This window comes from Phaseolus vulgaris, chromosome 2 (assembly GCF_051622355.1).
Source record: "Phaseolus vulgaris cultivar YP4 chromosome 2, ASM5162235v1, whole genome shotgun sequence".
In the NCBI taxonomy this organism is placed as follows: domain Eukaryota; kingdom Viridiplantae; phylum Streptophyta; class Magnoliopsida; order Fabales; family Fabaceae; genus Phaseolus; species Phaseolus vulgaris.
In genome coordinates this window covers 28,968,894-29,076,272 of record NC_143499.1, presented here as the reverse complement: position 1 = coordinate 29,076,272, position 107,379 = coordinate 28,968,894, and the positions used below count along the sequence as shown (strand labels likewise).

General features: G+C 32.9%; 7 protein-coding genes across 12 annotated transcripts; 5 read left to right on the top strand and 2 right to left on the bottom strand.

Annotated features, from left to right (window-relative positions):
- The first annotated feature begins 641 nt into the window (after window positions 1-641).
- LOC137811281 (uncharacterized) lies at window positions 642-2,668 on the top strand. Of its 2 annotated transcripts, none has more exons than XM_068612968.2 (4): window positions 642-1,568; window positions 1,785-1,955; window positions 2,054-2,221; window positions 2,318-2,668. In XM_068612968.2, the coding sequence occupies exons 1-4, from the start codon at window positions 786-788 to the stop codon at window positions 2,402-2,404; spliced, it is 1,209 nt and encodes a 402-aa protein (XP_068469069.1). In that variant the 5' UTR covers window positions 642-785; the 3' UTR covers window positions 2,405-2,668. The 2 variants fall into 2 exon arrangements, with proteins under 2 accessions (XP_068469069.1, XP_068469068.1); XM_068612967.2 differs by having other exon boundaries at window positions 676-1,568; window positions 1,785-1,937.
- A 2,488-nt stretch (window positions 2,669-5,156) lies between these two features.
- Window positions 5,157-9,635, bottom strand: LOC137811280 (uncharacterized). The gene is made up of 2 exons (XM_090298514.1): window positions 8,584-9,635; window positions 5,157-6,083 (listed from the first exon to the last, which is right to left on the bottom strand). The coding sequence occupies exons 1-2, from the start codon at window positions 9,409-9,411 to the stop codon at window positions 5,343-5,345; spliced, it is 1,569 nt and encodes a 522-aa protein (XP_090154640.1). The 5' UTR covers window positions 9,412-9,635; the 3' UTR covers window positions 5,157-5,342.
- A 6,291-nt stretch (window positions 9,636-15,926) lies between these two features.
- On the bottom strand, window positions 15,927-16,983 carry LOC137811279 (uncharacterized protein At5g65660). Of its 2 annotated transcripts, XM_068612962.2 has the most exons (3): window positions 16,831-16,983; window positions 16,465-16,725; window positions 15,927-16,363 (listed from the first exon to the last, which is right to left on the bottom strand). In XM_068612962.2, the coding sequence occupies exons 2-3, from the start codon at window positions 16,672-16,674 to the stop codon at window positions 16,208-16,210; spliced, it is 366 nt and encodes a 121-aa protein (XP_068469063.1). In that variant the 5' UTR covers window positions 16,675-16,725; window positions 16,831-16,983; the 3' UTR covers window positions 15,927-16,207. The 2 variants fall into 2 exon arrangements, with proteins under 2 accessions (XP_068469063.1, XP_090154639.1); XM_090298513.1 differs by lacking the exon at window positions 16,831-16,983 and having other exon boundaries at window positions 16,465-16,811.
- A 7,208-nt stretch (window positions 16,984-24,191) lies between these two features.
- Window positions 24,192-27,371, top strand: LOC137809324 (uncharacterized). Its single transcript, XM_068610453.2, has one exon. It carries the CDS (start codon window positions 24,192-24,194, stop codon window positions 27,369-27,371), a length of 3,180 nt encoding a protein of 1,059 aa, XP_068466554.2.
- A 16,596-nt stretch (window positions 27,372-43,967) lies between these two features.
- IAA9 (indole-3-acetic acid inducible 9) lies at window positions 43,968-48,584 on the top strand. Of its 4 annotated transcripts, none has more exons than XR_011081043.2 (8): window positions 43,968-44,065; window positions 44,671-45,119; window positions 45,209-45,366; window positions 45,497-45,726; window positions 45,851-45,992; window positions 46,092-46,130; window positions 47,605-47,666; window positions 48,223-48,584. XR_011081043.2 is itself a non-coding variant. In XM_068612960.2 (7 exons), exons 2-7 carry the CDS (start codon window positions 44,697-44,699, stop codon window positions 48,258-48,260), a joined length of 1,053 nt encoding a protein of 350 aa, XP_068469061.1. In that variant the 5' UTR covers window positions 43,968-44,065; window positions 44,671-44,696; the 3' UTR covers window positions 48,261-48,584. The 4 variants fall into 4 exon arrangements, 2 of the variants coding, with proteins under 2 accessions (XP_068469061.1, XP_068469062.1); XR_011081044.2 differs by having other exon boundaries at window positions 43,968-44,157; XM_068612960.2 differs by lacking the exon at window positions 46,092-46,130.
- Window positions 48,585-61,230: 12,646 nt separating this feature from the next.
- LOC137811276 (putative E3 ubiquitin-protein ligase EDA40) lies at window positions 61,231-64,220 on the top strand. The gene is made up of 2 exons (XM_068612958.1): window positions 61,231-62,322; window positions 62,484-64,220. The coding sequence occupies exons 1-2, from the start codon at window positions 61,981-61,983 to the stop codon at window positions 64,140-64,142; spliced, it is 2,001 nt and encodes a 666-aa protein (XP_068469059.1). The 5' UTR covers window positions 61,231-61,980; the 3' UTR covers window positions 64,143-64,220.
- A 24,599-nt stretch (window positions 64,221-88,819) lies between these two features.
- LOC137811277 (phosphoenolpyruvate carboxykinase (ATP) 1) lies at window positions 88,820-95,198 on the top strand. The gene is made up of 13 exons (XM_068612959.2): window positions 88,820-89,102; window positions 89,261-89,556; window positions 90,019-90,191; window positions 90,832-90,985; window positions 91,119-91,203; window positions 92,477-92,577; window positions 92,836-93,134; window positions 93,357-93,530; window positions 93,623-93,688; window positions 94,126-94,304; window positions 94,403-94,572; window positions 94,660-94,828; window positions 94,915-95,198. The coding sequence occupies exons 2-13, from the start codon at window positions 89,276-89,278 to the stop codon at window positions 95,059-95,061; spliced, it is 1,998 nt and encodes a 665-aa protein (XP_068469060.1). The 5' UTR covers window positions 88,820-89,102; window positions 89,261-89,275; the 3' UTR covers window positions 95,062-95,198.
- The last annotated feature ends 12,181 nt before the right edge of the window (window positions 95,199-107,379 follow it).

The following is a 107,379-nucleotide window of genomic DNA, read 5'->3' as shown; positions in this document are numbered from 1 at the left end:
ATATAAATCTTAACTGATTAAAGGAATCACTAAATGTAGCAAAAGAAAAGAGAAACTGTTTTTCATTAGTCTTTTCTAAGTTAAAGATACATAAAGTATTTGAAAGAAATGAAAACAAACAAGGCAAAGAAAAAGGCCCAAATCTGTAACTTTCATTACTTAAAATGTATTTGTGTGTTAATACTTGGTCCACTTTAATAAGCCCCTTGTTAATTATAGACACTTGTCTATAATTGAAGTTAAAACAGGCTGGCGTGAAAGGAAACTGATTAGCATGGAGAAATTAAAAAAAATGCATGGAATGGTAGTTAATGAAAAATGAACAATGTTCCAAATTGTCACAATTCTAAATAGTGTGCATAGATGAATACTTTTTAACTGTTCTTTCATTTTGTATTCCATAAACAAAATTATTGAATATTGTGCATAGGGGTGGAGTCTAAACTCTAAACCATCATGGGAAGGAGAGATGCATTATTTCGCTTTGAACGTGAAAGAGAGAGGGGTTGCATTAAAAATGGAAGAAGTACTGACAATCTATGATGCTAATTCTACCCACTTTCGTTAAAGACAGAATTGTGGGTCAAAGTTCTCAAGGAATGGTAATTAAATAAAAATTCTGTCTGGGTGATTATTTCGGTGAAAAGGACATTAATTCACCTTGAGAGTGAGAGAGAAAGGAGAAGAAGGAAAGAGAAAGAGATTCCATTTTAATCTGAGGCTACCTCTAGGTGCTATTTCACTAGACTTTTCACTGTAATACATTCTGTAATCATAGGTGTTTGATGAAGAATGGACCCTATTTTAGCCTATTACATATTTACATCTTACACTATTATTTAAACAAACTCCTCCCACTTGCTTCAACTTCATCTTATCAAGCCTTCCCTGTTTGCTTTTTTTTCACAATTCACTTCCTTTCCAGAGAGAAGGGAAGAGGAATAGAGAAAGAGTGTGTGTGTGTGAGAGAGAGAGAGAGAAAAAATAACAGCACAAAGATGGAGCTTTCTCAACTTGGTTTTCTGGATGAGCTGCTTGCTCCAAGAAAAGACACTTGGGGTGCTTTGTCCACTGGGTTGAATGAGTTACTCCCTTGTGGTTGGAGCTTTGACTCTTTTGATGAGAACCAGGGTTTAGCCACTTTGAATCCCTCATTTGCTGCATTTTCAACACCACTAGACCACAGGTTTGAATGTCCTTATGGAAGTGAAGCAGCCTACCCTTTTGTTGATGAGTTCACATTGCCAGAGCTTGATTCATCATACACCATAAATGATGAGTCGGCACCACTTTTGCCAAAAGAAGATAACCCATCATTGGAGGATGAAGAGCTTGGCTTTCTGGGAAGTGATAACCAGAGTTTGGAACAAGCAAAAAATGGCTGCAAAATTGAGGAACAAGTGACAGAGATTCCAGTCTTCAACATGGGTTTGTGTGCAGAGAAAAAGCTCAAATCCAAAAAGCTAGAAGGGCAGCCCTCAAAGAATCTCATGGCAGAAAGAAGGAGAAGAAAGCGTTTGAATGACCGTCTTTCCATGCTAAGGTCAATAGTCCCCAAGATTAGCAAGGTGATTCAACAGATACAATATAAATTTTTCTTCTCTTTTTTCCTACCTCGTTTTTACCTTGTCATTGCCTTTTTATAAATGTCCCAATCAATGGAAATGAAATTGGCTTTCTTATGTAGGTGGTTTTCTCATGATTGTTTTCTACCAACACTTGCATTTGCTGTTTGATTTTCTCTTTATCCTTTTGAACTAACATGAGCATACAAACATTGACAGATGGACAGGACCTCCATTCTCGGAGACACTATTGATTACATGAAAGAGCTTCTAGAAAGGATAGGTAAGTTGCAAGAAGAAGAAACGGAGGAGGGAACAAATCAGATAAACCTCTTGGGCATTTGTAAGGAGCTAAAGCCAAATGAAGTAATGGTAAGAAATTCCCCCAAGGTATGGGCTAGTTCTTGTCACTCCTTCAAACACTAAGTTGATCCATAATCACATAGCAAATTCCTGAACAAATGTATGTGTTGTAATGCTTTTTGCAGTTTGATGTTGAGAGAAGAGAGCAGGACACAAGGATTAGCATCTGCTGTGCCACAAAGCCAGGATTACTCCTGTCCACAGTGAACACCCTTGAAGCATTAGGCCTTGAGATTCATCAGTGTGTCATAACCAGCTTCAATGATTTTTCAATGCAAGCATCTTGCTCTGAGGTTTGTACAAATTATATTTGCAAAGTGGCCTCTATTTATTTACATGACTGGAATCAAATGTGTTACTTTTTTACCTTATTGTCTTAATGGTGTTAGGCAGCTGAGCAGAGAAATTGTACGGGCCCGGAAGAGATAAAGCAAGCACTATTCAGAAATGCAGGTTATGGTGGGAGATGTCTGTAGGAGAAAGATGGAAAGCTGAAATAACAATTTGCTGATATTGAAAGAGAAGCAAAGTTCTCCTCTTTTGTAATTCAAGGAATTAGCGTATTAAAAAGTTTAATGAGATTTCCTAATAAGTTGGCTTTGATTGATGGTTTGATTCTCAGAAGTTTCAAACTTTTACCCTGTATTTTAACATACTATAGGGTATGTTTAGTTCAAGCCTCAGTTTCCCCTTGTGATAAATATCCAATTTTTTAGTAATGAAAAAGGCTTGTTGCCAAACCCATAAGTGGAATCAACCTGATTTTAATGGAATCCTGAATATGCGGTTGCTTCAAAAATTTCTTTTCTGGGACATTATTAACCACACACCAAAGTGGATGACACAATTTTAAAAGGCTTCTCATTTGCTAGATACACAACACTTTATGAGAAGTAAGGTAGCTTAGTGAATTGCATAACAACCACTTATATATAAAAGGATTTAAAATCGGCAACTTGCTTTATCATATCTCAATAATTTCAGATCAGCTCCATTATTGGAACATTACTGTTGAAATGAACACAATCCTCTTTATTTCCAGATAGGGAAAGTTTCAGCTTGGTGGTGCCTTTTCAACACCCAAACTTACTGCTAAGGCAATATAACTTCAGAATTTCTAATTTCCCAAGTACAACAACAATAATGAACTAGGATCTGTGACTTGGAAAAACTACTCTTCATTTTACCTCAAAAAAACTAAGTAACAAATCACATAAAGCTGGTGGAAACAGATTGCACTGGCCTTTACTTTTTTCAGTGACACTAATGCTATGTTAACCATAAATCAAATCACCAAGCTATAGAGCCATCTATTCTTAAACTTGAGATGAAATGAAATTTAGGCTTGTCTTTCATGTTTCATTTGCTTCTCCTCCTCCTCTTACACTCCATTATTGTTATTTGATTTCACTAGGTATCCCATTTTAGAAGTTTGCATGTTGCATCCCTCAGAAAAGTCCCAAAAAATCATCCCTTTTCAATGGCAAATGACATGAGTTAACAGTAGATGATGACAAAATTCAACATTGTATTAAAGCTCCTGATGATGGAATAACCATCTACTTCATCTTCAACCATCAAACAACATAAAAGGGTAAAAAAGAACTTAAACCAAACATACTGTTTATTTGTTCAAAAAAGCGAAACCTATTATAAAATATGGATAAGAAAATTAAACATAATTATAAAATGAAATATTCATTAAAGAATACATTAAATGCTCACTCGTATTTTTAAACTTTATTATAGGGATAAATTGGATGGTGTTAATTTTACAATTATGTATAATTAAATCGTGGAATAAAACAAATATAAAATTTAGATTAAGTTTTATTTTATAATTAGATATTTTAAAATTAGCAAATTTACTTAAAAACAATATCATACTATATCAAATTTTTTAGTAAATTAAAAATATTTATTATCAGAATAAAATAGTTTCAAAAGATTTATATATTTTTTTAAAATACTAAGATAAAGTTAAAGAAAATCCAAAATACAGCCTGAAATTATCCTAAAAAATAAATGATATTTGTTTTTAAGTTTAAAATCATAAAAATCAACTTCAAGTCATATCAAAAAATTAGGTTGGATTAGGTATTTTTACCCTATGTTCATGTAAATTTTATAAGAAAAATACTGCTCTTGCACCTTAAAAAATAAACCCATCTTACAACTATTTTAATAATATAATTAGAACTTTAAATTAAAAAATAAAATAATTTTAACTAAAATATTATTATTGTGTCAAGTGAATATTTTTTGTTTAGTGAGTGTTGATATGTCACCACTCATCTTATAAAGGTAAATGAATATTTTCATAATTAAACTAAATTAAGGATAGAATAAAAAAAAGTGAATTAATTGTAGTTCAAAAACTATATAAAAAATAACAAAAGATGCCGATTATAATTAAAACATTTGAAGTTCAAAGGAAAAAAAGTTAAAAAACTAAATTGTTAGTGACTATTATATTTTTGTAAATTAATTTGCTGTGGCGGGGAAAAGTAGTTGTAAAGGCACTGCAATGTCAAATAAAAAAAATAGTAAGAATAAAAAGAACACCTGGGACCAACATCTTGTTAAAGTTCTTGTGTGGATGAGTCATAACTCCGTGATCAAAGTCAGCCACTGTAGCAAAAATTCATCCATTACTATTTCTTACACCCTTTTCAAATCAACCAGTTACCATTTTTTATAACATTCATTTGTATTTAAAAATATATTAATTATTTTTTTCTAAAATATCCTTAACTAACTCTGATTTACTAAAAGAAATTAATAAACTCTTGAAATAATTTTAATAAAAGTCTCTCTTCTGATTTGATTTGAGAATATAAATATCAAAGTCTCACTTTACTGGTTTAATTATAAATATAATATGGACAATTTTAAATCAACAATAAAAATTACGGCCTAATTTATTGTTATTAAATATTTTTCTTAAAGAATGCAAATTAATTAAAAAAGTCTTGCAAACAAGAACAAAGGAAGTATACTAGCAATTAGGCAGGACAGAGGAAGTTTTAAAAACCGGTTTGCCAAGGTTCGGATTTGTCCCCAAGAGTTGAGATCAAACAAATTTCTTCTTAATTTTAGGGAAAAAAATTAGCATTAACTTTTCATAAACTAAAATTAATTTGTACATAAAATAGTTTAAAAAAAACTTTTTATATAACTTCTTTAAAGTTTTTAAAATTCTACAAGTTAATGAAAAAGTTAATTATCTGTGAAAACAAATTCATACTCAAATAATGAAAAATGGGTATATTACACACTAATATTAACAACAGAACAATCCTACAGAGCCTGAGTTTTGAAAACATGAGTTAATGAGTATGCTACGGACTATAATTTGTTTAAGTACAGGTGAAAGTACCATAGAAGCAATTAGACAATAATTTTGACAAGAACCTATTGACTTTCATCTTCGAATTGAATGTAATCATCGTTATCTTCATCAGAACTACAGCCGTTGTCCATGACATTGACTTGCGACTGACGAAATTTATTGATAGCATCTTTAGCTTCAGAAACCAAGGCAACTTTTGCAGCTTTAACTGCATCCTTTCTCTTTATGCTTCTTCCTTCGCCAATTATCTTCGTAGAGGCTGCTCTTCTCCTAGATTCCCTACAGCGCAATTGATTCACATATTTCTCATGCAATACCCTGTTCTTTACTTTCTTTAGTACTGGAGGACTAACAAGATCTGTAATGTGCGAGCCACTAAATCTTGAAAGTAGCTTATTACCACTTGAAGATGATGTTTCAGTGCAACTTTGCAGGAACCCTTTATTCTCCTTTAGCTGCTTTGGAGTAGAAAGGGATTCACTAGGCTGTAAAGCATTAGTGGACAAATCTATTTTTGGTTCAAGAACAGAAAATATGTCCCCTGCACGGTCTGGATCATCTGTAAGCCGGCGCTGTAACAGTTTCTCAACAGACTTCTGGGTAATAATGTTCTTTGGTTTTAGAACACTAGATCTTCTAACTTTTATGTCAATAGGGTTGAGAAATTTACTTGCAGATAAAGAAAATTCCTGAATGGGTGATGACTTCAATGTCTTTGCCCTTGATCGAGGCTGCAATTGAACTGGAGTCACATGGTCAAAGTGAATTCTATCAAAGCATTCCTGTTGAGACTTTCCAGGCACCTGCAACATATTTTGAATGGAAATGGTTCAACCAATACAAGAATAAAACCTATCCATAAGCTAGTTGCATCCACATGTACCTGACAAGCAATTGACTAGGGGACAGACCAGAAAACTACATTTGTTCTTTAAGAAATATACATAAAAGAAATTAAATTATCTAAAACTTTCAACAACAATTCCTCAATGTCTGGATATGCGAGTGAAATTAAATGAAATGAGATCGGATGGAATACAGTTAACATGCCATTGTTCTGTAAATTTATAGGATGAAATGGAAACCATCTCATATCATATCCCCATTTTCAAGGGGAAGAAAAATGTTACACATTTCATTCCCTCCTATTTGATAAGTTAGAGTAGCTATTTTTAGAGTTAGTTAATTAGTTAGTCGAGTTAGTTAACTAAATCTATAAATAATATTTGCTGTGGCTGAAGGGAAGGTTATGAATGCAATTGTATCAACTGGTATCAGCTGTCAAGTTCCTGAATACACACTTCTTCAGCAATGACGGAATCAACAAGAACACAAGCATCTTTACACCAAATGGAAAAATGGTTAGAAAATTGCATTCCTGAGAAGACTGAACAAAATATTATGGAGTTGGCAGGTGCTATGCAAAAGAAATTACATGAATACTTGAAAGGCACCATCAGTGAAACTACTCCGAAAAATTCCCAAAGATTCAGAGAGGTTACCAAGAGTAACAATTCAGGACATAGACAAGATCACAGTCCATGATGTCCAAGAATCTGGTTCGGGTAACATTAGTTCACATTCTGCTGCTCCTTATTCATGTGGAACTTGGTTAGATAGAGTCGATTTTCCAAGAGTCAATGGTGAGAACGTGAATCAATGAATTTGCCAATGCGAAATGTACTTGCCATTGATTTTACTCCTGATCAATTTAAGGTACCTCTGGCAGTTGTGCATTTTTAAGGTAAAGCTTTGCAGTAGCATCAGGCTTTTGCTAAATCCATTAAACATAATCATTGGCCATCTTAGATTGAATATGTGAATTGTTAATGGATAGATTTGGTAAAATTGGGGAAGATCCAATGGTAGAACTGATGAATTTGAGGCAACATTCCAATGTTACTTCCTATCATGAAGAATTTGATGCCATAATTAATAAATTGGACCTTTCTGAAGAATATGTGGTTAGTTGTTTCCGGGATGGGCTTAAACATGATATTCAGATAATGGATTGGATGTTTTAGCCTACTATAGTGATGACAGCTTTTACCTTAGCTGAACTCTATGAATCTGCTAACTAAGAGGGGCATACAGTCAAAATTGGCAACTTCAAAAGCAATTCTAATCCACTGATTTCTTCAAAACCTACACACTTTAATGACAGTAATCAAGGAGATTCGGATAAGGGAAAGGTTTTAACACCTGTCTATAGGAATGAAAGAAGGGCTAAAGGTCTTTGCTGCTTTTGTGATGAACGTTTTACTTATGAACACAGCTTGACTCATAAGAAAGGTCAAGTAGAAAATGAAGAAGAGGATGTTGGGACAATGCAAACAGAGACATTAGTTAAAGAGTCTTTATATGTGGGAGAATAAGGCGAACCACACATTTCTGTTAATGCCCTTACGGGAATTACTGGCTTCAGAACTATGAGGGTTACTAGTACTCAGAAAAAATATTTCCTATAAAAAAAAAGGAATCACTACTGATCCTGTAAAGAGATTGAAGCTGTCAAAAATTGGTCCTTGCTCAAACTGTCAAACAACTAAGGTTTTTTAGGTCTTACTGGCAGATTTGAACAAAACTTTCATAGTATAAGTGGATGCTTCAGGATATGAAATTGGTGCAGTTTTAATGCAAGAACACCATCCTTTAGCTTTCATTCGTAGAGTTCTTAATCAACAACAACAAACTCTTTCCACTTGTGAAAAGGAACTGACTGCAGTTGTTTTTGCAGTCCAAAAATGGAGACACTTCTGTATCTCATTCTCGAAAACCTTACTTGTTTAGAGATTCCTGTACCTTTTGTGTTCTTCGAACTCATTGGAATTCTTATTACTTGAGTAACTGTACCATGAATAGGACACAAAAAAAATGAAACCTAGTATCATTCCATTCTACCTCACTGCATTCAAACACAAACAGCTGCCACCTTTCAGAACTACAGTTTTGCCCTAAAAGAGTACAATAACTTATTCACTGCAATTCTTAGCTGAAAATAACATACAAGTTCTGACCGCACACTTGAAGCACCATATATGTTTTCTAACATTTCAGTAGACAACACAAAGGAATCATATTAGTTTCTGAATTCATTCTTCCATTATCAGCAATCATATTAAAACTCGTTAAACTGTAAACCAACCACAAAACAGTCAGCTTTCAAGGGTTACACAAGCCAATCCCAAACATTCAACTTCAGTTAAATTGCAACAGCAAGAATCACAGAACTTTGTTCCAAGTTGAAGTCGAACAGGAAGTCAATATTTTCTACTGCATATACACACAGAGAGGGATGCATACCAGTTTGGAAACGTTCTTCCAGAAATGGGGGCTAGGCTTTGCAGTAAAATATGCTCTTTCAAGAGCCAAATATTGTTCCTTCGTCCACCCTTTGCTTATTTCATCGCCATTGCGCTTTCTCTTCTCTCCATTCCCCCCCTTCTTTCTTTCTCCACCAAAACCCTCATCACAAACAACACGGTTTTCTTTTGTTTTAACTCCAACGATCTCTCTATTTCCACCCTTCTTTCCTCCCGGACCAGAAACAACACCATTTCTGGTCGTTTCAACTTCAACTCTCTTCCCATTTGCCCCCTTCTTTTCTCCCCCACCAATCCCTTCATCTGAAACGACACGATTTCCTTTCCTGTTAACCCCATCCCTATTCACCCTGTTTCTCTCCTTTTTCCTCCCTCGACGACACCCTTCATCCGAAACGTCATGATTTTCTTGCGTTTTAACTTCAATCCTCTTCTCCTTTCTCTTTCTCTTTCTTCCAATTCCAAACCCCTCCTTTCTCTCTTTCTTTCTTCCTCCACAAAAGCCTTCATCCAACACGACACACTTTTCTTTCGTTTCAGCTTCACCACCCTTCACACTCTCGCCTTTCACTTTGTTACCGCTTGGCCCGTTGATGAACCTGGGAGATCGTCTAAGAGATGAAAACCCAACATCCCCATTGTTAAGCCTCGGAGATATTCTCGACTCAACAGTACAGTCATTGGATTTCTTTACGGAAGCGGTGGCTGATTTGGGGTTGGGAGTGGTGTGGTTTAGTTGGTGGAGGAATCTGGGTGACCTTCTTGGGGTGAGGAATTGACTCTTTACATCAGATTTTCTGTCTGCCATTTTCACGAACACTTGAAGGTGTGTGCTTCTACACTGAAAAAAAAAATTAGATCAGACTTTTTGAATTCAAACTCAAATTCAATTCATGAACACATTAACTAACACCCTTTTGGGCTTTACTTCATGCACCATAAGAAATTCTCTCTGCACCCCCCATGTTTGGTGAAAGGATGAAGCTATTATTCGTGTAGATTTTGGACCGGAACTTACCTTGTAACCATGAACTTGACAGAGTGTAGCTGTGTTCTTTTTTTCAAATACTAGTCAAATAAACTCCTAGTTATGATATTTTAAATTCTGAATCAAGTTTTAAAATATCTCGTATAAATTTAAATATTTTCAATTTATTTTTTATTATAATTTTCTATTTTATTATTGAATGTTCAAAATACTTTTTATTTTTTTTTTTACTTTGTCATTTGATTTTCCCATTAATATAATGTGTGTCTATCGCCATAAGATCGGAAATGTCAAAGAGCTCAAGTGTCTGTATACATCCCTTAATCAAGTCTTTATTGTAATTAATGATAATCATGAGTAAAACGGTCTAATCAATGAATCTTAAATGATGAGCGACGGTTTATGGAATAACGAATACAGTTATGTGACTAATCCAAATGACTCATAATCATCAGATGATATCACCTAATTAATCTATAAATATTCACTCTCCATGACACACTAAACTCTATAACTCTACTCTTACTCTTAGCTCTTTCTTAAGAATGCTTCTACTGACTTAAGCATTGAAGAGTCTTTTGCAGGTGGACCTCATCGAAGACCAACTGAAAATTAAACCTTGTTCTCACCGAGGTACCTCTGAGTCTAGTTTTGGTAGGAATATTTGGCACCCACCGTGGAACCTAAGTAAAACTTTTCCCGGACCACAAGATTTATGGTTTTGATGAGAAGTCAATCTATCACATCATCCTCATTCGCAAACCATTGAAGAACCGACATGTTTTATTCATAATCGGTTATGTGAAATTACTTCTCTCTCAATATCTATCTTTCATTTGTCCATCTATTTTTTGTGTTTGTAGTTATAGCTTACCAAGACCATACTATCATTGGATCAACAATACTAATCTGAGTTCAAACACGAACATCGTCAAAGTTGTACGATCAAATACATATTTGAGTTCAACCATAAACATCAGCAATACTTTATCAATCTTGAACCAATTAACAGACATTACTCGAAATCGAAATCAATGGTCGACCTACACTAAATCCAAACGAGTCCATAAGATAATGAATGTCAAAGAGTTCGGGTGATTGTATGCATCCTTCAACCGAGTCTTTATTGTCATCAATGACCATCATGAGTAAAACAACCTAATTAATGAGCCTTAAATGATGAGCGACTATTTATGGAATAATGAATAACAATTATGATGATGTCACCTGATTAATTTATAAATATTCACTCTTCAGGGCACACTAAACTCTATAATATACTCTTAATCTTAGCTTTTTATTAAGAATTTATCATCATTGTTCCTACTCGCTTAAGCATCAAAATCTTTTGCAAGTGGAACTCTCACTCTCATTAGAGACCAATTGAAAGTTTGTTTTCCAAGAAACACGCAGTACTCACCGAGATACCTATAAGTCCATTTTTGATAGAAACATAATGTAATCCTTGTTTCTTTAATTTTTTCTACTTTCTTTGTTTTCTTTAATTTTTTGATTTGAGAGAAATAAAAGTAAATTAACTGACGAAGTTAAGAAAATGATGGTAAGAATAAACGAATTTATCAATAAGTTGGAAATGAAAATACCAAAGAAATGAACATGTCATTTCATTAACAACAAACGTCATATACTTAAAAAAAAATACTTAACTAATAAAAAAAAATTAATAAAAATTTGATTAAAATTACTTAAATTTGATTATAAAGATTCTACCCTCTATTTTATATTTAATAAATAAATTCTCTACAACATGAAAAAAATAATTAGTTGTTATAGTAACTAAATTAGAGACCGAGACTAAAAAACTTTGTAGTTTCTAAACTAGTTTCTATTATTGTTAAATAGTTTATAAATTGATATCTAATTAGCTTCAAAGTTTTAAGTACCAATTATTTATATTCTAAATTTGATAACAAAAACCTTTGGTTGCTAATTAGATATCAATTTAAAAATTATTTAACAATAATATAAATTAATTTAGAAACCATTTTTTTTTAGTTTCTAAAATGGTCTCTAATTTAGACACTATAACAACTTTTTTTTCTTCTCTAAAATTGATTTCTATTTCATGGTTTGCTGTGATATGAAATTTTAAGAATTCAAGATGAAGGAATGAATGCAAATTCTTTATTAATAAAATTCATATAATTTATTTTTGTATAAATTTATATAATAAAAAATGTGTAGCTTCTTATATATTATTATTAAGTAGTAAACTTTAAATCTAACTCAATACTATAAAATTAAATTATAAGGTGAGGGTTGTATTCATTTATATATTATAAAAAAAATGTTTTTATATCTATTCGATATGAGATCTCTAGCACATCCTCTCACGCTAAGATAATTAACTTATGCGTGATACTATATATTTATAAATGATCAATAGCGATTTGATAGCGGGTGACATGATAAGTCTAACACACTCTCAATAGACTCTAAATGATTATGATATTATATTAAAAAATAAAAAAACTAACTCAAACTTATAACTATGTTATTTATACTTTATTTTTAATCACAAATCATACATTTTGTTAATTTTTTTCGGTCCACATCTAGCTTTTGTTAGTGTATGGTTATCATGCAACCAATCAACAATAGATGTGGTGGTAGTATCATCCTTGTAACTTCAATATATTATATATCTTGCTTTTGAGGGAAAAAAAAAGAAGCATTAGTTTCTTCTTTCAATTTCCCTTCTCAACTTAATCTATCTAGATGAGACAATTGATTAGCTGGATCCACTATTAAATCTAATCTCACACAAAGTTGATACGAAAGATTCACTAATTGCAATGTGTTAAACTACATTATCTCCTCCCCCACATCGATGTTTAGGTCAACTACATCACTTACTTTTCTAAAATTTTGACAAGATCCTGCTTTTTGTAGGATATATAGTAAGTATCTCCCGTTATCACAAAACATTAATCTGATTCCTTTTTAAATAACAACGTGCAATTCATGGGTTTTGCGAACTTAAAAAAGGAACATAACTTTCATTTTTATGTACGCAGTTGATGATCTTTCTCTCATCCATGCCTCAGTAAACACCACAATGTTTAATTAATGATAATACGGATTAAATCGAATATATATAACAAAGATATGCTAATAATAAAGCATAAAGAGGACAATTAACACAAAACATTATATAATTAACATGTAAAGTTGACGTAAGAAATGCACTTCTGCAAATTATTTAATGTTCTTGACTATATCCTAATTTTATTGGTGCTATGTCTCTCTCACTTTTTTCTTAAACCAACTCAACATTTTTAAGGATCTAATAGATGGAGTTTAGTACTAGTAACATATCTGATTACTACTTTCCTGTTCAGTTCTTAATGTATGTTTTTTTTATGTAATTTTATAATTTTAAATTCATAAATTTAGTCCTCTAATTAACTTTTTTTATATTTAAATTTCACCATTTTTATTGCTACATTGGTAAAAGAACTATATATATATTTTATTAAAGTTAAATGATAAATTAATCAATTTTCAAAGTAAAGTATCAAAATTAAATTTTAAAAAATCACACGTGTTAAGTATTTTGGTTATTAATTTTACACAATCTTCAATTTAGATTTTGACTTTGTAAAATATAGTTTACGTTAAATCTTAATATGAAGAAAATTATTAGTTAAAAGGTACCGAGATAAAAAAAATCATTTTACAATATTTAAGATTAAGTAATAGTTTCTTTTAATCAGCTGTTTAAATAAAAGATGCTTACATTTTTAAGGACCAACACTTTAGTTATCTGAGAAAGTGAAGTGAGAAAAGTGAGAGAAGGAGGAATAATAATGTTACTATTTTCCTTATTTGGTCTGGAGGAGAAAAAAGAAACAGCGGCACCAATAAAATAGTCATTGATAATGTTAAGAAAATTATATCATAACAATACTAAAAAGATATCAAAAGTATTATTTTATTGCATATAGAAATAGAAAATATTATACAAACTTTTTAAATTTGTATTATTAAAAATTAAAATTGGTTTTTTGTATAAATAATTTATTTATTCATTAAAGATAATTATTCAAAGAAAATGTTCTTTATTTTGTTAGATTTTGACTTAAGAATTGTAAGCACAAAAATATTCAAAATTATGCTTTGGTTTGCTATATCTTTTTCATTTTTCTAAAATTCATGTAAATTTAAACAAAAATAAACAAAATGAGTCAATTAGACTAAAATACATTATCAATGTTGAGTACGAAGGAAAGAAAATTTTACTAATATGTGATACTATAATGAATAAAAATACTAAAATAATATATTTGTGAGTTTTGTCAATTATATATTGATCAATGTGATCAATTTATAAAGTTTTTTAATTTATATTTAAATTTTAACAATTTTCTCTTAAATGTGACTTATTTTTACGTTTTGTAAAACAATTATTCAAATTTATTATAAAAAAGATTTTCAATAAAAAGAATATCATGCGGCAACTTAATCATACTTCTTTGAATCAATTACCAAAGTGAATCATATAAACCCTAAACTCTAATATCACTTATTAAAAAATCCAAAAAAGAAAAATTAGAAAAATCTTCACTAATAAAACACAAACCAACCAAAAAATTATAGCATCACATTTAACTCAGATCTCAGTACAATATTTTAGATATATTTTTTTTATTTATATATATATATATATATATATATAATCATTGAACTTACTTATTTCTATAGAAAGTTAAAAAAATGAAGTAAAAAAAAAAAAGGACAGCCTATAAGAAATTGACCTGAATGAGTAAATCCAGCTTTGACATTTATTCAATTTATCGATTTAGAGAAGGCTAATTGATCCATTTTACATCTCTAAATTTCTTTTATTTTCACCTACTCAAATTATACATTTCTCTAACCTCGTTTAATTTTTTTTTATTTTCGTATTCTTTTATTTTATTTCAAATATAATATAAAGAAAAAGTCCACTAAGCATATAAGTTGTTCCTCAATTCAAAGGCAGCCATTTAGTGAACGTTTGGAAATAATTTGTTTTGGAGAAATAATGGTTTATTTTTTTTAAAAAGCAAAACAAAATACATAATACCATATATATTCGCCATCTTTAACTTTTTATTTCTTTTACTTCACGAAAGCAGAGGAGAGACAACCATATATAATAATATAAATGACGAATGCGAAGCATAATACATACACAATAAAATCAAATCACGTAAAAAACAAAATAATGAAAAGGGATATTGTGCTATTGCACGATAGCTAGAAAAAAAAAACATAATATATATAGGAAAAGGAAAGTGTATTTCACATGCATATAAATATATAATATTTGACCATATGCTCTATGATTTCTACCTAATTTCTTACAATATATAATTGAAAAGTATTAATCCCTTCATCATAACATAAAGTATACAATGGGGAGATATATGATACCATGTTTCCCAATAAGGCCAGGAAGAAACGCCCCAGTTCAGTTTTGTATTCTATTCTTTGAATCATTTCGTTTCAGGCATGAGGGGCCATTTCATACATATATAATATATAAATTTATTTGCTGCATAACTCAGCCATGGAAATTATTACTACCATTTAACAGGAGATCATGTGATGGAATCCAAGATCAGAAATTTACTCATTTTACTTTCGATTACCCTCTTTGATTAGACAATTCAAAACTCTTCAAACATTGATATTTTTTATTCAGGTAAGTTGTTTGAACCGTTTGATATTAACGAGAAGACAATAATAGTGTTTGACTTGACATGTTTTACACTAAAAAGTAATGGGTGGAAGATTTCAAAATATGATGATGAAGAAGGGAGTTGTAGGGACAAGAGAGGTTTTAGTGCAGATCAAGTTGGGCACTTGCGAAAATAGAAAAGAGAAACATGAAAAAGTGACAAGTACTAACAATGATGACGGAAGAGTACAATCTGATACTGTCTGCGTGCGGCTAAAGATAAAAAGAAGTTTCATGGTAATGCGAGAGTGAAATTAAAATTAGGTCATGAATAGAACCCACTGCAAACACTTTCTATCCAACATCATAGTTTTACGAATTCAATCTATCACTTTCATCTCCTGTGTGTTGAAAATTCGTGACCAGACGGAGACAGTGGCCAACATTCCCCACTACCTCTAATCCTTGTTTTACACGCTTCCTCCTTTTTTTAATGTTTCTACCACATCACTCAAACGCAGATATTCTAGTACAATCGCATTGTTTACAAATCGAATCAACTACTATTCTTCCCAGCTACTCTTTTATCATTTTTAATAACTTCAAATATAAAAGTTTAACCATTTTTGGTTTCTCCCAACACATTATATCATCTGAAATTGTAAGTTTGCATTTTTTCTAATTAATCTATTCAATTAAGTCACTTCAATTAATTAATAACTAAACACATACAAGAGCGACACAAAAATGGAATCAAATGAAGCGGTCACGATCTGGGAATTGACCTGGTACCCACGATGTTTTTTGTTTCTACCCTGCTGCATCTTCACCGGGTGATAGAACAAATGGTGGCAACATCATGCATATATATAAACATATTTACACACAGCACCGACCAACGGCGGTTAACATGGTTTTTGTTGGTGATAGCTAACAGAAAGGAGCCACCGGCAGCGGCGGGTGCTGGACGGTGACAACGATGGCATCCGGGCGCGGAGGTAGACGCGGGCAAGGCGTGGCTATGAACTTGGGCAGGTCATCCCCGGGCATCAACACTGGCAAGCTCTGACCCTTGTTTTGCTTCACCTGGTAGCACGACCAAGAAATTAAAATTGAAATTAAAATTAAAATTAAAATTATATATATAGATGATGGTTGAAATAAGGTAAATTTGATGAAAAAGTTACCATGGAGGGCTGCGATTGGGTGAGGGAGGGTGCAGGGAGGGGGTGAGAGAGAGATTGGCGAAAAGAGCGTAGCTTGTCCCAGTGGTAGCAGCAGGAGAAGATGCCGCTGAGGCTGAAGATTATGATCAAGAGGAGGGCAGTGCCCAAGGGGAAGCCCAGGGACGGTCGAGATGTGTCGATGTGGGATGGGGAAGGATCTTGGCCCTCCATCGTGTACACTCTGTGTTGGTGATGTTGTTGCTGTTTGGAATGGCAGTGGCCCTGGTACCATTGAAGTAAGAGAAAAATATGAGAAGAAAAATGAAAATGGAGAATGTGAAGACAGAGAGATATATAGAGAAAAGTGTAGTGGAGAGAGTGAAGTACGGAAGATATATCTGTGGGTTTAGTTGGGTTTGGTTCGGTGACGAAGGCCGTCACTGACAGCGATCACCGTTACCAAAAGTTCCTTCATCGTGCTTTTCTTTTCTATTTATCATCAACTCATTTAACAATAAAACAGATTCATAATCTCCTATGCAAGTAAATATCTTAGAACCTTTTGCATTAAATTCAATGACAAGAAAACAACTAATAATTACGAAATTTTGGATATTTATTCTAAGCATAATATCTTCTTTAAGAACTGTTAACTTGTAATTAAGATTGATTTTGGAAAAATAAGAGTTACACCACCTATCCGGTTCTAATAGAGACGAAACGAGAAAGTAACAACTGCAGATGTTGTGTCGCTTGTCCGTTTAAATAGAGTAAAGTGCAAAAATCATATAAAGTTTTTGTCCCACAAATACTATGTTTTTAATTTGTAAATAACGCCGTTCAATGCATACTTGACCTGAAATATAATAAAAACATAATTGTGGCAAGCAGAGAGTTAACTCTCAACATCAACATGCTCATTGCTTGCGAGGATGTAACCAAAACACACAAAATATTTGTGGTTTGAAGTAAATATGAATATTTGTAAAAACAAGCTAATGCAGCTATTGGGAGGCATGGAAGGTTGCATGCTCCAATCTCACCACTTTTTTTCTATCTTTCAAAATTCTTCTCTAGCAATCAAAGACACTTAGTCGTATATTACTTTTTTTTTCAGGTTTAAGATACAATTTTCTCTTGAAAGAGAGTTTAATTTAATTTAATTTTTTAAAAATGTTTATATGTTTTTGTGCTATTTAAAATCTTTGCGTTTAATGTATAAAATTTCAAATATAAAAATAGACATTGTTAAAATTTAGTAAATCCGTCTCACAAAAATGACGTGAGGTGAATCTGTTGGTTTATCCTGCATAAATTCTGGTCCATTAACCCTGGTCCATTAACCCGCGGATTTGGAGATTAGTTTGTATAAGAAAAAAAAAATTCTTGTTATAATTTTATTTCTATAATATAAAAGTGAATTTCAAAAATAAAAATTTATAGAAGAAAATATTTTACCTTTCAAAATCTGAAACAACTAGTTTAATTTATAGAATTCCACACTTTTTTTTTCTAGTGGGCTGCGGGCTATTACCACCCCTTTTTTTTATGTTATGCACATAGTAATAAATTTGATTTGATATGGAGTAAATGCAACTATGTCTTGGAAGTGGAAAGTTTTATCAATGTCTACAAAACATTTGCTATATAAGAAAAAAAAATAGTCAAAAAATTATGTTTTTTAGAACACTTTTTAATTATATTTTTTAAAATGGTACTCGTAAATTACAGAATTTGACTTTTTTCAATTAATTTTTTATTAAAATAAAATACTTTATTATTCTTGTTGTATTATTTACTTTTGTAAATAATTAATTTTCTTTTTATCAAAACTAGATAATTGACTCGTTTGATTCAGAATATAAATATTTTTAACAACATAAAAGTGAAAAAAAATGTAAAATTAAAAAATAACGAGTAATACAAAATCAAATATAATAAATTAAATATATGTTATGTCTATTTCATTTTTTAATTTCCATAAATAATATTTGTAATCTCTCGTTTATTATTAGTGTATTCAAACCAATGTAAAATAATTCATGAAATACAACAACATATAAGTTTCCATGTAAACAAAGTAAAAATAAATACAAAAGTTATAATTAAAATTGTTCTAGTTTATTTTTCATTAACATTCTAAAAAATTTTACATAAAAAAATTATTAAATAAATATTAATTTTAGAAATAAAAAATAATTAAATTTTATACTATTTTATAAATTAAAAAAAAATATATTGGTATCCATAGTAGTTTCTATTATTAATAAAACTTTATAAATTAATTTTTAAATTAATATTGAATTAAATATTAAGTTTTTAACTATCAATAATAAAAAATATTTTAAATATTAATAATTTTTAATTTATAAAATAATTTTTAATTTATTTAATATAATAATTTTTTTATTTAATAATTTTAAAATTATTTTTATTTTTAAAAAATATTTTTTATTTAATAATTTTCTTGAGTTGTCTTGCTCGAAAAAAATATTAAAAATTACGAAACAACTTATATTATATGTCACTTTATAGTTTATACATTTCATTACTAATTTTCTGTATTCTCGTTCAAAATATTATAATATATGAAATAGTTCTTGAATGAAAGTTATTAGATTTGAAAGCACAATCTATAAATATTTCTTATGAATTTTTATACCCAATCAGTTTTAAATTTAAAATAAACTGTATAACTTTAAACCAAACTTGTGGCAAAGTAATCTTAATATGGAAAAAATCAAATGATATGAAACACATCTTTAATAAGATCCGATGCATACAATTGGAAAATAAACTAAGTATATAGGCAACATATATGGTGCCTTTTAATATATAATTTTTGTTTCCCTTCCTGCACGTCTGATAAAATTGGAACCATATAAAAATTATGCATGTAACTATATATATATATATATATATATATATATATATATATATATAATTCATCTTACTTGAATATTTCCCCTTAAATAGACCACATTTTTATTGGTCATTTTTCACTTATACACCACACATTTGTCGATTTTCATATACAAGTTTACCAAAAATTATGTTATAATTCTATTGAACAGTCCAAAATGTTGATACTATATCATGAATATGTAACTTAGATCTATAAAATTATGTAAAGTTAGAAATGACATTTTAATCAATGAGAAAACAATAAATATATTAGAAAAAGATTGATTTATCTTTAATAAAACTTTTGATATAGATATATCGTCCTGTTAGAAATTTGAATCTCCAAACTCTGAGATAAATAAGAATATTATTGAAAATTAAAAAAATCAATAAATATAGATATTATTATCAACTCTTGAACAAATTATGCAAAGAAAGAAAATATACTGTACAAAGTAAATCAATTGGTATTTTTTAAAAACTTTTGTGATCAAATATCACACACAGATAAATAAAATATAAAAACCTTAAAATAAAAAGAATAAAGAAGCACAATTTTTTTTATATTGGTTATATTTTTTTCCAAATTTACATTTAGTTAAATATCATAATCTAAAGTGAGATTGGTTATATGTTTGAATATCATACCCTAAATACTAATGTACACTTAATACTTATAGTTATCTAATTATAAGTTAAAAAAATTATTAGTTGTTCAAACTATTTCAAGATCTAAAGGTTGAAATAGATTTTAAAAGATAAATAATAAATAATAAAAAAGTAGTATCTCCTAGAAAATTAGTGGCTAGAGTTAAATTTCCATTATATATCCATCAATGTCCTAAATAATTAGTCAATCACTTTTTATCATAAAATATTGATCTTTCTCTAATATTTATTTCAAGTTGATGATATAAAAGTACTATTTAAAAGAATCCAAGAGCACGTATAAAGAAATTTAGACGTAATTATCATTTAAAGATATCTATTAACTCAAATAAAGCTTTGAAAAAAACAAGTTTCATAAATGGGTACGAAGCTCTCACAACAAACACAAAACAAGTTAAAATTGAAAAATAAGAGTGAATTAAGGGGAAAAAAAGAAAGAAAAATAACATACATCCAAGTTTCACCAAGATAAGTGTAAAAATCCGCTCACATGAAGAAGTATTTTAGGATAAGAACCCATTGAACAAAATTCTATATTTTTAAGTCAAATTTCTCACAAAATTTGATTTCAAAAGCAAAAAATACACGAGGGAGAACGGTTTATTTATAGATGAAAAGAATAGCCAAAATAAATTAAGAATGTGTATTACCTTAACTACCACAAAAGTGATATAAAATGGAAGTTATAACTTCCTAATTAATGAGGTGATTGGACGAATGTAGATTATTAACCTTGTTATTAGATAAGTGAATAAACTTGATTATCTACAACGAGTTAAATATTAGAATATTCTATAAATTTTAGAAAATTTACAAATATATTTTTCTTTCCTAATTTCTTCAAATTCTGTGATTTTTATAAAATCTCCATACAATTTCTTATTTTTTATTTTCTATATTTTTTTCACAACATCAAATTCAAAATCATAGTTTGAGTAGTTTCAGGTTTCAACAAGCAAAATAGACTTTAAAATAGAAACAAATAACAATTTATAGAAAATTAAAAAAAAATCAAATATAATCAAATCAATCAACCTAACATATAAACTAAATATACAATAAAATAATGTTTTTGTAATAATTGAAAAAACACCTTTTAGCATAAAAGTATTATTTATATATCTATTAAATATTATCGGTACTTAGTACTTTTTAAAAATTATAGAAAATGTTTATTTTAAAGTATTTTTCTAAAAAAAATATTATAAAATTTAGAAATCGAAGACCCAACTTAATTAAATTGTTAACTTTAAAAAAATGAAATTCAGTACAACCCAAATTAATTTAATAAAAGATTATATTAAAGTCAACCAAATTATATGCACTCACAACCCCTAATACTGAAAGTAAAAAGAAAAAGAAAGTTACGCATGAATAAAGAAATATGGATGGAGATGTTAGTAATACTGATAGCATCAAAGTCACCATCCTAATAGATATCATATGCGTCTCAACCTCAAATACTTTCTTACTTTCTTTCTGCCTCCTTACCATATCTGCCATCTATTTTCTCACTTTACAACACTGCACTTATATAGCCGCCTTTAATTTTCATTACTTAAAACTTTACTTAATATTAAGAAGTGAAGTCACTTACTTATAATTATATATTATGATATAATTAAATGTTATTTATTATCCATAATTCATTATATCATTTATTGGGTGAAAATGTTTTTAGAACTTGAGACTGAATATTCTCTCTATTGAGTTGTTTTTTTTTCTCTTCAACTCCAATTATTTTTCTTGTAGGTATCAGAAGGTGAGGTAGGTGAGGTATCTCTAAAGATACTCCGAGACTCAAGTTATATGAGATATATCTAATTGGTTCAGTCTAAAATTTAAACTATCATTATTTTTTACCATGAGATCTTCTCTTATTTATACTTTTCTATTGAACCTTATGATTATAAAAGGGTTAACATGGTCCAATGATTATTTAATCAAATTTTGTATTTCTAAATCAAAATTTATGTTACTAACCTAAATGGCTCAAATTAAAAAGTAATTTTGTTAATTCTTAACATAATACATTAAAAAGTTTTTCGGTATTAAGACTCGTAGTGGTAAAGTTCTTCGTCCTCTTCCTATTAGATGAGAATTTCCTTCACCAGGCTGGGTCAAAATTAATACTGCTAGGGGGTATCCTGGTCTTGCTACTTGTGGAGGTATTTTTCGTGGGAGTATGGGAGAATTTATTGGTGCTTTTTCAGCGTTTCTTGAAGTTCAAACTGCTTTGGTTGCTGAGTTTTATGGAGTTATACATGCTATGGAGGAAGCTCAAAAAATGAGACTTACTAATGTCTGGCTTGAATGTGATTCTGCCTTGGTTTGTGCTGCGTTTACTGATAGGACTAATGTTCCGTGGATGCTTCAGAATCGATGGAATACTTGTCTTAATTTTTGTGGGACAATCAGGTTTAGGGTAACTCATATTTTTCGTGAAGGGAATGCGTGTGCTGATAAGTTGGCTAATTTAGGATTTATTCATAGAGAATCTTTTCATTGGTATAATAGACTCCCAGCTAGTCTGTTCTTAGAATTCTTTATGAATAGGTATAATCTATCTATGTATCGTTTGTATTAACATATGGGTTTTGGTCTAGTCCCCTCATATTTTTTTTTCTTTTTTTAATAATATTTTTTTTTTCATGTGATGGCAGATGATTGTTGTTACTTGAGGTGTCAGCTTAGCTGAGATGTCAAGTTACATAGTGATGCCTAACACGAAAACTTAATAAAAAAAAAAAAAACATATTAGAAATACACAAGTTGTCATGGCACAAACATTCAAGTCCGTGGGAGAGGACAGCTGTTAATAAGAAGGCGAGTTATTAATTTGGTGAGTATAATCTCTCTGTAACTTTTTGTTTGGTTCTTAGTGTGAAATAGTCTTATCCAGAAGTGAGAGTAGCTGGAGGAAGTGGACAATAGCTGGTTTTGAAAGCAAGGAAAAGAAACAACCATAAAGTGTGGTTAGTAAGCAAAGAGTGGGTTCCTATGTAAGGCCAGAAGAAGGGTGTTTCTTATCCTCTCAAACTGATTCGCCATAAATTCTCTTTCTTTGTTCCTTATTCATAATTGGATTTGGGACCATTAAGGACACTGTTATGTACCACTTTTTGGATTCATGGACTTATATTTGGATATGAGATTAGATGAGCATCTATAAGATATTTATTTATGTCTTGCAATGTACAAGCAAATGCCCCCTTACTATGCGTCTTCCACTCTTTGGACCAATTTCACTTCAGTGCCAAATCCATTATGCAATCCAAATAGTATATCATGCTTTTTCCACTTAACACACCACCTATTATATGCTATTCATTACCGTACTTTATAAGGAATAATGTTACTTTCATAACGATAAGAAAAATGTTATTTCTACTATAACACAGTGAAAAATACCAGTTTAAAATTGTGATATGTTATAATATAATTTTAAAATTATTTAATTTCACTCTCTTCAGTTATAATATAATAGGACTGTAAACGTATTATATTCATAATCACAAACTTTTTTTCTGAGGTGTTTTGATGGAATTCATGAAGAATTTGATTTATAGGTGAGTTGTACTGGTTAGTATGAACTCAATTCCTAATATAGCACTATTTACACTTTTATTTTCTCATTTAATATTCTTTTGTTTTTATTTTTTATCTAGTACTCTTTTATTTTTATTTTTTCATCTAGTACCCTTTATTTTTATTTTTTCATCTAATACCCTTTTGTTTTTATTTTCCTATCTAGTACTGCTCAAGTCAAAGGTTGACCCAATTAACGAAGGTTAACCCATGGTTAGGAAACGGCCTAATCCAACCCTAATCGCTAAACAACCCCCTAATCCGGCCCAACAGCGAGGGCCCATCAAGGTAATATAAATATCACGCATTCCAAGGAATAAGGTACGTCATTATCTACAGTATTCCAGCCAGCCGAATACGATACCCCACTGACTTGAGCGTTGGAGTGCCATCTGCAGGTACCCCACCCGCCTGAGGAGTCGTCCAGCAGGAAGAACTGAAGGAGGAAGTGAAGCACGATCGACCGAGTGACACTCGAAGACAATAGTTCTCCCAGTCCCCAACCTCGTTCGAGAACAATTGGCGCCCACCGTGGGACCGAGGAGAGCCAGCAACAACCACAGCAGTAGATGGTATCAACCCGCAGCATGACCGAAGCAGACCAAACAGCAATGATGATGGCCCTTCAGAAGGAGCTAGCAGAGATGAAGAAGGCACATGAGGAGACGGCTAAGAAGAATGAAGAGGAGATCAAAAACCTCCAAGAAGAAAACAAGCGGATGAAAAGATTGGTCGAAGGGGTGCCATCCCTCGCTGTGACTAATCAGGCCGGCAGGTCCCACGCTACCGGGGCCGGCGTCCAGGCCGAGAAAGACACCAAGAATGATTTCACCCTGGAGATGGATGGAGAATCCCACCCCAGCAAGACCATCAACACCACCGCCCCAGCGGGCCCGGACCGACGCCATCCCTTCACTGACCGTGTCATGGAAACCCCCTTGCCAGACAAATGGAAAGGCTTTAACAGGGACCGTTACGATGGGACGACCGATCCAGATGAACATGTGGACGCGTACACGACCCATATGAGCCTATACACCACGGACGACGCAGTATTCTGCCGAGTCTTTCCAACCTCACTGAAGGGCAGCGCTCTGAGCTGGTTCACCAAACTCCCAGCACATTCAATAGATTGCTTCGAGACACTGGTAGCTAAGTTTGACATCCAGTTCGCAACCAGCCGCCCCCACCATCTAACATCCATAGCCCTGGTCGGCATTCGTCAAGAGAGGGGAGAGTCCCTCCGAACGTTCATCGACCGGTTCAGCAAGACCGCTATGAGCATTCGCAATCTCAGCCCTGAGGTGGCGATGCACCACATGCTGACCGCCCTCAGACCCGGCCCGTTCGCTGACAGCCTGTGCATGCAGCCTGCTATCAATCTAGATGACCTTAGACGCCGAGCGGCCAAGTTCATGCAGCTGGAGGAACTTCGTGAATTCAGAAACAACGCCCTAGCCGAGGCAAGCGGGGAAAAGAAAGAAGATAGAGAGCGGCCAGGAAGGTCCCGAACCGGTCGGGACCAGAAAAGGGACAATCGCGGACCCCGTTTCTCCCGCTACACACCTTTGAACGCGGAGAGGAGCAAAATTTTACAAGAGGCCCTGAGCGCCGAATTAATACCACCGCCCCGAAGGGCCTTAAGCCCAGAAAATGCCGACCGCAACAAACGATGCCGGTACCATAAGAATACCGGCCATTCAACCGAGGAGTGCCAAGCCCTGAAGGACAAAATTGAGGAACTTATCCAAGCCGGGCACATCAGGCGCTTCGTGCGCGGAACCCGAGAAACGCGCCGCTCCCCATGCAAGGAGCAAACGGTCAGGAGACGAGACCGAACCCCCCCAGGCCCACGAGATGGCGAGAGGTGGGGTGACCAACGGGGACGAAGAGACGACCCCCCACAAACTGACACCCGCAGCGGCCGAGAAGTGATTAATACCATAGCCGGAGGGTTCGGCGGCGGAGGTAGTACCAACAGCGCGCGCAAGAAGCACCTCCGCGCCGTCCACCAAGTAAATCTTGTCTCCGTCCGACCAAGGATGCCACCAATCACGTTCACAGATGAAGATTTCAAGGGGATAGACCCAACCCAGGACGACCCCATGGTGATATCGGTCGACATCGATAATTTCACGATCAAAAAGACCCTCGTGGACCAGGGGAGCTCGGTCGACATACTATACTGGAAGACCTTCAAAGCCATGAGAATACCGGAGGAGGAAATGATGCCCTACAACGACCATGTGGTCGGCTTCTCAGGGGAGCGCGTGGGGACAAGGGGGTACATAGAGTTGTACACGACGTTCGGCATGGAAGGGGCCAGCAAAACCCTCAAAATCAGATACCTGGTCATAAACGCCAACACGTCTTACAACATCCTCCTCGGCAGGTCGTCCCTCAACAAACTTGGAGCGATCGTCTCCACACCCCATCTGGCAATGAAGTTCCCTTCCCTCACGGGCGACATCCTGACCATACATGTAGATCAAAAGGTCGCCCGAGAATGTTACGCCGAAAGCCTGCGGGTCGAGCCCACACAACAGGGGTCCAGCGGCAGCCGCTCGCCCAGGCGAAAGATAGCCGGCCGTGGTAGGAGCCCCCGCCGACACTCACCCCAACCCAAAAAAGGCATCACCATGGCAGACCTGGATCCCAGGGAGATTGAGCCGAGACTTGAGGCCAAGGACGAGCTACGACAAGCCAAACTCGATGGGAAGGATCGGTATATAAGCATTGGCACGGCAATGGCCGCCGCCGATGCAGACTTCGTTCACCAAACCCTCAAGAGAAACGTAGACCTTTTCGCGTGGACGACGACCGATGTACCTGGCGTCCACCCGAACATCATCACCCATCGCCTCTCTATATATAAAGAAGCCCGACCGGTCGCACAAAAGAAGAGGAACCATGGAGAAGACAAGCGGTTGGCCGCCAGAAGTGAGGCTGAGAAGCTCTTGAAAGCCGGCTTCATAGCCGAGGCACGATACTCCACTTGGCTAGCCAACGTCGTGATGGTTAAAAAGCCGAGCGGCAAATGGCGAATGTGCGTAGACTACAAGGACCTCAACAAGGCATGCCCCAAGGACTCATATCCCCTTCCCAACATCGACCGGCTCGTAGACGGAGCGGCCGGCCTCAAGATATTGAGCTTCCTGGACGCCTACTCCGGCTACAACCAGATCAGCATGCACCATAGCGATAGAGGTAAAACGGCCTTCACGACGGACGGTGCAAACTACTTCTACAAGGTGATGCCGTTCGGCCTAAAAAACGCCGGAGCTACCTACCAGAGGCTCATGGACAAAATTTTCAAGGGGATGATTGGCCGAAGCGTAGAAGTCTACGTGGACGACATCGTGGTGAAGTCTGACTCGTGCGGCCAACACATCACAGATCTACAAGAAGTCTTCGACGCTTTAAGAAAGGTCAACATGCGCCTTAACCCCGAGAAGTGCGCATTCGGCGTCGAAGGCGGCAAGTTCCTCTGCTTCATGCTGACCCACAGAGGAATCGAAGCAAACCCCGACAAGTGCAAAGCCATAACGGAGATGAGGAGCCCAAAAAACCTGAAGGAAATTCAACAGCTGCTTGGCCGACTCACAGCACTGTCCAGATTCGTACCCCGCCTCGCCGAACGGATTAGACCGATGCCGCTATGCTCCGCAAAACTTCGAAATTCAGCTGGAACGAGGAGTGCGAGCAAATCTTCGGCCAGCTCAAAGAATTCCTGTCCTCGCCGACCGTCATCCAAAAGCCCCGCCTAGACCTACCCATAGTAGTCTACCTAGCGGTATCGGAGGAGGCGGTCAGTGCCGCCCTTGTCCAGGAGGTAGACCGCGAAGAACACCCGGTATACTTTGTCAGCCGGACGCTCCATGCAGCCGAGACCAGGTACCAAATGATAGAGAAAGTGGCACTGGCCCTAGTGCTGACAGCAAGGAGAATGCGCCCGTACTTCCAGAACCACGAAATCAGGGTAAAGACCAACTATCCCATATATAAAATTTTATCTAAACCCGATCTTGCAGGACGAATGATAGGGTGGTCGGTCGAGCTTTCAGAGTTCGACATTAAGTACGAACCGAGGGGCGCCATCAAATCCCAATGCCTAGCGGATTTCGCAGCCGAGCTCCCCAAGAACACAGAAGTCTCAACCAAATGGGTCCTCTACGTGGACGGCTCTTCCAATAAAACGGCCTGCGGGGCCGGGGTCGTCCTCGAAGGGCCTGGAGATTTACTGATTGAGCAAGCCCTCCAGTTCTCCTTCAAGGCAACGAACAACCAGGCAGAATACGAGGCCATACTGGCCGGCCTCAACTTGGCAAACGACCTGGGCGCGCGAGAGGTCGCATGCAAAAGCGACTCCCAGCTGGTCGTCGGCCAAATCAAAGGAGAATTCGAGGTCAAGGAGCCCCTCCTCCAACGATATTACTACACCGTCCGTAACGTCATGGCCAAGTTCGACGCGGTGGCGGTCCAACACATACCACGAGAGGAAAACGAGCGCGCCGACGCACTCTCTCGCCTGGCATCCACGAAAAACAAAGCCACCATCGATCGGTCGTCCAAGTGCGACTAGCACAGCCGAGTGTGGGCGACGCCGAGTGCATGACAGTCACCGAGACCCACACATGGATGACCCCAATCACTCAGTACTTGGAGCATGGGACATGCCAGCCGGGGGAAGAGAAGAATATCAGACGGCAGTGCACCCGGTACACCATGATCGGTCAGGATCTATACCGAAAGGGGTACTCCACGCCACTCCTAAAGTGCCTCACCAAGGAGCAATCCCAATATGTGCTGCAAGAGATCCACGAAGGGGCATGCGGGAGCCACTCCGGAGCCCGAACGATGGCAGCCAAAATAATCCGCGTAGGGTATTATTGGCCGACCGTCCACGGAGACAGTGCCGACTACGTCAAGAAATGCCAAAAATGCCAAGAGTTTGGCCCCCTCCACCACCGAAAACCAGAGGAACTGCACAGCATAACGTCACCCTGGCCGTTCGCTATGTGGGGAATGGACATCATCGACCCATTCTCACCAGGCAAAGGCCAGACAAAGCATCTGCTGGTCGCGGTGGATTACTTCACCAAGTGGATAGAGGCCGAACCGCTAGCCACGATCACCGCCCGAAACGTCCAAAACTTCGTGTGGAAAAACATAGTATGTCGATTTGGCATACCACACTCAATAGTATCCGATAACGGCCGACAGTTCATTGATCAAGGCCTCATGACTTTCTACGACGACCTCGACATCAAATCCCTCACAAGCTCAGTCGAGCACCCACAGACGAACGGACAAGCTGAAGCGGCCAACAAGGTTCTGTTGAACGAGCTAAGAAAGAGGCTCGGCACGACCAAGGGAAGATGGACGGAGGAACTACCCGAGGTCTTATGGGCATACCGCTGCACCCCACAATCCACCACACAAGAAACCCCTTACAGCCTCACGTACGGCACCGAGGCCATGATACCAGTAGAAGTCGGGGAGCCATCCATCTGACGCCAACTCTTCGACTTATCCCTCAACAAGGAAAGTCTGGCGGTCGGCCTCGACCTCTTGAACGAGCTTCGAGATAAGAGCAAGATACGAGAAGCGGCGTGCAAGCTCCGAGCGGCAAGGAGATACAACTCGAAGGTCCAGCCCAGAAGCTTTCAGCAAGGTGACCTCGTCTGGAGAATGCGCAGCAACGCTAGGAAGTCGGACGGCAAGTTCTCATCAAATTGGGAGGGACCATTCCGAATCAGAGAAGTGGGAGAAGGGGGAGCTTACCATTTAGAGCACCTATCGGGAAAAATTGTACCTAGGACGTGGAATGCCACGCACCTAAAATTTTATTTCAGCTAAACATGAATAAAATATACGCACTCTTTCCTCGCCCGGCCTGTCTATCGGTCGGAGAGGTTTTAACGAGGCGTTTCATATACAAGTGTATACAATGGACGACAATAACGGTTCGGCCAGGATGTAGCCTTAACCGGCATACCCTCCCGAACCTGTACCCACTCGGCCAGGACGTAGCCTTAACCGGCATACCCTCCCGAACCCGAACTCACTCGGCCAGGACGTAGCCCTAACCGGCATACCCTCCCGAACCCGAACTCACTCGGCCAGGATGTATCCCTAACCGGCATACCCTCCCGAACTCACTTGGCCAGGATATAGCCTTAATCGGCATACCCCCCGAGACATACACAACGATCGGCACAAGTCCGCCTAAAATAAACACCTAAGTCGAATTCGCTAAAAGGACGACCGACTTACCGAGCTCCGCTACAATCACTTGGTTGATTTTAGTTATCACAGGTTACTCAATTGATTACATATACCGACCGGTTGATCCGTTCTTTTTACTTCGTTAATGTTACGAGTTAAGTTTAAAGGTTCAATACCATTCGGCCAGTAAAGGATCGGTCGTCCAGAAAATGAAGAAACAATTAAAGAAAAAAAACTTATATTAAAATTGAAGAAAGGTGGGGGCCACACCCCGACCCCAGGGGTCTAAAAGTAAAGCTGACCGCCTAATCTACGATATTCAACACCTCATTAGAGGGGTCAGCTTCAACTTCTTCAACTTGAGGAGCACCGGCCGCTGCAGGGACCATACGGCCATCCACCACCTCCATGTCTTGGTCAAATTGACCAGATGGAGGTGGACCGCCATACAGCACCTCAGCCTGTCGGACGACGAGGTCGAAGCTCTGGCCGATGAGCACCATGGTGTCCTCCATGGTCTTCAGAACTTCGGCCTCCGCCATACTCCTGGCCTCGCTTTCGGCCACAGCTTCCTCCTCCTTCAAGCGAGCCCGGCGGTCGGCATCTTCCAACGCCTTGCGAAGAAGTATAACCTCCGCAGCCTTCTCGGCGTCGGCCCTCTCCAGCTCAGCCACCCTCTGCTGGCGCAGCTCCAGCTCGGCCCCCTGAGCACACAACTTCTTTTCGTAAGTTGTGTTGGCTTCCATGGCCTGCTTCAGATTATGGCCGGCCTCCTGGAGTTCGTGTTCGAGGCGCGAGATGTCCTCGACCCGGCTCCTCCGAGCGTCTGCACCCCGGCGGGCCAAGAATAAACCCCGGCAGATCATCTCGATGCCGCCGTCCAGGAGGTCGTCGTCGGGGACCGACCGGATCTCACCCTCAATGTTGGAGGGCAGTTTAAAGCTCACGGCCCTGGAAAAGGACCGGTCATCCCCGAGCGCGAGCATCGAGCCGCCCACAGTGGCCAAGGGGACCGCCACCCCCGTCGGAATGGGGCGGTTAAAATCATCAGTCGGTGGGGGAGTCGGCCTAGCGGACCTTGCAGGAGGGGGGGTGGGCATCTGACTCGCCGCCCTAACCGTTCGGGCAATGTTGCCGCCCTCGCGGTTACACTTCTTGGAGGGGCCAGCCTCCTCCGCCCGGGGCCTAGCACTGGTGGCCCCCCTTTTCTCGTTCAGCTTATTCTTGAACGAATGCAGCATCCCGACGACCTGGGGGGCTTCTCTCTTGGCGATTTCTACAAACAAACGACGAACGGTCAGTCGGAACATAGTAAAAAAAAAAGAGACCAAGTGCATGAAAAAGAACATACCCTCGAAAGCCTCCGCGCGATCGGTCGCATTGTACAACGACATGAGCGGTCGTGCGGGGAGCTTCCTGGGGAGACTATCAAATAAAGAAAAAACGAGCCGCTCATGCTCGCTCGGATGCGCCGGCCTCGGCCAATCCGTTATCTTTGTCGGACTCCTCGACCAAAAAAGGGTGAAGCGGGACCGGCCAACCTCATCAAAAAAATAGCGTGTCCCGGCCGGCTCCACGTACACTTTAAAGAACTTCTCCTTGAAGTTCTTATAAGAGGCCGTGAAGGGCTTGAACAAAACACTACCCGCCAGGCTGACCAACGATTGCCAACTGGCAAGCTTGGCCGGGTATGACGAGTAGAAATGAAGAAAGCAGGAAGGAAGAGGGCGCAACCCAAACGTCCGACAAACAATGCGGAACGCTTGCATCGACGCCCACGAGTTGGGGTGAAGCTGAGTCGGAGCCACGTTCAGCTCCTTCAGAACCCCGGCCGTAAAGGCATCAAAGGGCAGAGACGCATGCAAGTCTGAAAAAAGACAAGCATACATGAAGAAAAAAGGAGGCTCGGTAGATGACCGCTCCCGATACACACGATCCTCCAAAGAGCAAGGACCGAACGCCATCAAAGATTCCTCGGCCGAAGCCTTCAAAACAGGAACCTCATCCAAAAACGCGCCAACAGAGGCGTCGGTAAGAAAGGAGGACGACACCTCACATACCCGGGGATCTACCCAGGCCGGCCCTACATGGGGGCGTGGCCCCTCAAAAGGGGCCGAGCGGTCGGACGCATTACCAGCGTCCTCCCTCACCAAGCCTGGAGAAGGGACCCTCTCCACTTCCCCGACCGGGGAAGCCTGGCCAGAAGAAGAAGAAGAAGACGAAGACGAACAAGCCGGGGGAGACTCGGCAAGGACAGACATAACTAACCTTGAAGATGGACGAGGGAAGCAACAGAAGACGGTCGGATTGGTAATAGGTGTCGGAGCTCAGGCAAATATAACGCGTGGAACGCTACTACTCCCAGCCCCTATTTATAGCCCGGGAGGGCCTCGGAATTCCAAACGTCACAAGAACCCCAACCGTTGGATTCGTTTGATCCAACGGTTCGCATCGCTTCGCGCCCAGAAAAACCCCTCATTAATGCGCGTCATGTCAATCGCTCAGACGCCCCCAAACATCACTTCATTCATCATTACACAAACCGCCCGAGGCCCATTCTTCAGACTCTTCGGCCGTACCACCTCTCGAGCCTGGGAGGCAACTGTACTGGGATGACCGACCGGTCCAAGGACCCGGTCAACCCACATGTCAAGACCGTACTTTAAGGTACGAGGTCGACCATGTGTCACACGTGGCCGACCGACACCGAGTGCTCAAGTCAAAGGTTGACCCAATTAACGAAGGTTAACCCATGGTTAGGAAACGGCCTAATCCAACCCTAATCGCTAAACAACCCCCTAATCCGGCCCAACAGCGAGGGCCCATCAAGGTAATATAAATATCACGCATTCCAAGGAATAAGGTACGTCATTATCTACAGTATTCCAGCCAGCCGAATACGATACCCCACTGACTTGAGCGTTGGAGTGCCATCTGCAGGTACCCCACCCGCCTGAGGAGTCGTCCAGCAGGAAGAACTGAAGGAGGAAGTGAAGCACGATCGACCGAGTGACACTCGAAGACAATAGTTCTCCCAGTCCCCAACCTCGTTCGAGAACAAGTACCTTTTTATTTTTATTTCTCTATCTAGCACCATTTCAAAAGTAAAAAAATAAAAAAATAAAAAAATTAATAATTTTAATTTTGAATGCATTAAAAACATATTTTTAATGTTTAAAATAGTTATTAATGAATAAAGAAATAAGTTTTTAAATAAAAATAAAAAAGTAATAAATTAAAAATGTTTAGTTTAATTTTTTTAAATGAACAAAATAAAAAATTAAACCCTACAACAACATAAAAGTTGAATCTATAAATATAAATTAGTATTTATTTTTATTATTATTGATGATGTAATCATGTTAATTTCAAGTAAAAAATATAGGACATAATTATAAAAAAAATCAAAGTCAATTAGTATTAATTAGTAGTGGTGGACACACAGATATTATTAAAGTGTCTACTCATTTTTAAACATTAAATATAACATTTGCTTTAGTTTTTTTTTTTAGGATTTTGTATTTAGGGTGGACACTTCAATATGATATGTGTGTCGTCCACTACTAATTAATACTATTTGACTTTGGTTTTTTTATAGTTATTTCCTGTATTTTTTTACTTGAAATTAACATGATTACATCATCAATAATAATAAATAAATAAATTTGTTTATAGATTCAACTTTTTAGGATTTAATTTTTTATTTTCTCCATTCTTAAAAAAAATAAACTAAACATTTTTCGTTTATTATTTTTTTATTTTTGTTTTGTAAAAAGTAATTTCTTTATTCATTAATAAGTATTTTAAACATTAAAAATGTTTATTTTTTTAATGTATTCAAAATTAAAATTATAAAAAAAAATTAATTAATTTATTTATTTTTAAAATGGTGCTAGATAGGAAAATAAAAACAAAAAGAGACTAGATAGGGAAATAAAAACAAAAAAAAGTATTAGATGGAGAAATAAAAGTGTAAATAAGGAATTGTCGTTAGTATGAGTGTCATTAAACATATTTTTTTTCTTTAATTAACTAATTAAACTATTTATTACAAATATTTTAAAATAATATATAATATCATTAATATATTTTTTATTTAATAAACTATTCCTTCAATGAATATTTTCTTTTTTCTCAACTATTTTAATCCATGCTTATTGTGGGTTATGACTCACCTTTTACCGTTTTCTTGTCATAATTGGGAGGTTAATTGCCACAATCAATTGCAATCAATGGGAGATTAATTGCCACAATCAATTGCAATCAATGGGAGGTTAATTGTCACAATCAATTGCAATCAATGGGAGGTTAATTGTCACAATCAATTGCAATCAAATGGAGGTTAATTATCATTAATTGTATTTATTATTGTTGTCTCCTAGAACCACTGTATATAGTTTCCTTCAAGCAATGTAACGCACAACAAACAACAACATACACTTGCTTCCTCTCTTGGGTGTAAGTGTTTAACCCATATAAAGAGAATTTGTTTTGGGGCTATTTATCTATTAGCCTGAGAGGAATTCATTGTATTCCCAGTACCATTATAGTGGAAGTTTTGGCTCTCTCGCCGGTGGTTTTTTTACCTCTATTTAAAGGGGTTTTCCACCTAAAAATTCTGGTATCATTCTCACTTTACTTGTTACTTTAATTTCTCATAACATCTTTGGTTGAAATTATCACGCTTCCGCACACGATATCCCTACAAATTGGCATCAGAGCTTTTTCGATAATTCAACCAGGATCTGTTGTTCAATAATGTCAAAATTGGATATTGAGAAATTTGATGGTAAAATCAGCTTTGCTATCTGGCGAGTCCAGATGTTAGTTGTTCTCACCCAGAATGGTTTAAAGAAAGTTTTGACAGGTAACATGATGAGACCAACCACTATGACGGAGGAGCAGTGGGATGAGATGAATGAAAAGACATTGTCTGCAATCCAATTATGCTTGTCCCGTGAGGTGTTGCGTGAGGTCATCAACGAGAAAAGTACAGCAGGCATTTGGATGTTAAAATTGATGATGAGGATAAAGTCGTTCTACTTATTGTTTCTCTACCACCCTCGCATCGACAATTCAAAGAAATTATGTTATACGGTAATTATCTTACCTTAAGCTTTGATGATGTCAAGACTAATTTACTAGACAAAGAAAAATTTGATACTCAAATTCATTCTGAAAGTTCTGGTGAAGGATTAATAATTAGAGGGAGAAACCAAGAGAAAGGTAGGAACAATAAACATAAATCTAGGTCAAAATCTAGAGGCAAGAACTCCAAATATTGTCGTTATTGCAAGAAAAAGGGACACGAGATCTCTGAATGCTATAAATTGAAAAATAAGCAAGATAGAGAAGATAAGGGAAATGGTAAACAACCAGAAAAATTTGCCGAAGCTAGTATTGTTGAAACTGAATTTGATGGGGATTGTTTTGTAGCTTCCAACACTGAACAAAGGTTTAAAAATGAATGGATTCTTGATTCTGGTTGTATTTTTCACATGTCTCACAATAGAGGTTGGTTTACCACATATGAACCAGTTTATAATGGTCTTGTTTTGATGGAAAATGATGCTCAATGCAAAGTTGTTGGTGAAGGAACAATCAAAATCAAGACACATGATGGAATTGTTAGAACTTTAACAGGTGTCAGATATGTCCCTGAGTTGAAACGAAATCTCATTTCCTTAGGCACCCTTGAATCTCATGGGTGTAGATACTCAGCTGAAGGTGGAGTTTTAAAAGTGTCTAAAAGAGCTCTTGTGTTACTAAAGGCAATTCGATGTGATAGTTTGTATGTGCTGCAGGGTTCAACTGTTACAGGTTCTGCAGCTGTTGCCTCACCCAACAAAGATAACACCAAGTTGTGGCATATGAGATTAGGCCACATGAGTGAGAAGGGAATTCTAATCCTCAAGAAGAAGGGTCACCTTGGTAACAACTGTACTGGAAAGGTTGATTTATATGAACATTGCATTTTTGGTAAGCAGAAAAAGGTTAGTTTTTCTAAAGCCATACACAGAACCAAAGGTACTTTGGATTATATTCATTCGGATCTTTGGGGTCTGTCAAAAGTTCCCTCCAGAGGTAAATGTCGTTATATGATGACAATTATTGATGATTTCTCACGAAAACTGTGGGTGTATTTTCTCAAACATAAGAATGAAGCATTTTCCACTTTTAAAGAGTGGAAATTATTGATTGAGAACCAGACTGGCAAGAAGATAAAGAGGCTAAGGACAGACAATGCCTTGAGTTCTGTTCGAATGAATTCAATGATTTTGCAAGAAGGAAGGCATTTCCAGACATTTCACCATCCCAAGTACTCCACAACAGAATAGGGTTGCAGAAAGGATGAATAGAACTATCCTGGAGAGAATTCGTTGCATGTTCTCCCATTCTGGTTTGAGTAAATCTTTTTGGGCTGAAGCGGCTTCAACAGCATGTTATCTGATAAACCGCTCTCCTAACAGATCAATTGATTGCAACATTCCAGAAGAAGTTTAGTCAGGTAACCCTGTTGATTATTCTAATCTTAAAATATTTGGTTGCCCTGCTTATTCTCATGTAAACGAGGGAAAATTAGAACCTCGTGCTAAGAAATGCATTTTCTTGGGTTATGGCTTAGGGGTTAAAGGCTATCGTTTATATGACCCAGAATCTCACAAAGTAATTCACAGTCAAAATGTGACCTTTAATGAAAATGCTATGCTCTCTTCTGTAAAAGATATTGTCATTTCCTCAATTGATACAGGTGACCAGGAAGATGCTCGAGAGAAGGTGGAGTTTGAGATTAAAACACCCGCTCATGAGGAAAACGTTCCCAATTCCTCTAGTACTCAAGATGATCAAGTCACTGTTATTGATGGTACAAATGAACATTTGAGTCCAAATGAGCAATGTCCACCTAAACGAAGAGGGTTACCACAGTCGTGGTCTATGGCTCAAGAACTTCCACAACAGAGACCAAGAAAACCGACTCAAAGATTAATTGCAGAATCTGCCAACATTGCTTATGCTTTAACTATTGCACAAGAGATGGGTGAAGAAGGTGAACCCAAGAATTACTCTAAAGCTATCTCTGGTGATGACTCAACAAAGTGGATTACTGCTATGCAAGAAGAAGTTGAGAGTCTTCTCAAAAACGAAACATGGGAATTGGTGAAGTTACCAGAAGGAAAACGAGTCATTAGTTGTAAGTGGATCTTTAAGAGAAAAGAAGGGATCGCTGGTGTTGAGAGTACAAGGAATAAAGCAAGATTTGTTGTAAGAGGTTTTGATCAAGAGAAAGGTATTGACTTTAATGAAGTATTTTCTCCCGTTGTTCGTCATACTTCAATACGTATATTACTTGCTTTAGTTGCCTTGTATGATTTGGAGCTGGAACAGTTAGATGTGAAAACTGCTTTTCTTCATGGTAATCTTGAGGAAGAGATTTACATCCAGCAGCCTGAGGGGTTCGTTGTTCCTGGAAAGGAGGACCATGTATGTCGTTTGAAGAAATCTCTCTACGGCTTGAAGCAATCACCAAGACAATGGTATAAGAGGTTTGATTCTTTCATGGTTGGACATGGCTACTCCAGAAGTAGCTATGATAATTGTGTCTATTTTCAAAAGACATCTGATGGGTCATTTATATACTTGTTGTTATATGTTGATGACATGTTGATTGCCGCAAGAGATAAATCTTTAGTTAACAAGTTAAAGGCCCAACTTAGTAATGAATTTGATATGAAGGACTTAGGTCCTGCCAAGAAAATTTTAGGAATGGAGATCAACAGAGATCGTCAAGCTGGAAAACTTCTTCTATCACAAAAGAAGTATGTTCTTAAAATGCTTGACTAATTTGGAATGCGAGATTGCAAAGCTGTTAATACTCCAATTGCCGCCCACTTCAAGTTGTCATCATATCAGTGTCCAAAATCAGACAAGGACAAAAGACGCATGTCACATGTCCCATATTCAAATGCAATTGGAAGTCTCATGTATGCTATGGTATGTACTAGACCTGATTTAGCTTATGCTGTTAGCATTGTTAGCAGGTTCATGCATAATCCAGGCAAGGCACACTGGGAAGTCGTTAAATGGATACTTCGCTATCTGAAAGGTTCTTCAGATCTTGGTTTGGTATTTGATCAACATAGAGTCGATCCCGAAGGAGCAGTTGGCTATGTTGATGCTGACTATGGTGGTGATTTAGATCGGAGAAGGTCACATTCAGCCTACATTTTTACCCTGGGTCTGCTATCAGTTGGTATTCTTCACTTCAAGCCATTGCGGCTTTGTCCACCACTGAAGCAGAATATATTGATGCTACAGAAGTTATGAAAGAGGCTATATGGCTTTGAGGCTTGGTAAGTGAACTTGGTCTTCAACAAGATGTTCTTGTTATATTTTGTGATAGTCAGAGTGTTGTTCACTTAACCAGGAACAGTAAGTATCACTCAAGGACCAAACACATTAAAATTAAACACCATTTTATCCGAGACATTGTTGATACAGGAGATATAATTGTTGAAAAAATTCATACGGCTGAAAATCCTGCAGACATGTTGACCAAGCCACTTCCATCGGCTAATTTCGATCATTGCCTGAACTTAGCTGGTATTATCCATACTTAATCAAGGCTTCATGGCGAGAGAGTGTTCCAGTCAAAGGCAAGTCAAGGTGGAGATTTGTGGGTTATGACTCACCTTTAACCGTTTTCTTGTCATAATTGGGAGGTTAATTGTCACAATCAATTGCAATCAAATGGAGGTTAATTACCATTAATTGTATTTATTATTGTTGTCTCCTAGAACCACTGTATATAGTTACTTCCTTCAAGCAATGTAACACACAACAAACAACAACATACACTTGCTTCCTCTCTCTTTTCATATATTCTCTATTTCTGCTCTTGGGTGTAAGTGTTTAACCCATATAGAGAGAATTTGTTTTTGGGCTATTTATCTATTAGCCTGAGAGGAATTCATTGTACTCCCAGTACCATTATAGTGGAAGTTTTGGCTCTCTCGCCGGTGGCTTTTTACCTCTATTTAAAGGGGTTTTCCACCTAAAAATTATGGTATCATTCTCACTTTACTTGTTACTTTAATTTCTCATAAAATCTTTGGTTGGAATTATCACGCTTCCACACACGATATCCCTATACTTATTTTTGTAATCAATATTACACGTGGCATTTACGAATTACTAGTAAAACAATATTAATAGATTGAACTACTTATCATATATATTTTAAAACTATTTGCTCCTCCTCTTGTTGTTCAAAATTATTCTTTATCAGAAGTAAACTAGTTTTGATCCATTACTCTAATTTTTTTTGAAGTTTTTATTTTCTTTGTTTTAACCTACTCTGGCAATACCCCAAATACTTGTTAGTTGTTAATTCGTAAAACTTAGCCATGTCCAAATCTAAGCAACTTCCGTTCTCATAAGTCTGAAAATAATCATGTTGAAGATTCAAATGTGTTAAACATTAACCTTGTTATAACTAAGAATTTTAAAAGCGAATTAATTATTTACTAACTTTTCTAAAAAAAATACAACTTTTTATTGATTTTCCCCTTTTAAAATTTTATATTTTTCAAATTTGTTGTACAAATATTTTAAAATTTATAATTTCATATTGTATTTGAATCAATCACGCCTCTTTTTTACAATTGTAGACATAGTTATAGACATTTCTGTCACATTTTTTTCACTTAATTCATATTAAAATTTTATAAAGATTGAGATAAATTACACTATTATATATATGATTGATGAAGTAAAAAAAAACATGTAAGAATAAAAAGAGAAGTTTTAAAGCAACATGCAATAAGACACAAAAGTGAAGTTGTATTAAGAGAATTCAATGTGTTAGATCTCGTACTACGAAGAGTATAAATTGACTAGATGGAGAATAAATTTTTGCAAAAACGGGTTGCACGATACAAAATACAAAATACGAGAAGTGATAGACAAATGAACATGTTAACTAGAATAGTCAATTAATAGAAAAGTATAAGAAAATTGTATATAAGAAGATAGTAAGAAAAATGGGTAATATAAAACAATTATATATAAAAAAAAAATATTTTTTGTGTGTATTTATATCATTCAATATATAGAATAAAAAATATATAATGTATGAAAATTTTATTTTTTCAAACTAATTATGTAATGATTCACTAATCACGAGATTCTATAATTACGTACAATAATTGCGTATAATTTGATAATCATTATTTCCTTAATACTTTTCTTCAAGTTGGTAGGTGAAGATCATGAACCTCAACTTGATCATTTTGAACTTAACGTTGGTCCTTTTTTGACCAAGTACATGACGAAAGAGGCACCTCTATAAAGTAAGCTAAGTGTTAAAAAAGTTTAAGGTATAAAAGACGAATAATAACAAGTCATCCATTGAGTAATGAATGTGTTAGTAATAAGTCGTCATTTAGAGTATGTGTGGACTCTCTTTGAAATGTCTAGTGAGATTAGTGGAAATGATGTTTAGTTACTGAAATTTCAAAGATATTAATAAATAACTAAATCTTTAAATTCCAGAATTCATTTTCCTAGTATGCTACACCTATTACTTGTGAAATCTGTTTCCAAATAGTTAAAGCTATCTAATAAACACTAAAAAGGAGAAAAGTCCTCTAAATACAACATTTTGAGAGAGACATTTGAAATCACTGACATAAAGTCACTTCACCTTCAAACAAATAAAATGAAAATTAATTAGTTAAATTAGTTATCAAAATTGATTCAGTGTATTTGTTAATCCAGCTAAAAGGCATGTATCCATCGGTGGTGTTTTTCTTGGTTTTGGATGCTAAAATGGCTACGGTGTTAAAATATGATCAATCATAATAAACATATTGTTGGAAACTCAAGTTATTTCTTAGACGCTAACGGACCGAATCACGTAACGGAATTGGGTCTTTTTCTAGTAACAATATTGGGCCACGGGTATGGGCTTAAAGACAGTTTGAAACCTGTAACCCACACATTGTTCCAAAAGTTATGGGATGAATCTAAGTGAAAACTGATTATATTATTTTACCCATTACAACATTGTTTTAAATATAAAATAAAATAAATTCCATTTCTATGTTCTTAATAAGAGGTAAAGACTAATTAACTTGTAATTTGGAGGGAGAGAAAATGAGAAGGTTAATGGTTTCCTGTGGGTTATATCTTGTGGAGAGTGATGAACTCTAAACCATGGGTGGTCTCTCAAGCAGAGTAACACAAGCACAGGACGCACGCACGCACGCAGAGTCGTGGTCACCGTTTAAAGGGTTCACACGTGAGTGTAGAGTAGGAATTTAGGATGGGCCCCACCTGTTTGATTGGTCACAAAATATAAAAGTGGTTTGACCCTACTGCGTGGTTGCTTTCTCTGTCAGTCACGAGCCACACACGTGCCAACTCAATCGCTCTCTCTCTCTCTCTCTCAAACTCCGTTTATAACTCCAACGCCATTAATCCACTATTCAGCTTTCATCGAACGTCTCACCCTGAACTAAATATTGTGAGTAAAAAAAAGAGATGAGATAGCGGCAAAAGCGGAGTGGTTCCGGCATTGGGTCCCTGTGTCGTAGCAGAGCCCCGCAAAACCTGTGCCTCCTAACCAAATCAAATCTTTTTTTCCTTTTTATTTCCTTCCTTCCAATCTCATTATGTCTAACCATATCCAATTATTTCTATTTAGATTCCACAAATCAATGTTCTATTCTCACACTCACCACATCCTTATCCCTTCCCTTCCCATTCTCATCAATCACTACCCAACACATTAATTCAATCACAGTAACTCCTGCCTCTTCCCTGCCTAATCATTCTCCTCCCTCACTAATCAATTTGCTTTACCTTCACGTTTTTCCACTTTATTTCAATGACATTTTTTTACATCTACACAATTCAAACTTTCTCCAATTCATTTCAACTCTTTCTTATTTTTAATCTTTTAAATCGATGTACCTTCATTTGGAAAATAGGAACCAATTTGGAAGAAAACAGAAAGTGCAGTAATTTGATGAAGTAAAAAAGGAAAAGGTGAGATGAGAGATGGTAATTAGGAATTGAAATTAGTGTAGAGTGACGTATGGTGATGATAGGGAGGGTAGTAGGGTAGGGCAGGGGTAGGGTAGGGTAGGAGAGGTATGAAAGAAAAGAACAAAGAAACATGAGCATTAGGAATAAGGAGTGTGGGTATGGGTAGAGTGTAGAGAATAGGGAGAGAGAAAGAGAGAAAGAGAAATTGGTAATGATGAAAAAAGATGGGTGATGAGAGTGGAAGGTGTTATCTGTCCTCCTCAACACCCGGCAAAACCATTTCAATTGCCGCATTCCTGTCTCCCCCTTAACTTTTTCCCATTCTCACTCCTTCTTTCCTCCCACCACAAACCACCATTGTTAAATCAAAACACCATATTCAACCATGCTCTACTACCTAACTTCACAAATCCATTCACGCCCCCTGCTTTTCCACGTCCCAAACCACTCCAAAATCAATCAAGTGCGCCATTCTAATCAAAATACCTATTTAAATACTCTTTTGCATTTTTTTCCTTGTCCTGTCTGGATCAAACGAAACTTTCATAAAAAACTTCCCTCTGTTATTATGATTTATTAGGTCTAATAAGCAACTCCGACATTGAATTGAATATGCCAGACAGAGGATTATGGAATAGTTGACTTGTACTATAAGCAGAGATCTGAAATTGTGTGTGAATCAGAGGGTTATGCTATGATTCTCCTGCAGTTATTTGTCATTATTTATGTCTGTAAAACCTTCACCATAGCCCTTGGATACCTTTCCCATGGTACTCCATATAATAATAATAATCATAACTTTCTATAACAATTAGTTTATTAAATTTCATAAACTAAGATCCAAGACAATGTGATATTCTATAAATGAACTGGGAGTATTTATGCACCCTACCCTTACCTTCAAAATTAAACACCGCATTCATTCGGAAAATATTGTGTACAAAAAGCCTTCATAGCGCATTCAGATGGTATCTTTGATCCTGACATTTTCAGCAGAACAAAATAAAGCACGTCAAAGAAAAATACAGTCATAGTGAAAAATGAGCTTTACTTTTGAATTTGCGCATGCAAACTTACCATGCATTTCAACTCTTTCTTTGTTATTCTTCTTTCTCTTTTCTTTTGCCCTACCTAATCTTATTTGCGCAAATAATTCATCACCACTTATGTCATATTTGATTTAGTACTTCTTTTACTTTTCTACTGAGTACTATATTTCCGATTAAAAATAAATGTGTTTTTCAATAAAATGTTTTTTAAAAAGCCAACCCTATCCAAATCTATTAGAGACAATTAATACTAATACGACTTTATTGACAATTTATGCTTGCATTCATATATAGTTTTATTTTTTCGCACCCTTCTTATCTTGTGTACTGCGTCTAATTAAACATTCCACGCTCACATGTTTTTTTCAACGAAAAAGACAGCACTATCATTTGATGGTTATCAAACGAGTTAATTATATTTTTTCTCTTCTTCTGTAATTTCTTAACAATTTGTAATACACAATGTTTTAAGTTAAAAAATGCATAAAAAACTTAATAAAAAGATCCATTTTGACGCTAAATTTAAATTTGTGAGAGTTCAATCAGAACCTTGTTGACTTTGGTATTAAAAGTTCATTCATAACTATTTATCTCCACCCAGTTTAATCACAGTACAAAACTGTAGTGCCATGTGTCAACGAGTTATTGATACGTTTTTGTTCAGAAAGCACACAAGGGTAAATGCGACATTTCTGAATTCCGAAGCGGAACGTTGTAGCACCTGTTAACAGCGACGAGATATTTAATTTCGTGTCTCCATATAGTGAGGGAATGGACGGTTTTGATTTCTCCGTCAGAATGCATCGCATCCGTCCAACGCAAAATCCGGACTCCATATCATTGTTATCCAACTAACAAAACGACACAGCTTCCGCCATTTATTCTCCGTTTTGCCCCTCAGTACTATAATTGCGTTTAATCGCTTTTGTTTGGTTTTTCCGTCTTAAGACTTTCATTCATTGTGCTTCTCCACTCATATCTCCCCAAAAGCTTTTGTTTCTTTCTGCTTATGGAAGGCCCTTAAACTTTCTCTCTCTGCTTCACTTTCTCGCTTTTGCATTTACTTGCGAAAAATTTCCACAAAATCAGTATCGGTTTTTCTTCTGTCTCTGATCTACCAAAACTCGCTTCCTTAGGTGCGTACTTCTTCAAATTCTCTCCTCCTACTCCCAACTGTTCCTCTTTCTTCAAATATTTCTTCAACGATTTTCTATATCAGCACTTTCAGGTAGAATGTACTCCTTTTTTTTTTTGTTTCGTTTATTTTTATGGAAAAAACTGCAGAGGAATTTGCTCGACCACGGATCTATTTAGCTTCTGCAGCTTTATATTTACTTATTTGCTTAAGAAGTTGAGGTTGTGAAGAAGTGTGAACAATAAATAGGAAAGGAGTAGGGTGTGCTATTTTGATAAGTCTTCAGTCAATAACTAACTCCCAAGGTTGTTTGTGTCTTAATGTTGTGATTCTGTTATGATTAACTATTTTTTTTATGCTTAACTCTGCAATAGTAAAACGCATGCATGCCAATTATTTATTTTTATTTTTGTTATTTCTCACTGTGATTAGTTGTTGCTTGAGTTGCTAGTTAATGGCGTGATCGTTATGATTGAACCCTTTTTCATCATGCTGAAGCGTGTTTTTCTTTTAAATGGTGTTTTGTTATTAGCATGGGGCCTTTTGTGCTGCTGGTAATTTGAAGTGAACGATGGATTTGACTTTTACTGTTTCTGTTTGTGGCAGTTTGCTTTGATTGTGTTTGGAGTGTGATGTCGCCGCCGGCGGTGGTAACGGAGGAGGACGGGCTGAGCAAGGTGTCGTCTACCTTAGCGTCTGGTTCTTCGCAGTCCTTGGATTGTTTCTCTCAGAATGGGGCTGGATTGAAAGAAAGGAATTACTTAGGGTTGTCTGATTGCTCATCAGTGGATAGCTGTGCTTCTACTGTGCCAGGCTTGGGTGATGAGAAAAAGGAGAACATGAATTTGAAGGCTACGGAGTTGAGGCTGGGCCTTCCCGGATCACAGTCACCTGAAAGGGATCCGGATCTTTTCTCTTTAAGCTCAGCAAAGATTGACGAAAAGCCACTGTTCCCTTTGGGTCCTACCAAAGACGGGATTTTCTTGTCGTCCCAGAAAACTGTTGTTTCCGGCAACAAGAGAGGTTTTGCTGATACCATGGATGCGTTTTCTCAGGTTAGAAGAGATGCTTGACGTTCTTAATATTGTGAGAAATGTTTATTTTTTGCTGTGTCTGAGATTAGCTGTCACTATCTTTCGTGCAGGGAATGACTGCAATGCTATCACCTAGGCCTTCTGGTGCTCAGCCTTCTGCAATGAAAGAAATGCCTAGCAAGTTGCAAGAACGGCCTTGTTCAGCTAATAATGGAACCGGTCATAACCATACAGGTGCTTCTATAAGTGGCAGTGCACCGGCATCTAAGTAAGTGGAATCTATCAGCTCAAGGAACCACAATTTTCACGAGATTTTTGAAGTTGGACAAAGGAACTCCTTAAATGGGATTTTCCTTGTGTTTCTAGGTATGCTAATTACATAAAATCCGTTGTGACAGGGCACAGGTTGTCGGTTGGCCTCCTATAAGATCATTTAGGAAAAACTCCATGGCCACCACATCCAACAAGAACAATGATGAAGTAGATGGAAAACCAGGTGTTGGCGCACTCTTTGTGAAGGTCAGCATGGATGGTGCTCCCTATCTTAGGAAGGTAGATCTAAGAAGTTATACAACATATCAGGAGCTATCTTCTGCACTTGAGAAGATGTTCAGCTGTTTTACCTTAGGTGAGCTTTTACAGTCTATTTACATAGCGGTAAATTGTTTTAACTGATGATTTGTTTTAAAAATTATTTGATGGTTATTTTAATTTTGTTCTGGAATGTGTCTTTGGGACTTGTTTACAATCAGGTCAGTGTGGCTCCCATGGAGCTCCAGGAAGAGAAATGTTGAGTGAGAGTAAGCTGAGGGACCTTCTGCACGGTTCAGAGTATGTCCTCACTTATGAAGATAAAGATGGAGACTGGATGCTTGTGGGGGATGTACCGTGGGAGTAAGTACATTTAAATGCTTCACAAGCTTTGTCATTTTTATTTTCTCATATATTTTCCAGTTATAGTAATTATAGTTGTTTCTTTGATTATATTGTTAGGTGATTTAGCAATTATACAACATAAAAAGGGTGTAAATGGTAAGAGTTATTAATTGGCACATATGTAATTTCTTGCCAATTGCCAAGTGTCAAACAATTTGGAAATTAACGAATTAATTGGAGATCATTTTGGTTACTAGTGGTTGAGGAGATAAAAAAATTAGATCAGGAGTCCTACATCCAGGTCTATTTTTGGTGTAGATGATCAATTGCTTGTGTTTATGCCTTGAACGCTGACTCTAGTGATCAATCGCATGCTTGTTCAAATCATGCAACATCTATGCTGACATTATTTTTTCCAGTATTTTGAAAAGACCGGAAGTCACGTTTTATTAGGAATTCCTGAATCTTGCTTACTTTACAATCATCTAGAAGGATAACCAACTTAATTTGATTCACAACAATAAAAGGTTAGGTGCAAGAATTAATTACCAAATTTTTTCTTCAGACGAATTCTTCTAATTTTAGGACAGAGTATCCATTAGAGAATATTAAGGATACAAAATAGTTGTAATTTGTATGAAATAACAGCCAAATTCCTTTAATGTGCAATTGATTGGCATGGCAACTGAGAGTTTATGGTAAACAACTAGTTTGTGCATTAGCATATTTTAAATGCGAAATATGCTGTTTTGACAAATATGGGCTGAAATATAAAATGATGCATAGCTTGAATACAGCAACACTCATTTAACTGGCTAAAGTCCTTTTCCGAAGAAGAATGTAGTTATATTGGCATCCCCATTTTGCTTTTGTCGTGTGATTGAACTTATTACTTCTCTCTACGTGTACATGGGCATCGACTCATTGGGATGTTCTCGAAACATTTTTCTTTGCAGAAACGAACGTGTAGTCTGATGTGAGTCATTTAGCATGCACCATATTTATCTATTTGTAGTCAAATTTCAGCTAGTTTAACAGATATAAATATAGTTAATAGAATGTAGCGTACTGCTAGTCTGCTACTGAGTTGTTTGCTATAGATATGATATGAGGTTGGAAACTGAAGTTTAGCACATGGTAAGGAAGGATAGAATTGGGGATAATGAAGAGATTGCTTGCTTCTTAACAGAATGCGTAAGTGGCAGTGGCTAATGAGTGTGACGGGAGAGTAGGGGTTTGTAATGGTTAATTCAGGGTACGGGGGCCTTTGGGAAGGGATGAAGCATATGTATACTTCTTGTTTAGTCTGCAGGGATTTATTTTTATCTTTTCTAGCACCGTTTCTATTATTTTCCCATTTTTCATGTATGATATAGATTTGTACAATAGTATCAATCTAAAGAATTTGATTATGGCTTGGGTTTTTTCTGCTGAATATGATTTTTACGGTTAATTCCACTAAATAACCTGCTGGTGTGTTAATTTTCTTGTCTGTGTAGACATCAGGTCTTGGTGCAAATTCGTCAGTGTTTGTACCAAGAAATTAACTGACTAATGGAATAAGATTTTTGCTTTTCCCAACTGGTTTACATCCCTTTTCCACTCAACTGCATTTCTACATTTGTTGCAGAATGTTCATTGATACTTGCAAAAGGCTGAAAATTATGAAGGGTTCTGATGCCATTGGCTTAGGTATGTATTCTCATCAATGATTCATTTTACCGTCACTCACTATACCCAGTGTGGAATTGTGACCTACTTAATTTGAGACAGACATCATGCCTGTGAACTATACCTGCTGCAGATTATGATCCTAATATGTTCTTTATGAGGTCACTTGAATCTAGACAAACCTCAGTATATGCTATTTCCTGGAATATTTGAATCATTTATATATCCAAAATTTCGTGTGGTTGTCACTGTAAAATTTGGTCTTTGATCTATTAACTGTTAATGTAAATGCTGCAAGTCAATATATATTTGATATTTGGGTGCAGTTTTAAAAGGAATTTTTATCTGCAACTTTACTACAAAAACAATTACATTTTAGTAGTTGGATCATTTCTGTTGTCACGGGATTGTTTAAAGAACCTTTTGTTTAAGACTATCATAACCTTGATGTTCCACAGCATGATCTATCTCGTCAGCTAATGTCAATTTAAATATTAATCACAGTAATAATACTGTTTACCTTATAACTCCAAATTAATATGCCTCGGTTTGCTTAAGTGGAGTTTTTCTGCCTCAGCTCCCAGGGCCATGGAGAAGTCCAAAAGCAGGACTTAGGGTATCTGGGACTGCCTTTTGTCTAATCAAAGCTTTATTGCTGGATCCGGAGTGGGGAAAAAAGGAAGATGACTAAATTCCCTGAGATTGGTGGTTTAACGCCCTTTCACGCCCTTCAGCTGTTGTTTTTATGTTTTCGAGTCCCGTAAGAATTTTTCTTGGTCTTGTGTTAATTTGTTACCACTATAATATCATATGAAGCTACTTCGAAGATTAGTATTTGTGGAGTCTGTAATCAATATAGGAATCTGTTTGTTTGGATGAATCGAATATCTGTTACAGCCATCATACGGTTCTAACACTATATTTGTGATTTGTGTCTCACTCGCCTATTTTTTTTCCTTCATTTTCTTCACTAGCATTCATTCGTGTATACTATTTCCATGTGAAAATGGGTATGGGTAGCTATTAAAATCTGGTCTGATGTTAGCAGTGACACACCTTATTGGCTTTTGTAATATTATTGTTATTCATGATGTTACACACGGACCAAAAAATTCAATACTCTGATTGTCAGTGCAATCCATTATGTTTTCAATAATGGCGAATCAGAATTTTAATCTCCAATCAGAAAATAAAATCTACGAAATTGAGAAAAAATAAATAAAAGCGTATATTTTTAACAATGTTGATTATCGTGCAAAACGGATGTTATGTTAAGATTCATGTTGACCACAGATTTTAAGATCGCAAATTTGAGTTTTACCTCCGGGATAAAATTGCATGAAGCATGATCATTTAATTACTTTATCTCTGTCTATGGCCCCCAGGAACATAATTATGCTTCTCAATTGTTTACTTTATCCTCTTGCCGAACTATTATTTTCTTTTCAGTTTATTCAAATTACTAGTTTCTTCTAATTTGTCTTCTCTTGTATTATTCATTCTTCCTCGTAGTTATGTGATCTTTCTTGCCTGCGTTAACAAGGTTCCTGTATGAACATAATGTATTCCAGTCTAAATTCCAATCTAACGTTACCTTAAAAGTTGTTGCTCTAGAATTTAGCTGATCTGGGCTTCTATTGATACTCTGCTTAAGGAGCTGTGCTGTGGAGTGAAGTTTGATGGTCCATAATCCTACTGAGTGTTTTAAGTGAAAACAGTAAACGAAGACAAAGAGAGCGAAACAACTACACATTTTCATCTTGAAACCAGAATCTCATCAATGCTTTGGTCAATTGCTTAATCGAATTCGTTGAATTGAAAAATCCGAACTTGGTATTGGTAGTAGGTGGCATAATTTCCATTCTTTACCCTTTTCTTTTGTGGATGTCAGGGCAGAGTAACGTTGATCCACGTTGATACACAATTTGCTGTCGTGCTAGTAACTCCCTAATTCTTCAAACTTTTGTCTCCTTCGCGCGTAAGCTCGTTCGGTCGGCGGGTACCTGCGATTGCACTCCGACACTCAAGTCAGTGCTAGTGATTAGTTTAGTCTCTTAGGATATCCAAAACATACATTTTCTCCATTTCAGAAGTCCCTTATATAGGTTGACTTGGGCCTTCCCCTACGTGGCTGGATAGTTGGTTGTCAAGACATGTGTCGTGACTAGTAGTCTCCAAGTCGTGCATAGTGGTTTCCCGATATTACATGGACGTGTTTCAACGTGTCTTTGACTTGTTCAATGCTAAGTAGTAACTGCCTTTGCCACGTATTTATCATCTGATATTATTCATTACCTATTAATACCTTCGGTCGTCCGGTGCCCGTCCGGTATACATAATCCTGAAATATTATTTTTTATACAATAAAATGAATTTCTATGTTATGGTCAAAATTCTGTATTTACCTGAGATATTTTTTAGAAATATGGTCAAACATGTTCATGTAATAATTGTGCTTCTTTTTTTATTATAAGTTATGATTCTAACAAATGCTATTAACCCACAAATCTTTCATTGTTTTGTTTTAAAGATGATTATAGCAATAGAAGCAAGAGTCTAAGAGATGGTGTGCACTACCCACCTTTTGGCTGGTTTTTGCATCTTATTGGAAGATATACGTACATACATATGGAAGTTCGTTTTGTCGGTTCTATTGACTTCTGATTAGTAGTGTTGAACTTTATGGTTGTCAATACTGACCAGATTTTATGATTTATTAGTTTAAGCATTGTTAGTAATGCGTGATGGATTTGAAATATTCCCAGGGTTAGTGCATGAACAATTATTGACCAAAAGCATTAAATAATTAATAGAAGTACACTTATGGTAGTTTGTCATTTCTTCCAGATTCTATGGATTATAATGTTCATTTGAATTTAATCATGCTCTGTTAAATGGCATATGCTAACATGATGGCGTTTCCTCTGAAGGAAACACAACATTTTGTGTGATAAAGCTTTTTATCTTAGTGCGCATAGCCTGTTAGAGGTAGCTAGAATCGTGAAGGAAATGGTAGATAGATATACTGTGGAAGCAGGGAATTTATATTTCTGCTAATGCATAAAAGGATCATTTTTACCAAACGTTTCTTTGGGGGCTATTTTCCCAGTATTTTGATCACATCCATATATATTTTAGTCCATTCAGGTATAAAAGTTTAGAGGTTGAACACTTGTCTTCCTCAACCAAATATTCACTGTATGTCAAACCGTCTAACTTTCTGGTTTGAGTTTTTTTTTTCCTTTTAATGGATGATTTCTAGATGTAAGAAGTTTTAAAACTTCTGTCACGTTGCTGTCACTGTGTTGGTTAAAACTAGATACCCCTTTTCACTCATCTTGATTTTTGTTGTTTTGGGACAGTGGTGAAGGGAGAGTTTGGAGTAGCGTCTAAGAGAGAGATATGATACTCCAAGACCAGAATCTCAAAAGGAAATTAGTAGTGTTGGAAGGATTAATTGTAATCATTACCTAACCAGTGGAGAAAAGCTGTAGTGGCGAGGTTGTTTGGAATATTTATTGATTTATTTAAGTTGGATGTCACTTATTTGGAATATTCTTACCCTTATGTGATATAAAGTTACACTTGTATCTTGATATCATTATTTAACCTTGTTTTAATATAGTCCCAGCATGGTACCCCTTCAAATCTGTCACAGTGTTTGGATTAGTTTCAAGATAAGATAGCATTATTTATTTTTTATGATGAAGACAAAGCAATACATAGTTGCTTCTTTTGTTTCAGGATATCACCTTCTTTGGAGTAGAATTCATTTTTGTGTGTTATCTAAATGCACTATAATCCCGGTTTAGATAGTTTATATCAGATTTTAGGTTTAAATTTTATTGTATTCACTGTACATATCTATATATATAGAAAAAGCTAGCAAGACACTTGTTCATTAGGTGAAAAAAAAATCTTAAAAGAAAAAGTAATCACCCAAATGCACATGATCGTGTTCAAGATTAATTGTAAGTTCAGATTTCCTTCCTTGCCGGTGACAAGGGCAAGTAACCACCAGTTTGATTAACCTAGCTGTGATAAATAAGCAAGAATTGTAGAGCCAAACTTTAGTTTGTGGATAGTGACAAATGCTCCAAGGTTCATAGTGCCATAGTTATCAAGTTTGCAACTTCATAGCTGAAAAAAAGTAGACAAAAAAAAACTATTGAAGTCCCATTGCAGTAGCAGTGATTATTTGAATATTATGAGTGAAGAAAGAAAAAAGGAAAAGGAAGTTTGAAGATGGTTGAGAGCCATAGAAAGTGAGTAATTCTGTGGTAGTAATAAATGTTCATATTCGTATCTTGATTTGATTAATAGGGTGGACTTAATGACACAAGATAGTAGTTACTTTCATTTATTCAAAAAGCACCATGATTTAATAACAGCACTATAGTGCCTGTGTGGAAAGAGATAGATACTATGGTTTTTGAAGAAAAAAAAAAGTAATTTTAACAACAAGATCCTCATATAAATTATTGCAAGGAATAATATAATGCTAGTTGACACTGATAAAAGCTTAAATTTCAAGTATCATAGAATACAAATTCATAACCTCCCCCACCATCCTAAGTTCATTTGGAAAACGACTGCGGTGATCTTCTTGGTGGGAAAATAAAATAATATTAATTATTAGTTCAAAATTTGTAACTTAACTAAACTAAAATAGAAGATTTAGCAAAATTAAATTTTGAACTAGTCTATAGATGCAAAATGGTTATATATATAGTTTTAGGTTTTTTAGTTAATTTTGACTCTTTTATATTTTTTAAGAAATCAAACATTTTAGTAAAAACAATGTAATAATCAAGGATGAAAATAGAAAAGGAGAAAAACTGGGGTTGTGTAAATTGGCAAGTGCGGCACTATTCAAGATATTATGTAGACTTATAAACCGAAATCTCAAGAAAAGAGTTTATATAATTTTGGATTTTTTTATAATTTCGATAAAGTCGTGCCAACTTGACTCGATTTCTACATATGAAGTCGTGTCAAGTTGGTACGATTTGTTCTAAATTTATAATTTATTTGACAACGATTTCATTTTAGTAAAAAAAAAAAAAGTCCCATGATGATTCAAAAATCTAATTTTTAATTTGATTTTAAGTGTAACAATGAAAACTGTTTTTTTTTTATCCAATAGGAAAATAAAATAGCATCATTCACCAAATATCTGTATTTTGGTCAAACAAACTTATATGTTGATGGAATGATATTTATTTAAGTTCTGCATATCCTTTATATAACATTAGAATCACTGAAGGAGAAATGATGATGAAACAGCTTATCTGATAACCCTGGCTTTTACCTTCTCGATCATTTTCAGGAACAATGGCCCATAGGTTTGAAATGGTTGTATCTTCCTTTCAAGTCACTGCTAATTATTTATCTACTGGCGACAAATTATGCATAACAATTCTTATATGTTATCTTATCTATAGTCCCCAGTAGGCAATAGCATGCCAATGTTTTTGTCCATGTTTCAAATTACAACACGATAATGTTGTTGAACTCAAGAACAGTTGTGCAAAAGGACAACAAGGAAACTTGTTAGGTTGCTTCATCAATCTCTTTCAACCAAGTTCTGAAATCCTAGCCTCATTTCAATGTCAATTGAAGAAGAGAAAAATCAAACCTGATCAATAGAGGAGCTGAAAATTTGTGATGTTCCTTTATCTACCATTCCCACTCCTCAGAAAATGTTACACAAAAATCATAATAATTATAAATATTGGACCCTTCATGTATGGTTCTCTCTAGGATCAAAATGGCATACCCAGAAACATATACACATATATGAAAACGTATATAAGATATTTGATTGGTGTATGTTCCTCATGCAGCCACATTGGTACATATAACACCAAGCGTAAAATAAGCTAAGGCTCGAAATCTCTCTTTCTGTACTAGCTTTAGCTCTTCAATAATGACTCCACGTGTTTCTTGAGCTGCCACCACTGTAGAAGGCATGTGTCACTTGTGATACACTGTGATCACTATCAGAAATTAAAGTGGCATACAAACATTCTACACATGCATCGTTTTGATGTGGCATAATTGGTTGGGATTGAATCGACCATGGTGTAGTTTGAACTTTGATGAGAAAACAGTTCCTTGTTTACATCAATATGGTATATAGGACAGGGCTTGTACACATTCATTAAAAAGGATAGGCACAGAAATACTGTCACACATATAAATGCTTGAGAGCAACTTGACACCACCATATCTGGACTTTCTCATTCACAAGTGATTCAATTCATAATTGCACATCCCATAACATAGTGAATGGTGAAAAGGGTAAAAAGTAGGAACCAGAATAATGAGTTTTTCATTATTGAGAATTGTTGTTCTGCTTTATAAGCTATAGAAATACAAACACTTTTATATAATTCATGATATTATTAGTTAGAATGTTACATTGTATGCAGTGTGAGATTAATTAAAAGTGGTTGGTGGGGGGATGGTAACAGTGATGGGTCATGGCATGTGCCCCAATTATGGTGGTCACACAATCACAGCATTCGCCGTCCTCAAGAGAACCCTCTCATTCTGCACAAAATATTAAATGATTAATGGTCCTGATTAGATTTGTGGAATTAATTTTATCCATCTTCTTCTGCATGAGAATATAAAATAGTAATAATGAAATGGTGGTTTGTGCTGCTAATCATGTGCGTTCTAATGGAAACAAAAGAAAGGGTGAAGGGAAGAAGACGATTGTATATTTATGTTAGTTTATGAGTGTTTGGTGCATAGACATGTCAGGTCAAGCAATTTGTTGAGTCCTATCATTGGCAACTCTGTCGTTTCTGAAGGGATCTCACACGGCAACCATGTCTTGGATGATTGGATTCTTATTCATATTCATTCAATCAATTCTCTTACTTTCACTCCTAATGCTGCCAAAATGTTTCAAACAAGTTCTAACAAAACCACACTGTAAATTAATAACACAGCACAGATGGAGTAAATAAAAGGAAGTAGATTTTGGTGTTCCCAATTGTCTCTAAAGAATAAACAATAAAAAGCCCTTAAGGGGTGGCAACATGCTTGATCCTCTCTCACTGCTACTTTCTGGGATGGCAGAGAAGTTTATTCAAATCTTCCAAACTTTCAATGCCGTTTAACTCCAAATTTTAAATAAAATCTTGGTCTTCAAAAACACAAAGTAAATAAAAATAATGAACCCCCTTCTGTTGTGGTGGGTCAATCGTATCCTTATGGGGCTGTCCAAATTTCTCGGGGAAAGATGATTCTTTAATTCTCTTCACATTTTAAATCATGTTATTGTGTGATAAAGAAAACAGGAAAATCAAAGATGAAATACCATTCTGACCACAACCATCAATTATAAATCCCTATGATCCCCAACTTATTCAAATTCATAGTAGGTTTCAATAGCTATTGTTTTCTCAACTTCATAATGCAAATGTTTATTAAGTACATTATTCGGATAAAGTTTGAAATTTATGTGTCGGAAATAGATAAATAATATAGGTGGAGGTAGGTTTGGTGGTGACGTTGGAAACCATAGGATTTAATGGCGAGTCACAAAAGTTTGAATACCTAAAACGTTTAAAAAATTATGAAATGAATCTGTGATGAGGGATAAAGCTCTGTGCAACTAACTACATTAAAAAAGTGGCCTCTCTTCTCTAAATTATCATCAGAGTTTGCTTAAGGAACGCATACATAACATGTCAACTTGTTCATTTTTATTCTTTCTATATACCTACCTATATTTTAAAACATGATTCATTCAATTCATTCACCTGTTTTAATTCTTCAAACTTTAATATTCATGCTTCTCAAAACTTAAGACATTAACTAAGATTATTATTCCTAGCTAGAATAAGAGATTTTAATTATTTTCATTCAATAACTTTTAATACTGTATTTTTCTATTAACATGTGATTTATGAACAAATAAACATGGTTGAATTTTATAATCATCATCATTCAAGATGTGTATGTGTTTGAATTATTCCCTTAAAAAAATCACAAAAACCTGATGAACTGTTAAATATACCACAATGTAAAAATAAAGGAGTAAAAAATTCTTTGAATCTGTGTAGATTAGTCACTTTTAAATATATTTAACTAACACAAGCTTGTTAGCATTGAAAATACTGTTGGCCTTTTTAACCCTTCGTCCATAATAACATAACAGAAATTATAAAATCCAAGTGCAATTTTTTTTTTAATTATAATATTAGCACATCCTATTCATCGTGAAATATAATGATTAATATTGTCAGAAATTTTGAAGACGCAATATTTCCTTCCAATAATTTACTATCATCTAATTAAATATGTATCCACACGGAATACGGTTCTACTTAATCTTAGATAAAAGGTAAAAGAGAAGCATATATAATATATGAGAATGTAGAATCTCAAGTGTAGAATTTTAGACAATCCAAAAACTATTAATATATCATACAAAGCATATATATATAAAAGTCTGTTTTAAATAGGAAATATTAACTTTACCAAAACCTAACTAATAGGCATTAGCAAAGATTAATATACATGAAAATATATTTTCCTAATCCAGAATAACACAACACCTAATCTCAACCAATTATCATGAACAAAGGAAACAATTAATAACGTGGACAGCTAGTAAATGTTCATGAAAAATGAGATTGAACGTGTGAAAATGTTAAAGATAAAGAAAACAAACATACTGGTCTGAAAGTTCATTTTATGAATATCATAAAAAAAACGTCACAATTATTTATAGTTGACTTTGTATGACTTGTCATTTCAAAGCAATCTCATGGTTATCATTAATTTTAAAAAACATATTTTAATAATAATTAATTTTACAAAAGGCCAAAATAAGTCACTTCATCAAAATTTATTAAAATTATAGCTATTAATTATTTTAATTTTTATAATATAAAGTAGTTAATAATTAAAATTTTATAGTTAATTTTAAATATTAATTTAGAAATTATGTTTTCAATGATTTTGTAAATCTAATTATCCTAAAAATATTTATGGAAACAAATTCTTAATCAAACACCTTGAAAAATAATAATTATGTTTAATTTTTCTTCTATGTTTTTCTTTCTTTTTAACGTCACTTGTGATATTACCATTTTTCAAGCATGTTAGCTCTCATTTATATAAAAAGTTTTCACCACAATTTTTTTCAATTTTTAAACTTTTCTTTTTGTGAATCTAAACTCAATTTTCCTTTTATTTTTCTTTCTTATGTTATCTCACTCTCTTGAGATACAAACCAGACAAAATATAGGAAATAAAGTATTATTTTAATATTAAAAACAGTTTTTAATTCATGTTGACTGTTAAATTTAATTAAAAGTGATAAGTTTGGATTAAAACATATTTATCTTATGAATTGCAAAGAATATTTATATATAATTTTTTATCAATATTCATAAAATATTTATAAAACAATCTGGAAAAGTGATATTATATTTTTCAAGAATTAGTGAGAAAAAAAGTGAGGAAAAGGGTGATGTGAGTGGTGTACGACATAATGTTGACAGGTGAGTGAGTTCGCTAAACAACGAGAGTTGACTAACTGACACCGTCCTTTATGTGTGCATTTCTCAATGGTACGTAAATGACCTCCACTAACGGCGTCAAATCCCTGCTACTGCACTACTTTATTCAGTTTCTTCGATACTTGTGAAAGTAAAACACATTCTTAGAGATTTAATTCTTTCACTTTTTTTAATGAATTAAAAGAAAATCCAAAAAAATCTACAATATGTTTTTGTCCTTTATATCTTCAATTTCAACTACTGAAAAAACTTATATTCCACAAAAGTATTAAATTTAAAATTTATAAGAAAATTATATTATTAAACTTGTAACATATGTAACAATTTATATTTAATGTATATACACACATATTAATTTCAGACAACGTATGTATACTATTTATAGAAATATCTGTTTATTTATACTAAATTTTTATTTATTCTCTGTTAAGTAGATAAATAAATTAAAGGAAAGAAGCTAAACATAAATTACGATGTTTTTTTTTAATTAGATAGAAGATGAAATAAAAAAATAAGAAAAAATTATTCTAAAATAATATTTTTAATAAGCAAATTAGCTTAGGAACAACTCAGATGTTAAGATTAAAATAAGTAAATATTATGTATTGTAAAATTGCGTTAATTTTAAAGTTTATTAATATAATAATATTCTTAATATGATAAAAGATAAGTTTCAATAAGGTTAGTTGGATTTATTAGGTCATTAATATAAATCATTTATAAATATATAATTTCATACATGAATTAGAAAATTTTACAATAAAAAATTTAGAAATCATACATCAACTAAAAGATAAAAATATATCATAATATAAATTTTTAAACAATTTTTAAAATTATATATATATATATATATATATATATATTATATCACAATTATTATACATGGTTTATTTCAAACAAGTGATGATACGCGTGTATTTATTTCAGACAATATTTTATACACACTGGTGTTTCAATCAGCAAGCTCGTATAAATTAATAAAATTATTCATAAACTACCTTAATCTCTTAATACTAGGTTGATGCTTGTGGATAATATTTTAGATAATGTGTTTATTTATAAAACTATGTATTTTAAAATTTGAGAGAATGAAGGGAAATTTTGAAATTTTGAAGAGTAAAATATTGTTTGGAGTTTGGCAAACGAGTTTCTTTAAAATATCCTTCTCTGGCAATAATGGAGAGTTCGCAATCCGATTGAAAGGCTATGGTGATTGATGCAGTGCAATGATATTACAAGTATTTTGGTTTGGTTCAGCAAAATAATTGATGTGCTGATTTGAGAGTTTTCTATTCTAAGAAAAATCCACTTCATATGATTCTATTTGTTTCTCCATTTTAGAAAACGAAAAAAAGAGAATAAAGTTTTACGATGAAGAAGGGATAATTTGAGGCCACAGAAAAAAGGAACCAGTTTCTACACCTTAATGTATTTGTTACCTGACTAAGCCATCCATTTTACTTCTTTCTATGCTTATTAAGAAAAAACAAAGACACAGTTAAATTAATCTCAGTTGTTTCAGTATCTTTTCAACTATATATATTTATTATTTATTTATTTTCACGTATTGTTTTTATGCAACTTATATCAATTAACCATTAGACAATGCAATACTATTGTGATTATATATATATATATATATATATATATATATATATATATATATATATTAACAACTAAATTTATTGATAAAAATGGTTTTGATAATTAATATTTGGCCACCAAATTTTTGATGACATTTTAAAAAATGACGTGTGAATTATTTTATTACTAATCGTAGTTATTTTTTACATAAATATATATTATTGTGTATGATTTAAACATTCATAAATATATAATAAGTTTATTATATTTTAAATAGCATGCATAAATAATTGTTGTCACTTTATCAGTTTAGTTAAAGATATAAAATCTAGTTAAGATATCAATCTCATAGTGATATCTATAAAAAAAATAGTATACATGTTAAAATAAAATGAAAGATGGTGTATTCTAACTTTTTTATGTGTTAATTTTTGGAACATTATGTACTTTATAAAAACTTTAAACTCTTAAATTTACCTCTTAAAAGTTGTTCAAAGTTACATCTTACTAATTTAAGATTGATGTGATTTGATTTTTATTACTATGAAAGTTACTGTAGCTATGACTGAGAGTTCAGGAAAGAGCAAAGAAAAAAAAAAGTTGTTTCGTTTAATAAAAGATGAGTGAAAAGGAAAATTGAGTTTATAACATATTTAATTGATGTCATATAGTAAATTTAATTATATATTAATATTTTTACACATAATTTATTAAATAAATTTTAAATTAAAATAAAAATTATAATGAAACGTTAATAAAATATATTTAAAAATTCAAATATAACAAAATTTAAGTTAATTATTTTTATAATATGAAATATATTAATAAAGTTCAAATAACTTTAAAATGTTATGTTGAATAGTAATGCAGATTACTGGAGCCAACTCCGTGGGGAGTTTTGATATGTGACTGATAGCAAACAATTTGTCAGGAATCTTTCGTTTTATTTCATATAATACTGAAACAAATATTGTTATGAATAGTAGTTCCACCATAGCCACTGCACATTCATAAATCAATTACCAATCACTTTTAACTGTTGGAATGATACAAATAACAATATAATACCCAACTCATTCATCTATAATTAATTTGCCTACACCTACACCCTTTAGATTAGACATCATGTTGCAGAACTGTAAAAGGTAAATACGAGTGATGACGAGGGGAAGGAGAAAGAATTTAAATTATAATAAATTCTAAATAAACTTTATGATGATAATCATCAGTAATGTTAATGTTGATCGCAATTTTACAGGAAAATATGAGTAAGAACTTTACAATTTTAATGCATATAAGCAAAACAAGTATGTATTTTTCTTATTCGTGAGATGCCTTATTATTATTTAATTTTATCCAAACTATTTTTACCACACATAATCTTCAACAAATACTCTTTTTTAGTAGTAATTTTTTAAAAATAATTTTGATTTGTTATTTATCAGTATTATAAGAATAATGATCTAGAATTTGTTAAATATTTAATTATTATAAATTGCAATTAAATTATAGAAATTATATTGAATGACACTTTTTAGTAAATTTTTTCACTTTTAATTTTTGAACTATAGATGGAATTAGATGTTGATGAAGGGTGTTTAAATAAATGCGTAGGACCTTGAGGTGAGTGAGAGTGAACTATGGTCTGTTTTGGCACCTAATTCTATCCACAGTACTTCCTTGGAAAGGTTTGATCTTATCTATGAAATGAGTGATAAACCAAGTGTGAAAGTAGTTATGCGTCATTAAGACATGCCCAATTTGCAAATCTCAACAATAACTTCTCTAAAATAACTTTCTGCCATAAGTGGTTGGAATCAGACTACTCCACCATTATCCTCATCAATAACTCATTAAACCTTGGTGTAAAAAACAACACAGTGTGGATATAAATTTTAAACAACTATAATAAAACTCAACAAATTATCACAATTTATAATGAATAATGATTATTCATTCATTACTTTTCAAAACTCAACACACACTGCTACAAATACAAAATTTATTCTGTTAATCTCATTTATACTCTGAAGTATAAAATAGATGGAGGAAAAGAAAAGAAAATGTTTAATAGGAAAATAAAGAAGTGTTAATAACGTTGGTGGTGGGTGAATGAGTGGAGAGTGTTTAGGTTGAGGATTTTCTTGGGATCGATGAAGAAATAAAAAAGAAAGAGAAAAACCGAACCAATGAATGTGCGTTATTGTATTGTATTGAATTGAATGAGTAGAGCCCAAATAATGCATTGTTATGGTAATTAATGAATTGCAGAGAGGGAATGACGAATTAACCCTTCTGCGGAGGAGGAGTGGTCTATGTCCTGAACATCACAATTTCCCACACCATTAATATGAATCGCCAACGAAATGGAGCCCACTCAGGACGAACCAGATGATAGGTATCAAACTTGGCTCAGCTACTTAATGCCCAATCAAACCTCTCTCTCTCTCTCTCACTGCTTCGTGCACATTTCAACCAACCAATAAATTTCTGTTACTACTATAAAAAAGTTAAAAAAATAAATAATTGGGGGGTTTGGTTCGTGGGAAAAAGAAAAAGTGACGAAGATTAAGGCGAAAGGGATGAATGAGAGTAACCATGAATGAAGGTCGAGAGAGAGAGAGAGATAGAGACGGTTCTGGACCTCACTGTTGCATGGGTCGGTCACCATAACGTGGGAATGAGACAGTGATACACAATTCCAAGGAGGGAAGCCGTTGACTTGTTACTGTAGTTAGCAACCTCCACTTGCCAGTTACACTTGTTAATCCCAAGACTCTCCCACTTTCACTTTACCCGGATAATAATATTCCCAACTATGCCCAAACCCTTCTCAGTTTCTACCATTTTACGTGCTTTTCACACCAGAGAGAGAAAGTGAGAGAGAGTTGAATTTAGAAGCAACACACAAGGCTTTTTCTATTGAGGGGGTCTGTTTTAGGCTCTCCAAACAGAAAAATAGAAAATTCACCTAGGTCAAGACATAGATAAATACATGGTGGTGAATGGAAATAGAAAGAAGGAAAAGAGGAACATGAAAAGGCTCTCTCAGTCTCATCCATTTCTTCTTCCTCTTTCTTCTTTTCTTATCCTCCTTTTCCCTTTCTAATCATCTTTCATGCGCAAAAGCGTCTGTCCTCTAAAACTACAATCCAATTCATCATCACCCAAATTCCTAAAGTCACTTTGAGAGGAGTGTGAGGATGGTTACTGGGTGGAGAAGAGCTTTCTGCACATCCATCCCCAAAGATAGAGAACCCAAAGTCTTAACTGAGACCAAACAACATTACCAGAACAATAATAACGACACCAATCACACTCCCAAAAGCTCTTCCAAGTTCGGATTTTTCTCAAACCCATCAACTCCCCGCTGCGAATCTCAGCCACCACCCACCCCTACCCTCCGGTGTCGAACCACGTGTTCAGTCCCTAACAGCCCAAAACTTCAATGCAAAACCCCTAGGTTGTTCCATAACTCAAATCCCTCATCCCCCAAGTCACCATCCAGCTTCTCACTTTTCAAAGCCACTCTACGCCTATCCAAAGTAAGCAACAAAATACATATACCGACTTTGGTTTCTTCTTTTTAGCTTTATCGTCTCAAACGCGATTCCTTTATTCTTATCTAGTTTCATAAACCCAACGAATCATGTTATCCTTGTTAATCACCGCTAACGGTTGAATTTCAATGCTTTCTCTTTTGCAGAGTCGATGTGGAATCTGTATGCAGAGTGTGAGGAGTGGGCAGGGAACTGCAATTTTCACAGCGGAATGCTCTCACACGTTCCACTTCCCTTGCATAGTGAAGAAGCACCCGATCCTAACGTGCCCCGTTTGCAGCACTAGCTGGAAGGAACTTCCGGTGCTCTCCATCCACCACAACGACGATAACAACAAGAAAACCTTCAAAGTTTACAACGATGACGAACCTCTCATGTCTCCTACTTCACTCTCTCGCTTCAACCCCATTCCCGAGTCCGATAACGAGGAGGAAGAAGACAACAAAACCGAATTTCAAGGCTTCAGCGTTACGCCGCTTCCCAATTTACCTTCCTCGCCGGTAATAAGGAGGAACCTCGAGCTATCATTGCTTCCGGAGGCAGCCATTGTCGCTGCCAACCGAAACTACGAGACCTACGTCGTCGTTTTGAAGCTGAAGCCGCATCACGCTCCGAAACCGCCTCATCGCGCTCCAATTGATCTCGTCGCCGTGCTCGACGTAGGCGGTGCCATGTCCGGCAACAAACTCCGCCTAATGAAAAACTCCATGCGACAAATGATCTCATCGCTCCGCCCAACCGATCGTCTCTCAATCGTCGCATTCTCCGCCGGATCCAAGCGGTTGCTTCCGCTGCGGCGAATGACCGGCGGTGGCCAGAGATCAGCGCGTCGGATTGTCGACGCGCTCGCCGCAATCGACCAGTCCCGAGAAGGAACTCCGGTGAAGATCGACGCCGTCAAGAAGGCAGCAAAGGTGCTAGAGGACCGCCGCGAGAAGAACGGCGTCGCGAGCATCATCGTCCTATCCGATATCCCCGAATCACGTGCCGGAAACAGTATTCACAGACCCTCGCTGGTGTCCACCACGCGCCTCTCGCACCTCGAAGTACCTGTCCACGCGGTGCGCTTGGGGGAGTCTCACCACGCGCTCTCCGACGACGCGTTCGCGAAATTCTTGTGTGGTTTGTTGAGCGTGGTTGCTCAGGACGTTAGGATTCAGTTAGAGGTGGTATCGCGATCGCGCGCCGTGGAGATCGCTGGCGTGTACTCATTAGCGGGTCGACCCGTTTCGCTCGGTTCGGGTTGGATCCGAATTGGGGATCTCTACGCGGAGGAGGAGAGGGAATTGTTAGTGGAACTGAAAGTGCCTGCAGCCTCCGCTGGGTCCCACCACGTTCTTACCGTACGATCCTCCTATCGGGACCCCCTCACTGGAGAGTCTTTAAATCCCGTTGAGCAGGCAATGCTCGTTCCTCGTCCCCACACCGTACGATCCTCCTGCCCCAAGATCGAACGCTTACGAAACCTCCACGTCACCGCGAGAGCCGTAGCCGAGTCGACCCGGCTCGCTGAACACAACGATCTCTCTGGGGCTTATCACCTGCTCTCCTCGGCTCGAGCCCTTCTAATTCAATGCAATAAGCCGGATGAGGAGTTACTGCGCTGGCTCGAAGCCGAGCAAGCGGAGCTTCAGCGGCGCAGACAGAGGCCAACGCGTGGGAACAGTCGCGCCGAAGAAAAGGTGGAGCCGCTGACGCCGACTTCGGCTTGGCGAGCCGCTGAGAGACTGGCTAAAGTTGCTATTATGAGGAAGTCTATGAACAGAGTTAGCGACTTGCATGGATTTGAGAATGCGAGATTTTAGTTGTAATTTTGATTTGAATTTTTTAATATAATATTGTGCATAGATAAAAAGAATATTAATAGAGAATTGTTTGTTAAAGATGGAAATGATAATAGGGACAAGCGGTAGCAGACGGGTAGAGGCTTTCTGGGTAAGAATAGATGCGATGGTGATGGTGATGGTGATGGCAAACTGAACCCACTTCACTTCTCTTCTGTCCTTCTTCTTTCCCTTTTCACTTTCATCTATGCAAATAATCACGTCCTTCCAAACACTATCCACCCATTAATAATTTTCCTTAATTATTTCTTCTCAAAACACCAATTAATAATACACAGTTGGTGGGTCTAATCAACCGAATGCGTTAAAATGAATAGTACAGTTTGTTTGGTTGCATGAGCTGTTAGGTGTATTAATAAGGCTATAGAAGCACAAGTTTGGGGCCCTGAACTCGTTACTGGTTAGATATCCAGACAATGGATAATGCCATGCAAGTGCTTCCCTATTACTTAACTTGCCATTATTTGGGGTATGTCTGCTTTCTAAATTCTATCCAAACCCAATGCATGTGCCACCTTATTCGCTAACCTCACACTCTATGGAATCTTTACTCTTGCTCCAGTACTTTTCCCAAAATTCTTTCTCCAAAAAATATCTCATATAACTTGCTCAAAACTTCTTCAACTAATTTATCAAGTTAGAAAAGTTTGATAAAAGACACAATTCAAATTTGATAAAATCTGTACAATTCTTAAAAGATGATTTAAGTCTAATTTCATTTTAAAAAAAACGATTTATAAGATAAAGATCATCCTCATCTATTCTTATCTAAAGTTGATATATAATTTTCAATACATTTTCCACGTTTATACATTTACCCCATATGCGTGAATAGGTAAAGATCGTTTAACTCAATGATAATTTTTGTTTACATTATCATCTAATTATCTGATTACAAGTTTTCTGCATGATGAGTTTGTTAATCTTTTAATAACTATCTTAATATTACACTAAAAGTAGGTTTTACTTTATTGATAATGTAAAATCTTTTACACTAACTATGACTATATGTATGTTATAACTTAAGAACACGTTCAATTTGACATTTTAGAAAAAAAAAATCAAAATTTGGATTAAAAGAAACAAATATTCTAAGATCTCAAATGATCTAATTGAAATAATTTGTGAAACATATTGCGGATGAATGAAAACCTTGTCTGGAATTACCGTGGTGCTCTCATATGCAGCGCACTAGCTGGTGGGGTTTTGCTTCCATGGTGCCAAACAAGTACTTCCAATATGCAAAGTTATGTTTTGCAAGTAGGATCATGACGCTGCCATGCCAAACAAGCACTTCCAAGATCAAAAGTTATGGTGCACGACTATGCTCACGACGTGTGGGAGAGAGTAATTGCATATTTTTCCAATCCTTGAAAAGGAAATACATGAAGGCCTTGTTTCAGGAATAATAAACTCAAATCTTTGAACCCTATTTGTAATATGTACTAAAATAAATAGTTAAAGAAACTACACATCTTCGAGTACTTTCAAATCCTTGGAAGGAGTTATTGAAGTTAGAATTTGTATGTATTGTATATTTTCTTTCAACTTTTTATTTTATAGGAAGTGTGGATTTCTGAGTTTGCTTGCATGTACCATATAACTTTAGAATGAAAATGGATTGTGGGTTATCTAGTTTGGCTTGTTGTGAGGAGTGGCACGTGTAAGAACTTTATCTTTTTATGAAGAAAAGGAAGGAAGAATAGAAACAGACAAATCATAAGATGGTGCGTCAAATCATGAATGCTATTCTGTCAGCAACGAATTTATGTTGGTGAATTGATATGCGATTTTTGGGATCCTAGATCTGTGTGCTTGCCAACCCCATCCCAAACTAGCTTAGCCACAGCCAAAAAAAGTAAGCTTATTATATCTTTTCCAAACAAAAACAACTATGCATCTTAATTTCATTAATATTTCTTCACCATCTTTTCCTTCAAACTTCCTCATCTAGTCCAAATGTTTCCTCTCTTGCTCTTCTATCTCCATATCACCATTTTTCTAAGGGATGTTTGAAGTTGATAGTAAAAATTAAAATACATTTTATGCATAACTCTTCTATGGTCGAGTCCGACACCATGAAACTCAAAGAAGATTAATAAGATTAATGATCAAACACTAGATAATACATTTTTAATTACAATTCATATCTTTAATCCAGTCAAAAAACAATAGACCCATAATAATCATATAAATAGGTACAGATTTCAATAATCATGTAAGTCATCATTCAGTACTAAATACATCGAGTGTTGAATATCGAAATCGCACTTAAGCGTTGAATTGCATTTTGCAGGTTTTATCTGAATCCAAAATTCAAAAAGGTGAAAAGTAACGAAAAATTCATTAAAAAAAAATGAAAATAAATTGACCAGAGAGAGACAATAATTAAATTTTAACCAATCAAACTCTTCCTTTTCCATATATATACTTTTTGGTTGTGAAATAAAAGTTTGCATCTTAACTATACTTGAATAAGGTGGCTGCATGGATTCAATAATTGGACCCACGGATTATTAATTAATATGATAACGAACATTTTCCTTAACCCTAAGCATTTACTTGAAGGTAAAAACTTTGCATTTAAAGACATCAATCTCGATCCTTATCTTAAACGAATATATTTATCCTATATAGTTTTTATTATAACATATCCTATAATAACTGAATTCTAGTTGATGGTGATGGGTACGAGTTGTCTCAAAGTTGTAAAAGATGTGGAGAAAGAGGTTTTGGCCTTTAGGCAAAACATGAAGCCTAAATCTGTGTGAAAGAGAGAAAATAGAGAATAAGAAATAGAGCATGAACAGAGGTCCTCTTCAATGCACTTGCTAATAATTCTAGTCTTTTGGTTGGACCAGTGGTCGTTCCTCTCACTTTTGGAGGATACTGAGGAATTCCTTAATTTGCGCACACTTTTAGAACCCTTTTTAAGTGGTGCTCATGAGTGCTTCCCGTTATTTGTTACTTTAATCTCTGCTCCTTAATTTTCTATTATGTAAATCCCAAAAAGGGCACATTCTTAGTTTCTACATCTAACCATACAATGAACAAGTAACGTTGGGATAAGCTCTTTCTTGCTCACCAATAATCGAATTTGCATGGGTTTACTTTTGGAGGCCAAATCCTGTTCAGCCTGTGAGATCCAAAACAAGGAGAAGCTTCCCTAAAATTGCTTCTGCCAAATGCATCTCAAATTTTCAAGACCAAACTTTGCATGCAAGTAGTTCAGCATGAGGGGCTATTTGATGGTGTCTTCAAATATATGCTACTTTTTTTTAAGTTTATTTCTTCTATGTTTTAACATTCCTTGTCATGATTGTTTCTTATATGCACTTTCCTTTTGACATAAAATAAAGGATATGGAAATAGTGTATGAAAAAAGACAAATTTGCTATAAAGTATGAAAGGGATTGGGGAAAACCGACAAACACACTACTAATAGCAATGCCGAACGTGATTGGTCACGCTTCTTTTCTCTCTTAACTTTTTTTATTTTACTATTTTCTCGCTAAAATGTTGCTTTTGCTAACAACAAAGCTGAGTTTGTAGGGAAGAATTTGGATCAATTTTCACATAACACATCTTTTGAAAAGGGGCAAGAAATCTTTGGTGTGATTAAGTCTTCAAATCAGAATTACTCTCGTAGTTTACCTAAAAGGTTAGAGTTTGTAAAGATACTTTAAGGCCTCACTGAGAGTCAAAGATCATAATTACAATGGTTAGGAAAAAGGTCTTTTTGCTAAAATTTATAGTGAAACTCTTTCTTTGGTAATTGGATATGAATTACCAGTCCAGAAAAAGGTTGTTTCTCCCTATACTCCAATAAATGACTTCCTACACCCCATCATTCTAAGAAAATACCATTTTACCCATTTTAAAAATGACTTTCGGATTTCTTTTTTCGAAATATTTCTGGAACATACTAGAACACATTTTATGAATTCTAGATTTACCATTCTAGAAATTAAAAAAATGTATTCTAAAAAGAATATTCCATAATGATTTTTTTGCGCCTTCCAGATTTCCTATTCTGAAAAAATATTTTACTTACAGAACTCCTATTTCGGAAATACTTTTGGCTTACGGAACCGTTATTTTGAAATCATTCAAAGTTATCAAGGATAATTCTAGTATTACATAAAATGTACGGGTGCAAGAAGAAATACCCCCAAAAAAAATAGTTATGCTTTTTGGTTGACCCAAAATCTCCAGACCACACACATACCCCCGTGAACAGCTGTTTCTTCCTGTACCTCCATACCTTCTTCTCTCACCTCCATAGTTTTTCGTATTTCCCAAAATGCCCCTATGTAATATTCCGGATGATTACATAATTCCGAAGTCATTTTTCAAATTTGTAATTAGCTTCTGGATTATATAATTCGGAAGTCTTTTTTTCAGATGCATGATTACTTTCCGGATTACATAATCTGGAAGTCTTTTTTAACTTCCGAATTATGTAATCCGAAAGTCTTTTTTCAAATGTGTTTCTGGATTACATAATCCGGAAGTTATTCTATGGGGTGACACAAGAAGAATAAAAATGTATTTTCATATTGTGTATGGAGGTGCCAAAAGAAGATATGGAGGTGCAGGAAGAAACAGTCGTGAACAATTCGACCAATGGGCTATTTGTTCAGTTTGTCAGGCCCAGGTCAAAGCTCAATCGTTTTGGACCTAAAACACAATCAGTTGCTAATTTAGGGAGTTGGATTCTGCACCCCATGTTTTCAATCGTGCACCCTTATATGGTGGTAAAATAACAAAACTGTTCCTGAAAAAATGCATTTTATATTGTATTGGAATGTATTTTCTATATTTAAAAATATCTTTCAGAATCTATTTTATATGTTTGAACGTACATTTCAGAATGCAAAATTTTAGAATTTACATTCCAATATACAAAATTATGTATTTCGGATTTTATATTTCAAAATACAAAATAAAGAATACATTCTAAAATATATATTCTCTAATAAAAATTTTATATTTTGAAATGTAGATTTTAAAATATTAATTTTGTATTTTAAAATGTATTTTTCAGAATAAAAAATATATTTAATATCATACATTAATTATATTTTGGATTTTACGTTTCAGAATAAAAGATTGGTATTACAAAATACACAATCCAAAATACAAAATTATTACTTTTAATATTTTGGAATACACCATCTAAAAAATCACTACAATCTAAAACTGAAACTGCAAAAATATCACTGAATTTTGTTTTCAAACAGATTTAGAATTTTAATTTTGTGGGGCTGCAGCTTGAAAGTGTATGCGGGTGCAAAAATGTAATATCCTAACTTGAGTTTTTTAGATATTTGTTTGGACTAATCTTAACTCGCATTAGGGTGCAACTTGGGTCCTTTCGTAGTCCAATAAAAATTATTTGATTAACACTAACTAATATGATTGCAAAATTATCTTGTTATATATTATCTTAATAAAAGATGGGTTTTTAAATTATTATAGTTTTGAAAAATATCGTTTTTTATTAGAAAATTGTATTTGCAAATTGGTGATGTTACCATGCATGTTGATTACATTGAATGAAAAAGGTGACCATTCTTACGCTTTGAATGAGCATATTGCATTTTCACGGGTATCTAACAACCAAGTTGAGAGTTTACTTTTTCTTTCTTCACGCCCTAACTTATCAATAATTTGGTCCACATTAAATGAATAAATAAAATATTTTATATTATCTTTAGACGAAGTAATTGATAGCAGTCAAAACACATACACAAACCAAACCAGATTTACCAAATATATGAGCTTGATAATGGTTATGTTAAATATTTTTATAATTAATAAATTCAAATATTAAATATTTGTCAATAAACACAAAATAGTTAATATATTCCTTTTTAATGATTAACAGAATTGATAACAATATAGTTAGTTTATATTTTACATATGCAAATGGCACAAAACACTTGCTGAGACATGTTAAGTAAAGTAAATAATGTTTTTCTACTTGCTAATGAACATTCACACGTAGTGAGAAAGAAAATAAAATGAAAAAACAGCTTGAGAAATAACAAATGTAGTATACCTTCATATAACAAGTTTCGTTTCATTGCGTTGTAAATTCTTTCAATTAAAATAATTTTTTATTATTTTTAATGCATAGCTAAATAAAACAAAAATGTGCGAAAAGGGATTTGACTTGTGAAAGTGAGCAGATATTACTTTGGAAAGTAAAATCAATAATCGTAATTGTTAGATAGAAAATCAAAATAGGAGTATATATGCATCATAAGTTATAGATGTATTAGTATAATAATTAGTTTTTCAATTAATAAATGAAATTAATTATTTATTGTCTTTACTTATTTTAAGTCAATCAAATGTTTTCCGTGAAAAAATTATACTTTATTGATTAAGTTGTTGAATTGGCAATAAACATAGTGTTTGGCATATAGTTATAGCATGTTGTAACAAAAATAAGATCTAGCTGTTCAACATTATTTAATTTTGTGATATTTAGTATTTAATAAATAGTCTCGACTATTAAGTCTTCTCCATTTTTTTATGTAATGTTGTTAACATATAATACTATAAAAAAATATTGATTAAAAAATAACAAAAATACTCTGAGAATTAAATTAATATATATTTATTAAATGTTATGTATAAAAAAATATTATTTTCTTAAAATATCAAGTTGAATACGGGTCAAATTTGAAGCTAAACATTTGTTTAACTTGCATTTTCTTGACTTGTACGAATTAAAAAAATCACCGTCGCTACTAAGTTAAAAAATTGACCGTTGACATTACATTAAAAAGACTGATGATAAATATTAAGTACTAAACGTTTGAACCAGTAAAATATAAATAATAACAAAATTCAAAATAAGAATCTTCACTTTTTTTTTTGGAGAGTCCATGATGTTTGTTTGACAATTTCGAAGGTGGTTTCAAATTGGACACGCCAATGTAAACATGAAAAATTTAATGTAAAGGGAAATTGTGGGATGTTCTTATATTGTTGGGTATGTGAAAATGTGGACATATGTTATAAAAGACTAAGGTATATCTCATTCTGTGATTAAGTCGCATTTAAGTGCACTTATGTGGAATTTTGAATGGTTAAAATGCTACAGTCTTCTTCAGCCAAATGGAGGGACCAAACTACAAATTTTGAATGATCAAAGTCCTATTTATTAAAATTAAAATTAACTTCTTTTTACACACTCCATAAAAATTCCAGTCTAAATTAATTAAATCAAGTTTATTCATTAAATATAATCTTCCATATAATTATATTCTCGGCTAGAAAATTATTAAACATAAATCAATTTCAGATCTTCAAAATAATTAGTTGATATATAAATTAAATTAAATACTATTTTAAAGACTAAAAAGATTATTAATTTTTATTATTGATAAATAGTTTTTAAATTAATATCTAATTAGCTATCAAAGTTTTAACTACTAATTATTTAGATTCTAAATTTGGTAGCTAATTAAATATTAATTTAGAAACTATTTATCAATAATAAAAATTAATTTAGAAACTAATCATTTTATTAATCTCTCTAATTTAGCAAATTAGTTATTTTTTGTCTATAAAATTGGTTTGTATTTAATGTTTTTCTTGTAATGGTTGAAATAATTGACTTTATATTTATAATATATTTTTTTTGGTTTTGGTTGAGATAGGTATAGTTGTTTTTATTGGAATATAGTATATCTTTTAATTAAAAAAATAATGTTGTTCATCACATAAATCATTATTTATTTTTTAAAAAACTATTAGATTGGATTTTAGAGCTACTAAGCTTTAGGTATTTGCGGCAAATCTCAATAAATAATGCGTTTGGTTGCTTCTTCTTTTTTTATCAGCAAATAATTAATTTAAATTAAGGGGATACAAGAGGGGTATCCCAACCCTTTTACAAAATCCAAACCCTATTTGACTTCACACGCACGGATATCGCCTATTCACCGACCGGCGTTTGATTGCTTTTTACTTTAGAAAAGTTATCATCTATTTTCATTTTTAAGAAAATAACATAAAAATCAAAATAAATCACAATAATATAAAAGTACATGTACATAGAAAACATATCAATGTTCATATTACTAAAAAAATAATTAAAAAAATATATAAATTTCAACGAGAATAAGTAATACCACTACAAGATAAAAACTCAATTTATCAATGGAAAAATATATCTTTGGATAAATTCATAGATACTTCAACATACTTATTTTTTTAATTTTTATTTATTTATTTTTAATTATTATTTATAAATAAAGTTAGATCCAAAGTGTTTGAAACCAAATTTCTTAAAGAATGATTTAACCATTATACTAAAAAGTTTTGTTGTTATAGGATTATATTAATATAATTAATAATATAAAAATTATTAATATTATTCATATATTTAATATCATTAATATTATTAATATTGTTAATAATATTATAATTTAAATTAATAACATTATTAATTATTATGATAATGTTATTAATATTATTAGTATTATTAAATTATTTAATATTACTAATATTATTAAAATTATTAAATATTACTAAAATTATTAAATATTATTAATATTATTAATTTTTAATTTTTTAATATTATTAATATTATTAAATATTACTAATATTATTAAATATTATTAATATTATTAAATATTATTAATATTATTAAATATTATTAATATTATTAAATATTATTAATATTATTAAATATTATTAATATTATTAATATTATTAAATATTATTAATATTATTAATATTATTAAATATTATTAATATTATTAAATATTATTAATATTATTAAATATTATTAATATTATTAAATATTATTAATATTATTAATATTATTAAATATTATTAATATTATTAAATATTATTAATATTATTAAATATTATTAATATTATTAAATATTATTAAATATTATTAATATTATTAAATATTATTAATATTATTAAATATTATTCATATTATTAAATATTATTCATATTATTAAATATTATTAATATTTATAATATTATTAATTATTATTATTATTTATTATTAATAATTATTATTAATATTATTAGTATTATTAATTAGTATTAGTATTATTAATTATTATTAGTATTATTAATTATTATTAGTATTATTAATTATTATTAGTATTATTAATTATTATTAGTATTATTAGTTATTATTAGTTTATTAATTATTATTAATATTATTAGTTATTATTAATATTATTAGTTATTATTAATATTAGTAATATTATTAGTTATTATTAATATTAGTAATATTATTAGTTATTATTAATATTAGTAATATTATTAGTTATTATTAATATTAGTAATATTATTAGTTATTATTAATATTAGTAATATTATTAGTTATTATTAATATTAGTAATATTATTAGTTATTATTAATATTAGTAATATTATTAGTTATTATTTATATTAGTAATATTATTAGTTATTATTAATATTAGTAATATTATTAGTATTATTAGTTATTATTAGTTTATTAATTATTATTATTATTATTTGTAACATTCCTAATTTTTTATCCATATATAATAAAGTAACTATCTACTTAACATATGAATATATATAACTATCTCTTAATTGTATCTAAAAAAAATATCCCTCTTCATAGGGATTTTAATATATACATCAAAAGTTTTAAAAACAAACAGAGCATTCAAATTAAAATTTTCACATCCTCCAGTTGCTCACTTAGGAGCTCTATTACCTGCAATCTCGTCTGCCCCCGTGTACCACACGATCATCACAGATAAAGAAACAAACACAAAACGAATAACAAGGTAAGCTAGCTATAACAAAATTTTCTATATAATTTAAATTTCAAATTGATACACAACATTCATAAATTCTCATACAATTTCTCAAACATTTCACATAACCATCAAGTGTCTATCACGTTCATCATCCACATTACTCCTATCAGATTTCTACTGACTCACATACTCAGACACTCGACTCTATTTCCGGAAGACTCGTGTATTGAAATTAGCATCCAGAGACCTGCACCTGTCATACTACCTGTCATACTACTGCTGTGAAGCCCACACAGTCATGCACATAATTATCTCAATATCTCTTCATGTCATCGTCTTCATATGACAGGATAAATCCATTTGATCTGCTCTGATCAGTTCTTTCAAACCTCAGACTCAGCCAAATGAACCTCCTTCGACTCTCACCAACTGAATAACTTCATCTATCTGATTCCACTATATCAGTAGAGTCAGGATCGTCTCATTCACAGGACACTTACAAATCAATACACCCTAATAACAATCTCAACACGGTATTTCCTTTCCTGAAAATATATGTCTTGATCACACTTTAACCTCATTACATACATTATTTAACATATCAATGCACCACTCAATCACATCATATTTAAAACAATCCAAATATATCTCAAACTTTACTTATATACGTAATTAATTTCAAATATATGCTCTGTAAATCAATCCTGCAATATTAATAATTCAAAAAGAGACAATCCTGCAAGCAAAAACAATTGGAATTCCCCACATCCAGAATCTTCTAACATAGGGTTTTAATGAAAAGAATAAGACTAGCTTCCCTTACCTGGACTTGAGCAGATGCTCACTAAGAGCTCCAACCACCAAAATCTTAATCTTAAGGATAATCTAACCTGCACCACAAAGTTCTGATCACAAATCTAACTATATCACTATGACGAGACTAATTCTGAAGATAAAAATCTCACATGCAAACTTAAACTAAAAGGCACCCTAACCATATCAAAACTAACTCAAAAAATGAGCCAAAAATGAACTTACTCTATCTAAGATTCTGATCGGGCAATCTCGTAGAGTTCACTGCCAGGAGTCCAATGGCAGACTCCGATCGTCAAATCTATGAAAGATTTTGATCGGGCAGTCTTGTAGATCTCGCTGCCAGGAGTTCTATCAGAGATTTTGATCGGGCAGTCTTGTAGTCTTCGCTGCCAGGAGTCTAATGGCGTACTCTGATCGTCAAACAGATGAACACAGAATCTTAGAGAGAAGGGAGAGAAAGGAAAAGGGAAACTTTTAGAGAGATGGTGGTTATTTTAAAATGAAACCTGAATAACTGAATTTTCTATTTATATGTCATTTTCATTTTAATAATAAAATATTCAGGTATCATTTAAAATATATTCCTTCTACTCTAAGGTTATTTTCTAGATCCTTACATTATTAATTATTATTAATTATTATTATTAATTATTAATAATATTATTAATTATTAATATTATTATTAATTATTAATATTAATGATTATTATTATTATTAATTATTAATATTATTATTAATATTATGAAATATTATTAATATTATCAAATATTATTAATATTATCGAATATTATCAAATATTATAAATAGTGTTAATATTATTAATATTATAAATAATATTAATTTAATTATCATTTTTATTAATATTATTTATATTATTAATGCTATTATTATTAATTTTATTCATATTATTAATATTATTAATACTATTAATATTATTATTATTTATGAATATTAATTATGATTTTATAGATATTTATATTATAATAATATTTTTAATAATATGTATTTAATTATTATGATAATAGTTTGTAGGTAATGGAAATTCATAAGTAATAGTTGGTGTGTATAGAGATCCGTGAATAAAAGTTCGTTGGTAATAATTGGTAGTTAATGCTAAATTCATCTACGGATTTAGATTTGAAAATAATATCCATAGGTAATATTGAATTTATCTACATATTCAAATCCATGAGTTAAAATCTATAGATGATACTAATTTTTTTTTTCATAAATGAAAAAAATTCAATTAAAATATACCGTATGTTTAATTTTAATGTTAAATTTATCCTATTCAAATTGATTGAATGGATATAGATTTAATCTAATTTGAATTACATTAAAAATCCAAATTAAATGGATAAATTGGATTGAATATTAATTAAATTTTTAAAAAACTCAATTGCTCTTGTTGGATATGGTTAAAAGGTCGTGTCTCTTTGAGATTTTGGTAGAAATTTTTTAAAAGATCCATGTAATATTTATTTTTTTAAGCTTCTATTTGTTTTCAACCGAAATTAAACTGAAAGTTCAAATAACATTTTTTAAATCATAGAAAACGAGAAAAAAATTTGTATATAGGAAGAAAATTGAAAAAATTGAATGTTTAAACAGATAATAAAATATTTATGTTTTTATATTATAATATAATAAATAATTAAAATAAATAATAATATAATAAAATAATTTAAATTTTATCATTTTAAATTAATTTTTTTAATATTGAATAATTAATCTTGTAAGAAAAAAATTAAATTTATTATATTAATATGTAATAATTAAATATTTATAAATCTATTTTATGACTATAATAAACTGAATAATTAAAATAATATAAATTTAATATTTTGTTAAGATATGTTTTATATTAAAATAAATTAATAATTAAAATAATAAATATAATATAATTATTTTATTTTATTTTAAATATAATTTTTTATTTATCCAAATTCTATAATAATTTCAAAAATATATATTTTAAATTAAATAATTGTGAAAAATTATTTTATAAATAAAATTTTAAATATATTAATATAAAACCAAATTTATTTTATCACATCAATCAATTATAAAAAAAATCTCACTTTTCTTCCACCTTCCCTTAGTTAAAACAACAACCTTAACTTTTATTCATTTCTAAAATCGAAACGAAGCCTAAAACACGTACCAATGTTATGTTTTACAAGTCAATGTTCGAATTTATTTCTAACTTCTTTCAGAGTTTAACTCATTTATGCGTATTAAGAAAAAAACTATTTTTTCAAAATCTAATTGAATGTATGAAAGATTAAAAAATTGAATATTAACCCTTAATATTAAAAATCAACTTTTGAATTAAATAATTTCATATTCTATAAAAACAAACAGAAGGAAACAATTTTTAAATGGAATTAATCTTAGTCTAAGAACTGATATGATAATGTATCATGTTCATAAGACATTTTGAAATTATTTGTTTGAGTAAACATGACTAACTTTATACTTATAAAGGAAGTAAATGTTGTGAAAGGACAAAAGGAAAAAGAAGTAAGTCCTCCAATGAGGAACCTTCCTTCCCCATCTCCATGAATTGCTCCTGATATCATGTTGAGAGAATTTCATGACTACAAACTCATGAATGATCTTTTTTTGAATTGTTAGAAAAGTAATTCAATAGGCTACATACTTTATTTTCATCTTGTAGTATTACGTAAGTTCAAAGTCATTGTTTTCAATCTTCATTTTTTCCACTACTAATTTAATTAATACATGGAATATTTATTTATTTATTTACTACAATATATAGTTAATAAAGACAATTTATTTGTGTAACTTTTTTTACATAATATTTTTTTTGACATTCCTCTTTTATCACATCTAATCACTATAATAGGCATGAAATATCAAAATAAATATATAAACATATACAACTCTGTTCTACCGTCATGTTTCAAAATATATTTTTTAATAGGGATTTTAAATATTTACATAAAAATAAAATAAAATATTAAAAAAAATCATCTTCATTATTCAACAGGAACGTCAATTGACTGGGAATGCAATGGTAAATAGAAAAATATTTTATTAAATACTTCAGGCAGTGAAGGAAGTTGGAAAACACATCATAATGGAGGATGGAAATCGCAAGGTAGAGGAAGAAATTGATACCAAAATAATTGTAAGCAATCTACTTTCTGTCATAAATTGTATCATACAGTTGATGAATGTTACTCCAAACAAGGATTTCCTTCATGGTACAAAAGGAAAGATGAAAGAATAGAGAAGGTTGTCAACATCAGGGTCATGGAGCGGACCGGTAAAATGAAGAAGTTGATCAACCAATCCCTGTCAACGAAGGAAGCCATTTTACTCAAGAACAGGTACATCAGATTATGAAGATCATTCAAGAAGTAAAAAGTGATTTTGCACAACATAAGGTGAACAATTTTGTTGGTGAATCTTCTTATGATAATGCTACAAAAGGTAAAAAGAATGAACATTCTTGGATTTTGGATATAGGAGCAACAAATCATGTAACTTTTTCAAAAAATAATTTCATTAGTTTACCTATTCTTTTTATGAAAACTAAATCTGAGACAAGAGAAGCTCTATATAGATTCATTACCTTGATTATTAATCAGTTTAATGTTATTATTAAAACCATACGAGTGATAATGAAAGGGAATTCTTATGCACTAATCTCTATAATAGTCTAGGCATCATAGATCAAACAAGTTGCATTGAAACTTCTCAACAAAATTTAGTTGTTGAAAGGAAACATCAACATATTTTAAATGTGACATGTAGCTTACTTTTCCAGTCTAAACTTCCTACTGTTTCTTGGTCTTATGATGTGATTCATGCTACATATTTGATAAACAGGATCGTTTCAGAAATTATAAATAGAAATACCCTGTATCAGTTAATCTACAGGCAACAACCTGACTTACAAAATTTAAGAGTTTTTGGTTTCTTATGCTTTGCTTCTAGTTTATAAAGAGATAGGTCTAAACCTGATCCAAGAGCTAAGAAGTGTGTGTTTCTTGGTTATAAGGCTGGAATTAAAGGTTTTGTGATGCTAAACATACATATCAGAGAAATTTTTGTGTCTAGAAATGTGAAATTCTATGAGAATATTTTTCCTTATTTTAGTAATTACAAGCATACTATTGATACTGATAACAACCAGCAGTTTGATGTTTTTGACTATTCCTTTGAACCTGTTAATGATAATTCTTACACTGGAGAAGTTTATAATCAATGCATAACAGAACTTGGAAAATGTTAGACGATCGGTTAGGCATAGGAAAGCTCCTAGTTACTTACAGGATTATCACTATCAACTGTCTAACCATATTGATATTGAAAATCTTAAAGACACAAATAAAAAGGCTTATCCCACATTTGAATATCTTGATTACAAAAATCTAACCTCTAAACAGCATAATTATACCATGAATATATCATCTAATCAAGAGCCTCAAAGTTTCAATGAAGCCATCATAAAGCCATAATGGTGTGATGCCATGAGGAAAGAAATAGAAGTTTTGGAACATAACAAAACACATAGATAACTTAAATTCCCCATGTAAAGAAACCCATTGGATGTAAGTGGGTTTATAAAATAAACTACAATGCCAAAGGAAACATAGAACGCTATAAGGAAAGACTTGTTGCCAAGAGTTATACTCAGTTAGAGGGAGTAAATTATTTAGATACTTTTTCTCCTGTTGCTAAACTAACCACTGTAAGAATGCTCTTAGCTATTGCAGCCACACAAAACTGGCATTTAAAGCAATTGGATTTTAATATCACTTTTCTTTATGGAGAACTCAATGAGGAAGTTTATGCTACCACCACCAGGGATCAAAGTTAAAGCTGGACAGGTTTGCAAACTTACAAAATCCTTATACGGTCTCAAGCAAGCAAGTAGACAATGGTTTGTCAAACTTTCTTCCTTTCTTAAGAGCATTGGGTTTTTACAATCTGTTTTTGATCACTCACTATTTATAAAGAGAACTGAATATAATTTACTGCATTATTAGTATATATGGATGATATAATTCTTGCAAGCAACTTCATCTCTGAAATAACAAAAGTAACCCAGGTGCTGGATAAAACTTTCAAAGTGAAAGACATAGGGGATTTGAAATTTTTCCTCGACTTGGAAGTTGCTAGAACCAAGGACGGTATACATGTTTCACAACGCAAAGATGATCTTGATATTATATTTGATGTTGGTCTTCTTGCAGGAAAACCATGTTCCACACCAATGGTTAAAAATATGAAGAATGTGTTCAATGAAGGTAGACCTCTAGAAGATATCACTTCCTACCAAAGACTTTTTGGAAGACTAATATACCTTACCAATACAAGACCAGACATTAGCTATGTCGTACAGTAAGTCAGTTCAGGCATGCACCCACATTGGAACATCACACTGCTGCTCACTGTGTACTGAGATATATTAAGGGGCACCTGGACAAGGTTTGTTCTTTTCTAGCCACTCCAACTTACAACTGAAGGGCTTTTGTGATTTGGATCGGGTAACCTGCCCTCAAACTAGAAGATCTACAACTGGGTTTTGTGTGTTTCTTGATTCATCTTTAATCAGTTGGAAATCTAAGAAACAATTCACTATTTCACGATCATCTTCTGAGGCTAAATATCGCGCTCTTGCTACTCTTACTTGTGAGATTCAGTGGCTAACTTATCTGATCAGTAAGTTCAGAATAAAAGTTGAGACACCTGTAGTTATTTATTGTGACAACCAGTCTGCAAGGTACATTGCCTACAACACAAACTTTCATGAGAGAACTAAATACATAGAAATAGACTGCCACATTATTTGGGAAAAATTTATATCCAAACTTTTGCTGGTCCTTCCCATTTCTAGTAATCAACAAGTGGCAGATGTAATCCTTTGTTTCCCCTTTCTCATTTTTTTCTGAAAAGTGTATAGCACCGCACCACACCACTTAAAATTGTGATGATATAATCTTTGCCAACATTCAGTATCATCATGTATATCAGATCACAATAGTCTTAGACTAGCTTGAGCGAGAATCTTCTCGCTTGAGCAAGACTTGCAGATTAAGACTGCTTAAATCTGCCAAATTTCATATTTTCAACCCAAATCCATGAAACATATAAAATCCAAATTGACAATTCCGTCAAAGTTGGATAGTTACTCTATCAATCTATAATATATATATATATATATATATATATATATATATATATTAAACATTTCTATATCAAATTCATTGAAAATCAAAAAACAATACTCAAAATTTCTTAACTTTAACTATATCATAAAATACAATTCAACTCATTTATATCACAAACACTTTTAATTCTCAATCACAAAACTCTGAGCCAATAATGACTAATACTGAAGTTAGAAACCTCACATGCAATGTCTATATTGAAGCTAAGATTAATAGTTTCAAAACTAATTCAAAGACAAAAGGGAAAAAAAGGAACTTATTCTGTCTGAGATTTTAATAGTAGAGTTTGTTGTCAAGAATCCAATGACCGACTCCGATCATTCATCTGATGATGATCATGAGCGAGGAAGTCAGAATCTTAAAGAGAATGTAGAGAAAGGAAAGAGAAAATGTATAAAGAGACGATGATTATTTTAAAATGAAACTTAAATAACTGAATTTTCTATTTACATACTTTTTTTTCATTTTAATAATAAAGTATTTAGGTGTCATTTAAAATATACTACTTTTACTCTAAGGTTATTTTTTAAATCCTTACACTTTTTACTATTTTATCTTTATTATTTTAGTTTTTCTTTTTTTATTGTATCAAATTATTAATATTTTGACTAGAATATAACCAACGTGAGTTACTAGTAAACAATAGTAATTTTTTACTTCTTTTTAAAGAAATAAAAAAATAAAATAAAAAATGAAAATGCATATAAAAATAAAATTAAAAAAAGCATATAATTAATTTTGAAATATAAGATAAAAGGGTAATGATAAAAAACATGTCTTGCAGATAGGTGACTTCTAACAATAATAATTAAACAATATAGCAATTGGCAAAAGGCAGTCTTGTATTTCATACAAATTCAATTTATTTACTTTTATTACAGTTCAACCCTAAGTTATATCCGGTATGAAGATAATTGAAATTACATAGATATATTTATTAGGATAAAGACAAAAATAATAAAATAGTGATTTTGTACACATATTATATATATATATATATATATATATATATATTTGACTTCTTTATATTTTCATCTATTTTATTTTTCTTCTTATTATTGATAAAATAAACCAAAGAAAAGAAATATTCAATGCTGAGAGAAAGTATCAATAGCCTGATATAAAACTTAAATCTATGTTGTTCACATTATTTTTAATTAAAAAAAATATTTTAATATTCTATATAATAAAAACTTAATTAAATCTATATAAATTATGAAAACAAATTTACTTATAGTCAAACCCATTCAAACACCAGAAAAAATATAAGTTATCTATTAATAGTTAGGTAAATGTTAACATTAACATTTTATACAGTAAAAACTTGAAAAGAAAGAGGACTTATTTGGGATAAAATAAACTTTGATCATACTTATTTCATTAAAAAAAAAATAGATTTGACATAATTTTGCTTAGTTCATGACTAAAAATCAAGAATTTACATATTAATTTTATTTTATAATTATTAGTTGTTTCTATTTATATATATAATTTATTTTATATTTTTGTCTTTTTAATTAGAGTGTACAACTTTTATATATTCACACAATAAAAATAAAAAAGTAAATAAAAATTCTTCTTACATTCTCTACCTTTCTTTTTTTTTCTCTTTTATTCTAATTTATTTTATAATACATAATTTGATTATTTCTGTTCATAAAAAAAAAAAACAGACTTCACATAATTTTAACTTAGATAAGAGTTCACGTAATTCTAACTTTTGAAAGAGAGTGTGAAGGAAAAGTTAGAGACTTTAACCTTATCTTATTGAACAAGTTTTGATAATGAATAAATTATGAAAAAGTTTTGAAGTTTTGAATAAATATAACCTACCCTAAATGGAACAAATTGTTGTGATGTGTATGTAAGGTGTTGATGTCAGTGGTCAACGTCGTCATGGGAATGGTGAAATGCAAAACCAATGAAAGAAAGTGCAGAGCAGAGCAGAGCAGTTGAGAAGACAACCTCTACCACATATTCCCTCCCCCAGTTTCAAGCTGCTCCTAAAAGTGCCATCCCAAATTACCGAATCTCCACTTAACACTTTATTATCTTATCCCTCTCTTTTACCCTTTTTCATCTTATATAATAACTCATAACTCACTTTTCCTAATTTAATCAACTATTATTATAAATAGTTTTATCATTCCCAGCTATGATTTTGTGTACGGACTAATTAATTCAACATTTTAAATCAATCAAAATATTTAAATATTATCATATTAACCACTCATTGAGATCATAACTAAACATTGCATGTATTCTCATATTAAAAGTGTGATATTATTCTTATCACCAACAAGATTACTAATAGACTTTTGTGATGCATTTCACGTGATTTCCCAATTTTGATTACAAAATTAAAAAGAATTTCGTTGACATTTAAATAAAATTGTAAAACTATTTTTAATGAACTTTACGGTATTTTTAAGTAAAGATTATTAATTAATTTTCTTTTATTAGTGTATTTGACACACTCATTACTAAAATTATTCATTCAGAACAATGTTTACATTATCAAATGAGTGACTCAGAACAAAAAATAAATCTCAATCAGAAGAAATTATCAATACAGTTTTAAAAGTAGATATGTGAATTTTATAACGTGTGCAGTAAGTCTAGGTATTAGAAAGCTAATTTCAATACACGAGTCTTTTAAAAGTAAAATAAGTATTTATGTGTTCTAAGTTAATAGAAACTTGACATGTAAAAGATGGATTGTGAATTTTAATAGACACTTGTTGGTTTGAAAAATTGTATGAGACTTGATGAATTGTATTTATTAATTTAAAATTTAAATTATATAGAAATATTTACATAGCTAGCTTACCCTGTTCTTTGTTTGTGTTTGTTTCTTTATCTGTGATGATCGTGTTTTACACAGGAGCAGATGAGGTTACGGGTAATAAAATTCCTCAGTGAACAACATGAGACATGTGGTCTAGGTGCTTAAGCTCTGGTTGGACGCTTGAGTGTCCTAAAGTGGTAGAGGAATTATTTGAAACTTGTTGAATTTCACCTACAGGGTGGTGATCTCTCAATCGTTAACCATAACACTCAATCGATGAACACTCAAACAATAAGATGGTCGTTAAAGCGAGGAGGAACCCTAAAAGGGTGTTGCTCTTAAATTGTATTTTGCTCAAATAGACAATGAAGCTCGAGAGAACTGGAATATGTCTTCTCATATTGAGGAAGTTGTCCAAGCATTAGGATCTCAATCAAGTAACAATTTGTTGGAATGATAATTGTGTCGTGTATATTATATACCTTTATGCATGTTTCCTTCGAATGATATGATGCATACAATGTGAGATTGATTATCTATGTTCTAAATAGATATATGATTAATGTTGAGATATATGACATTTGTCATTTTCGAGTAGTATTTTGTGGACGTTAATTCCTAGTATTTAAGATTTAGCCAGGATGGATGATTTGCATGGCCCTTGACAGGTGGTATAGAGATACATAAGGTGGTATAAACCCTTGTGTGGGAATCACAAATTTACATAAGTGTTAAAAAATTAATGAGAACTTACATGAATAGATACTTTAATTATTATATAATGTATGTTTAGATGTGAATCATTATATTTTTTCACATAATAATATGAACATAATGATGATATAATATTATATTTAAATTTTATGTATTTATGTATATATATTGCGAATATTGTATTTAATACCTGAATAGATAGACATGATTCTTATTAATATGATACTTAGATTCTATTATGAGTTTTGTTTATATAACATGTTTTTGAGAACTTTAGGATTCAACAGATAATTATAATGTGCAACATATATAGTATGTTTGTAATTTTATGTATAATTTTAGAACTAGTTCCAACAAGTATATTAAATAATCGTTTCACGGTGTTAGTATTCTTCTTAACACGTTCGATTATTTGTAACATATTTTAAGATTTGTTGTGAATTAGATTCATATTAATTCATGGTTGGACTAAGTTAAAATGGTGTATATTTAATTTATTGTCAAAATTTAAGTTCAATCATACGTAAGTTCGAGTGGTAAAAAAAACTTGGTCTTGTGATCCATTTGTGGATTATATTTTCTGAAATAATAACAATAAAAATATTAATAAAGTTTTTTTATTTATTTAGAGACTAGACTCATCTAGAGCACATTTTATCTTTAATTTTAGTTATTTAGATTTAAAGTTATACAAAAATGTATGTAGGATTCATTTAACTAAACAAGAAAATAAAATAAAGACTAAACTTAAAAAAAAGTCAATCAAAGAGTGTAAATAATTGAGATTTAAGATAAATATAAAATTTTCAATACTAAAAAAAATTAAAGTCTAGACAAGAAAGAGATAATTTTTTTAGCATAAATAAAATTTTAAAATAATTAATAATGTAAATATATTTGGACAATTTACTCTTTGCCCGCATAATACACCTAATTTAGGCAATATTGTGATGTGTGATTCTATTGTTATGCACTCAACCATAATCAGTTATATGCCTCACTCTAAGAAAGAGATATGATTATCATTTTGCTTTGATTTTTTGCTAGACTGATAAACACACGTGTTTTGCCATTTATTACATTAACTTTAAAAAAAAAAACTATTTTTTTAAAGTTAAAATTTTAGTTATTTTATTCTATAATTTAAAAAATTAGATGGCTTAATAATAATAATATTTATATGATTAAAAATCTGTAATTAAGTTTAGAGATTTGTTTGTATTATAGCAATATTTTTTTAGTTTTATCAGTTTCAAAAATTAATATGATTACACTTTATACTCAAGAGTCAAATGTTTACCAATCTATCTAACTAATGTGAATAATTTTACAATTTTTCTTTTAGTATTTATATTCATTAGTAATAAGATAAATTTGATATTTTTATATTTCATCATCTTTTTAATGTCATTATTTATTTATTTAATCGTATTATTAATAAATACTCAATTATGTTTCCAACTTTTAAAAATGTGATATGTCTATATTTCATCCAAACTTCATTAAACTTTTAAATAAGAAAAAAACAAATTTAATAAAGTAAATAAATAATGAAGCAAAAATCTCGATTTCTTATTAATGAATCATTATTTAAATACAATTTACATATATCATTAAAAAAATAATTAAAAAACATATTACTAATCTTTATTAATTATATTACAATACAATTTTTTTCTTAACATCAATCTAATATGCTAAAATCTTTCATACCACCTTCGACTTAAATCCGTTAACTTTTCTTCCATAGACCTAAACAACTTTACTTTTGAATCACTTTCTCTTTTATTTTTTCGACATCACTCTTATCCAAACAAAAGATTAAAAAATGACTGAAAATAACATCTTCCATGGAATAACTTGAAATATATTTTTACTTTAACTCTATTGAGAATCTTAGCAAAACGCCGAAGACAGAATATATGGACAAAAAACGATGGTTGAATTCTGGAAAAGGTAGATTCTGTCAGCTTGCTGTGTTACCTCATTTTGGTAGAACAAAGGACGAGGGGCGAAGGTCACCGTTTCGGAAAAACAGGAATAAAATTACTTTTTTTCTAAATTTAATTTTAAAATAATTATAAACGAACAATCAGATCATTAGTATAAAACCAAATATAACAATTATTTAAAAACATCTTTATTGATATTTTAATATAATTCTGGAGAATTTGATACAAGACAAAACACTCCCTCTTTATCCATAGCCAATTTTCAATTCCCGAGCAAATTTTGGTTAGTTAATGTTTTTCTTTGGGTTAATTATCACTCTTTATATGGATGTTAGATTTTAGATTTATAATAAGTGGCATTGAAATTTCCTTGTTTTTGGAGATTATATTCTTAATTTTGTGACATTTTTAATCCTGTAAAATACAAACACTTACCGAATCCCTGTAATGAACTTGGTATAAAAATTAAGATTTAGTTTCGTATATTAGAATAAAAAAAACACGAGAAATGAAGAAACAACTTGAAAGTTTGACTTTGGCTAATTCAATCATGCAATAATGATCCATAACTAATTCCATGACTAATAACTAATTCCATAATTAATATTAAGAAATAAATTGGTATATATTTATATATTATGAAAAATTCTTATATTTAATATATAAATTTTAAATAATTCTAATATTATATTAATAACTAAATTTTAAGTTTAATTTAACCTTAGGAAATCAATATATAATATAACGTTCCAACTATTTATTTAAATTTTTTAATAATTAACTATAATAGTTCTCTGTCATACATAAACGAAATCAATATATAACATAACGTTCCAACTATTTATTTAAATTTTTTAATAATTAACTATAATAGTTCTCTGTCATACATTAAGTATCACATACACTTATAAATATTTATTGAATCAAATGAAAGACTTTAAATATTTATTAACAAAACTAAATTAATTAAGAATTTTATAAGTTCAGATAATCACATAAATGGCATTAGTGTTCGTACTTTAGAAGAACAACACTGATCAACACTAATGGTCATATAGTACAATCCTTATAGAAGTTCAAAAGTTCACAAAAAAATTAAAACACATATTATTTTATTTGAAAGTTATTATACAGTATAGAATTATTTAAAATTACTTGCAATATAGAATTTCAGACCCACGTTGATATTCTATCAAAACAAAAACATTAAATAGCATCAATGCTATATGGCCATAAATTTTTTTATGTTTTCAAGGTTACAAACATTGACCAGTTTTAGACTTATTTTTCACTTTTACTTCTTATAGCAAAAAAATATTATTTTTACCATAAGGCGAATTCTTTAATATACTATCACATTTATGATATTGGATCATACTAGTCTACTTTAAAAGTTTTCACACAAATTTTGATATTGACAGTAGTCTTTAAACCAAATAAAAACATTTGCATGAAATTGGAGGCAAGTAAGTTTATTAGAGAGTTAAAAAATAATAAATTAGAGTAAACTGTATTTACATTCTTGACATTTATCAAATTCCTCTTCATATTTTTCATTTTTTTATCCTTACATTAATTCTCTTAAATTATTTATATAATAATATTACACATTCATTATTTATTATATTAACTTTCATTAATTAAATATAGAGAGATGAGAGAAAAATTGACTCTAAGAGTAATTTCAAGAAAAATAATTCGTTATGTCATCATTTACTCTAATGGTTAAGATAAGTTATTTTTTAGAACTATTAAATTACAAATAAATTAATGGTAAGGATTAGGAGTTATAAAATTATTTATATATATTTTGTAAGAATGTGTGAATACTACATATATTTTGAGAATTGGGTATTATAAATATAAATAATTAAGCTATATGTAAATAGGTATTAAAAAGACGTACATGATTTTCGCATACGATCGATAGGAATCATGCATGCCCATCCTGGTTAACCTAGTCATGGTAGGTAGCAATTGCGGAAACGTAGCGCCACATCAGATTTAGATGAAGTTGTCCGCAAACTATCCCATATTTAAACACCTCATGCAACTGTCCATTTTTTATTTCATTTTCCAATACAACAATTATTGTGGTAATCGCATCTTAATACAGAACAAATGTAATATATTATACATAATAAAAAATTATAAAAAACATTATTCATTAAGTAACTAATTGATTATTTGTATTGACTGACACACTTAATTAGTTTTTTTTTAAGGAAATTAAAAATGATTTAAAAAAAAAAGGTGTTTAATGAGAGAAGAGGATGAGTGTTGGGTAGCGTGGATAAGAGGAGCAGAGGATAGCTATCACCCAATACCTCACTCCTATTCCCAACCCATAATTAGATTCAGAAATTTTCTCTTTTCCTCACTTGACCGGTGTGGCGTGGCGTGGCGTGGCTTGGGATAGGATCTAACCATGGTTATCCTCAACCACGGTTACTTACTCAAGTCTAGTCAAGATAGGGTGGCAATGAAGCCTATAAAACGCACAACTCAACCTTGTAAATTTCCATCCCATTATCAAGTACTTCTGCCTTAACCCTCACAACATAACGTTGCATTTCCTATGTTCTTTTTCTTCAACCATTTTCCCTTTTTTCTTGTCCTTTGTCTGTTCTAGCTTTCCTCGTTTACGCACCACCAACCTCCAAATCTCTGGTACAATTTTCTTTCTCTAATTCTTCCCTCCTTCACACCTTATTATTCAATGTTCCTTTACTTTCATCATCTTTCATCTTTCATCTACATGCATGTCTGTCTCAAACTTTACTGTGCATTATTTTTATCTTATTCCTTATTTTCATTCATTTTGTCAGAGAGAAACGACTGAGATGACATCCAACGGGAATGGCAGCGTTGCCAACGGTAACGGAATCGTTACCAACGGTAACGGAACCGCTACCAACGGACTGGCCAAGATTCAGACGCACAAGAAGCATAATGGGATTTGTCACGACGACAGCGTTCCCACCGTGAAGGCGCAGACTATTCACGAGCTTCACTATCTGCAGAAGAAGAGGTCTGCACCCACCACACCCGTTACGGGGTTTCAGACTCCGTTCGCCACCATTTCGGAGGAAGATCGTCATAAGCAGCAACTCCAGTCCATCAGGTATATATAATATTTTTCTTTTCCACATTTACAACGTTTATGGTCTCGGAAAATCGGAAAGACGAAACAAAAAAAAAGGACACTTAATAAAATTGTGCCTGTTTTTCTATTTTTCATATCCATCTGACACCTCGATTGTTACGTGTAATTCCTACTAAGTATTTTTAAATTAAAAAATTAAAAATTAGAGTATTACTTTAATAAATTATTTAAGTGAAACTCAAAAAATATTGTGGAACCCGGTGATCCACGTGTAAATTAACGCCTTGACTAAGAAAGTAAGGCGAATCAGACGGTGAGCAAGAGTTTGATGATATATTTGGTTGACTTTGTTGGAGTGGGACCCGATCTAAGTGCTGATGCAAGAACTTCATTTTTATTATTGTATGAGTATTATTAATAATATATTGGGAAATGAAAATGAAAATTGTGAATGATGTTTTGGATCTCTTGGTGAAACAGTGCATCCCTGGCGTCACTGACCAGAGAAACAGGACCGCAACTGGTGAAGGGAGACCCAGCTAGGAAATCAGAGACACAGGTTGCTCACGTGCACCATCATGTCGCTCCCACCATTGCTGTCAGCGACAGTGCTTTGAAATTTACTCATGTCCTCTACAATCTCTCCCCTGCTGGTACTTCATGTTCTGAACCTTCATAATGATGCTTTCTACGATTATGTGATTTTTCTCCTTTTGACATTATCATTACGGCCATATGTTAGTTACATCCAACTTAGTCGTGCTCCTCTTTTCAATTGTCAAGTTTAATTAATATCATTCATTATCGTCAATTTTGTACCTGCGGTGTACGAAAAAATAAGTTCAAATTAGAACAACACCTTCTGATCACGTATTTGAACTAGTCAAGCGTAGCGTTTTATGGCATATTCATTTTTTTTTCGTTATTTAGATATTTAAGTTTTAATAAAATTATATCAAAGTCGATTAGTGAAATTGTGAGGTCATATGTACCAGATAAAAAAATTGTGGTTAATCTGTATTCAATTAGTAATTATTCCCAATACTGCCGGCAACTTTTATTTAATTTAATTTAATCAATTAAAAAGTCCAATGTTTTTGTGGCCGACACAATATCGAAGAATTTCCTAATCAAAGGAACGTTGAGCCCACTCTTCATGTAATAGACGTGACAAAATCCCATGAATATCTTGTTTAATAGAAATTTACCTGACTAAAGTTTCCATGATAATTAATTCTTGGAAGCTATATATAGTATTTAGTTTATTCAACGCGGTTTGGTTATTTGGTGCAGAACTTTACGAGCAAGCGATCAAGTATGAGAAAGGATCATTCATCACTGCCACGGGGGCATTGGCAACACTTTCAGGGGCCAAAACAGGTCGCTCTCCTAGGGACAAGCGCGTCGTCAAGGACGATCTTACCGAAAATGAGCTTTGGTGGGGAAAGTGAGTGCTAAGTTTAAACAGCTAGCAATTATGCAGAATATTATTTGCGGCTTGTAAATCTCTGTCACGTTATATTTTTGTTATGTTTTCCTTGTCTTTATGACACGGTATTGCCAAATTTTGTATTTCACAGTGGTTCCCCTAACATCGAGATGGACGAGCACACTTTCATGGTGAACAGAGAGAGAGCCGTTGATTACTTGAACTCCTTGGATAAGGTAATTTGATCCTTTCTTTGATTACTGTAGACACATCGCAGATTGTGATGGGATGATATACACACACTCAGTGATTAAATTTTTTATTCGAAAAATTCGGTGATGATTTTTAATTAATATTTTAAAAGAACGGTCCATGACGATTAAAGAAAGGATGGTGTATCTCGTCTTAGCTTTTAAGGTGACGTGGGGATGGTGCTTAGGTTGTCGTTTTGTCCAAGTGGGCGAAAAGTTTGCATGACTCTTTAGGTAACACGACACTGTGGTCATGTGTTTGTGTCATTTACTTGAAGTTGGATTATTGAATCGTGTTTCCTACTTGCTTAATTTAGTGGTGATTTCTTATCCGTAATTGTTCTATGGAGTCAGAAAATCATTACCAGCCCCAGGCTTCATGAACGAATAAGCATATATGCTTTGTCTTTCACAATACAGAGCACCGAAGCCTGTGATGTTAGTGGCATTTCCCTTTATGTCAATGAAGAATTGATTACTTCCGTTAGAAAAGCATCCAGCTATTCATTCATACCTGTCATATATATCTCCCCCACGAATTTGTACAATTTGGTTGATTCTGGTGTTGGGTTGGGTGGTTTTGGTTGGGACGAAAATAGATTAGATAGCAGTGTTCAAAAGCTTTACCAATTTTTCAGTACAGGTATTATCTAAACTTTCAAAAACACTTTATTTTTTACGATAAATTTTTTTTGAAGACTAAATATTTGTTGTGATTTACTTAGCTCAACTTAAAAATTGAATCCCACACGCTACTAATTGAGGTTGGGTTTGTTCGAAATAAACAAAACTTGATTGTCATCCAATTCATGTTTTACACATCAGTTCGGGTCATAAACAATGACTACACCTATGATTATTGACGAAATTATGCATTCCTTGAAATTTTCTTTGTTCTAGACTTATGTCTTAAAATTGTGTTCCCCGAATTCATTTGATTAATGCTTCCTCCATTCCCTATAGACAAAGGTAAAAAGCGACAAATCATTGCAGATTTCTTCACAGTGAATCACTCCAGTATAAGCCTTCTGGGCTATGTTAATTCTTTGCTTGAACAAAAAAAACACTTTTACAAATATCACGTCTGATCTTATCTGGATTGAGATTCCAACTAACGGGATTCTAATTAATAAGAATGTATTATTTGCATGTCTAAGTCAATGACCAATTTGTTGCTTAAAGAACAAATATAGCTTATGATGAATGGCAATTCCTAGTGGCAGTATTCTAAATAACAACTAACATTGGTGATGTACAGGTCTTCGTCAATGACCAATTCTTGAATTGGGACTCGGAGAACAGAATCAAAGTTCGGATTGTCTCTGCCAGGGCTTACCATTCGTTGTTCATGCACAACATGTAAGTGAAAATTAATTTAGCATTGCCAACAGTACTTGTAGCAATTGTTTCTCTCTTCTTCCTCCCATCCATCCATCCAGAGAAAAGGTATAAGCCCGCCAGATAAGTGCCCTATCGTTGAAAGCCTTAATTTATACATAATATATATACTGTACATAATATATATATACATCCCTGCTGAATGGAGGAAGAGGTTCCCCCCAAGTAGTGCTTGTGAGTTTAGTATAGTGTACAATTGGATAACTGGGTGGGTGACAGGTGTATCCGTCCCACTCCTGAAGAGCTGGAGAATTTTGGTACTCCGGACTTCACTATTTACAATGCTGGACAGTTCCCGTGTAACCGTTATACTCACTACATGACATCCTCCACTAGCATAGATCTAAATCTTTCTAGGAGGGAAATGGTCATCCTCGGCACACAATACGCCGGGGAAATGAAGAAGGGTCTTTTCAGTGTCATGCATTATCTCATGCCTATGCGTCAAATCCTCTCCCTTCACTCTGGATGCAATATGGGCAAAGATGGGGATGTTGCTCTCTTCTTTGGACTCTCAGGTATAGTATCACCCCATCAAAGGTTGCATCGGTATAATGTGGCTCCACACACCGTACCCTACCTTCCCTTACTCAGCCTTGCTCAATAATACACCACTGCTTCTGTTTCTGTTGTCAGCTATATATGCATGGATCTCTGTTTGTTTTACCTTCTTCTGTCTCTTCCTTTTCTACAATCCTAATGGATCCCTTTCTTCTCTTTTTTATCATTGTTTGGTTTAGGTACCGGAAAGACCACTCTTTCTACCGACCATAATAGGTATTTAATTGGTGATGATGAGCACTGTTGGGGTGAGAAAGGTGTCTCCAACATTGAAGGTGGTTGCTATGCCAAATGCATTGATCTCTCCCGGGAGAAAGAACCTGATATTTGGAATGCAATCAGGTTTGGCACAGGTATGAATCTCGCACTAACTTTAACTTGTTTAATCACTTCTACATGAGTAATGCATTGACTTTCTTTTATTTTTCTTTCAATTGATTGGCAGTGTTGGAAAACGTGGTGTTTGATGAGCATGAACGCGAAGTTGATTACTCTGATAATTCGGTTACAGGTAAGATATTCTCTTTTTTGGAGGTTGACTCTCCAATTTTGATTGTGTAAGGACATGGACAGTTTCAATTAAATTATTTGCTGGATAGCGACAGCAATAGGACATAGCTGTGACTTGGTGTTGCCAATGAAATAGCTGACCTCATACTTGCAAAATGTAATTGAGAAGCAACATCTATTCCTATTATATATAATACCAGGTCACTTCTTCAAATTAACCTCCTGAAACACGGAAGAGATTAGGGAGAAATTGAATAATGAAGTGACATGCATGTGACAGATAAACAATTGAACATGAACGTTATTGGCTTTAATCAAGCAAGAGGACAAAACTTGGATGGGGATTTTTGTGTGCCGCGTGTAGATTTATCTTATAATCATCCATTACAACACATCCCTGATGATAATTAATATCATCACTTTACAATTTTATTGCAGAAAATACTCGTGCAGCTTATCCCATAGAATACATTCCAAATGCAAAGTTACCTTGTGTTGGTCCTCACCCAAAGAATGTCATACTTTTGGCATGTGATGCATTTGGTGTACTACCACCTGTGAGCAAGTTAAACCTGGCCCAGACCATGTACCATTTCATCAGCGGATATACTGCTTTGGTAATGTTTCAATAACTAGCTATTCCTACCTTACTATTTATTTATGTTATTTTGTTTCTTCTGTAATTCTAACCATCTTTTACTGGTAACAACTGCAGGTAGCTGGCACAGAGGACGGTATAAGGGAGCCACAGGCAACTTTTTCGGCTTGTTTTGGTGCAGCATTTATTATGTTACACCCTACAAAGTATGCAGCAATGCTTGCTGAAAAGATGCAGAAACATGGTGCTACTGGGTGGCTTGTTAACACTGGTTGGTCTGCTGGCAGGTGAGTAATTTTGTCATTGAAATTGAATTTCTATCTGATCGTACAAAATCTAGAACTCACCAAGTTCTCGCATATGTCAAACTGCAGCTATGGTCATGGGAGTCGTATAAAGCTACAATACACAAGGAAAATCATTGATGCTATTCACTCCGGAAGTCTACTGAATACAGAGTACAAGAAGACTGAAATTTTTGGGCTTGAGATCCCCACCGAAGTGGACGGTGTCCCTTCAGAAATTCTGGACCCAGTGAACACAGTTAGTGATCCCAGAGCTATCTACCTTTTTATTCTATCCTTTGACATGGTTTTTTCTAATATTGGAGTTTTTTTTATCGATTGCAGTGGTCAAACAAAAAGGCCTACAAGGAGACACTACTGAAGTTGGCTGGATTGTTCAAGAAAAATTTTGAAACCTTCACCAACCACAAGATTGGCAAGGGCAACAACAACCTGACAGAAGAGATTCTCGCAGCTGGTCCAAACTTTTGAGACAATGTTGTGCAAAACGTGTAGTGTGGATGGGATTGTTAGGATGGTAGAAAAAAATGTCCCTTAGAATAATATTGTAGTTTTGGTTGGTTCAGATTAACATTTCAAGTTTTTATAAAGAATTCAGTTTACATCAAGTCTTTGTTTGCAATCTTCTTCATTTTGCCACCTCCTTAAGCTTTTAACATTTTGTGTTGTAAACTACACAAAGTGTTTGCTTCTGCATCACACCACCATACGTCGCCACTAGAATTATAATGCCTACCGGGCCTCGTCAACTTCGATCGATTCTGATGTCAGTTATCTATGGCTCAACTTCCGAATCTTAGAAACAAAATGTTTATTCTATTCTGTTACACCTTCTCAATAAACAAACATAAAGAATCTATGGCGTCTTCTTTGATGTAGCATACAAGATCATTATTTAACGGGTTCGATAAGGTTGACACAGGTAAAAAAACACACAATCCAATAAATTAATATTTTAATTAAGTTTAATATATTTTTTAATTTAAAATATTATTATATTATTATAATAAGTGGTCAAATAGATATGGTTTGTTTTATATGATTTACATTTTTCGGTATCAAATAATCTTTTCCTTATTTAAGTGACGCAGCCCGAGCTCTATTTACACCACTCGGTTGAATTGATTATGCGAGATATCTTAGTTGGAATGAGTTCTTTTTTTTTTTCTCTCATTTTGAAATTAAATTTTCCATTTAAAAAAAAAAAGTTATGAAATAGAAATTTAGCCTATATTTAATTAGTTTATAAGTTAATTTAAACTCTATAAAAGTGTTTAGTAAAATATCCAAAAAAATGTTTATTTTTTTTATGAACTTTTAAAGCTAGTTGTACTTAAGCGTTTCTTACTTATTTAATTTTTTTTTATTTCAATATACTTTCTTATTATTCTTGATTTATTTTTACTTTTTGTTATTTATTTTTAATTATTGATATTGAATATTTATTTAATTATTATACTTTGTTTAGTATTTATTGGTTTTTTATATAATTTAAATTTGAAAAGAATTTAACATTATAAATTGGAGTGACTAATATTTCATTACATGACATTATGTAAAAGTTATCCTAACTTAACTAACCTATAAAGTTTCTTCGTTATTGAACTTGGTTTTTCTGGTACACTTGTATTTCAAGTCATTTTGTATAGTTGTAAGAAAATTATGTTCATTCTCGACCCATAGAACATAAATCAAAAAGAGCAAAGACAACTTCCCTCCTACTCCAAACGAAAAACATTGTCTTTCCCCAAAATTGACCTATTTTTTTTAACCTTTTGTGGCACTCACTCCCCTATTACACAACCTCTATACGTACAACTTGAGCTTGCATGTCATGTTTCTATTTATTTTGCATATTCATGCAATACACTTAGAAGGTTCAATACTTTACTTATAAGTTAAAAGCTTCACCTACTTAGACCTATCACATAATTTGCTCTTTCCAATGTGATAAATAAATTTTCAATTGTTAACTTATAATATATATTTCTTATATTATATAGAGTTGATTACTTTTCACCTTTCAAATCTAAAAATATTAGTAACATTTTCACAAACTTCCAAGAAAAAAATTAGTCCAACCATTCAATTTTTTTAATACTTTTGACAATCATAATCAATTATTGTTGGTTATTAATTCTGATTTTATTATTATTAATTCTGATTTTCCTAATCTTAAACTATTTTACCGTTATTATTGCATTAATGGTCAGTTTACAAGAGGGTCGTTATTATATATATTATTGAAGTAAATCAAAATGTATGAAATCAGTTCAGCAGTTTTGCAATTTCGTGCAATTACCTTCAATCAGTTTCTACAACCTTTTGTCTTCTCTTATTTCCTTCAATTAGTTCCTACAACTGGTATCAGAGCCCATATGTTATAATGAATTCTACCCAATTACCAGTCCCTATCCTTGATGGAAAAATTACAATTGGTGATGTGTGCAGATGAGAGTTTTGTTTGATTATCATGAGTTATGAGATGTCGTTGAAAGTGGAGTGTCTGCATTAGCTGTTAATGCAACGAGTAGCGCATCGTGATCAGAAGAAGAAGGACAATAAGGCTTTGTATCTCATCCATCAAAGGATGAATGACGAGACTTTTGGGCAGATAGAAGGAGCAACAATTGTCAGTGAGGCTTGGACAATTTTGTCAACCAATTATAAAGGTGATGACAAGATCAAGATGGTGCGTCTTCAAACCCTAAGACGCCAATATGAACTGCTGCAGATGAAAACCACAGAGATTGTTGATGTCTATACAAATAAAGTTTTTGCCTTAACAAATCAGATGAAGACCAAAGGTGAAACACATTCGGAGCAGGCAAAGGTGGAGAAGATTTTGAGATCTTTAACTCCCAGATTTGAACATGTTGTTGCCGCAATTGAAGAGGCCAATGACATTTCAAAAATGACAGTAAGGCTAAGACGCCAATATGAACTGCTGCAGATGAAAACCACAGAGATTGTTGATGTCTATACAAATAAAGTTTTTGCCTTAACAAATCAGATGAAGACCAAAGGTGAAACACATTCGGAGCAGGCAAAGGTGGAGAAGATTTTGAGATCTTTAACTCCCAGATTTGAACATGTTGTTGCCGCAATTGAAGAGGCCAATGACATTTCAAAAATGACAGTAAGGTTATTGTCTAGTTCCCTACGAGCGCATGAGCAGCGGATGAATGACAATAAGATTGAAAAACCAATTGAACAGGCTTTACAAGCACAAGCCTCAATTGGTAGCTCCTATCATAAACATGGTACTTATTAGAGTAAAAGTCGTGGTGGCCCGAATCATGGAGGCGCTGAGCAAAATAACATTGGTTTCAATCACAATCCAAGTTCAAATAACTCTTGGCGCAGAGGACGGTGAGGCATGTATAATAAATCAAATGTGGAGTATTATAACTGCCATAAACGCGACCATTATGCAAATGAGTGCAAATTAAAATGTGATAATCATGCTGCCAATTGTGCTCTAGAAGACAGTAATCACGTACAAGATGAAGAGAATCATGCAGTACTAATGGCAGCCACATCAAATGAAACTCCAAACAATCAGACTTGGTATTTGGATACAGGTTGCACGAATCATATGTGTGGTTAGAAACAGTTGTTTGCAGATTTGGATGACTCATTTCGCACAAAAGTGAAATTCGGTGATGACACGTTCATTCCGGTGACTGGAAAAGGGCAAATTCTTATCACATTGAAGAATGGTGATCACAGGTACATTTATGATGTTTTCTATGTACCTGATATGAAAAGTAATATGTTGAGTACGTGACAGTTGGCCGAAAAAGGTTATGTGATGCACATAGTTGAAAATAAATTCTCAATTTTTGATAAAAAAAGGTAATTTGATTCTTAAAACTTTTTCATCAAAAAACCGCATGTTTTTAGTATATATTCATATGGGTGATTTCAAGTATTTGAATGCAATAGTGAATAATGAATCGTGGTTATGACATTTACGCTTTGGGCACTTAAATTTTCATAGTTTGAAAAATCTCTCCAAACGAAATTTAATTAATGGTTTACCCCATATTCATCACCTTGATCAATTGTGTGAGGCTTGCATTTTTTGAAAGAATCGCAAGATACCATTTGTTAAGGAGCCTTGGCGTGCGAAATTTCCTTTGGAGCTTGTTCATACAAATGTTTGTGGCCCGATGAACATATAATCAATTGGAGGTAATAAATATTTTTAACCTTTATTGATGATTTTTCAAGCAAACAAATTAAGATGGTGCGTAGTGATGGAGGAGGTGAGTACAAGTTTAATGAATTCAAGAGGCACGGTGAAGAACTTGGGTTGCAACATAGCATAACATGTCCCTACACACCTCAACACAACGAAGTTGTCGAGAGAAAGAATAAAGCAATCATGAACATGGCAAGGAGCATGCTTAAAGCGAAAGGTATGCCAAATTATTTTTGGGCTGAGGCCATAACATGTGCGGTATATTTGATAAACAGATCACCCACTCGGAGTGTTCGTAACACAACTCCGATTGAGGCATGTAGCAGATTCAAACCCAATGTGCAGCACTTGAAGGTATTTGGGTCAATTACTTATGCTCATGTCCCCCAGGCAACAAGATCGAAGTTGGATGATAAGGCAGAGAATACCATTTTTATTGGATATAAGCATGGGGATACAAACTGTACAAACCAATGACAAAGAAGGTGATTTTCAGTCGTGATGTTACATTTGCTGAAGATGAAGAATAACAATGGAATGCAGCAGCTGAAATGGATTCATAAAAATGATATATTTACGTTTTGAACGATGATGTGGAAGATAGAGTCACTCTTGAAGCACCTGCAGTTCAACCTGAAGTTGTAATTCAACCTGAAGTTGTAATTCAACCTGAAGTTGCAACTCCAATTGCAACTATGATGGAGCAACCAAGAAGGCAGTAGTGACAACATGTACACCTTCAAGATTGCAAAGTAAATCTTGATGATAAAGTTGATGACAATGGAGATTTAGTTCACTTTGCTTTTCTTGCAGATTTATAACCCGTGAGACTTGCAGGTGCCATTCAACACCCCAAATGGCAAAAGGCTATGAATGAAGAATTGATGGCGATTGAGAAAAACAATATCATGACTCAAATTTGTTTTAATATAGATATTCCAATTAAGATTTATGTTGACAATGTCTTTGCAATTAATCAAAGAAGTAAACACATTGATATTCCATATCACTTCTTGCGAGACCAAGTTGAGAAGAACATGATCAAATTGGAATACTGCAGATCAGAAAATCAGATTGTAAATATTTTCACTAAGCCATTGAAGATCAATGCTTTCATCAAGTTAAGAGATATGTTGGGCAGGAAGGTTGTTCCAAATCAGAATTAAGGGAGAATGTTGGTTATTAATTCAGATTTTATTATTATTAATTCTGATTTTATTACCCTTAAACTAGTTTACCGTTATTATTACATGGTGGTCAGTTTACAAGGCCGGTTAGTATTCCTATTTTATAACTTCCAATAATAATTGTAATTTTATTATATATATTATTGAAGTAAATCAAAATGTATGGAATTCGTGCAATTATCTTCAATTAGTTTCTACAACCTTTTGTGTTCTCTTATTTCCTCCCATTAATTCATACAATTATAAACTAACCAGATTATTAAGGGTGCATAATCAGTTATGACACAAATTGATACCCGTGGCCAAGTTGCTAACCATTCTCATGCACCTAGAATTTCAGGGTCAAATTTATAATTACCTATTCAATCCAAACTTTCCATACATTTCTTTATGGTTTATGGGGTATTTTCCCCTCCCCTCTCTTTTCTTTTCTTCCAAATCAGTGCAAATCAAGTCAACCATACAATAATAGTGGTAACATTTTCTCTAAATAGGTCCAACCAAACAAAGTGTTAATTTATATATACTTTGTCATGAATGAAAATGGTATACTAATTGTCGGTTTCAGTTACTCATTATATTCGGAATTTTAAAGAAGATATCACGTTTAAATTTCATATAAAAAATATTAAAAATAATTTTTCAGTACAGAATAACATGTATTATAACAAGCTTCTTAAACATGTATTATAACAAGTTTCTTAACAAGATTTTGGTACTGTTTATTAATTTTATATAGATAATAGGTTTCTTAACTTTAAAATATCTACTTTAAAAATCAGATTTATTAATAACAACTTTTAATAGTGTAACTTCTTACTTGTAAAATTATATTACCGTAAGTTAAAGTTAATATAGTTTGATTTTTATAGGCTTTTTTAATAAACACATTAAAAATAAACTAATTTTTACTTATTATTTTAGTATGTACTTAACGAGTAATTAGAAAATCATGTTAAAATTAACTTTAAAATAATTACTATAAATAAAATAATAAAATAAAGTAATTAAGATACATACACATATGGTAATTTGTAAAAAAAAATCTTTCACCTCTAATTAATATAAACCATCTTACTTTTCTTTTCCCAAATAACATTAGTCAATAATTTTTTATCATCTTCATATAAATAGGACTATAAATATAGGACAGATAACACCACCATGGTTCTTTAGACAATATTTTTTTTGGTTTTAATAGAATCTCACTTACCAACAACATGTTCAAAAAGGTTAGTAAGCTCTTTCAGATTATTCTTAAACATATCTAATTCCTCTTCCTCTTTTTTTTTTTTTTTATCACCATCAAGTATATGGCCTTTCTAATTGCAGAATTGATATTTTTTTGTCTTTTGAGCAAAGTTTTGAACTGAAATTCTAATTTCTCAAAGCATTCTTTGTCTTATAGAACATTCTCTATCATTTTAGAATAGTAATCAATTTTATTCATTGCAGTGGCTTTCTTAAAGAATTTATATCTTGAACTTGGTAATCATCTGTTTTTTAAATCATTCTATTGATTTCTTTCTTTCGTTAACAGTTGTTGTATGTCATTGGTTATGCCAATGTTATTCCTGATAGCAATTGTTTTTTCCTTAGGAGTGGCAAATAATATATCATTTTCATCTATGACAAAGCATATATCAAAAGGATGGCACTAGGAGGCGGAGGAAAGTCACAAAGGCAAACATAACCCAACTTTAGTTAAAATGGATTTAGTAATGTAAAAATTGTGTGATTGTAACACAAATTCAGTTAAATATAATTAAAATAAATTAAACAAAGTCGTTTCACCTCCTCACTATTTTTATTTATTTTTTAACCAAAGTTGTGGAACATTGGGACGACTTTGGTGTGAACCAACTTCATTGTTGAAGTTGTGTGCCCTTGACACAACTTCTTCATAAAAAATATCATGTCACCATAGCATGACTTACCATATCTCGTAATTATTATTTTTTTCCATTTACTTAATAAACCAAATGAATTGTGCCATTTTGGTGCAAAATTCTAATTTATGAGTTAGTTTTACCAAATGCTTCTAATCAATAAGTTCTCTTAGCTTATAACTTATGAGTTAGGAACTTATCATCTCTCATTATCAACTAGAAAACGGACTTATTAACCACCAACTAATATAATTAGTTTCCCAAAGATACCCTTAAATTAATTTCACAAAATAAATAATTAAATTGACATTAAATTAATTTATTTTCCTTATTTATAAAAAGAACATATTGAAATTATAATGAATAGATTTATTTTCAAAAAGATAAAGAGAGGTATTTGAAAAGATGAAACCCAATCGTTTTGATATCATCAAAGGCTGATTCAAAAAACTTGATGCACAAAATAAAGTTATTAGAAACTTCCAAAGAACAAGGCATCAGTTTAAAAAAAGAATTTATTCATTTAAGAAAGAACAGATTCATTTTTGTGCATTAAAGCATATTTTGGCAAAACATGTGAAAAACATTTTAGAAAACGTTGTGCTTGATCTTATCATCTTGATAAGGGTTAAGAGTTGGGTCATAGGGCAAAAAGCTCACATTAAACATACTCTAACCTATACACAATACTAACTAAATACACATACAATCTTCAAAGAAGAACACACACAAATCTTCATCAAATACATTGACTTGAAGGAGCAACATCCATCTTCAACTTAAATGAGTGAAATATTATTCACATCGAAGAAAGATATTATTCCATTTGAAATCTTTCGGACGAGAATTTAGGTAATTAAGTTATTTATTTTTCTATTTTGTTATCTCAATGTTTTGAGCACAAAACACTTTTTTAAGATAACTAATTCAACTAACCTCTATTTTTAAGAAATCACTTATAATTTTTCTTAACGCATGGTCATGGGTACCGACATATAATAGGGTATCACATAGTACCAAACCATCAAAATACCTTTAACTATCTCAAATCATTATGATATTCAAACTTTGTATAATCAACACCACGTCAAACAAAACATAACACATGGCTTCAAGCAGTATATATAAGAAGTTAAAGTTGATATCAATTGGAAGTACATTGAACAACACACAAACCCCACCCTGAAGTAATATAATGCATAAGTATAGTTCAATTGGTGTCAAAAGTATATATCAAACAATACACAAGTATCAAACAATACACAAGTTCCAGTTCTTAAACAATATAATGAATCGACTAAAGTTGCAACTCTTTATATCATAGCTAACACTATGTCAAAGCAACATATGAATCAATTATGTACTAAACCATTATAAACAACAATTATACCACCTAAAAATACTTGGCATTGCTTTTCATACTAGTAGAATGTTTAAGAACCTTGGAATGTGATTGACACAACTGTAATATTAATAAAACAAAGACGACCTAAGCATCACATCGATATACTTAAAAAGTTAGGTCCACAGATGTGAACCCCGCGTAATGGGAATCCATTAGCATATTTATGTGTGTGAAGAATTACAATGTTATATAATCATTACATTTGGAACATATTGCAAATCCCTCTCTCTCCTATAAGCGACCATTCTATTTGTCATACAAAAGAAACTCATAAAACACATGAAGTTTTATGTTTTCATAGTAATTCTCAAAGTCTTTATTCTTCATTGTAACAATTTAGGTATGTTCAAAACCCTCATTTATTCATTCATGTTTCTTATTTCTTTTTATACATCCTAAGTGATACAAACCGACAGATGACTAAGGACACAACAAGCACTTCCCAAAAGGGTCAGTCATCTCAAGATACAAAGCCAGGTCCCACCAAGCCTAAAGAAAGAATCAACAAAAGAAGAAGAAGCTATAAACCAGAATACTAGAAGTTCTTCCTTTAGGTCTTCTTAAAAAAATAGAATATGTTTGTAAATAATTTGGGCTCACTTTAGGGGTTCAAATAGCAAAGATAGGCTAGAATAAGGTGCCTTTAGCATAATAGGGGGTGTAGTTATCATTTTAGCTTGTTCATAGCCCTTTAGGAAGACAATTTGACCTAGTTTCTAGAAGGGCAGACCTAACATGCAGGTTTGACTCAAACCCTAAGGCAACCCCTTTTTCCTCTTTTCCCATCCTACCCCTCTTGTTTATTTTCCAAGGCTCCTTCCCCTATAAATAGGAGGTCTACCGATTGTATTTTACAAGTTGAATTTGAATGAAGTAATGAAACCTTGCACAAATTGTGTGAGCTTTTAGTGAGGCTTATGTCCTCTTAGGTTTGAGGTCTCATCTTGAGTGATTTGGGAAGTTCTCAAGTGGTGGCAAACACACTCATCTTGGAGCACATCACACTCCAAGTGGCGTGACATTTCTCACCCACCATCATAAGTTTTCTCATTCTATTTCTCAATTCCATTTTATGTGTTTGTTTCTTAGTTTCTCTTCTTTGTTGCTCTTGGGTTTCACTCATAATCATGAGTATGGTGTATCATTTGGGAGGCTTTGACCACCATTGATGTTAACCTTGTGCCATTTTCAATTTCGCAAATTGCATCTCATCTTCACCATATCTTGTTTTTTCATCTTTCTCTCTGTGAAGTGAATCTTCACACTTACTTAACCACTTGGTTAAGTTCGTGTCCAGTGGAAATCTTCCTTAGGTCCTCACCTCTAATTTCTAAAATCTCAACCTTAAGTAAAAGTGTTACCATAAATGAAAACATATAAAAATCAACTCACACCACTAAGGATGTATTATTACACAATGTATCCTACGAGGGTTAATATTGTTGGGGAAATCTTTATTTATACTTTTAAAAAAAGTTTAAAGCATTATGATAAACCAAGTGACAAATTAAACACAATAGATATTTGAAAAATAATGAAAAACAAGAGATATGTTACTAGTAGGAGATTAAGAATGAAAAAAAATAAACAAAAATTGTGAGGAAATATTTGTAAAAGAAAGACTTAAAAAGAGTTTTTTTGAGGAAATTGAGAGATATAATCTCTTTTATAACTTTTTGGAAGTTTCTAAGATATTATAGTAGTTTTTAGGAGGTTGAAGATGTTGGAAAAGTAAGAATATATATGAATTTATTTAACTAACTAATTATTAAGAAAGTTAAGCAAGTCATACACTTAATCTTCTCATCATAATGAAGTTATAACTTTTTTAAAATGACATTGTCACAATATAACGTCATGTAAAGTGCATTGCACTTGCAATGATTTTGTTTTGTTTTTTTTACACGTTTATTTGGATGGTTATTGAACATCTATTCATATTTAAATAAAAAGGTTCTCTCATGTATGTTTCATAAAAAAAATTAATGAAATAATTTTTGTGAAATTTTTTATTGTCTTGTGAGTATGATACTATTTCCTTTGGTTCTTGCATTGAAAAAAAAAGAGTTTCTTAGAGTTTTGAATCATTTTTGCACCTATCCTTAAGAAACAATAGGTGATGTGTTCTCACCTTTTTCTCTCATTTTGTTTTTCAATTTTTTTTTATTTTATATTTTTTCTGGTGCTTTGTAGAACCTGTCAAAGCACTACACACAAAGTTCTTTGCTTCAAATATTTCTTTAAGTTTGATAGACCGTTTACATATGTAGGAGGACTCCATCACAAACCTTTACTAAAGAGAAGGTATAAATATATATACGAGTACGAGTTTAACTATTTCATTTTCGAAGTAAATATGTATTCTAATCCCGATCCACACACCCAATTATGTGAAATTGGTTTTATTCTCATCCTCGTACCTAATGAGTATGAAACTTTAGTCTCATCTCCATCATCATCAAGTAAAGAGAGTTCTAAATATTAATTTAAATATTTTTATGAAAAATAAAACACATCCAAATATGTGTCTTATAAACTATTTATGAAATGAAATACACCATTTGGACAAAGTTAAATAAAGGAAAACAAATATGTAATTAAGTTTGTAATAAGAGGAAAAATACTTCAGAGGATCTAGGTGAACTTTGTTAATATTAAACTAATTCAAACAATTATGAGAGATAATAAATTAAAGAAGGAAAAAAGAATTTTCTAAGGGAAATCAAGCTAAGAGCAAAAAAGGACACCAAACTATGAGTATTTCAATGAAAACAAGTATGAGAACAAAAACACGATGTATAAAATTTTCCTCTTATTAATAGAACACATTGTATTAATTTGCCGTTTAAGTTTAATAAATGTTTTTTATAAATTCAATTAAGTAAATATAATAAAAAAAACTATCTATGATAATGTGGACACACATGAACACATACACGTATTTTTTCATTAAAAATATATTGAAGGAATACAAATTTAATAATAATATTTTATTCTTGATTATATTTAAAATAAGAAAATAAAAAATAAACTACTAAAAGTTGTTATTATATATATATTGTGTGTAAACACGGAGTCCCTCTTTTTCGTTAGTATTAATAGTTATTCTATTTTTTTTTATATTTTAAAACTAGTTAATTCAAAATATATTTGAGCAAAAATAATAGTTAAAAATAATATTTTTATAAATATCTGTTTAAATTTAAAATAAATCATAATATTTTTATGTATATTTTTAGATTATAAATAAATTATTATGTATATTTGTTAAGTTATTCATTTTATAAATTTAATTGTTTGAAAAAAGAACATATAATGATTTTTTTTATTAATTTTAGTTGTGGTAATTGATCACTCCTACATGAATTTAGGGGAGTAATAGGCCTTCACGGATTTAACATAATCCTTAGGTCCATTGGAAAATTATATATAGATTAGTACCCAAAAGAAAAAAGTTTCTCTTATTATAATACTCTAAACATATTTACTTTTGATTTAAGCATCAGATTATCTTTGCAAGTGCCAGCTTGTCCTCGAGATCGAAGAGACTGAAATCTTGATAGATGATGAAATTCGACCTTATTCAACCATGTAAGAACATTATTTTAAAGAAATAATTTATCCATTAAAATATAATTAATTATGTTTTCAAGTTGAATGAACTGATTTGAAATCTGGTGAAATAATACTAGAGGTGTTTTTCATCTACTACTTTTTAAAACAAAAATAAGTTAAGTAGATGCACGACCAGTCCTCGGGCGTAGTTTGACCGGTAGTAATGGTGGGCCCGCATAAAGTGGGTTCCACGAGTGGCGTGGGCCAGTGTCTCGCGAGGCACGTGAGCCAAGGTGTCGAAGAGTGTCAGACGCCGATCACTAGGATGTATTGATGTGTTCTCGGCATTATCATGAGGTCGATGAGAGGTCGGACATCAGTGACTCGAACAATAGAGCTGGGCCACGAGAGGTGGATCCCAGACCACACCATTTATCAGTTAGGGAGAAGCCTAGGTCACGAGAGTCCCTGCGTGTGGTGTGGATGACGCGTTCAGGCGTAACACAAATAAAGAGCCACTAGAAAAGATACGACCTGTAAGGACCA

Coding starts and splice junctions, on each gene's coding strand:
- LOC137811281 (XM_068612968.2), top strand. CDS start 786: ATGAAGAATGGACCCTATTTTAGCCTATTACATATTTACATCTTACAC. Junction 1,956..2,053: donor TGGTAAGAAATTCCCCCAAG/GTATGGGCTAGT, acceptor TGCTTTTTGCAG/TTTGATGTTGAGAGAAGAGA. Junction 2,222..2,317: donor TGCAAGCATCTTGCTCTGAG/GTTTGTACAAAT, acceptor TAATGGTGTTAG/GCAGCTGAGCAGAGAAATTG.
- LOC137811280 (XM_090298514.1), bottom strand. CDS start 9,411: ATGGCAGACAGAAAATCTGATGTAAAGAGTCAATTCCTCACCCCAAGA. Junction 6,084..8,583: donor GGAAGAACGTTTCCAAACTG/GTATGCATCCCT, acceptor AATATGTTGCAG/GTGCCTGGAAAGTCTCAACA.
- LOC137811279 (XM_068612962.2), bottom strand. CDS start 16,674: ATGGAGGGCCAAGATCCTTCCCCATCCCACATCGACACATCTCGACCG. Junction 16,364..16,464: donor CCCAATCGCAGCCCTCCATG/GTAACTTTTTCA, acceptor TCGTGCTACCAG/GTGAAGCAAAACAAGGGTCA.
- LOC137809324 (XM_068610453.2), top strand. CDS start 24,192: ATGACCGAAGCAGACCAAACAGCAATGATGATGGCCCTTCAGAAGGAG.
- IAA9 (XM_068612960.2), top strand. CDS start 44,697: ATGTCGCCGCCGGCGGTGGTAACGGAGGAGGACGGGCTGAGCAAGGTG. Junction 45,367..45,496: donor GGCAGTGCACCGGCATCTAA/GTAAGTGGAATC, acceptor CCGTTGTGACAG/GGCACAGGTTGTCGGTTGGC. Junction 47,667..48,222: donor TTCTGATGCCATTGGCTTAG/GTATGTATTCTC, acceptor TTTCTGCCTCAG/CTCCCAGGGCCATGGAGAAG.
- LOC137811276 (XM_068612958.1), top strand. CDS start 61,981: ATGGTTACTGGGTGGAGAAGAGCTTTCTGCACATCCATCCCCAAAGAT. Junction 62,323..62,483: donor CCACTCTACGCCTATCCAAA/GTAAGCAACAAA, acceptor TCTCTTTTGCAG/AGTCGATGTGGAATCTGTAT.
- LOC137811277 (XM_068612959.2), top strand. CDS start 89,276: ATGACATCCAACGGGAATGGCAGCGTTGCCAACGGTAACGGAATCGTT. Junction 93,531..93,622: donor TGCAATCAGGTTTGGCACAG/GTATGAATCTCG, acceptor ATTGATTGGCAG/TGTTGGAAAACGTGGTGTTT. Junction 94,305..94,402: donor TCAGCGGATATACTGCTTTG/GTAATGTTTCAA, acceptor TAACAACTGCAG/GTAGCTGGCACAGAGGACGG.